Genomic DNA, 142,736 nt, shown 5'->3' on the forward strand with positions numbered 1-142,736 from the left:
AGGAGGAAGACCAAGGTGGGAGAAGTGGGCCCAGGCCCCATGCATCAGAATCCCTGGGTGAGCTGACCAAGTGGAGAAGCCATTCCTTGGGCCTTGGTTGACTGCCCCTTAATAAGGACAGTAAAACCCACCATTGTAATCCTCCCAGGGATTTGGGTGATAAGCGTAAGAGAGGTGAGAGCACTGTGAAGAAAATGTGAAAATCACAGTACTCAGCTTAACAGTATCAGCCCGAGTGCAGGCAGCCTCTGAATGAGAAGATGCTTTTGCTCCAGCCTGGGCAGAAGGCCTCCAGCCGGCCTTGCTAGCTGGTGTACATCCTATATTTCCATTTGAGCTCTGTTTGTTAGGATTTGGGGTTGGGGGGGTCCCCAAGCAAGTGGAAGAAGAGCATTCTGGGAAGAAGCATCTCAGGGGAGCCAGCCAGCCCTGGTTTCGGTGCTTTTGTCATCACATCACCCTCCGAGGCGTGCCCGGCACGTGGAGCTTCCTCTGTTCCTGGGTTGCTGAGCACGGTCCCTGGCCTTCCAGATACAGGTTGTTGAAAATATAGTCATGCCAGAGACCAAGCAGGGTTTCCTGTGAACCAGCCCACGTGTCCTGGGCCTGCTCTTTCTCAGCCCAAGGTAATTTTTCAATTAACTTGATTGGCTGGAAACCGGGGCGCCCTTGGAGTGTGGGAAAGAGTTCCAGGCCGGAAGGGCCCTCCCCTCTGCCCCCCGCTGGCTTGGGGCTTGACTTCCAGCGGGAGGATCCGATTTCACATCAGGACACCAAGACGTGATCCCAGTGCCCCTCTGAAAAATCCCAGATGGCGCCTTCTGGAAGCCCCTGTGGGCTCCGCGCTGGCGGCCGGCCTGTCCTCCTCCCCTGCCCCCGCCCAGGCTCCCTGACCCGGGCTCCAGGCAGTGAGAGCCTCGGGAGGTTTCATTACTGACTTTATTGCTAAACAATTTCAAAAGGCGGCCCTGCTAGTTTTCATAAGTGAAACATTTAAAGTATGCAAAGCATATTTTATTTCTTCCTGGAGCAGCTGCTCAGTTGGGCTGGAGAATAATCAGGAGCAAGTTACAGGGATCAGTGTACCACCCTGCAGCTCACAGGCTCCACGGCCTTGGGCACCTCCCACTGCGGGAGCCCAAGATGCCCTCTTCCTTCCTGCCCCCTCCGTGGGGTCAGGCATCCTCCTGATTGCATCAGAATTGGCTGCCAGCATTGGCTGAGGGTTCACTCCATGCCAGGCACATCTTGGAGCTTTTTATCTGTTGCCTATAGGCTGTCACTGCATCCCTGGGAGACAGATACCATTGTTACCTTCATTCCCCATATGAGGACACAGAGGTGACCTGCTGGGGTCCAAGAGCTAGTCAAGAACTAAGCCAGGATGTGATGCAGGTAGCCGGTTCCAGGACTGCAGCTCTGAACCATCGTTGTTGCAATTTTATAGGTGAAGAACTTGAAGGACGTAGAGGTCAAGTCATAGTGGGAGACGCCCGTTCTTAGTTCATCTTTTGAAGCAGCATTTGAGACAGTGGGCCTTCCAGGTTTGTCGTTTGTCTGGGCTGCAGCCTGGATCTGGTTTAAATTCTCCTAAAAGCCCAGATCTGGTTGAGATACGGATCTCGGGAATTTGAAGATTCAGGAATTTCAGACTTGGCCGCCCTCGTGTGCTGGCGTCGTTAGGAGAGCCCTGGCTGGGCCCTGGTCGCCCACTTCTCTGTAATTATTTACATCTGCGAGGGCCTGCGGCTTGCTGCACACGTATTTAACCCCTGAGTTGATTGATGCCTAAGAAACACTGAGCAGCGTGTTTCAGCCAAAGAGTGTTTCCAGTTTGCTTCCAGGTTGTAGTACCCAGTGGCCTAGCAGTCAAGGCAGTAGATTCCAGACACCGTCCTTTGGGCCTCAGTTTAAAGTAGAAAGTTTTAGTTGCTCAGTCATGTCCGACTTTTTGCAACCCCATGGACTGTAGCCCACCAGGCTCCTCTGTCCATGGGATTTCCCAAGCAACAGTACTGGAGTGGGTGGCCATTCCCACCTCCAGGGGATCAGGATCAAACCCAGCATCTCCTGCATTGCAGGCAGATTCTTTTCTGTCTGAACCACCAGAGACTCAGTTTGACTATTTATAAAATGGGGATATATGGGACTTCCTTGATGGTCCAGTGGTTAAGACTCTGTCCTTCCACTGCAGGGGACAAGGGTTTGATCCCCGGTTGGGGAACTAAGATCCTCCTTGCCAAACAGTATGGACAAAAAAAATTAAAAAATAAAATAAAATGGGGGTATAAATGTCTTCCTTCCCCTGGGCTTCTTAGGAAGGGAGCTCCCCTGCTGGGAACTAGGCCAGGAAGAACCCGCTCTCTGACCAGTCGGCCAGCAGCTTCAGTCTGCTGTGTGTATTCTGGTAACGGGTGGAGAAGGAAACAGATGCAGGTGTTTTGCTGCTGACTCAGACTCGGGTGGAAAAGAAGGCAAGGGCTGGGCTCTCCCTGCAGTGGCGAGGCCTCAGTCAAGTTGCTTCCTCCTGGTTGGCCATGAGCTTTGTGCTTGATACGTGGATGGGCCACATCATGAGTTGGTGGGTGTAACCAATGCAAGGACTTCTTTCTTTTTCCTCCTTGTGTTTTGGTAATTTTTTTCCCCTAAAGGGTGGATGCTGAAGCTGAAGCTCCACTGCTTTGGCCACCTGATGTGAAGAGCCCACTCACTGGAAAAAACCCTGAAGCTGGAAAAGATTGAGGGCAGGAGGAAAAGGGGGCAGCAGAGAATGAGATGGTTGGATGGCATCACTGACGCAATGAACATGAGTTTGAGCAAACTTAGGGAAATAGTTAGGGACAGGGAAGCCTGGCGTGCTGCAGTCCATGGGGTCACAGAGAGTCGGACGCAGCTTAGTAACCAGACAACAATGACAAGGGTGGAGAAGAGGGAGGCGGGATGGGAGGAGGGAGTCACATATGGGAGGGTGGAGAGGGAGATGGGCAGTGCCGCCTGGTGGCCTCTGCCCCTCTCCTGGATCCGTTCCTTTATGAGCCAAGCCTTGGGGAAGGGAGAAACTTGTGGTGAGAGCGAACGCTGGGGGACCCAGCTGATTTTGCCAAAGTTTGAAAAAACGCCCAGTTCCAGTTCTGTCCCACTCTTTGACCTGGCATTTATTAATAGTTTGAGAAATATGCACAGCATGGCATTTAGGACTGGGAGCCTAGTCTAGTTAAGAACATGAGCTTTGCAATCAAACAGACGTGGGATCTGAGTTGGGACCCATGCCACCTGGACCAGCCCTGTCACCTTAGACAAGGCTGTCTGCCTGCCCTGGTCTCCACCTCTCCATCTCCATTTGCATGTGTGCAAAAAGGAGAGGATGTAGCACTGTTCACTGAGAGAATTGGGTGGTCCGAGGCTTAGGGCCAGGCACATAGTCAGCACCTGAAGAGGACCTAGAGCCTCACACCAAGGAAGGCTGAGGGGTTAGTGCTCGCAGACCTCACCAGGTGGGAGAAGAGGAGAAAGGCTGATTTGGGCAGGAGAAGTCTGGAAATGACCTCAAGGCAGAACCTGAAAGTTTGTGCCTTCCAGGATTTCAACCCAGGGGGACTGGTCACTGCTGTCAAAGAAAAGCTAGAATTAAAGTACACGTGGGGGTAGGTTCTCACTGGTTTTGTGGAGGTGAATTCCATTGTCCGTTTTGCTCGTCTGGTTTCTGAAAGACAGTGATATAACTTCGTGTGCTTAGCACATAGAAGCTGGCCTTAGGTTTGTGGGTTTCTGGGCACCCAGAAAGTGGTTCCTGACAGAAGTAGTTTATCAGTAGTTTATCAGAGTTATCTTACAGTTGCAAGGGATAGAAAATGCAACTTAAACTGGCTTAAGAATGTATTGGCCCACATAACTGAAAAGTTCAGGAGTAGCTTCTGGCTTCAGGTGTGGTGTGATCCAGGACACAGATATTATCTGGCTCCAGTCTTTGTCTTGTTGGTGCTCCCTTCTTGGTGGCAGGATGGCCACCAGCACCTCCAGGCTCCATCCTCTCATCCATCATTACAAAGAGCATCTCCCGGCCCAGATTCCGACTGATTGGACTGACCGGTGTCATGTGCTTCCCCTTCTAAACCAATCACAGTGGCCAGGGCCACTCAGCTCTCTCATTGGTCAGCTTGGGTCTTATCTCCACCTTTGAACCACACTCCCATGACTCCTGCCCAGCAAGTGGATAGGAGTGGGCTCCTTAAGGGCCCCAAGGAGGCCTGGACACCTGGCTTTGGGACAAGGCAATCACTGCTGCTGCAGACCATCACGGACTCAGCATTTAGGTGTTAGGAGGGGGCTCGCCTTTCCACCCTCAGACAGATGCTGTATTTGGGCAATGTGTATTCATTCTGAAGCTAGAATCACCCGCTGAGTGGCTGTTGCAGACCCCTGAGGACTCTGGGGCTCCTGCTGGCTGTCAGTGCTTGGCAGCATCAAGCCACATGTCCAGAAAGTCTGCCAGAGACTGTTCTTTCTGGGCTTCAAGAGCAGTGGACACAGGAAGCAAAGATCAGGCCAGGCTGCCTGCAGGCCCATGTTCTGCAGCACAGATCCTTGGGTTTGGTTGTGCCTGAGAACAAGGAAGCTATGTTCTGGAGGTCTGTGATTCCTTCAGTTCCCCCAGGGCATCTCTGCTTTAGAACCTGTGACCGTCATCGTTCCAGGGCTAGTGCCTAGCACATGACTGGTGCTGAGTTGGTGCTTGGTGAGGGATGGTCGAAGGCTTCCCCGGTGGCTCAGCTGTATCTGCCTGCAATGCGGGCAGGTCTGAGTTTGATCCCTGGACTGGGAAGATCCCCTGGAGAAGGGCATGGCAACCCACCCCAGTATTCTTGCCTGGAAAACTCCAGGGACACAGGAGTCTGGCAGGCTACAGTTCATGGGGTCAAAGAGTCAGACAAACTGAGCAACTTAGCATGCACACACGCATGAGGTACGGTTGAAGGAAGCAAATCCCTTCCCTGGAGAGAATCAGATTCCTGGGGTGCGGAGCTGGATGGGCACAGCTCTTCATGAGAAACAGGGGCTTCCCCCTCTCAAGACTGTGGAAGAGGATTAGTTTGGCAGTCAGGAGCCCAGGATGGTGTGGCCGGAAGGTGTGTTTATGCACCAGCAGCTGCACTGGAACAGCTCTGCAGGAAAGACGGATTAAACAGTGCCTCAAAGAAAATACAGTTACTATGAAATCTGAGCAAAAGACAAAGGCTGCATCATCTGGTACCTGCCAGGCCCACCCCACCCACTTGTAGTAAAAATTACCAGGTGGTTCTCCCGGGCCCTGGCGCGGCCTTGAAATTAATACTGTTGAGAAGTGGCTGGGAGGTTTTTGAGAATCTCCTCTTGTTTGGTGAGGGCTGTATTGTGTCCCATCACCCCAAAAGCTTTAAGCCTCAGAATCATGTAACAGAGACAGAAAGAACACGGAAATCTCTAGCAAAGCATGGTTCCAGCTTTTGTCTGCCTGCCATTTGCCCTGTTCCTGGTTTCTTGGGTCTGTCTCATGTGCAGGGGGCAGGAGGGCAGGGACGGCAGAGTAGGCAAGATGAACAGAGGTGGTCCAAGAGGGCTGTTTTCAGCTCACTATACAAAAACCAGGCAGGAGGGGAGCCCAGGCTGGGTCTGTGAGGACCAATCAAGCAAAAGGAAGTGATTTCAAGTCTCTTCTTAGTCCTGGAGGCCCAGCCCTCAGGCTGCTCTTCCCAGATTTGTCTCTCCACAGACCATTACGTTCAAGTCCCACCTGACTCAATATCCCTATGGAATTCCAGTAATTTACAGAGCTTTGAGGAACCTTTGAGGCTGAGTCTAGAACCAAGGGCCACGTTGCTTCTTTTGCCCCTGCTGACCTGACCGAATCCAGGATTCCTGGCTCTGCTTGGCTGTAGGGTCAGCTTAGCCAAGAGGTTCTGTGACCTCAGGCCTTCCAGGCTTGGGGATGCAAACAGTGGTGTCTATCCAGGAGGGTTTGAGGGCTCCCTGTTAACCACAGCGGGCCCTGAGAGGGAACATAGGCTTTGCCGGCCTTGGGGAGAGCTTGCAGACTGGCACCTGGACCCAGAGGAGAAGGGGTAGAATATAGCTCAGGGGTGACTGGAAAAGGCTCTGCAGCCAGACTTTCTGAGTTCAACCACCTGTTTTCTCCCTGCCTTGGTTTCTTCTGTAAAATGGGAATATCCCCTTGGGATACTGTGAGGATCAAGAATTAATGGTGTGAGGATTTAGAGGTAGTTTTGGCATGCGTGGCATCTGGTCCCATCACTTCATGGGAAATAGATGGGGAAACAGTGTCAGACTTTATTTTGGGGGGCTCCAAAATCACAGCAGTTGGTGACTGCAGCCATGAAATTAAAAGAGGCTTACTCTTTGGAAGGAAAATTATGACCAACCTAGATAGCATATTCAGAAGCAGAGACATTACTTAGCCAACAAAGGTCCATCTAGTCAAGGCTATGGTTTTTCCAGTGGTCATGTATGGATGTGAGAGTTGGACTGTGAAGAAGCTGAGCGCCAAAGAATTGATGCTTTTGAACTGTGGTGTTGGAGAAGACTCTTGAGAGTCCCTTGGACTACAAGGAGATCCAACCAGTCCATTCTAAAGGAGATCAGTCCTGGGTGTTCATTGGAAGGACTCATACTAAAGCTGGAACTCCAGTACTTTGGCCACCTCATGCGAAGAGTTAACTCATTGGAAAAGACCCTGATGCTGGGAGGGATTGGGAGCAGGAGGAGAAGGGGACGACAGAGGATGAGATGGTTGGATGGCATCACCGACTCAATGGACATGAGTTTGAGTAAACTCCGGGAGTTGGTGATGGACAGGGAGGCCTGGCATGCTGTGATTCATGGGGTCGCAGAGTCGGCCACGACTGAGTGACTGAACTGAACTGGCATGCATGAGAGGAGAGGCTCACCGCGATGATGATGATGCTTGAATTCAAGAATAGAGAGATTGCATTGTAGGAATGCAGCTGACCTCTTTCTCGTCATGTGCTCCCCCCACTTAAAGGCAGAACAGAGGAAGTGCCCTTAGACCACCAGCAAAGACCCTTACCCCCTCTGCCTGGGCAGTGCGTTCTGCCAGCAAACCCCTCTCTGAATCTTTCTTTTCAAGATTCCCCTCTGCAATCAGGCCCTGGATTCTTGGGACCTGAATACATGTGATCCTGTTTAGTCTTGGGGCCTGGGAACCCGTCTCTCACGGGGATTTGATATGCATCATTGTGCCTCAGTCTTGACATTTTAACACTCCATGAACAACCTGATTCCTAATTTTTTTTTTTTTAATATTTATTTGTCTGTGCTAGGTCTTAGTTATGGCATGCAGGATCTTTTTAACTGTAGCATGCAGAATCTTCAGTTGCAGCACTCGAACCCTTAATTGCAGCTTGTGGGAGCTAGTTCCCTGACTAGGGATCACCTGGAGCCCCCCTGCATTGGGAGGTGCAGAGTCTTAGCCACTGGACTACCAGGGAAGTCCCTGATTCCTAATTTTTGGAACAAATATCATCCTAATGTTCTGAGATCACTTCCTGGACCAGATTTGGCAGTGATGAAAATAACGGCAGTCATGGCGGCAGTAGTGCCTTTGAATACTTACAGCCTGCCAGGCGCTGCTGGACCAACCCATTGGCGGGGGGCTCATGACCCCCAGGCTGACCTGGGCTCCATCCCACAGCCAGCAGTGTCTCTGAACTCGGGCGGGGTCACCACAGCCCTGCGTAGGTGCTATGAGGATCCAGTGAGATGAGGCCTGTAGTCCAGTGGGCGGCATCCTGCACAGTCAGGGTCTGAGAGCGTGGCCGTGCCATCAGCCCTTGTCTCTGCCAGAGAGGGTGTTTGGACTGGGAGAGAACCGTGGCATCGCTAAGCAGAGCATCGTGCCATCTGGAGTGACCTCCAGCCAGCCAGGGCCAACGGGGCATGGTTCTCAGGGCATCCAATTTCTCTCCCACAGAGCAGGTGTAGCTCAAGTGAATGGAGGTAGTCCACCGAGCCTGGGGCTGGATTCAAGTTCCCCTTCCGCTGAGCCCTGCTGGAGGTCAGGGGGCTGCTGGGCCCGGTACCTGGATTGGGGAGGAGGATCTATAAAAGTCAGTTAATGGAAAATCTGAACTATGTTACTGCCTCTCCTCCCGCCACCCCCCACCTTTTTTTGGCAGTATAATTCCCTACAGCAAAGTAAACAGGTCTTAAGGATACAGTTGGAGTTTGGTGAGTTTTGACAGATGTGTGTGTCTATGGTAGTTTTTCAGGGTGTCCATCTATGACGAGCAGCCAGGGACTGTCACTCCAGCCTAGGCTCCACTTGGAGCCCCTCCATGTTCTGGCTCCTGCCCTCCCCCTGCAGACCGGGTGACTCCACCTTCTCTGCCATTTAAGCCACCCCTCCCAGGCTGGGAGGCCCACAGGTCAGGGCTCTGAGGTCAGTGAGGCCAAGGCCTTTCCTCAGATCATTGGGGAGATTTGCCCTTTTCTATAATAATGGTCTTGATGAGTGACATGTGACCCCCATTTAGAACCTTCCGGAATGTTTCCACTTAGATGATTGCTTTAATGCTTACCACAGGCTTGGGAGACTGGTCTTGGCTCCATTTTCAGATAAACTCAGAGGTCACTTGTCCTAAGGTCAAATAGCCAGGAAGCTGGGGAACCAGGACTGGACCCCAGTGGCTGACCCAGACTTGCCTAGCCCATGTTCGCCTTGCACCATGCTCGGCGCAAGCCTGCCAGGAGCCCAGTGCTGGGCTGGAGCTGGGCGTTGCATGTCAGCAGGGCCCCTGCTGCCTCCGTGGCCACATCCTTAAGGAGCTACATGGGGACTGTGCCCCTGGGGAGGGTGGTGCATGGAGTGGTGGCTCTCTGTGACCCCCAGCTCCACGTAGGAAACAAGAATGAGCTTATACCTGCTGGTGGGGTGTTGTGGGGGCAACCCTGCCTCGCCTGCCATCTACCAGGGTGAGCACACAGCAGTGTTGGGTTCCCTCTGTGTTACCCACGGACTCTGTTGCCCTCTCCTCCTGCAAGACAGTATAGTGTGGGCAGGTGCTACAGCTAAACTGCTGGCTTCTACCCCTGACTCTGCCTTTTACTACGAATGACATTGGTCAAGTCACCTAAATCCTGTGCCTCAACTTCCACATCTGTTGAATGGGGTGATCCTACTTCATGAGGTTATTGTGAGAATTCACTAGTATCTGTTAGGTGTGTGACATACTTAAAACAGAGCCTGGAGCACATACCTTGTGCTCTAGAAATGTTAGTAAAGAAGTCATTGTCATTGACACACAGTAATTACAGTATTATTGCTGTTTGGACCTCTGGCTTGGAAAGGACAGACTCACAAACCTCTCAAATGGAGACAGCTCAGAGGACTCTTGGATGGTGCCCTACAGTCAAGGAAAATAAGCTTTTTTTCCTTTCTCTTGTTCCCAACTTGATGAGCTCACAAAAATTAAGCCAGGAAAGGACTTGGGGCTCTTCCCTGGGGCCAGGAGTGGTGGTTGGTTCCGGGAAACTGGTAGATCAGCAGGGAAATCAAAGGCTCTCCAGTGCCAGGTGGCCCTGCCCAGCTGGTGCTGCTGCAGGTCTCCACACAGGTGTAGGGCTGAGCTATGCTCACCAGGCCCCAGGTTCTCGTCTCTTAGCATCTTTTTTTTGCCCTCTGTGCATGTTACCTCCTTGTTACAACATGGCTGCTTCAGTTCTGACCACAAACCTACTTTCCAGGCAAGAAGGCAGGGAGGAGACAAAGCCTTTTTTTCTTTTATTAAAAACAAATTTTTTGGTCATATTGTTGCTTTGCAATGTTGTGTTTATACTGTACAGCAAAATGAATCAGTTATACATATACATATATTCCCTCTTTTTTGGATTTCCTTCCCATTTGTTGTTTAGTCACTAAGTCAAGTCTGGCTCTTGTGAGACCCCATGGACTGTAGACCACCAGGCTGCTTGGTCCTTGGGATTCTCCAGGCAAGAATACTGGAGTCTGTTGCCATTTCTTTCTCCAGGGGATCTTCCCAGCCCAGCATGGAAACTGTGCCTCCTGCATTGCAGGCAGATTCTTTACCATTGAGCAAAGTCCTTTTTTCTTAAAGGGCTGTCTCAGGGACTATCTCCTATATCTTATCAGCCAGGCTGAGTCACACAGACAATTCTAGCTGCAAGGGAGGCCAGGAAATGGCACTGTTTAAAATGCAGAACACCCACTGCACTCACAAAAGATGTCCTAGGGAGGCACAGGGTCTCCCCAGCTCCCTTTGCCACCTGATAGGTATGCCACACCCCCTTGCCCTTGAGAAGAAGGCCCTGGAGGCTTCCACTGTGTGGCCTGCCTGCTGGTAAGGCCACCCCTGAGGGCAGCACCATTGGTGACTGGCGGTTTCCCGGAGGAGGGCGGCAGGGGAAGAGCCATCTCCCAGGCAACAGTTGCTTCCGGCTTCCTTGGCCAAGAACATTGCTGTGTCTCTGGCTTCTTGGGCACCAGGCCCTTTCACCACCAGGCTTCCCTGGTAGCTTAGACAATAAAGAATATGCCTGCAATTCGTGCAGACCAAGGTTTGACCCCTGGATTGGGGAGATCCCCTGGAGGAGGGCATGGCAACCCACTCCAGTATTCTTGCCTGGAGAATCTCATGGACGGAGGAGTCTGGTGGACTACAGTCCATGGGGTCAAGAAGAGTTGGACACAACTGAGCTCCTAACACACACACACCTTTCACCACCATTCGCCCCCTGCCCTGCAGTCTGAGGGTGCGTGGTTGCCCAGTGACAGGCAGAAAGGAACACAGCCGGTCTTTGCTGTTTGTGTCCCTCCCCAGAGGCTAGAACAGTTTCTCCAGGAATGTGGCTCCTTCCCCAGCTTTCGGCACAAGGCTTCCTCCTGTCCGTGAGTCTGCAGCTGGATCTGCCCCAGATGCCTCACGAACCCCACTTCTTCTCTTCCCTGCTTCGTGACCCTGGATGAGTGCTGACCCCAGAGCTCTGTGAAGAGTGCATTCCTCCAAGGGCACTGATATTAGATGTCAGGCGAGTGTAATCTCCTCGGTTCTGTCTCGTCTCAATAAAAATTTGAAGCGACGGACATAAAGACCTCGGCACATCACAGCTCTTGGACAGACCGTGTTATAGCTCTCTGTTCTGAACAGACCGTGTTATAGCTCTTAGACAGATCAGTGTTACAGCTCCATGTTACAGCTCAGTTTTATTTAGAAAATAGCAGGAAAACACATCCTCGAGGCGTGAGGGCATGCCGACCCAAAGACGAAGAGGAGAGAGAGCTCCAGCCCTTTGGCTCCTCTTTTTATGTTTTATCCTCCTCCCTAGGCCTGCGCTATGTGAATTGGGCTAGCCAGGAGTGCTGTTTGTTCTACCTGAGGTCCTCACGCTGGTCCTCGGACCTTCCTTTGACCTTCCTTTGTTCTGTTTTCATGGGCTTTTCCCTTCCTTGTCTTTTAGCCACCACCATTTTGGACTCCAGTTTCCTATTCTAACTACCTAACATTATGAAGGCCCAGAGAAGGACAGTGACTTGCCCTAGGTCACACAGCAAGGTAGTTGTCCTTCTGAGGCAGAAACTCAAGTCTTCCAACTCTCACTTCTTCATTGCTCCTGGGGGATGAGTTCGCTCCCCTCTGCAGAGGGGAAGGGGAGTTGAGGGCACACACGGTCCTCATCATGCGCACATTTAAGTGTATCACACGTTCCTATCATTCCATTTCACGGGTGAGGCCACTGAGGCCCAGGGAGGGGTGTGCATGCCTGCTAAGTCCCTTCAGTTGTGTCTGACTCTTTGCTACCCCATGGACTGCAGTCCAGCAAGCTCCTCTGTCCATGGGATTCTCCAGGCAAGAATGCTGGAGTGGGTTGCCATGCTCTCCTCCAGGGGATCTTCCCAACCCAGGGGTCACACCTGAATCTCTTGCATCGGCAGTCAGGTTCTTTACCACTAGCACCCCCTGGGAAGCCCCCAGGGAGGGGAAGTGCCTGCAGATGATCCCAGAGCCAGTAAATGGGGTTCAGTCTTGTGAGGTTCTCTGTGATTGCAGTCCCAGAGCTGTCACCCCTCTTTAGCCCTGGAAGGGTCCAGGTGGTGCAAGATCTAGTCTAGTGGGGGAAGGGGCAGTTACTAAGCTTGGACAAGCCTCTCTCTTTCTGTGGAGTTGTTTTTCCAGCCGGGTCTCCTGAGACTTGGCTCCAGCAAGAGCCACACCTGGTTCCCGCCCTCCTGCTTGTTCAGAACCTGACTCAAGGGGCAGGGCCTAAGTGTCCGGTATACCTATTAGCAACCTGAGCACAGGGGGGAAAAGAAAAATCCGCCTTTGCCACTGTTAGCTCAGGAGAGGGACACACAGCCCCATCTTGCTCTCATCCAAGTAGTGGTGGTGAGAGAGCAGAGAAGGTTGTGCCAGGCTGCTCTGTGCCTTCACCTCCGTCCTCCTGGGACATCATCTAGCACAGCGCTTTCTCATGATGACCCCGTTTCATTGTGACGGAAGTGGGGTTGCTGGATAAAACACAGCACGCCCAGTTACATTTGAATTTCAGATAAACATCGAATCAATTTTCAGCATAAGTATGTCCTGTGTAATAGTTAGGACACACTTACATTAAAAATTATCATCTAAAATTCAAATTTAACTGTGCATCTGGGCTTTTTTGGTTCGTTTTGCTTCACTTTGTTTTGTTTTGCTCAATCGGGCAACCCTAGAGGGGTGACATGGTCCCCACACAGTGTACATGGCAACTGAGAGCCAGAGAAATCACAACAAGGGTCACAACAAAGGCCCTGGTCACAACAAGGCCCTGGTCAGGCCTGGATTTGAAGCCAGGTCTCTTGGAATCCTCTGCTGTCTGCATAGATAGCAAACAACCTCAGTGGCTTCCTCTGGGCAGTTTGAGAAAGCCCTAAAATAAAATAAAAAACAATTCTGGCTTCTACTTGCCTGGTAAGGTAAATATAAATGGGATACTTAGTAGTCACTCACACCCTACTGTGAAATAGACATTTGGTAACCGTTGAGTGGGAACAGTCCGTGGCAGCTGTGACTGGGGAGAGTTGATGAAGGAAAGTGTCTTGGCCTATTTGGGTTGCTATAACAAAAATACCGGATGGCTTATAAGCCACAGAAATGTCTGTCTCACCGTTCTGGAGGCTGGAAGTCCAAGACTAGGCACTGATAAATTCCATGTCTGGTAAGGACCCTCTTGGTGATTCATAGCTGTCTTTTTTGCTGCATCTTCACCTGGTAGACAGGTCACTAATCCCATTTGGTTCCATCCCATGATGGCTCTACCCTCGTGATCTGATCAGTTCTCTTCACATACTGTCATCACCTGGGGATTAGGTTTCACTTGTGATTTTTTTTTTTTTTTTTTTTTGGCTGCACTGAGTCTTCGAGGCAGCATGCAAGATCTTCAATTTTTATTTGCCTCCTGCAAACTCTTAGCAGTGGCATACGAACTCTTAGTTTCGGCATGTGAGATCTAGTTCCCCAACCAGGGATAGAACCTGGGCCACCTGCATTAGGAGCGTGGAGTCTTAGCCCCTGGACCACCAGGGAAGTCTCTCACCTACGAATTTTGAACACAAACATTCAGTCTATGGCAGAAAGCGAGAATGAAAGTTCTAGAGTCTTGAGTACAGCTGGAGATGGCAAGCCAGGGCTTGGGGCACAGAGTGTGGTTGGGGTTAACATCTTTTATAATCTGACCCTGGCCTACCTCTCCTTTCCTCCTGCTCTTCCTCACCTGTAACTGTTCACTGGTTACCCAGGGAACTCTGGCTTCCCAGAACTTCTCAGGCTGTTCCCTCTGCTCACTGCCCCCGTCCCCTCCCCAGTCTTCCAAGACCTATTTCAAATATTCTGTGCCCCAAGCAGGAACTGCCATGGCTTTGTGTTATAATTACTTGTGTTGCTGCTTCTACACGCAGCAGACTTTTTGAGGCTGTGGGTGTTCCCTTCTTTTTAGACATCAGGCAGTCCTGCAGTATAGACAGCTTGCAAATGTTTGCCTGGAATAAGGGCAGGGGAGGGACCCCCAATGCAAACTTCCTAGTTTGTAGGTTTTTCTAAGAGACTTGGACATTTCCCAGCCTGCACTTGGGTCTGTGCGTGTCAGAGTAATCAGGAACTCCTCCTCAGACAGCCTGCCTCCCCGGGATGCAGGTTTGGGTTCCTTTAGCCCATCTGGGGTCTGGGAGCACCAGCCTGAGGGTAGGACCTGTCTGTGACATTCACCCAGGGGTCCCCAGTGCCTGCAGAAGCAACTGGCTTGGAGTAGGTGCCTGTGAACTCTTGCTGGGTGGATGGATGGATGGAGGGGATTGTCTGATTGTTACGTCATCATACAGTGTTCAGGACACTTGAGACCCCTCAGTGAATGCAGGCCTCCCACATTAATGAGGGGTTTGGGGCATGTCATCCAAAGTGCTGTCAGAATTGGACCGTGGGTGGGGCTGTTTTAGGGCTGTTGATGTAACTGTGGGGCTGAGACTGCCCGACAGGGAGAAACCTGTGAAGAAGGAAGGAAACCCTTCTGGCAGCCCAGAGGCAGGACGAATCTAGCACCTTCAGAACTGAAAGTCCCCCAGGTGGCCTGAGGAAGGCCTCCGATGGGGTGACAAGGCGGCTGATAAGCAGCCAGGGAGGGAGGGTTTAGAGCTCAGAGTGAGGTGCTGTGCCCTGTGTTTCAGGCTGGAGATTGCTGGGGGCTGAGGAGGAGCTGGGTGGCGAAGGAGGCCTCTGCTCATGTGGGTGGCAGCTGGACCCAGGTGGCCTCAGAGGAGGTAGTTGAGGTGGACCAGGAACAGGGGCTGGAGTTGGTGCCACCTTTCCCCAGGCTTCTGGGGGCGGAGGGACCCCAAGTCCCTGAGGCTTCAGCTCTGCTCCCCCCCAGCCTGCCCCCACAGGCTTGACTCTGCCTTTGGGTCCAGGATCCCCGAGGAGTGCAGGTTGTGGGACCTTTGAGAACACCGCGCACCTAGGAGGACCCTGGTCCTCCTAGCATCAGGAGCCTGGGAAAACAGCCCCGCTTCACTGGCACTGAGCACTTGCTGTATACACGGAGTCCATCTCCTGGAACAGGCCCCATGAGAGGAGGGAGCCTCACCGCTAACCCCATGAGGGTTAGACCCATTTTACAGAAGGGGCATCTGAGGCTCAGAGGGGGAGGGACTTGCTTGTGACCACACTCGTGGTCAGTGAGGTAGCTAGACCAGAGACCCTGGGGCCTCAAGAGCTGTGCTGCAGCTATGCCCTCTTCTGACCCTCACAGGCAAGGACTGTGCCCGCCCCACTAGGATGGAAAGAGCTTGGCCTATGGCAGAGAGAGGTACCAACCTGCAGGATGGTGTGAGCGTAGTGATACTTCCAAGGCCAGCCGCTCTGGGCCTGCTTCCATGAGCTTCTCAAAACCTCCTTTAATCAGTCTCTAAGTGAGGTGAGCATCTTGCCTGGGTCTGCACTGTCCTGAGTTACTGTTGCGCCAACTGTGCCTGGAGTCAATCAGGTCTGGGTTCAGACCCCGCCTCCATTACCTACTCAGTTCATGAACTCACGGAGTTTCTTAGTCTCTCTGCACCTTGACTTCCTAACCTGTGAAATGGAGTGAGATCTCCTGCCTCCAAAGGTTTTGGTAAATGAGGTAAAGCATGTAAAGTGTAACTGGGTGTGACTGTAATGCTCCCGCCCTCTGCAGGGAGGGAGACCCCGGCCATTGGAGTGGATGCTCTAGTTGCAGCCACAGTGGAGCCCTAGACAGTGCGGAGGGATGCAGGGGTGGGGATCCCACTCAGCGTGCTCTGCAGACTGTGGGTGGGGCCCAGGCCTGGGGCAGAGGCTCTGTGCAAGAAGTTTGTTTTACGGTTTTCTTCCTGGAAAGGTGGAAAGGTGCTGAGCACAGAGAAAACAGGAAAAGCCAAGGCACCTTCAAACTGTCCCCAGAAAAGTGAGCGAGCACAGCCAGCGCCCCCTGTCCCTTGCTCTAACTACATGCCCTTCTCCCCTAGCGCTCCTGCGGGAGGAAGTGTCCCGGCTCCAGGAGGAAGTCCACCTTCTCCGGCAGATGAAGGAGATGTTGATGAAGGACCTGGAGGAGTCGCAGGGTGGCAAGTCCTCTGAGGTCCTCTCGGCCACCGAGCTCAGGGTCCAGCTGGCCCAGAAGGAGCAAGAGCTAGCCAGAGCCAAAGAAGCCTTGCAGGGTGAGTGACAAGTCGGGGACAGCTCCCTCCTCTCCCTCACCTGGGGCTCAGCCGGGGCCATGGGGGCACCGCGAGCCAGGCCCCTGCGTCTGCAGGGGGCGTGGCGTGGACCCGGGAGCCCCCCAGCACGGCTGCCCCTTCCTTCTTGGGTGGAATCCCGTGTCGTGCTGGGTCGGGTACAGGCGCCATCCCTCCTGCGCTGTGACCACCTCAGGTTCGCCATCACGGCAGGTCATGGGGCGCCTCCTTCCGAGGCGTGATTGGCAGGTAGTCAGTTATCTTTGCTGACCCAGGGTACTGCCCCAGCAGTTGGGTCTCCTCTTTCCCAGAGCTCTCCAGGTCCTGCGGTGCCTCCCCTGCAGGACAGGGTGGAGTTGCGGGGCTCTGTGCTGGAGGACACATCCACCCGCCACTTCACTCATGCTCACCATGGTGGGCGCCGCAGGGGAGGGCTTGGCCTCTTCTTGCTTTTACTTGGTCTGAAGGGGCTCCCCTCTAAGACATGCAGCACCCAGCCCTGGGTGGGGGTCGGGGAGGAGCTGGGAGAGAAACCATTTGAGGAGACAGGAGGTCAGTGGGCCCACGTGTCACCTGCTTTCCTTAGTGCTGGCCTGGGATACTGGCGGCTGACATACCCCTTTCTCCTGGGAGCCACCTGCCCACACTGTGTCTCAAGAGGTTATTTGAGAAAGATTGGAAGGCTTCTCCGAATAGTCCTGCAACAGAAAACACTCGGGGAGAAAATATTTGGGGAGGTCTACCTTGATCTCTTGAGCCTCTCTTAGTATCTTTGATTCTCCTGGGGTGGGAAGAGGCAATAAAGCTTGGCAAGCTCCTTCCCACTTCCCACTGGCTAGAACCACTAAATACTCTCTGAAGACTTTGTTTATGAAGCCAAAACAGGTTTATTCCTTACGTTGATTTCGGCCTGCTGTAGCAAAGACCCCAGACAGGGTGGCTTAAAGAATCTGTTTGTCCCTTTCTTCTGTAACTATCCCAAGGGTGTTTCAGGCTGGTGGCCATCTCTGCTCCCCTTGGCCTGTGATGGATCCAGGGAAAGAGCTGAAGTGCAAGGTCAGAGAGTGTCTTTGGCAGGAGTGTGATCATTTGGCTGCAGGGAGTGCTCGGGGTCTGTGTCCCAGCTACAAGGCTCCAGAGGGGTAGGAGTGGAGGGTGGAGAAGGCAAAGGGATTTTGCTAGATGGCTAGTTGACTCTATCCTCCTGGGTTTCCCTGAGCGGAGGTGTGAAGTGAGCAGCAGAACGCTGGTTAAGCCAACTGTCTGTCCAACACCCCACCACCCAGGAAGCTCAGGAAACCATTGAGCCCTCATCCAGGTGTTCCAGCCCCTTTCTGTATCCTTCTCAGCAGTACATGTTATTCTTCTGGTGGGCCCACTTGGACAGTGCTCAAGGTGGTCTGTTCAGGCCATGGCGGGCAGGTGGTCTGTGTCATGGGCCAGCTGACGCCGCATGATCAGAAGTCCCTGTGCCGGGCACACACACTTTCTCTACACAAGCCTCTTGCAGTCCAGGCAGATCTGTGTGAGCCTCCTCCACTCCCAGCTTCCCGGAGGCCCTGGAACATCCCTACCTTTCTCAGGAAGGAGAACCCAAGTCTCAGGAGTCTCTCATACGGGGCACATGTTCCTGGGCCTGGGACATATGAGCTGATGTCCTTTGGTCTCGCCAGGCTTTGCGATCCTGCAGAGTTTGGGAAAGCAGCCAGACACTGTCTCAGCCTCCTCAGCCGGTGTTCATTGCAGGACAGAGACACCTGCCTTCTGTGTCCTGGGCCAAGGAAAGAGCTCTCACCCTTATTCTGCCTTCTGGACCTGTGAGGAGGAAGAATCCCTCTGTCTGCTGTTCCAGGGCCCAGGGGAATGGGCATGCAGGCTCATTTACCCTCCACTCCCCAGCTCCTAGCACAGCTGGCCTACACTCTCCAGACCTCAGCTTTCTGATCTGAATGATGGGACAGTAACAGTGAGTTACATGCGGTCATGTCTGTGAAGGCTGTTACCATGATATGCATCCTTCTCTGTGTAGCCCACAGGACATAGAGCTTTGCAGGCATTTCTTCCCAACTCTGTGCTGTATGATTTCTTATCCATCCCCAAAGATCTTCAGGGCCTTGCTCAGGGACCCAGAGATCCCCTTGATGGGGCAGCTCCTTTGTAGGAACAATAATCTCATCAAGAAAGATTTGTCAGTATTCATTCAAAGAAAGCTTTATTGAACACCTACTATGTGTTCTAGTGGGCTTCCCTGGTGGCTCAGACAGTAAAGAGTCTGCCTGCAGTATAGGAGACCCAGGTTTGAACCCTGGGTCGGAAAGATGCCCTGGAGAAAGGAATGGCTACCCACTCCAATATTCTTGCCTTGGAAAATCCCATGGATGGAGTCTGGTAGGCTACAGTCCATAGGGTTGCAGAGTCAAACACGACTGAGTGACTTCACTTTCTTTTTTTCCTACCGTGTTCCAGCACTGTTCTACGCGTTTGGTCTGTGATTCACCCCAGTCCTGCTGGGAGCTATTAACCCCTTTCACAGATGGACACAGCTGAATGAGGTTCAGGGAGATTAAGTAACTTGGCCAAAAGTGACAAGCTAATTATCAGCAGAGTCCAAAACTTTATCCACTGTGCTAAACCCCTTTTCTTCCCTCTGGATGAGGTCACTAGGGATGAAGTCAGCCTGGACAGGAGAGACTGGAGGCTACCCTAGCTCAGTAATGGGGACAGCAGATTCTGTAGTCAGATCTGGGCTTGAATCCCAGCTCTGTTGCTTACTAGCTATGTGACCTAGGGCAGATTCCTTAACCTCTCTGAACCGTAATTCTCTTTCAGAAGGTAATAATACCTGTTTTTCTTATAATTGGGACCAGTTATAACTGGTAGCTACTTCACAGAATTCCCAGGAGGATTAGAGATATGAAGCACTTGGCCCAGTGCCAAGTACCATTAGTGCAAATATTTAGTGATGATCAGATGAGAGCGGGCTTGGCAGACCTCCTTGGATCTCTTTGGAGATACTGGTCATCTGATTCCCATTCAGGGTGGCCCAGACTCTAGACCCCCTGAGCCCATCTGCGTTCAAGGTAGCAAGTGTTCCTGAAAAACAGTGAGGTGAACACCTCCAGCGGCCTCAAGCATCCTGCCTGGTGTTCTACAAAGTCACAAAGATGCTTCCTCCCTGGCCACAGCACGTGGTGAGTAAATTGCAGACAGATGTAGGCAGAAGGAGACTGGGGCATGAAAAGGAATTTATATGCCCTTAATGAGAAAGATGAGAATAAATGCACCAGCCAAGAAAGCTGCAGATGTTGGACAACACTTGTTAACAACCAGTGTCCCTACGGTGGGAAAATGCAGAACCCCCAAAGACTTCCACTCTGGTGGTCCCCACCTGGCCACCCTCAATCTAGTAGCTTGGGTTGGTTGAAACTAGAATTTTTCTTTCTATATATTTCTGTATTTATTTGGTTGCACTGGGTCTTAGTTGCAGCACACAGGATCTTCAGTCTTCGTTGAGACATGCTGAATCTTTAGTTTCAAGATCAGGGATTGAACCCAGGCTTCTTGCTGCACTGGGAGCTCGGAATCTTCGCCACTGGACCACCAGGGAAGTCCCAAAACTGTCATTTTTCAGTATGTGAGAAAATTAGGAACCCAAGCAAACACCCGAGACATCAGGCCGCGATTCCAACATCAAAGAATCCAACAAAAAGAATCAAGTCTGGGAGAATTGGGGTTTAGAAGGTTCCTTTGTTTAGAAGGTTCTGCTGGGATGAGTCTGGGAATGTTTGGTTTAGGACTTTGGTCTCACCCTGAGTTCAAAGGCAGAATCTCTGAATGATTGTTTAATAAGGAATGGTGTCGTTGAGTTTATAAACTTACCCAGAGTCCCTGCATGACCCCAGCCCTATACGCGTGGTGAGCTTGTTGCCTGGGGGACTCCTTTAGGGTGTCTTGATTTTCCCCTCAGTTTCATTGATTTCATTCAAGATTCAAGGCATTACAGAAACAATGCTCATGAAAATTTTCTTCTTCCCTTTTTTAATCACTTAATGGCATGTCAAGTGTGTTGAGCATTTTCCCACAAGGATAAATACTCCTTGAAAACATAATTTTTAGTGACTCCATAATGTTCTGCCAAATGGAAGCCCTGTAATTTATTTAGCCACTTTTCTGTTATTGGATATTTAAGTTGTTTCCACTTTTTTTTTCTTTTCATTCTTGCTGTTATGTAGCACTGCACTATACAGATCTGTGTAAATCTGTTTTCTTAGGACAGCTTTTATCAAATCTTCTGGTCTCTGGACCACTTTACACGCATAAAATTGATGACATCAAAGAGATTTTGTTTATATGGTTTAGATCTATCAGTGTTTGCTATCTTAGAAATTAAAAGCCAAACATGTCTATATTATCAGTAACTTATTTTAAAATAACAATACTAAACCTATTACATGTTAACATAATTTTTAAGTGAAAAATGACTTTTTTCCTAAATAAAAAGACTTGAGGGTGAAGAGCAGCATTGTTTCACAATTTTCAAAAACTTTTTAATGTCTGACTTCATAGAAGACTGCTGAGTTTTCATAGTTACTCCTCAGTCAAGCTACTGTGATTTGTTGTTTTGATTGAAAATCTAGCATCACACAGATATGTATCTGGAAGAGGGAGGAGTAAATTAATTGTCTTATTAGATAACTGTGGATATTTCTCTTGATGCTATACTAGAACTCACCAAATGGTAGTTTCTTGGAGGCATGCTGAGTGTGGAATCTAAATCCATATCCAATGACGGTTTTGTTCTCTGGATGGACAAAACCATTGGTCAGATTGGCATTTTGAATGGAGATTGTGGCTCAGTGGTAAAGAATCTGCCTGCAAGGCAGGAGACCCGGGTTCAATCCCTGGGTCAGGAAGATCCCCTGGAGAAAGAAATGGCAACCACTCCAGTATTCTTGCCTGGAGAATTCCATGGCCAGAGGAGCCTAGTGGGCTACAGTCCACGGGGTCACAGAGTCAGACACGACTGAGCAACTAACACACACACATATGGAGATTGTACCCATACATGATTTTTTAGAATCTAACGTTGATCACTCAGAAAATGATGGTTCCCTGAGTGATGTGAATCCTCCAAAGGTTGATATATTTCATTGTCCAACATCAAAAAGTCACATCTGTTAACATCACCACCAGTCTCTTTAGAAAAGTCTTTAAGTCTTGAGGAGCTGGTAAAATCCTCATGGCAGATTAAGTTTGCCCAAATTCTGATTTTCACTCAAAATTTCAAGTTTTATCAGTGGCAACAAATACTATCATTTGTTTTCCTAGAAGTAATAGGCTTACTTGTTTGGTAACTTATTAGTTCAGTAGTTTGCCAGATACTATAGCGTGTGTTAGTCATTCTTTCCCCACTCCAGTACTCTTGGCTGGAAAATCCCATGGGTGGAGGAGCCTGGTGGGCTGCAGTCCATGGAGTCACTAAGAGTCAGACACAACTGAGTGACTTCACTTTCACTTTTCAGTTTCATGCATTGGAGAAGGAAATGGCAACCCACTCCAGTGTTCTTGCCTGGAGAATCCCAGGGACCAGGGAGCCTGGTGGGCTGCCGTCTATGGGGTCGCACAGAGTCGGACACGACTGAAGCGACTTAGCAGCAGCAGCAGCACTCATTCTTTCAATTACAAATGATGTCCTACAAAAAGTGGCTAGCTGGCAACTCACACAGTTTTGCAGATGCTTTTCCTTGAGACTGCCATTGTACTTTGATATGCAACAAAAGAGTTTTAAGTGTCCTTTCCATTTTATTTAAAAAATATGTACTTGGGGATCAAGTTTGAATAGAATTAATTATTTTTACCTTTTCCTCAAGGATATTCTTAAGTTAAACCGCCCCTCCCTTTTTTCCAACCCGGAGTGCATTGTGCAAGGAACGTAGTTCCTACTTAGCAGTTTGATATCACTGTCATGATTTCTGCAAGGATGTCAGCATTTTACCCAGCAGAGCTTGCCTTGCAGCCTCATCTCTCTCCTTCTGGCATGTGGACACACGTGTTACGTGTGTGTAGTTCCCCAACATGCCTGTGGATCCTCTCCCTTCTCTGGCTCTTTGCATTTGCCCTTTCTTCTCCCCCAGCCTCCTAAGGGTCATTCTTCCTCCAACTCCCGATTCAGGCTCTGCTTCCAGGAACCTTTCTGGACCATCTCCACTTGAGAGGTCCAGGGCCTGTGGTTGGTAGGATCATACCCCTTCACCCCCAAGATGTCTGTCTGCCTCCCAGTTTTCTAGAGCATATGGATATGGTGGTTTACATGGCAAATGAGAATTAAAGTTGTTAATCAGACATCCTTAAGATGGAGGGATGATCCTGTGGGCCCAGTGTAATCCCATGGGTCCTTCAAAGTGAAAGAGGAGGCAGAAGAGTCAGAGTCAGAGCAAGTCAGAGAACAGGTTGGAGATTTTACGTGAGGACTCAATCCATCAGTGCTGGCATTGAACATGGAGGCAGGGGCCACGAGCCAAGGAATGTGCATGCCCTCTCGAAGCTCGAAAAGACAGAAACAGATTCTTTCCTAGAGCCTCCAGAGGAAGGTTGCCCTGCCCACACCTTGATGTTAGCCTCCCAAGATCCAGTTCAGACTTCTGATGTCTAGAGCTATAAGATACTAAATCTGTAGTAATTTACTGCAACAGGAGGAAGAGGCTAGTAAGGGCCCCTCCTCCCTGTACTTCACAGCCCTAGACACTGACCTCCCTTGGGACTCAGCACACACTGCGGGGGTGTCTGTTTCCTGTTGGGTTTGCCACTTGCCAGGCTCCTACAGGCGCACCTCCCAGCACAGATGTAGCCTTATTTTCTGAACAAAGCCGATGATTAGTGAGCGCGGCAAAGGAGAAACGATGCCCAGGTCTCCTCTCTTCAGCGTGAGGAGTAATCCCTGGCAGGGCCTTGTCCCTGCCTCACAACGAGTCAGCTGTCCTACACTGAGCTCCTGGAAGGGACTGAGCCTTACTATTTAATCTGCTCGGTCAACAAATGTCTCCTGAAAGCTTCCCCACAACAGAACCTGTGGAGGCGGAACAGACACAGGCCCTGCCCAGAACCCAGTGACACGCTGGAAACCCACAACATACTCAATGCACATTCATTGAATAGTATATTTTCTAATGACCAGACAGGCAGGCAGATAAGAATCTGTGCCACAGATATTCTGCTTTGAGGAGTTCTGGGGTACAGAGAATGTCCTAGGCCTTGAGCAGCAGGGGACACCAGTATCCTTTTTTCCTAGCAGGTGTGGCCTTGTCTTGGCTGCCTTTGTGAGAATAACTAGGCCTGCAGACAGTGGGGCGGTAGGTGGCCTGAGTGGCTGATGAATAGAATAATGTGTCATCGCTCCTGGGATGGTTCTGCCCACCTGCTTTTTTACACACACATCCTTGTCTCCAACACTGTGTGGGTTTGAAAAGCAACTTAATGTTTCCTATTTCCCTTCCCACATCCACACTCCATTCTTTGTCTCATTCCTTGCATCAAAGGATTTGTTCATCTTCTGGGCAGTCTATTGCCCTGGGTTGAATTTATATGCTCCCCTTTGATAAGTAAGTCATACACAGAAGCTTCCACTGTTTTCTTGGGCCATCTAGCCTGATGCCCTGGCGGCTGTTGCAGCCCCCTGCCCACCCAAAGCCAGCCCCTCTGTCCCACAGCCCTGATGTCAAAGACACTTAGGTCATCAGTTCAGTTCAGTTCAGTTGCTCAGTCTTGTCCTACTCTTTGCGACCCCATGAACTGCAGCACGCCAGGCCTCCCTGTCCGTCACCAACTCCCAGAGTTCACTCAGACTCGCGTCCATCGAGTCCGTGATGCCATCCAGCCATCTCATCCTCTGTCGTCCCCTTCTTCTCCTGCCCCCAATCCCTCCCAGCATCAAAGTCTTTTCCAATGAGTCAACTCTTCGCATGGTGGCCAAAGTACTGGAGTTTCAGCTTTAGCATCATTCCTTCCAAAGAAATCCCGAAGCTGATCTCCTTCAGAATGGACTGGTTGGATCTCCTTGCAGTCCAAGGGATTCTCAAGAGTCTTCTTCAACACCACAGTTCAAAAGCATCAATTCTTCGGTGCTTAGCCTTCTTCACAGTCCAATTCTCACATCCATACATGACTACTGGAAAAACCATAGCCTTGACTAGATGGACCTTAGTCGGCAAAGTAATGTCTCTGCTTTTGAATATACTATCTAGGTTGCTCATAACTTTTCTTCCAAGGAGTAAGCGTCTTTTAATTTCATGGCTGCAATCACCATCTGCAGTGATTTTGGAGCCCCCAAAAATAAAGTCTGACACTGTTTCCACTGTTTCCCCATCTATTTCCCATGAAGTGATGGGACCAGATGCCATGATCTTCGTTTTCTGAATGTTGAGCTTTAAGCCAACTTTTTCACTCTCCTCTTTCACTTTCATCAAGAGGCTTTTTAGTTCCTCTTCACTTTCTGCCATAAGGGTGGTATCATCTGCATATCTGAGGTTATTGATATTTCTCCCGGCAATCTTGATTCCAGCTTGTGTTTCTTCTAGTCCAGCATTTCTCATGATGCACTCTGCATAGAAGTTAAATAAGCAGGGTGACAATATACAGCCTTGACATACTCCTTTTCCTGTTTGGAACCAGTCTGCTGTTCCATGTCCAGTTCTAACTGTTGCTTCCTGGCCTGCATACAGGTTTCTCAAGAGGCAGGTCAGGTGGTCTGGTATTGCCATCTCTTGATACATCTTAGAATTTGGTAGAAGCTTCCAGAGAGTTTTAACTCTACTGACAGAATATGTTTCAAATATGCTACTGACTGTTTTTAACAGTTAACAGATCCCCCTTGAAAGCATCTTAGACTCTAGATTTGATCCAGGTGAAAATAATCTGGGATCAGGTCAAAGAAGTGTCCAGAATCTTTGCGGTCTGTCACAGCTCTGGCTAGGCTATGTGTCTCTGGCAGGTTAGCTGCTTCACGTGGCAGCTAGAGTCCCAGAAAAGAGCACGTTCTGTGATGTACATGTTGTTTTTTTTTAATAAATGTTTCTTTGGAGTAGTTTGAGATTTCCAGAAAAGTTGCAGAGTCCCTGTATGACCAGCTCACCCATCATCAGCACCTTAGATGCTATAGCGCGTTGCAAGAGTGCTTTTCAAGCCTCCTCCTGCTGCTTGTTTGCTGAGATCTCATTGCCCAGAGCAAGTCACATGACCATGCCCCATGTGGGCGGAGGCTGTCGAAGCTCTGGTTCCCAGAAAGTGGAGTTTGTTGGTGGCCATGACTGTGGATCCACAACAGAGAGCATTTTTTATTTATTTTTAATTTAATTTTTATTTTATATTAAAGTTGATTTACAATGCTGTTAGTTTCAGGTGTACAAATAAGTGCTTTAGGTAAGCATATACATGTATCTGTTCTTTTCAGATTTGTTTCCCATTTAGGTAATCGTAGAATATTGAGGAGCATTCCCTATGCGATTCAGTAGATCCTTGCTGGTTATCTGTTTTATATATGAGTATATATACAGTAATGCCAGACTCCAGATTTATCCCTCCCTGCACCTTTCCCCTTTGGTAACTATAAGTTTGTTATTGATATCTGTGAGTCTGTTTCTATTTTGTAAATAAATTCATCTGTATCATTTTTTTAGATTCCACATATAAGTGATATCATGTGATAATTGTCTTTCACAGAGAACTTTTTAACTAGAACCATATCCAGAATTTGCTTAGAATCTGGGGTTCTGGTGACACATGGTATCAACCTTGTCCCTTTGGGCTTCTTTGCTTTTTATAGATTTTTGTATCTGAGTGTCCTCTCTCCTTGCCCTGTCTGGGGATTTCCCCCTGGGTCCTTGACTCTATGAATTGGAAAGGCAGCCAGTCCAGTCCCTCCCCCCACATACCCTTTATCACTGTTTCTGCATCCCTAGACCAGAGTCTATTCTTGTGGCCCCCCAAGCAGTTACTCTTTCTGGGGTCTCCTTCAGTGCTTTGAGTTGAATTCTCAGTAGATTACATTATATATTAATGTTCTGATTGTGGCAGTTATAAAATACATTGGCAGTTATAATATAAAATATATTTTATAATATAAAATAATATAAAATACACTCCATTTATCCTGAGAAAAGCAGCAAGACTGGTTAGTTTGAAAATACTCAGACACCCTCCAGGACTTAGCCTCCACGTATCTGTTTAGGAAGCAAGTAGCAGAGCCCAACCGCTGTTCCCTATTTAGGAAAAAATACTTCATACACCCATTTCGCAGTTGGGATGACTGAGGTGTGAACAGATAATAAATCCCTTTGGAGCAATAATCACCTCGGCTAGCTTCTTTATTATTATTTTTTTATTGGAGTACAGTTGCTTTACAATGTTGTGTTGGTTTCTACTGTGCAGCAAAATGAATCAGCTATATGTATACTTATATCCCCTCTTCTTTCAATTTCCTTCCCACTTAGGTCACTGCAGAGTGTCCAGTAGACTTCCCTGTGCTATACAGCAGATTCTCACTAGCTACCTGTTTATACACAGTATCATTAGTGTATATATGTCAGTCCCGACCTTCTAGTTCATCCCACCCACCTCTTCCCAGCTTGGTGTCCATACATTTGTGTCTCTATTTCTGTCTGTAAATAAGATCATCTATAACATTTCCCTGTTGGCTCAGAGAAAGAATCGGCCTGCAGTGTAGCAGCTACAGGACATGCAGGTTCGATCCCTGGGTCAGGAAGATCCTGACCTAGAGGAAGGCATTGCAACCCACTTCAGTATTCTTGCCTGGAGAATCCCATAGACAGAGGAACCTGGCAGGCTACAGTCCCTGAGGTCAAAAAGAGTTGGACATGCCTGAAGCAACTTAGCATGCACATACTATTTTTCTAGATTCCATATATATGTGTGAATATATGATTTTTTTTTCTTTCTGACTTCACTCTCTATCAGCTAGCATTTATTTAGCATTTGGACTTGGCTTTGCTGCATGAACCCATTGACCTCCCAACAACCCTTATTAGAAGATGAGTAGTGTTCATTAGCCTCAGTTTCCCCATCTACAAAATGGGGATGAGAGAGGCTCAGATTTTTCTAGTTTCCTGGCTGTTAGACTTGGTCCTCAGTGACCCTGGTTTCCAAATCTCTGTTCTTAGCAGATTCTCTTGATTCTGAGGTCTTAAGGGTGGTCAGAGTAGAAGAGAGGAAAGGAGTGAAATTGGGAAGAAAGACAAAGGGCCAGATCTGGATTTGGAAGCACAGTATCCTTGAGTGTCATTCCGGGGCCCTTTGAGGCACCAGAATTTGTGGATTCATTCCTAGTCTTTGCTCTGGAGGTTGTCCCGGGGGTGGAGGTATTAAGGCTGGTCTCTGGGACACACAAGCCAAAAGCTTCCCTTCCCGGCCTCCTCTCCCTGCGTAGCTCAGTGAACACACTTCAGCCCCGGGACATGCCAATGGCTTCAGCCATCATATTGAAGGTGTGAACATAGGCTACGGACCTTGAGCCACTGCTTTAGTTAATCCCCACTCCCCTCCCAGGAAGGTCAGAGACTGATCTGCTGAAAGGAGGAGAGCAGAGCTCAGTGTAAGAAAAGCCAGGCTCTCGAGCTGCCTCTCAGAAGACGTTGCCCGAGACCCTGTTCAATCCTGTTTAGAGCCATGACCTCCATCACTGTGTGAGCCCATCTTGCCGTGATGGACAGGACAGGGTCCTGAATCTGTGGCAGAGAGTGAGAGAGTGACACTGGCCTCTGTCCTGGGAAAAGAGCTTTGGCCTGAGCCAGGCCCGGAGGTTGGAGAAGAGTGTTCAGAGCTGGCCCTCCTTCTGGGGCGGCCGTGGTGGGCACCAACCCAAGGTGGCCATGGACAGGGGATCAAATTTGATGGGGGCCTTAGCTGTGATTCTCCTCAGTCCTGGTTGGGTCCCCTGGGAGACGCCCCTGACAATGGTCAGACAGGAAAGGAGGGAGCAGGGCCTCGGGGGCCTTCAGTGAAACGTGGGGCAAGGTGGGACAGAGGCGGCACAGGTCCGGTCAGACACAGCAGGCCTTCTCGGGGACCTCATGGGCTGGCCCTGTGCTGAGCCCTGCACACCCCACCTTCACTTGCTCCTCAGATCCAGCGCACAGTGTAGGTGGAGTTAGCCTGGCTTTACAGTTGGGTAAACTGAGATTCTGGAGGGGTTTACAGCATGCAGGTCTCAGTGTTTGAGCTTGAAGTCTCCTGCCTGACGCAGATCCTGTCCTGCTTTCAATTCTGATCAGTAGTAATCTCTCCAGTGTTGATAAAATCTAGAACCCCACTCATTTATTCATTCAGCAAACAGTGAGGTTCTGCTATTTGCCAGCCTTTGTTCTGGGCCTTTGGAGTATATCTGAGCAAAATAGAAGGTCCATTTTTTGAGGATCTGCTGTGTAACAAATAGCCCCCAAATCCTACTGGCACAGAACACCCCGCATTTTTCTTACATCCTATGATTTTATGTGTCAGGAACTTGGCAGCTGGGCCGTTCTTTGGCTGGGGGATTTTTCAGTTCCACATGGTGAATGGGGTTGGGTGGGTGGGGTCCTGCTGTGGTGGGCTTTTCCCCTGGAAAATCTAAGCCAGCTTCATTCACATGTCTGGGGCCTTGGTGAGACTGACAACCCAAACACCCATTTGTGGCCCCTCCTCAAGGTAGTCAAACCTCCTACACAGGCTCAGGGATCCCACAGAAAGGGTTCCGGGAAATCAAGGAGCAGGCTATAAGGCTTGTCGGCCTCAAGCATCACTTGGTGTCATTTCCGCCACATTCTGTTGATGACAGGCCAGCCACAAGGCCAGCCAGACTCCGCACTATAAAAAGCACGTATGGGAAGTATTATTGTGTCCATCTTTGCAAAAATACCATCTGCCACACAGGGGAAGGAGAAGGCCGACAGCAAACAAGGAACATAGAAAAACAAAATCAGAAGTGTTAGAGGCTTATCAGTACTTTGGGGGACGTGGGAAGTTTTTGCAATGGGATGAGATAGGAAACCTGGTCATTCCACTCCTAGATCTTTATTCACCTAGGAAATATATATCCACACAAAGACTTGTACACAAATGGTCCTAGCAGCTTTCTTTGTAATAGCCAAACGCTGGAAGCAGCCCAAAAGTCTATCAACAGAGGAAAGAATAAACAAACCAACATAACCTACGGTGGAATTCCACTCGGCAATAAAGCAACAAACTATTGAGATGTGCAGTCACGTGGTACATCTCAGGCTCATTATGCTGAGTGCCAGAGTCCAGAAGGAAAAAAAGTGTATCCTGTATGGTTCCATTCACATGAAACTCTAGAAAATGAAACCCAAGCTGCAGAGACAGAAAGATCAGCGGTTGCCTGGGAGATGGGAGGAGGGGCAGGAGTGCGGCTTTCAAGGGGGAAGAGCAAACAAACTTTGGGATGATGGATGTTTATGTATATCAGGTTATGTCAAATGGTCCATGTTACATATGTGCAGTTTATTATATGTTATTTATTATCTATAGAGGTGTTTTTAAAAAAGAGGGTCTGGTGGCTTAGGAATCCTGGATTAGGGGGCATTTTGCAGTGAAGGGCATTCATCGCCCTGCGGGCCCCACTCAGGCAGCCTACAGCTTAGCCTTCATGCTGGCCACAGAGGGGACTCAGCCCCAGGTGGGCAGAGCCCTGTCCTGTCAAGACCTCAGCACCTGAGGCTCTTGGGCTCCACGAACAGGCAGACATCAGTGAGGTCCAAGGCTGCATGTGTTCTGGCCTGGGCTCCCAGCCCGGCTCTTTAAATAGGTCCAACCACATGAGCTGGCCAGTGGCTGTGACAGAAGCTGCTAACAACCTAGCAAGCTTCATGCCCAGAGCCTGACGTGGGGGCACAGAAGGAGGAGAGGCATTTTGGGGAAACCCTAAACGAAACACTCAGCAATTTAGAAAGGAGTGTTCTGTTTCAGCTCGGGGAGCAGGTACCATGCTAGGGAAAAGATGGAGATTAAAATCCAATGGCTTCAGAGTATTTTAAAGATTAACACTTATGGTTAATGTGTAGGTAATGAATGCAGTTTTTTGGTGTATTTATTCAATAGTGCTCTGGGCCAGGATCGCGTAGGCTGTAAAACCCATGAATGATCTCAGAGAGGTCTCCCCATTTTTCAGATGAGAAGATGGAGAGCCAGAGAAGTAAGCTGCTGCAAAGTGGAACTTAAGGCAGGGAAGGTGTGCCTGACTCTAGGACCCCGGGGGTTTAGCCAGCACCCTACACAGCCCCATGGGGAGCCCACAGCTGCTTGTTTAAATGACTAACAGGGTTTTGTTTGTTTGTTCAGCCCTTTCTGCATGCTGACTCTTTATTCTTTTTTTTTTTTTTTTCGATTTTTAATTGGAGGATAATTGCTTTACAATGTTGTGTTAGTTCCCTCTGTACAACCGTGTGAATCAGCTGTGTGTAGACATACGTCCCCTCCCTCTGGAGCCTCCCTCCGGCCCCACCCCTCCAGGTCCTCACAGCATGGGGCTGAGCTCCCTGTGCTTTGGAGTGGCCTCCCACTTGCCGGCTCTTTCATGGTCCAATATAGAATATACATGCCAAGGCTGCTCTCTCAGTTCCTCCCACCCTCTTCTTCCCCCGCCGTGTCCGCACGTCCATTCTCTATGACGTGTCTTTATGATTTTTAATGATGAGTCATTTGTGATGTGCTTCTTGGTGACAGGCTGGGCCTGTGAATTAGAGGCAGTGGTGTTTGTTGGTGCTGGCAGTCCAGGGTCCAGGGCTCCCCAGCCTCTGTGGGCCTCATCTGGAAAGTGGGAGGGTTGGGCTAAGTGTTCTTACGAGTCCCTGTTGTAATGTACCTCGAGCAGCAGACTCAGAATGCAGGGGAAATATCTGTGTGTTGGGGAGATCGAGACAACCTCTGAGAAAGCCAGGACAGCAGCTTCACGCTGCCTGCAGAGTGGTGATAGAGGTGGTAACAGTATGGCGTGTTCCCGCGTCACACCAGCTGGGCCTCTGCCTGCCACCAGGCCTGCCACTCTCACCCCAGCCCAGGACCAAGACCTACACCCCAGGGCCAGCCAGCAGCCCTCACCCTCTGACCTTTGCAGCCCATTACCTCCAGAGGAACTTGCTCACCCAGGAGCTCTGGGCTGTGAAGATCTAAAAGCATCTTTCTGATTCAGGCCTTGCCAGAAGAGTGGTACCCAAGGAAAGAAAAGACTTCAGCAAGAACCCCTGGGCTGGCACTTACTGGACAGCCCAGTGGTTACGACTTCACCTTCCAGTGCAGGGGGTGGGGATTTGATCTCTGTTTGTGGAGCTAAGATCCCACGTGCCTCACAGCCAAAAAGAGCAAAACATAAAACAGAAGTAATGTAATAAATTCAATAAAGACTTAAAAAGAAATCTTTAAAAAAAAAAAAAAAAAAACCCTGGGCTCAGGCAGAAGGCAGGGGATGGAGCGAAGGAAGTGATTCTTCCCATCTGCAGTCACTTGAGAACAAGAAAGGGGCGCACCCTTGCTTGGTCTCCACTCACCATCACTCGGGCTGGGGAGGGAGCAGGGAACACGGTGCCCTCCATGGTCTTCCTGGCAGGAGATGAAGGTCGGAGCTCAGATGGTACCAACAGGTCATGTAACCAGAAAAACCAAGCTGAGGAATGCTGCCCATGACCAGTCAATGTTCCTAACAGCTGCCAAGCCCTCCAGGAATCGGCTGGAGCGAGCTTCTCCCAGTCTGTCTCGGCCCCCAGCTGCCTGGAGACAGGCCTGGGGAGATGCTCATCCTGCCACTGCTGTCTCCCACCCGGCGTTTAGCACTGGGTGCAGCATGTGGCCTGAGATGAAGGCAGAAGAGGAAAGCAACACGGAGCCCTCAGGACGGTCCCTTCCTCGGGGGGGGCAGCTATTGACTCAGCGCTTTAAGGCTGGGGGTGCCTTGAAGTCAGGGTCTGAAACGTGTTTGTGTCTCTGTGATTGTCCCACTCCTGCTGCCCGGGAGTGAGCAAGGCTGGGGAAGCAGGACAGCAGAGACGGGATGTGTGCTGAGCCCACGGGGCTGGCACCCAGTAGGTGCGCAGGAAATGGACCAAGAGCAGGGGGAGGGCTCACATCCCATGTGAACGTGCTCACGGGCTATCTCTGATCTGGAGGGCCTGGTCATGGGCGGTGTTCCTCAGCCTGACTTTTCTGGTTTCATGACCTGTTGGGACCATCCAAGCCCTGACCTTTGTCTTCTGCCAGGATGACAGGCAGTACGTTGTATTCCCTGCTTCCTCCCCAGTCTGGGCGATGGCCTAGGTAGGTAGGTGCACCCCTTTTTTGTTGTCAAGTGACTGCAGATTGGGGGAGAATCACTTCCTTCAAGGGTAGAACGGGCTGGGGTGGTACCCAAAGGGAGAGGGACTGGGTGCCTGGGCCAGTCCTGCCAAGGCAGGGCAGTTTCCTGGCTGGAGTTCCCAGAGAATTGTGACTCTGGAGAGCCTCCACAGAGGCAGTAGGCTCACATGCTTCCCAGGACCACTCGGGGGCCAGCTCAGCATCCCACCATCCTACAAAGTTCCCTGCTATTCTCCTTTTCTCCATGTGAGGAACATAAACTCCGAGGGGTCGCATGACATGCCCAGGGGCATGTGGGTAGTAGAATCAGGACCAGGCTTGTCCCCTCCCCTTGAACTTGGACAAGTTGCTCACGTCTCCTTCCCCATAGGTAGAATATCCGCATTGGTATCATAATAGCGTCTACTCAGTGGCTGTAGGGATTAAATGAGGTGATTCATAAAAAGAGGTTGGAACAGTAAATATTTAATAATTAAATATCTGCTATTCTTCCTTCATTATTTTTCTTTTACTGGGTTCAGAGTGACTGTATACTTTATTTTCCAAACAAGGAAAGTTTTATAAGAGAAAGAGGGTCTATTAAAAGTTGTCCTGATAGTAAGGGATAGATAGGGAATTTGGGGTGGACGTGTACACACTGTTATATGTATAATGAATAACCAACAAGGACCTACTATATATAGCACAGGGAACTCAGCTCAGTATTATGTAACAGCCTAAATGGGAAAATAAATTGATACATGTATATGTAGAATTTAATCACTTTGCTCTATACCTGAAACACACATATTGTTTATCAACTATACTCCAATATAAAATTAATAAAGTTGTCCTCCAACAGTCAAAACAAACTGGGACTGTCTCAGACAGATGGGATCTATAGCCCTTGACCACAGACAGGATGTGAGGAGGTGGACAGGTGTCAGATAGGTACTTCAGGTCAGAGGAAGGCATAAGCAAAGCTGTGTGTGGAGGATGTTTGTTGTATACACAGGTGACCAGGAGGTGGCTGAGGGGGCCCCCTGCCCCGCTGGACAGGAGGAACAACATCCCTCCACCTGTACCCTGACCCCATGGCCCAGAGAGCATCTTTCCCTCACCCCAGGTTCATCTACGTGCTCTGAAGCCACGTGCTCAGCCAACATCATGATTTACAAGGGCCCGATGGACCCTTCCATTCTTTATGGACCAGAAAAAGGCGTGATGTTTACCATGACAGAGTGGCATAGTATGACACCCGAGAAAGCATGCCGATACCCTGCTGAGCAGGAGGAAGCAGAGGTGGAGATGGATGCGATGAATTCACAGAGCGCGTCTCCAGTTGACACCAGAGGAACAAAGCTTTTGGGTGGCGGCTCCAGAAGAAAGGATGAGGGAGGTGGAGTGACGGGAGGAGACTCCTGTCTCCAGCCTGTGTGGCTTTCCTCGTAAACCTCAGCAGAAGCATGTGAGGCCTTGAGAAGGTGGGGTTTCCAGACAACCGTTGTTACCCACCCACACGGACCTGGTGTCTCTCAGTGGAGCAAAGTATTCCTGGGGTCTCAGGTTCCCAGAGGGATCGGAGCAGCCTCCCCCGTGGAGCAGGGGGTGAGGGGAAGTGACTGGAGCTGTCAGCCAGGCTCTGTGTGGGTAGAGGATGTCCGCAGCTAGGAGCTAGAAGCTGCGGCCTAGACCTGTATCTTAACTCCCAACCCTGAATGCTCACTGAGCTTCTTCACTTTTTACCGTCTCTGGTCCTAAAACAGATTTCTAAACTTTCTAATGGAATCTTGAACCCAGTAGAGCAGTTTGTACATAAAGACCTTACCTCTAGAAGGATAGGCCAGTCACCAGTCTGTGGATTGTAAATGAGTAGTTTTTAAGTTAATGTGACTTCTGCTAGCCTAATTTAATAGCCTCTGTGCAAATTAGAAAAAGGCATGTAGTGTATGGCCATACCACCCTGACACACCCGATCTCATCTGATATCGGGAGCTAAGCAAGGTCAGGCCCGATTAGTACTTGGATGGGAGAAAAAGGCATGTAGACAGATTAGGAAAAGGTGCGTCCCCATGCCCCACCTTGAGCACAGCCCTGCTGACCTGTCACCTGTCGCTGGCAGGCAGCACCCGTGTGTGGCCATATTCTTAAGGGGTTGCAGTCCTGTTGCAGGGTTTGGCAGGGCGGCAGAGAGGCGCCTCTGCTCCAGATAGCTGTGACCCTGCGCTAAACTGCACAATGTGACAAGCAGAACACCAGCTGGATTTTATCTCCCACTCAGCTTAGCTACCAGGCCCTTTGGGGCAGAGTACCAGCTGTGCAACTGTCTATGGTGGTCCTGGGTGGGAGTCACGGCCATCTTGGCTGGCTGTGTTTGGCATAAAGAGCAGTTTCATCTTGATTTCATCTTAAGAATTTTAGGATGGAAAGGTACAGCAATGCCTTTTTAACTGAGTTTTATACCACACCCCAAGCTTGCTCAAACCATGATGCCCCAGGTATGGTGACCCATCCAGGGTACCTTTCTCACTTGGAGGAAATGAGAAGTGAAGCACCTGTTAGAAGGGACTTATCCTGGGCAGCCAGCAGAAGTCCAGAAGGGGCTGTCCTCTGGAGGGAGTTAGCATTTATTGAATGCCTGCTGTATGCCAGGCTCTCTGATACATGTCCCATTTTATCCTCACAGCCAGCCCATGAGAAGGGGTTCTGTTATCACCCCAACTTCACAAAGGAGGTCACTGAGGTTCTAGGTGAAAAGAATTTGCATGGGACACTCAGATGGTTGGCGCAGCCAGAATCACCCCAGCCCATTCATTCTGTCTCTAGCTCCTACACTCCTCACCATTGTACCATCTGTCTGTTGACACCTGAAGTTTCTCTGAGCCCTTAAAAATGTGGGTTTGGATGGAGGCGGGCAGTCTTGGGCTTGGGAAGGATGAGGCCTCTCAGCTTGTCCCCTGCTGTTTTCAGCACCCTGAAACCTTGAAGGGGCACCTGGCCCAGGGCTGTCCAGAGATGGTCCCCATGTCCTTGCAGGGAGGCTGGAGGCACAGTGCTGCATCTTCCCACCACCTCAGTTCCTAAAGACGTCTTCCCCTGGCCCAGGAGCCTAGTGCAGGAAGCACAGATGCAGGCTCGGGAAGAAGTCCCAGCAAGTAATGACAGCCCGCAGGGCACCCTCTATCTGACAGCCTTGGCTCCTATCTGAGCTCTGTTGAGGGAGCACTGGCCCCCTGGCAGGAGTCTGGCAGGAGTCTTGCACCTTGCCCGTGACCATCAGAGCAGAAGGCCCGAATGTTCTTGGGGCCTGTTCAAGGCAGCAGGAGCCTTTTCTTTACTCCAGAAATGAGCAGGGCATGTTTCTGAGGTTTCTCTAGACACCCAGAGAACTCCTTCCCCCTCCCCAGGTGCCTGAGTTTTATCTGGGGCACCATCTGACTGCACTGTTCACACGGGGCTGGGTGGGCATGGTGAAACTCTGTACCCTCCACCCCCACCCCGACCTTTACCTTGCATGGGATGCCCAGCTTAGCACATTCCAGGTGGGCCCTGGGCTTGGTCCTAGGGCTGAAAGAGGATGCAGTTAGATTAAGAAAATGCAAATTACAGCAACCCAGAGATATCACTGCTCACCCCTCAGATGGGCAAAAATCCAAATATCACACAAGCATGCTCTTGGCGCACCTCACCCACGGCTGGTGGAAACGCTGGCTGGTGTGACCCCCCCATAGAAGGAAATTCAGGTACAACTCACAAAGTCTCATCTGCATTTACCTTCTGACTTAGCAGAGGGATTGACCCTAAGGATAAAACAACATGGATATGAAACAAGTTATTGTCCACACTGCAGAATACATTCAGAGGCTTCAAATAAGGGAAAAACAAGAAGCATATCTTGATGTTTACCTAGTGCTCTTGGTGTGATAATCCTTGAATTATTTTGTTGTTATGGAATAGAGCTAATGAGTAAATACATTCTGTCAGGTACAAGGTTCTATCTGTAGAAGAAGGGAATGTGGAAAAGAGGAATGTGTGGGATTGGATTTGGGACATCAATGTGCTTTTTTCTTCTCTGTTTGCGCTGGGTCTCTGTTGCTGCACGCGGGTTTTCTCTAGCTGCCATCACTGGGGGCTCCTTTCTAGTTGTGGTGTTAGGCTTCTCACTGCAGTGGCGTCTCCTGTTGCAACGCACGGGCACTGGGCACTTGGGCTCAGTAGTTGTCGCGCACGGGCTTAGTTGCTCCACGGCATGTGGGATCTTCCCAGACCAGGAGCTGAACCTGTGTCCCCTGCGTTGGCAGGCAGATTCTTAACCACTGGACCACGAGTGAAGTCCCTACTATGCATATTTGATGACGTATGTGTTTGTAATCATGGAAGGGACAAGGAAGCAGTGTGACCCCCAGTAGCAGGGAGTACGCCAAGTGCCTGCAGCTCTGTTTCTCAATGCTGTCCCCCATGAGGAGGAGCCAGGGCCCCTTGGACACATGGAGGATTCCAGGTGTGAGGCAGTGGAAAGTAACAGAGTGTGACTAGAATATCTTGCCTCTCTAAAAAGCAGGGATGCGTCCAAAGACAGATGGTCGGAAAGACCCAGGCACTGGCTTCAAGAAGCTCCTGCTGGCAAAGATGGAACAGTTTGAACATCCAAAAGAATGAGAGGAATAGATTAAGCAAAGCGGGGAATAGAGGGGAAAAGATGAACATGAGTTAATAAGTGTAGATTTAATTGAAAATCATCAGTTATGGACAAACTGCCTTTAGGGACCTCCTGATGGGGTATACTGTGAGCATACAGCATCATCTATGGATTAGCTGGGTTGGGAGCCAGGCAGCTTCCATGTTATGAAAGACCCACAGAAGGCAAAGGGCACCTCCCAGATTAAAGGAGAATCAGGAACCCCGGCAGGTCATTGCAGCGCTTGATCTCTGGGTCTTGAATAAGGACCGTGTATTTGGGGACGCTTGAGTATGGACCGTGTGTTGAGTATGGACCATGGATGGTATTATCACATCAGTGCAGAGTGAAGTGCAGCGGCGGCAGGCTGCTGGGAACTTGATGCTCTCAGGACGGTGTGGCCCCCACGGCCTGTCTTGGGGGCTCCGCCAGTTTGGCAGCCCTGATTATGTGTAATGCTCTTTCCTTGCCCTGCGCTGCGCTGCACTGGCCGAGCACCAGGAGCAAATGTGAATCTTCGTTTGCAGATAGGAAGCCCATGTACAGTGATATTACTTCTCTTTATGAATATTTTAATATTAAAGTGGCAAATCCCGGAAAGTGCTGACCTGAAGCTTTCCTTGCTTGGCACGTTCCAAGCGGTTCCACAGGCCCACTGGGTACCAGCCTGAGCGAGTGTCGCCAGAGGAGCAAGTAGCCTCTTTGCGTGACAGAGGGGGAGCTCCAGCCTGGTGCCCCCATCCCGCCCTGAGTGGGGCTCACAGGACCTCAAGGGGATAAATGTGGTCTTCTTATTGTGATGTTACTTCAGGAAAAGAACTAAACTCAGAATCTCAGTACAGAGAGGCTGCAGTGGGACGTCCTTGGTGGCCCAGTGCAGGGGGCCTGGGTTTGATCCCTGGGCAGGCAAGTTCCTCCTTGCTGCTGCTGTGTGCGGGCGGTGGGGGTGGGGGACTCTGCCCAGCCCTGGCTGGTCCCCCGTGCCCAGCCCACACTCACCAAGCTGAGTGGTTAGTAAGTCTTCCATAAGCAGTGGCTGCTGATCCTTTTTTCTTTTCAGTTGCATCAAACTCACACCAGCAGGCACTCTGCCAGCTATCAGAAACGCAGGTAGTCTTTCATTCCAGAAGTATCGATTGACCCCTGGCTGCATGCCAGGCCCAGGGCAAGGGGCTGAGGGTGTCATGGAGAGCAAACCCATTCTGCAGCCGCCTCCTCCCAGCCCAGCAGTTTAGAGAGGAATCAAGTCATAAATTAATGAGCAGGCAAGAAAAAAAGAGAGATAGTAGTATGTGCCATACAGCATAAAACGAGGTGTGGAGGTCGGCAGGGAGGGGAGGAGGGCGGGGGGACAGGGCTTTTCTGCAGGCAGTGGCCAGAGCCGGCCTCTCCGGAGTAGAGACCTGTAACCCAGAACAGAAGTTACCGAGACCACCTCTGTGTGGCTGGAGGGCACAGGGTATGGGGGATGCGGAGATGCGATGAAGGGTGGTTCATGTGGGGCTTTGCAATCCCGGTGACGAGTTTGGACTTTATTATGCACATGGCAGGATGCTCTGGTTTTAAGCAAGGAAGCAACTCAATCTGATTAGCCTTTGGAAGCAGCCCCCGTGGCTGCAGATCAAGAATAGTGGGCGAGGGTGTGGGAGGGGGGAGGTTGCAGAAGGCTGGGCCTCCGGTAGCACAGGGTGGCGAATACACACGACTTGCTGGCAGTTTAGATGCAGAGTGGTTTCCCCTCCAGCCTGAGGGCACTAGGGAGCCATTGCAGGCTCTAGGCAGGGAGTGATGGAGTCAGGTTGGGGTTTCCGAAGCCAGACTGGGGATGCAGAGTGAGGCAGGGAAGCCAGCTGTGAGTAGGAGGACCTGGACTTGGGAGCGGAGGGGAATGAGGGCAGGTGGTCCCCCCTTCAGAGGAGGCAGGAGCTGCAGGCTTGAATGGGGGTCTCAAAGCATCCCCTCCGTCTCCTCCTCTTCCTCCGCCTCCTGGCTTCCCCTGCACTCCTTGAAGAGTGGGGTTGGTTTCCTTCCCCACCCAGCTGGCTCTGCTTTCAGCCAGCCGAAGCAGAGCTGGGACTCACTTAAGGAAAGAGCTCTGCCCAGCATCTTGGCCCTGCCCAGTCCTGCTGGAGGGAATTGTAATTAAAAACGGGGTGGCTGCACTTAGAGTAATGACACGCTACACTCAGAATTGCTGTCCTCGGCTCTGGTTTTCCTGATGCGAGAAAATCCAATCACCCCGGGTTACGTTCAGCCCGGATGTGTGCTGATTGGATCCGTAAACTCCAGCCAGTGGATTATGTTGTGATCGCCACCTGCAGCTCCCACTTAGCCAGCGGACATGTGGGTCACAAGGGCCAGCCTGGACCTGGGTGGGGTCTGATGTTCAGCTCACACAAGAGGCTGCTGAACTGAGGGAAGGCTGGCTGCGGGCCTCCTGAACCTTGAGGCATTACTGCACTCAAGACTGCCTCCTCTCGCTTGGGCTCTTGGGGTCCCCGCATGTGACTGTCATCTGGAACAGCAAGCATCCACAAAGCCTTGTGCACCCTACCTTCCCATCCAGACTCGCAGGAGCACAGGTTAGCCTCTCCTGATGACTCAAGGTCGCCCCGGGAATGTCTGTGTTTGTCCCTGGACAATAAGGTGGTATAGTCTTTTTGGTTTTGCTCATTTCTCTTTCCCCTCCTCTCAGGCTGTGACTGTCACATGTCTCTTGTCACTGGGTCTTGTCTTGGCATTGATGGAGGCAGTACTATGTGGGGGTTGGGGTCAGGGCCCCTGGCTTCAAACTCTGGCTCTGTTGAGTAGTACCCGCGCCTTGGGCCAGTCCCTCAGCCCCTCCAAAACACAGTTTATTCATCTGCAAAGTGGGGACGATGATAGAACCTGCTAGACACAGGAGATGTGAAGATGGACTGTCGTTTCAGCCGACTGCCCTAGGCACGAGCAGCCCCCGTGACTGAAGTGACCCCCTCCCCTCATACTTTCTTGCCCACCCTCCCAAGCTTCGGACCCAGCATGGAGCAGACCAAGGGCCACCAAAGCCAGTGCTTCCCCAGCAGCGCTTAGCAGCACAGGGAGTTCTCCTTGGGCGGCAGGAGGATCGCGAATCGTCAGGGAAGGTGGGGGCTTGGGCTGCGGCACTTACCCACAGAAGGTGAAGGGCCCCTGTCTGGGCAGGAGAGATGGGTCATATATCTTGAAAGTGAGACCTGAGCCCCGTACAGTGCCTTCAGGAGCATTCCTGGGCTGAGGTCTGATCCTCCCAGGAGCCTTGGAGATGCCAGCACTAGGCTGGGCCAGTCTGTCCTGTTTGGCAGCAAGGAAAACTTGGCCCAGGAGCTCATGTTACTTTTCCACCAGGTTCCCCACGGAGCCTGGCTGGCATGCGCTACACCTAGTTCCCTTAGACCAGAGCCCAGGGGGCAACCTCCCTGAGCTGTGCCTCTGTTCCCAACCTTCGCTGTCAAAAGGAGGCTGGATCCAGCGTGCATACTCCCACCAGCTGCACAGAGAATAAAGCAGGGGCCCAGCAGAAGGGGCTGGCTGGAGGCTCTTCTCTCTCCACCAGTCTACTCCTGGCTCCTCTTCTCCTGCCTTCAGCACTGCGGGTCCCTCTTGCCAGAAGCCCTCTCCTGCCCAACCTGAGCCACTTCGGGCATCTCAGACACAGTCATGAGATGAAGTTATTTACCTTCATTTACTCCAGGCTGTGAAGTCAGTGACCTACAGCTATGTTCTTGAGCCTACATGCTACTCTTAAATTTTTTGAATGTGTTGCCACCATTTAAAAGTTGGAAAGTATCCAGTGTGGATTTCTACCTTCTCTTGGAAAATGAGCGTGTCTGGGCCCTGTGGCCAAGGGTCAGCTGGTCATGAGGGGCAGTTAGTCTACAGCCCTCCGCATCCCAGAGTCTTCAGCCAGCCTCCCTGGCTTGGTACCCCAAGCAGCAGCCCCAAGGATGCATGTCAGCTTGCGGTCTCTTGCAGACAGCAGAACTGGCCTAATGCGATGGGTCTTTGCTCTCCCGGCCTCCCCACCAGTGTCCAGCAGCCTTGGCATGTGGTCACTGGGCTGGCTTTCTTCTCTCTTTCCTTTGAAGCCAGGTCCTCTCTCTCTGCTCGCTGACCCTGTGCCCCTCCCTCCACCCAGACCAGCAAGTGCAGTGACTCACACTTCTCCCCACACCTCCCTGGGTCTTTCTCTGGTAGCTGTATTTTTACACCCTGGGTGTGTGGCTGAGTCATCGCCTTCTCGCCCGGATCCAGCTCAGGGGCTGGCCTATGGTGGGTGCTCCGGGAGCAGAGAATGCTTGAGTGAGATGTTGAGAAAGCTATGAGGTCCGCTCCCATCCTCCCCTCGGGGCTTCAGAGGGAGACAGAGCCGCCCCGACTCTGCTGCCTTTGGGTGGGGAGACGTCTTACGGTGACATGCGTGGTAGCCGGTGCCTTCCGAGGGGCGTGCAGATAATGCACGGAGATGCCAGACCAGGCGCTTCCTCCAAGTCAGCCTTCCCTCCCACCAGCCTCTCCCAGTCCCCGGAGAAAGAGCTGATTCCGAGGAGAAACCATCTTGGAAAGGTTGGGCCAGGGAAACCCTGTCTCCCAGCATCCCGGGGCCTTGTGTGTGAGGCACTGGGCGGTTGTTGTCCAGTCGCTAAGTCATGTCCTACTCTTTGCAACCTCATCAACTGTAGCCCACCAGGCCCCTCCTTCCTCCACTATCTCCAGGAGTCTGCTCAAATTCATGTCCATTGAGTCGGTGATGCTATCTGACCATCTCTTCCTCTGCCGCCCCCTTCTCCTTTTGCCTTTGATCTTTCCCAGCAACAGGGTCTTTTCCAGTGAGTCAGTTCTTCACATCAGCTGCTGGGAGGGAGGTGTGTTTGTTCCGTGTGGCCTCCCGGTCACTGCCCCAACTGTTCCTCACATGCCTTCAGGCCATTTGTTCCTCGGGGCCCTTTTCGCTTTGCTGCTCCCTCAGCCTGGAATGTTCTTTCTTGCCTCCTGTAGCGCCTGGCTCCTAGGCCTTCCTGCTGCCAGGTGAAACATGACCAGCTCAGAGAGATCCTCAGAGCTGCTTCTCCCAAGGCCGTCTGTCCTGTACTCCCCACCCCAGACCCCCAAACTCCAGTTATTCTCAGTGTCAGCCTCAAATGCTTTCCTTCCCATGGCATATTCCGTGGTTTCTGATGACTTTCTGTTTAGGGGCTTAGTTATTAGCTGGAGGGGGCAGAGAGGTGGTATCTAGCTGACTTCTGCTCTGTCCCCAGCAGCACACAATTAGAAGGTGGTGGGTTCTTGGTGAAGCTGGTGCTGGGAGAATGGATGCTTACTTGATCAGCCTGCTGAGGATGCGGGGCAAGGGCCTGAGGGTTAGCAGCAGAGACTGGAGCCTCAGGGGCTGACCAGACCCCCAGGCACCTGGGGTCCAGTGGGCCTCAGGGCAAAGGCGTCAGGCAGGCCTTATCAAATCCCAGCTCAGTTTCTTCATTTCTGCACAGCATTGGCCAGGTTACTTAACCTCTCTCAATTCCAGCTTCCTCATCTGTGAAGTGGGTGTACTTTCCAACTCACAGGCTGCAGTCATATAAGTAGTAAGCCTGAAGTATGTTTGTAAGTAAAGTATGTGGCCTGTCCAGACATAGCACCTGAATAGGCTAAGCACGTAGTAATTTGTTATCCAGTAGTGAGCCTGGAGACAGTGAAAGACAGGACAGACAGCCTGGCCTGCTGCGGGCCATGGGGTCTCGGAGAATCAGACACAACTTGGTGACTGAGCAACAACAAGTGAGCCTGATGTTTAGTTTGGAATGAGGCAGACAGGAAGTAGAAATGTGGCTCTGTGCTCAGGAACAAGATGGGCTTGGATCTTACCCCCCTCTTACCCCCACCCCCTACCCCCTTGCTCCCCCAAGGACCTGAAGTGCCCCAGAGGCTTCCCCAGCCAGTGGGGGTGGGGCAGAGCCAGAAGTGGGCACTCCTCAGCTGTTAGTTGACTGATTTGCTGATGGGTTGTATGGTTTCATGACTAAAAGGTGCTCTGAAGATTGGCTGGCGTGAGCTTGGGGATTATCTATGGAATGGGGGCCTGGGTCCTCTCTGCTCCATCTCTCGCCATGTATTAGCCCCAAGATAATAAGGATGTTGCTAACTTCTAATAGGAAAACAACCAGAGGATGGAGAGACTCTGGAGGGTTGGATTGGGTGAGAAACATTCTTGGGGAGTGTCACTGTCCCTGCCCAAACACCATACCTAATTTAATGCAGTAAAATGTCACAGCACACCATGAGGCAGGTGCTTTTACTGACTCCACTTTACAGATGAGGAAACTGAGGGCCAGGGAGGCCAAGATTCCCCAGGTTCAGAGAACCTGAATTCAGACCCACATCATTGGGCTCAAGGAACCTGCACTTTCAACCACCCTGAATCCTGCTTGGAGCAACTGTCAACATGTATTCATCAAGTTCGTGTGTTGAACCTGGCAGCAATTTGGGTGTTAAAGTAGAAAGGACATTGGTCCTAGAGTCAGATGGAGCTGTTTGGAATCCCATGTCTTACTGCTGTGTGACTTTAGGCAAGTCACTTCACCTCTCTGAGCTTTCATTTTATGGTAAGGACAATAGACATGAAAATCCCTTCTTTGCAGGGTTATTCAGAGGGTAGAACAGGGAGCAAAGGCCCCTCCCCCACAGCATCCCACAAGTGTGTGTTTACTCCCTTTCTCCAGGGTTTCCTCCCACCCCGTGCCTTCAGCTCCAGGCACTGGCCCCCATCCAGAGCCTGACCTTGGCCTTGAGATACAAGAGGGCTTCGGAAATGACTTTGGCTGCTCCAGCGGAGGGAGCTGCCCTGATCCGCTTGCAGATCAGGATCTCCGGGCCCCCTTGCCAGGGCTTTCATGTTGTTGCTTTATTTCACAAGAGCCCCGGTGTTTGTTTAGCAATGAAGTGGTATTTTTAGAACTTAAAAGTAATTCTGCTCTTCGAGGAATGAGCCTGTGGTTGTAGCCCCAACTGGAGCCAGGCCTGGACAGAAGGCTTGTGGGCACCCTGCCCTGGCTCACCCACCCCCACCCCCTGCTCCCCTTGGGCCTTTCCTTTGGATGCAGGACACCCTCAGTCTGCCCTGTCCAGCTTGACTCCTTCCTGCCTGCGGGTCTAGACCCTTGGGAGTACTGGCTAGGGTGCAATGATCCCCACGTGTGGTAGGCTGAGTAATGACGCCAGAGATGTCCACATTCTTATCTCTGGAACCTGTGACTATGTTTCCTTGTATGGCAGAAGGAACTTTACAGATGGGGAGAGCATCCTGGGTTATCCAGTGGTCTGGGATGTGAAATGCCGAGCTGGATGAAGCATAAGCTGGAATCAAGATAGCCGGGAGAAATATCAGTAACCTCAGATATGCAGATGATACCACCCTTCTGACAGAAAGCGAAGAGTAACTAAAGAGCATCTTGATGAAGGTGAAAGAAGAGAATGAAAAAGCTGACTTAAAGCTCAACATTAAAAAAACGAAGATCATGGCATTTGGTCCCATCACTTCATGGCAAATAGATGGGGAAACAATGAAAACAGTGAGAGACTTTATTTTCTTGGGCTTCAAAATCACTGCAGGTGGTGACTGTAGCCATGAAATTAAAAGACACTTGCTCCTTGGAAGAAAAGCTATGACCGTTCTAGATAGCATATTAAAAAGCAGAGATACTACTTTGCCAACAAAGGCCCATGTAGTTAAAGCTATGGTTTTTCCAGTAGTCATGTATAGATATGATAGTTGGACCATAAAGAAGGCTGAATGCTGAAGAATTGATGCTTTTGAACTGTGATGTTGGATAAGACTGTTGAGAGTCCCTTCGACTGCAAGGAGATCAAACCAGTCAATCCTAAAGGAAATCAACCCTGAATATTCATTGGAAGGACTGATGCTGAAGTGGAAGCTCCAATACTTTGGCCACCTGATGCGAAGAGCCAGCTCATTAGAAAAGAACCCGATACTGGGAAAGATTGAAGGCAGAGGAAAAGGGGACAACAGAGGATGAGATAGTTGGATGGCATCACTGACTCAACGGACATGAGTTTGAGCAAGTTCCAGGAGATAGTGAAGGACAGGGAAGCCTGGCGTGCGGCAGTCCATGGAATCGCAGAGTCGGACACAACTGAGCGACTGAACAACATCCAGGGTCCTTGTGAGAGAGAGGCAGGAGGGCCAGAGAGATGTGGGGCGATGCCCGAAACAGAAGTTCCGAATCAGAGGGAGACGTTTACGTATGCTCCACTGGTGGCCACGAGCGTGGAGGAAGGGGCCCGGGCCAGAGAATGCAGGAGGCTCTAGAAACTGGAAAAGGCGAGGAAGCGGATTCCCCCTGGAGCCTCGAGAGGGAGCACAGCCCTGCCAGCACCTTGATTCTGGTCCCGGAAACCTATTCCAGACGCTGACCTCCAGAACCGTAGGAGAATGGATTTGTGTTGGTTGAAGCCACTAAATGTGTGTTCGTTTGTTATAGCAGCAATGGGAACCTAATACACGGCCTGCTGTCCCCTCCCTCATTAGAGCACCTCACATCCAGCTGGGCCACAGGGGCACTGAGCCTCCAATGACACCTCTGAGAAACAGGATTCATTCTCCCCAGAATTGTTGCAAGGAGTTTTGTTTTGTTTTTGTTTGTTTTCACTGAAGGATAATTACTTTACAATGTTGTGTTGGTTTCTGCCATACAAAAAAGGTGAATCAGCTATAAGTCTACATATGTCCCTTCCCTCTTGAACCTCCCTCCCACCCCTGGCCCATCCCACCCCTGTAGGTTATCACAGAGCACAGGGTTGAGCTCATCAGGAGGAGTTTTTGAGGTTATAAGGACCTGACCCAGCCTCTGCTCTGTAGTAAACGTGAAAATATTTTAGCCGTGCCTATTGTTTGCTTCTCTGCAAAGAAGCCAGGTTGGAGGTGAGGCATGAACATCATTTTTTGTGCGTTTGGGTTGATGATACAGACTCTTGGATTCAAACTCCAGCTTCAGCCAACTCAGGGAAGTTTTTCAGTGATGTTTGGCAGAGTTGCTAGTGCCTCTGGGCCTCAGTTTCCTCATCTGTAGGAGGGGAGAATAGTGGTACATACACAGGCACAGACCACAGAGCGAGGAGCCTGGCCCACAGTGCAGCTGGATGAATGGAGCCTCCGCTCTGGTTTGGTCAGCTGCCCCGGGTTCTCTCCACCCGGAGCTCAGCCACGCGCCTCCTTCAGCAGCTGGAGGGCTCCCAGCCTCCCGGGTCGACCTCTGTTGGATGCAGCATTTTCTCATGATATTAGTCATCGTTTGAGAAGACCTTGAGAATCCGTCTTTCCCACCAGAGGTCAATTTAGGGTGGGAAGTGGTTTCTTCCTGCGGTTTCCCAATCGTCCAGCAAAGCTGAAATGTTAACCAACTGCCACGGTGGGGGCTGTTCCCCCTCTTGGCTAAGGACTCTGGAGGTGGAAGATGACACACCTGGGGCAGGAATCCTCTGCCAAGGTCGGGGAGGAGAAGGGCCCAGTGAAATGGGTCTCATGCCCACTGTCCCCGCCAAGATGCACCTGGCATGTGTGAGGACCCAGGACGTTGAAAGGCAGTCGGAAGAGATTCGGTTGAGTTTGCAGAGAAAGATCTGTGCACAGGACCTGCTGACACCACTGCCCAGCCAGTCGGTGCCGGAGCCAGCGACTGCAACCACAGAGGCCAGAGCACCTTCTCATGTCCTGGGGAGGACAGCACAGGGTCAGGAGCACCTGCATTAAAGCCCTTGGCCGGTAGCTGTCTGAATGACCTTGGGTGAGTCACTTGACTTCCTGGAACCTGTTTTCCCATTCAAAAACAATCACTCTCATCATCACCTTCTTCCTCTGACACGTGGAGCACTTACCATGCACCAAGCACTGTCCTCAGTTCTCTCGATGGGTGTTACTGCACAAAACCTGTGAGGTGACTGGTCTAGTTAGCTTCAAATACGGGGGTAGGGAAGATTGAAGGCAGGAGGAGAAGGGGACAACAGAGGATGAGATGGTTGCATGGCATCACTGACTTGATGGACATGAGTTTGAACCAGCTCTGGGAGTTGGTGATGGACAGGGAAGCCTGGCATGCTGCAGTCCATGGGGTTGCAAAGAGTCAGACACAACTGAGCGACTGAACTGAACTGAAGGGGATAGCAGGCACTGAGGAGTAAAGGAAGGTACTCAGAGTGTCAGGAAGGGGGCAGAGCCAGGATTTGGATCCCGGCCACCTGGCGCTTGTTACGCCTGCAGCCTCCTGCCTCGAGGATAATGGGGGTGGTGTGTGCAGCCTCCAGGCTTTTCTGCATGATGCATGTAGAATGGGAAGCAGCAGTACTGTGTGAAAGGAGCACACAGTACCTGTTTTTGGCTTTTGTTTCTATTATCCAGGTTACCAGAGATGCTTGGTTTCAGAGGCTAGGGCAATATCCATTCTAACTTTTGAGAGTCAAAAATGTATTTTGATCTAGTGCTGGTGGTGGTGGTGGTGTTCAGTCGCTAAGTTGTATCTGACTCTTTTGCAACCCCATGAACTGTAGCCTGCCAGGCTCTTCTGTCCATGGGATTTTCCAGGCAGGAATACTGGAGTGAGTTGCCATTTCCTTCTTCAGGAGATCTTCCTGACCCAGGGATCGAACCCACATCTCCTGCATTGCAGGTGAATTCTTTATTGCTGAGCCACCAGGGAAACCCTAGTCTATATATACATCGACTCATCTAATTTTGTGCTTTAAATAACATGTGGGTTGTTCACACTATGTCACTTATACTTCAATAGAGCTGTTTTTTGAAAATACAGTGGAAGTTCATCAACGAAACAGAAAATCCATTGTGTCCAGTGGGTTAGGCCAAGTGGGGACCGCCCAAAGGGTGGCCCAGTTTTTGGGGTGGTTTTCAGGCAGTGTCCTCTGCCCTCAATTTCTAGCATAAAGGGGGCTGTGGAAATGGGGGATGTCCTTTGTCTTGGGGGTTGCCTGAGTGTCACAGCGTTGGCCTCTCCTGGCCACTCAGCTCAGGATCAGCACACAAACACACACACACCCTCAGCAGTCAGATGACGTTCCTGCAGGTATGTTTTACATAAAACACACCCGCCTGCTGCATGGGCTCTGTTACATGGAAGCAGGTGTTCACCTCCTGCACCCAGATGTCACCCTTGGTGTCCCCTCACCTGGTTTGCTCCAGGGGCTGCCCCTTAATGTCCCTGGCTTACACTTTGGCTGGTGGCATCAGCTTAAGGACAGCAAGGTTAGGCCTCCAGCCCTGCTGGGGGAAGAGTGAAGGAAACCCACCTTCTCTCCTTTAAAGGACCTTTCCTCTGAGGCTCTTGTGTTCCAGGCACTGTGGGAGGTGCTGGAAAGACCTGGGTCAGAGACGCAGCTCAGTGAGTGGACAGGCCTGGGGCCTAGCTTCCCAGTCACTGGCTGCATGTCCAGATGTGGTCTCATATGATCTGTGCAATCCTCAGCAACCCTTTAGCCAAGTTAAGTCTCATTTCCTCATCTGTACAATCACGGTAATTTCACAAGGCTATTGTAAGGGTCATATGAGAGGGTCCCATATCTCATCGATTCTGACATGCACATTGTTTAAATTTTGCAGATCTGAAATCAGGGTTCATCCCCCCAGGTGATGTGTCAGAGTACAATTGGTCGATCCTTCCTTGATAGTCCCTCAAATATCAGTGCATCTTGTACCTGCTGTCGTCCTAGATCTGAGGACAGACTCAATGGAGAGGGCCTGGCAGTGTGCAGATATTAACATGTAATGGAAAGAACCTGAACTCCAGAGCCTGCATGTATGGTCTTCATCCTAGCTCTGCCCCTTTCTGGCTGTTTTGGTCTCAGATAAGTGACTTGATCTTTCACAACGTCAGTTTCCTCACTCCTAAAATGGGGACAATAAAGTTTAGCTCCGTTTGTTTTGAGAATTTGATAAACTAACATGCATGAATGCCCCTGACACAGGGGTGGGCATTTAGTAGGCATCTGGTAATTTTGTTCACCATCTTCAAGAAGATGAGACTGAGCCTCTTCAAAGTTGGTCTCTGGGGAAACTAATTGTGAGGTCAGAGATGCTTCGAGCATCACCCTGTTTGGCATCCAAGTCCCTTAGATCTTGTGCCTCCGTTTCTACATCTATGAAATGGATGTCATAATAGTACCTACCGGCCAAAGTAGCTGTGAGGATTAACTGAAACAACACAGGGTGCCTGGCACTTAAAACGCACTCATCAGGGACATTAACCAGGCATATGGATCCAGTTTTCATTATTGCTGTTATTAATGGTGATTATTCTTCTGAGCTGGGACAGTGCAGGTGGATACGTCAAGATCACTCCCTTGAGACCTTACATACGTTGAGGAGGAGAATGCGCAAGCCAGACCCAGCCTGGCAGATGCGAGGACCACAGCCAGCCCTCATCCCAGAGTGTGGGAGGTTTCAGCCACAAAGACACACTAAGAGTTTTACAGGTGCACTTTATTTAAAATGTCATTGGGGAAAAGGCATGTTTTGTTTTGTTTTTTGTTTTAAGATTTTTAAAATGTGAACCATTTAAAAAATCTTTATTGAATTTGTAACAATATTGCTTCTGTTTTAACTTTTTTTTTTTTTTGACCCGGAGACATGTGGGATCCTAGTTCCCTGACTAGGGATTGAGCCGTCCTCCTCCCACCCACCACTCCCACATTGGAAGGCGAAGTCTTAACCACTGGACTGCCAGGGAAGTCCCTGAAAAGACATGTTTTAAATCTGCCCTGCAGATTTTGCTTTTGCATGTTGCTGGGCATGGACCCAACCCCTAGGGGTCCAGTCAACCTGATTCTAAACAATAACCAGTGTTTGCAGTGCAGGAACAGTGGGCAGGCGCCATCTGTCCCCTCCTTCTGCCCTAACTCTGTCCCGCTTTCCTTGCACCCACCCCAGGTAGTCTGTCTGCCCACCCCTTCCCGTTTCCTTCTGAGTTTACACTTAACCTGAAAAGGATTGGTGTTTGCACCATGGCAGGCAGGCAGACAGCCAGTCTCCCACTATTTGGTCCCTTCTCTGGTGGACAGACGTCCCAGGGGACCCAGTGGCAATTGCATTTTTCATTTTCCCCACGATTTACCACATGGCTGGACTCTGGTGGATATCCAGGCAGGCAGATTTTGCGGTGGCTGGACGAACTGGGGGGGTCTGAACTTGGAGCCCTGGGCCGGTGAGCTGTGATCAGGGACAGATGGCACTGCTATGGCACTTGGGGTGCTGTGGGGTTCTGCCACCCTTACCTGCTAGCCAGCCGGGCGTCCTCTTCTTGGGTTAAAAAGCAATAGTCAAACACATTAGAGTTTACTAAACACTTTCATCCAGCATCTTGTTTCAATGAAAGAAGATTCCCAAATAGGACAGGAGGCTCAGGCTTCTGGGCTGTGGGAGGTTTGAGCTGGCTCTTTGTTGGGCTAAAGGGAAGGAAAGAGCCCTCGGTCCCCTGCTGAGGTTGGCAGGTGACCTAGCAGGTGCCTCTTGTGTAGAAGCTGCTTGCTCAGTGCTGACCAGATTAGACTGACTGTGGGCAAGAAAAATCTGGGCAAGGTGGGTCCTGACTGCCAGCATGTTCGGCTATGTGTGTGATTCCTTGCAGAAGGGTAGGGCCTTGCCCTTTCTTTTTTGCTGCCATATCTCCTTCAATCCCCTAGGTATCATTGTAGAGTAGAGTAGGTCTGCTAAAGAGGGAGGGCAATGATGACCATTCACTCATTCATTCCACAAATACTAATTGAGCACCTACTCTGTACCAGCCCTGTTCTAGGTGTTGAGGATACAGCAGTTAATAAAAGAGACAAAAATCCCTGCCCCTGCAGAGACAATATTCCAGTAAAGTACAAGGTGTAATGAGTAAAGTATATGGTATGGTAGTTAGCATTCAGTTCTAAGAAGGAAAGGTAGTGAAGAACGGTAGGAAGTAGCAGGGATTACAGTTCTAGAAACTTTCAGGGAAGTGATGATGACACTAATAAGAAAAACAATAGCTGTATTTGCTCAGTGCCTTCAAGAAGCCAAGCCCCTGCAAGGAACTCGCATGCATGTAGCCTTGATAGCAACCCTGAGAGTTACCTGGGAGGCTGAGCAGGTCATGGGTGTGGAGCCTGGGTGTCACAGTCCTGGAGTGAACCCAGGCATGCTACCCAGCATCACTCTGTGGGCAGCACCAGGGTCCCCCGATCGCGAAGGGGGAAGGGCAGTCACCCCTACCTCTAGGAATTGCTGTGAAGCTTAAATGAGTTAATATGTGCAAATGCTCACAACTCATAGTAAAAGACCATACATGGTAACTACTTCTAATTAGTATAATTATCCCTTTTTACTGTGGAGAAAATTCTCATAGGGAATGGTAGAGTTAGGACTTGAACCCAGAGCTGGCACTCCAAATCTAGTGGATTTTTTTTTTTTTTTTTTGCTGCACTGGGGTTTAGTTGCAGCCTGCAAACGCTTATAAATTGTTGTGGCATGTGGGATCTAGTTGTGCCTGTGTGTGCTCAGTCTTGTCCCACTGTTTCAACTCTGTGGACTGTAGCCCACCAGACTCCTCTGTCCATGAAATTTTTCAGGCAGGAATACTGGAGTGGGTAGCCATTTTCTACTCCAGGGATCAAACCCACGTCTCTTGCATCTCTTGCATTGACAGGTGGATTCTTTTCCACTGCACCCCCTGGATCAAACCCAGGCCCTCTGTATTGGGAGCTCAGAATCTTAGCAGCTGAACTACTAGGGAAGTTCCCAGTGGATCTCTTTCCTTTTTTTTTTTTTTGGCTGTGCCATGCAGCATGTGGGATCTTAGCTACCCAACCAGGAATCAAACCCATGCTTTCCCCATATTGGGAGTGCAGAATCTTAACCACCAGACCACCAGGAAAGTCCCCATGGATTTTTTTTGTTTTTAAGAGCTAGGAATTTACTGTTCCAGCAACACTATGAGGCCTAGACATTAGGGTCCCAATTTACAGATGAGAACATCAAGGCACAGAGCACTCTGCTGGGAAATAGGGAAGATATGGTTTTGAGCCTAGGGCTTTTTCTGGGACATGGCTGCTGTGCAGGCCACCCATCAGTGTCTGGACTGGAGGGAGAAGGAGGGAGGTCCTGGAAGAGTTGGGGGACCTCCTCCCTTCTCCTGTTCCCCTGGACTTCTGCTCTGACAGGCAGGTACCTAGCTTACCCGGCTGCCTTCATAGCAGATGTTTAAGCAGCCCGGAAAGTGGATAATTCCAAAGCAGAGGAGGTTGTTTGGGAACAGAGCTCGCTGGTTTCTTGCACGTTACAGCGTGCTAACAAATCTGATTGCTGCACCCGTTAAACGCCTCGGCTTCGATTTGCATAAGAAGTTTTTTCTCCCAATGGATTATCGGTTCATGGCATCACCGTGTGCAAAAGGTTTGGGTGCCCCTTGGTGGCACAGGATGGAACCAGTGCCCGGCCTTGGTGCAGGCCCTGTGAGCCAGCCGAGCCCCTCCTACCACAGTCTGGAGCAAAAGAATCGCCTCCTCTCTCTCTTTAATAAACTGTTTTGCCCATGAGGCATAATGAGGACCTGGAAGCTTTGTCTGTCTTCAGCTGAAGCTTGTAGAAGCAGAGGGCTGCTTTTCCTGGGGGCTCAGCCCGAAGCTCATTACGGTAGGCCGAGCACCCAGGCCCGAACTCACCCATCCAGGCTTCATCATCCAAGTCTGGGACCTGGGTTGTGATTCTAGACCCCTGGGCTGCCAACATCATGAAGGAGAGGGCTTTTCCAAGCTGATGCATGGTAGCCTGAGCTTCCAGGGTTATGTAGGTCCCTGGACAATGCAGGCCTCAGACAAGCCTAAGAGTAGGAGGCCTTGGCTCTCACTAACTGAGCAATCAAAGACAAGTCATTTAACCCCTCCTAGCTTTGGCCATAAAATGGGAGCACTGGTCCTCACTGTTATTCAATCACTAAGTCTTGTCCAACTATTTGCAACCCCATGGACTGCAGTACTCCAGGCTTCTCTGTCCATAACCAACTCCCGGAGCTTGTTCAAACTCATGTCTGTTGAGTCAGTGATGCCATTCAACCATCTCATCCTCTGTTGCCCTCTTCTCCTTCTGCCTTCAATCTTTCCCAGCATCAGGATCTTTTCCAGTGCTCTTTGCATCAGGTGGCCAACGTATTGGAACTTCAGCTTCAGCATCAGTCCTTCCAGTGAATATTCAAGACAGATTTCCTTTACGATTGACTGGTTTGATCTTCTTGCTGTCCAGGGGACTCTCAAGAGTCTTCTCCAGCCCCACAGTTCCTCACTGAGCTATGTGCAGATGAGTGAGATCTTGATGAGGAGTGATAATGCTCCATTGTGTTTGTAGAGCACCTTTCTGTTTGCAGAACACTTCACAGAGGTCAGTTCATGTGAGAAATCACCCCATGGAGAAGGTGTAATTAAAGATCAGAGGTGATGTGACCTGCCCATGGTGTCACAGGGCCTCTAGCTTTGGTATCCAGCTCTAAGTCTAAGGCTCTCTCTGCTTTGCCCCACCTGCCTTGCAAGTTCAAGGTCTATATATGGCACTACTGTTATCCTGAGAGTCAGCCCGGGTCCTCAGTGGTTCCTGTGGGTCCCCAGGAGCCCTGGGCAGGGACAGCAGAGTTGCAGTGGTGGCTGGGGACCCGGAGGGGTAGTGCCAAGGCCCCGCCCCCTCTGGGCCTCCTCATCACTTTGTGCCGTTTGTTGGGGCTGTTACTAGCTCACTTCCTGTTATTCCCCCCAGACAATCAGCCAGGAAATTCTTCGTTTATGTTTCCTTAAGAGGTCAAATGCTTTTCTCTGGGCAGAAATAAATAAATCCTGCTTGCTGAGTTGGCAGGTTTTCACAACAGCCTGCAGAAGACGCCCCGCATCAGCGCACAGCCCCTGCAGTGCAGCCCCAGGCAGCCCCACCTAGGGGCCCGAGGCGTCAAGGAAACCTGCAGCCCATCCTCTGACGGCACAGGTGGGATCCTGGGTACATTTGCAAAGTCAGGGATGATTTTACTTTTTTGTTTTGTTTGGTTTTTCTTGCCGCACAGCGCAGCATACAGGATCTTCCCCAAGCAGGACCAGGGATTGAACCCACGCGCCCTGCTGTGGGGGCGTGGAGTCCTAGCCACTGCCACCGATCCGAGGCAACGATTTAAACCAGGGCTGCAGCCCAGGCAGATGTGGGAAAGAGACCGTGGCTGCTGACAGGAGCAACAGTGGCTTTTCCCTCCCGTGGCCCGAATTCTGATGGAAATGGGCAAGGGTAGCATCGTGACGTCATGATCCCCAAGAAGCCATCTCGGCTCTGCAGAGCATATAGGAAGTTGAAGCCTGCCTGGGACCAGACAGAACCCAAGCCACAGCTCCTGGGCGCCTCTGAACAGACAGCAGCCCTTGCTCGGACTCGGGTGACGTGTGCTCTACGCACACTCAAGAGAGCCGAGGTCATGTTGAGCCCACAGCAGTTTAGAGGAGGTGTTGGGTGAGGCTTCTCGGAGCGCTCCTACAGGTGGGGCAGCTGTCAACCTCACACACAGCAGAGGAAAGCCTGCAGAGCCCAGCTTTTCTTTTTGGTCACGCCACACAGTATGCAGGATCTTAGTTCCCAGACCAGGGATCGAGGCCATGCCCCTGTGCTGGAAGCAGAGAGTCCTAACCATTGGACCGCCAGGGAAGTATCCCGGAGCCAGACTTTATGAAGCACCAAAGTCCGAGACACTCGACTGAGGCAAAAGCTGTCCTCTGTTAGCCTTGCTGGCATTTTTCTTTCTTACGGACAGCCTCAGTTATATACAGAAGTCAATAGAATGGTATAACAAATTCTGGGAACCGTGACCTGACCTCACACCCTTCACCCTGTGGTCAACTCCGTCCCATCCTTATCCACTCCCTCCTCCCTGAATTATTGTGAAGAAAATCCCAGCTACATGATGCCTTCTATAGATACTTCATTGGAAAAGTGAAGTGAAAGTGTTAGTTGCTCAGTCATGTCCTACTCTGTGACCCCATTGCACTCTAACCTGCCAGGCCCCTCTGTCCATGGGATTCTCCAGGCAAGAATACTGGAGTGGGATCCCTTCTCCGGGGGAATCTTCCCAACCCAGGGATCGAACCCATGGCTCAGACAATAAAGAAATACTTTAGTATATCACTATAAAAGAGGAGGAATCTTAAAAAAAAATAAAATAACCACTAAACTATTATCACACCTAAAATAATGAGGCCTCCAGTCATGATTCAGATTTCACAGTGGACTCATAGATTCGTGTTTTAAACCTTGTTTGTTGGAATGAGGATCCAAGTACAATGGTCACTGGGCAATTAGTTGGATTTCTTCTTTAACATTTATTTATCTGACTCTCTGGGTCTTAGTTGTGGCAGGCGTCCGGATTGCATGGGCCTCAGTAGTTGTGTCACCTGGGTTCTCTAATTGTGATGTGTGGGCTCAATAGCTCTGCAGCATGTGAGATTTTAGTTCACCAACCCAGGATCAAACCCACGGCTCCTGCATTGCAGGGCAGATTCTTAACCAGTGGACCACGAGGGAAGTCCCTAGTTGGAATGTTTTTTTCATCTAAATAGTCCTCTTGCTTTTTTTGTATTTTTGCCAGTTATCTGTTGAAGGGGCCGTGTTGTTTGTCTGGTAGGTCTCCTGCAGTGCTGGGTTCGCTAATTGCATCCCTGTGGTGTTGTCTGCCACATGCCCTTCTGTCCTTTGAAATTCCTGTAAATTGGTAGTTCATCTAGAGACTTGGAAGTTCCAATACTTTGGCCACCTGATGAGAAGAACTGACTCATTGGAAAAGAGCCTGACGTTGGGACAGATTGAAGGCAGGAGGAGAAGGGGACGACAGAGGATGAGATGGTTGGATGGCATCACCAACTCGATGGACATGAGTTTGAGCAAGCTCCGGGAGTTGGTGATGGACAGGGAAGCCTGGCGTGCTGCAGTCCATAGGGTCTCAAAGATTCAGACGTGACTGAACTGAACTGGAGACTTGATCATTTTCTTGACTCATATTTTGCAAGACTCCTTCAAAGAAGATTTTGGGTCCTTCCCATCAGGAGGCACGAGCTGTCTGATTGTCCCTGTTTCGTGATGTTGGCAACCCAGCATGAATCTAGACATTCAGCAGAAGGACGGTGTTCTTGTCTGTCACCCCATCTTCGTGTATTAGCTGGGATCCTTTATAAAGAGACTCCCCACCATTTATCATTTGGTTACCCACTGGCACAGTTGATATAGGAAATGCAGGATAAAAGCTTGACTGTTTTCCCATTATTTACCAGTTTTCAGAATAATGACTTAGCGCCTTGACTTTCATCACTGTGCTTTAAAAGCTTAGATCATCCGATAATGGTTCAAGCAATATATTTATTAAGAGTTCCATGGTTAGCGGGGCCAGTCAGGACCCAGCTGTTCAGAAAATTGTTTAAAAAATGGTATGTCCATCGAGGTAGCCAGGGGCATTGCACAAATGTAGTAGATGTTGGTGTCTTAGTAGACAGAGCATGCCTCCCGGCCCAGAGCCAGAGAGGAGGTTCATTCCCACTTTGCTGATGAGAGGACTGAGCCCTGGAGATTGGCCCCTGTCCTGGTGATGAGGCCAGTTACTGTCAGAGCCCAGGTGCTGTGCACAACACAAGACACAGAGGAAGCGGTTAGATGGTCACGTTGTCTCTAGAATCCAGGCCTCCAGATGAGGCTTGCATAAACTCTCCTCCCTTGTTACAAAATGCCCTGAGTTCTGGCAAGGGCCCAGCTCTATGGGCACTGATTGCCAGCCACTAAGCCATGCAGCCTCAGGAGGTGGTTGGTTGCATTTTTGCAGGACCATCTGATTTTTGGGGAGGTCCCAGAAGCCTTTCCAGAGATCATGATCTTTCTGATTTAGCCCTTCTTCTCCCTCATTCTCATATCCCCATCACCTTTATTGTCTCCTCCCTGCCTCAGGTTATTATCCAAGACTTTAGTATCTCTCTGTCTGTGCTAGTGTGGTGCCAGGGTTAAGGAAGGAAATAAGGATTTTCCAGAACAAGTGAATGAACAAGCAAAAGAAAAAAAAAAAATAGACACAACCTTCATCAGTTGTATTTAGACCTTTCATTCTGACTTTGCCATAAACCCTTCAAAGGCATGAATTCTTTTGTCTTCTGCCAGCCCAGCACTGGGCACACAGGGGCAAGGATATGAGAAAGGATCACTTGGCATCCTTAAACCCAGAAGGGGGAGGGGCAGCAGGAAGGTTCATGGTAGACACAGTCAGTCTAGTGCCTGTAGCTCCTCCCAGAAATCCCAGGGTGCCGGGAACTTTGCAAAGCCTTTCCATTCATCCCCTTGCCTCAGATCAGATCTGTTCTCAGCCACCACTAGTAACGATGGCAGCTAACACTCTGAGCACTGTTCTAGGTGTTTGCGTGTGTTAGATCTTTTGATTCTCTGAGTATCCTGTGAAGTAGGTATTTTCACCATCCCCATTTTACAGGTGAGCAAACAAGGACACAAAGAAACAATGAGACTCACCCAAAGTCACCCAGCTGGCCAAGTAGAGTGGCTGGGACTTGGATGTAGGTGGCCAGAGTCCTGCTCCTACCAACTACTGCAGCTGCTTACTGGTAGAGAAAGAGAATCCACAAGGATCCCTGCCTGCAGTGTTAGAAAATTTGTCCTAAATAGACCCAGTTATGCCCAAGTCTCTTCCATTGCAGTGATGAGAGATGGAGGGCTGTCAGCACCTGCCTCTGGGTTGATGGAACCTCTACATTCAGAGACAAAGGTCGTCACCTCTCCATCTTTTTCCCCAAAGCTAGCAAGTCACCAGCGCAGGGCACAGCACAGGGATCTGGACATAAGAAGGACCATACATGGGTGCAAACCCTCTTGAAAACCTCTGAGCTTCCCTGCAGAGGTCCCTTCTGTACCAGGAAAAAGAAAAAAAAAAAAAAAGATAGGGGGTGGAGACAGGCAAGGAGAAGGGGACGACAGAGGATGAGATGGTTGGATGGCATCACCAACTCAATGGACATGAGTTTGAACAAACTCCAGAAGGTGGTGAAGGACAGGGAAGCCTGGCGTGCTGCAGTCCATGGAGTTGCAAAGAATCAGACACAACTGAGCAACTGAACAACAGCAAGCCCAAGGCACCAGCGTCGTCTCTGAGCAAGCTATGGCTAGAGCATTCAGCCAGCTTCTCCCCTGGGGGCACCTCTTCCCAACTCCCAGTCTAGCAAAGCTCATGCAATGCTGAATTGAGCACAGTTCCCCAGACATACCAGGTCCCCACACACATCCAGGGATTTGCGAACACCACCCTCCCTCCTGTAGCTCTTTTGCCTTCCTGTCCCTCTACACCCTGTGCTAACCTCCACTATGGCCCCTTTTCAATGCTTCCACAAATACGAATTGTGTACCTTCTATGTCTCAGATCCTCATCTTAATGCTGTGGGCACAGCAGGGGGAAAAATAAGCAAAATCCCTGCCCATGCTAATTAGAGGGGGACCTACACAATAAACAGGTAAATGCAAAAGATTTATAATGTCAGAAGAGAAAAGAGCTTTAGGGGGAAAAGTGTGCAAGGAAAATTGTCAGTGCTAGGAGGCCTGGTAACGCTTCAGTTTTAGAAATGAGGTGACAGTAAAGGTCTCTCCAATACGGTGACAGTAACTCCAAACTTGAGGGAAGCAGGGAATGAAGCACCATGTGTTTGGGGTTGGGATAGGGTATTTTAGGCAGTGCAGGTGGTAAGTGCAAAGGCCCTGTGGTACATTAGAGAAACACTTATTTTTGTTGTTTAGAAATTTTTTTCTTGCCCTTTAGTCTATTTCCTCTGCTTCTGGGTCTCACACATACAACACAATAGATGTAAATCCTATCGTACATCTCAGGGAACACAGGAGGATGCTCAAGGGAGCCAATGGCTTAAGAGCCTCAGGAAACTGGAGTTCATTCCTGGGGAGCCTTCTGTACAGGTAAACCACCGGGCTGGACTCATATGCTGAGCAGGAACTAGGATCCACTCTTGAGTCCAAGAAAAGGGTTACAATTTCACCCTTGGTCCTTTTGTATATGTTCAGAATTCTTCAGACTACTTCTACCCTGATAGTCCCAGAGTCAACCACACCCAGGGGATTCTGCAGGGAGAGAATTTGCCTACAGGGTCAGAAGTCTGTGATTTGAATCCAGCCCAGTCTCTGATTTATAAGCAGATGACTCTAACCTTGCTCAGTTTCCCTATCTGTGAAATGGGACTGCAGTTCTCGCCCGCCCTCCCCACTGTGTTTGTCAGAAGCACTAGGGTAGTGTTTGTGAAGCACAGTGCCCCATAGTAGAGATTACGTAGGGATATTGCTGCTGCTATGGTTGTTGTTGTTTTTAATAATTCTATCGCCTGTCTCAATGCCAAACCATCTCCAGACCAAGTCTCCAGTCAACCAGTTGAATTCTGCTGGATTAAATTTTCATGGCAGGGCATCTCCAGCACCCAGGGGGAGAGCCCCAGAAATTCAGCTCTGTGCTTCTTGAGTGGAGGGCACCCGCTGGCTCACATGGAGCCCTGGGCATTTGTCACTGTCAGGAAGTCTATTTATTATTTTTGGCTGTGCTTGGTCTTTGTTGCTGTGCACAGGCTTTCTCTGTTATGGCGAGCAGAGGGGCTATTCTCTAGTTGCGGTGCACGGCTCCAGAGTGAGGTCTCGGTAACTGTGGCACACAGGCTTAATTGCTCCGTGGCATATGGAATCTTCCCAGACCAGGGATTGAACCCATGTCCCCTGCTTTGGCAGGCGAATTCTTAACCACTGAGCTACCAGGGAGGTCCGATTTATTATTTTAAAGCAGGTTTTGCAGATAAACTTAGCGTTCCAGGGGAGACCCCTGTGTCACCCTACTAAACCACTTGCCTATGCCTGCCTCTGGGATGCGGTTATTAGAGTTGAAACTGGATACTTCTAGGCGTAGTGACTTCTCCATCCAAGGAGGCATGCAGACTTTTACATATACTAACTGATCTGATCTCCATAGTTCACAAGGACCTTGGGGGTCTTTAGAGTCTTTCCCTTCTGACCCCCATGCCTTTCTCCCAACCTGCTAACTCCCTTTGTTACCCCACTCTTGTGGACAACTCTTTGAGCTTTTTTTTCAGTAAGACTAAGTCCCTCAGAGAAGTCTTAAGTGTATACACCTGCTCACACATATAATTTGACATACGAGAGTTTAGCAGTCCTGAATGTATATTTAGTGACAGGCTTGGCTAATATTTCATCTAATTACATTCATTAACATCGAAATGTATAATCATTAATATATCTGGCACAGTGATCTAAATATTTTATAGAGGTCTTAATTACAGTAGACTCGCAGTCTTGCCATAAAACTCATGCGCCCCACCAATTGAAGGGGTGGTGTCAGGTAGCTCGGGGGCCCTGGCGGGGGAAGCAGCAGGAACCTGCCTTTTAGCAGGGGTGGGGAGGGGGCAGCGGTGGCTGGGGTCTCCCTCTTCTGGCCGCACCCAGAAGCAAGGCAGACAGTTGGAGAAGACAAGGAAATCGGTTCCTGTGATTTTTCGCTGGCACATCTCTGTTAACTGAAGTCACCATCCTCCTAGAAAGGGAGAGGAAAATCAAAGATATGAGAACAAAATTAAAAATGATCATTATCGCTACTAAGACTTTAGGAGGTCGATAAAAATGTGCTTTTCTTCCTCTGCCAAGTTAAGGAGTATTTTCAGAGAGTATTTAAGAGTATTTTCTGACCTGATGAAGGTCAGAATGTGAGTTTTGTGGCCACAAAAGCTGAGCTCCAAATGGGGCTCAGGTCTGCAGTCATGGCTGCTGATCAACCCTTTATGTCAGGAGTAGACCGACGTGCCTACCCAGATGGCACAGCTGGACGCCAGTCCCCCATGATCACAGCCACCTTCACAGCTTTGAAACCCTCCATGGATTAAAAAACTCATCTTCAGGCACTGCTTGGACTGTGAGGTTGGCAGGTTTTATTGTGCCCATTGCACAAAGGAGAATGCCAAGTCTCTGAGACCCCTGGCTTCCCAAAGGCACATGGCCAGCAGGAGGCAGAGCATTGCCTGAATTTTCAATGTCCTGCTGGAACCCCCACCTGGACTGTGACCTGTGTTTCCCCAGCAGCTGTCCTGAGACTCTGAGGTGACACAGAAGGTTCCCTAGGAAGGCTTGGGGCCTGCAGGGTGTTGGGATCTCATGAGATGGGACCACCAAGCACCCCTCCTCCCCACGCCCACGGCCAGCATCAACCCCAGCCATGCTGCAGCTGCCACTGCCCATCTGGACAAAGTCAAGAGGAAGAGCTCAGACCCAGAGTCCCTGGGCTGGACCCTGTGTCCACCACTCGCCTATGTCTTTGCCTGTTTCCTTGCTTGTGCACTAGGGGTCATGAAAGTAACTACCTCACAGGATTGTTGCAAAAAAAAATTTAGTGAAAACTTACAAAGTGTTTTAACCCAACCCGGGTCCATATAGTCAAAGCTATGGTTTTTCCAGTAGTCATGGACGGATGTGAGAGCTGGACCATAAAGAAGGCTGAGCGCTGAAGAATTGATGCCCCTGCATTGTGTAGTGTTGGTTGGAGAAGACTCTTGAGAGTCCTGTGGGCGGCAAGGAGATCAAACCAGTCAATCCTAAAGGAAATCAGTCCTGAATATTCATTGGAACGACTGATGCTGAAGCCGAAGCTCCAATACTTTGGCCATCTGAGGCAAAGAGCTGACTCATTGGAAAAGACCCTGATGTTAGGAAAGACTGAAGGCAAAAGGAGAAGAGGGAGGCAGAGGGAGATGGTTGGATGGCATCACTGACTCAATGGACATGAATCTGAGCATGCTCTGGGAGATGGTGAAGGACAGGGAAACCTGGCGTGCTGCAGTTGATGGGGTCGCAGAGTCGGACGTGAGTGAGCAACACAGTCCTCCTCCTCCTCTTTATGACCATCACTGGGGCTGGGGAAGCCCACACAGGCCTTCATTCCTCAAGCTCTGTCTGTGCCTCTTTGTGGAAGCTTTGTCCTTTCACTGTCACCACAGTCACACCGGGAAGTTGTCATGGATTTTCCAGGCAAGAATACTGGAGTGGGTTGCCATTTCCTTCTCCGGGAGATCTTCCCAACCCAGGGATGAACCCAGGTCTCCCGCATCGTAGGCAGACGCTTTACCTTCTGAGCCACCGGGGAAGTCTCTCTTTTAAAAAAAAAAAAACCATTTATTTATTTGGCTGTGCCGGGTCTTAGTTGTGGCATGCAAGATCTTCCATCTTTGTTGCAGCATGTGGGATCTAGTTCCCTGACCAGGACTCAAACTTGGGCCCCCTGCATCACAACTGCAAAGTCTTAGCCATTGGACCACAAGGAAAGCCCCAGAAGGTGTTGTCTTTGCCTGTGCAGGAAGGACCGGGACTTCGAATCCAGGAGCAACCCCAAGTTCATGTTCCTTCTCCAGCCACAGAAGTCCTGCAGGATTGAGTAGGGCACACCTTACCCACACCTGGAACTGCCCTACTTCATTACCAACTCACAGGGTGCCCCTGATAGCATGAGGGCCGCCTCCCCACCGAATGATAAGAGCTGGTATTTACTCTCCCTGTGCTCAGCGACACTCTGAGTCCATTGCGTATACAAAACCAGTCCTATGAGTTGAGTTGGAGGCTGTTTCAAAGAATCCACCTGCCAATGCAGGAGACATAAGAGATGCGGGTTCAGTCCCTGGATCAAGAAGATCCCTTAGAGGAGGGAGTGGCGCCCTGCTCCAGTATTCTTGCCTGAAAAATTCCGCGGAGAGAGGAGCCTGGCAGGCTGCAGTCCATTGGGTTGCAAAGAATCGGACGTGACTGAGCATCTGAGCAAGCAAGCATTCAAGTATGACTTTCCTGCAGAACAGCGCAAGGCTTGGTTCACTGCTTGGTGCGTCGTCACAGACTGAACCCCCCTGTCTCACCAGCACCCGGATCTAGAACTAGAACATGATGAACTTCCTGAAAGCTCTCCTGGGTCCCCTTCCTGTCACTGTCCCCTCTATAGAGCGCTTCTTCCTGATTTCTCACCGTGTGGATTAATCCCACCCTTTTGAAGCGCCGTAAAGGGAGTGGTACAGAACAGTAAGTACATGCTTTTGTATCTGGCTTCACTGGCTTGGCGTTCTTCCGAGTGGTTCGTTCATATTATTCATTGTTTCCTTAGATGGAGTTGTCCGCTATGATGGGACCGTGATGGTCTGACCCTTCTGCTCAGGGTTGCCCGGGCAGTTTGCAGCCTAAAGCTTCTACAGTTGGTGTAACTTTTCCAGGCAGGTCCCTTGGTGAACATGGATGTGTGTTTATCGGGCAGGCATGGGCTGCGGTAGGAACTGTTTATTCCTCTTTTACAATGTGAAAACATGGGATCTGTGACTGCCTTCAGGTCACACCTCTCCTGAGGGGCCAAACTGGCTTTGAACCCAGACACTTTAGCTCCAGGATCTGCTTTCTGTGGCTGCTCTCCTTCTGCTGGGACTCTGCTGGAGAGAGGGTATGGCAAGACCAGTCCCCAAATCACTGGGTACCCAAGGAAAGAAACTTCCTGAAGATTCTAGAGGGCCTGATGGACCACCTTGAGAGTATGACACCAAAGCCCAGAGAGGGTGTGTGAGTTCCCAAGGCCACACAGCATACTGGCTTACACCCTCATGTCCTGCCTCCCTGACCTCTGGGCATTCCCTGCCTCCTCTCAGGGCCCAGCCAGCACCATGGTCTCATCTGAAATGACCTCACACACTAACATGAGCCTGAATAATAGTTTATACTGTGTGGACCATGGAGCCTGTGGGCCAATGCTGTGTTTCCAGAAATCTCCGCCCCCAGAGTCTAGGGAATGTCACAGTTCCGGGCTCATCCCCTGCCACTATTTTTAGTGGTGATCTGGAGGAAGGAGGACTTTCCTGGACTTGCCTTCAGAGTCTGGAAAACAAACACCACCCCCTCGCCACCCTCGCCCTCCCAGTTCCCCTGGCAGGAAGCGAGAGCCGAGATTCCCGGGCCTGCCACTCACCTTCCATGCTTCTGGATAAGCTCTGAGCTCTTCAGAGCTGAGGGACAGGCGGCAGCAACAGTGTGCCCCTGCCCTCAGGTAGGACCTCAAACAGCCTGAGACAGGTCCCCTCTGCCCCCCACAGTATCTCTTCTCATTACACTGTGTCTGCAGGTGTCTGATCCCCTCCTGAGGGTTGGCCTTGCCCTCCATCCCAAGTTTTTCCCAGGGCCCCAGGACTTCCGTGATGGTCCAGTGGTTAAGACTCCATTTTCTAACGCATGGGGTGAGGGTTCGATCTTTCATTAGGGAATTAAGGTCCCAAATGCTGTGGGTGCAAAAAAAAAATTTTTTTTTTAAGAATAAATTTTTTTCCCCAGGGGCACTTTCCTGGTCGTCCAGTGGTTAGGACTCCACACTGCCATTGCAGGAGGTGGGGGTTTGATCCCTGGTCGGAGAACTAAGCCACGTGGCAGAAAAAATTAAGTTTTTCCCGTTGGGAGCCCTGGGCATCTCTGCTTGAGACAGACACTTTCCAGGTAGCTCCTCCTCTCATCACCCCTCTGCCCAGGCTCCCAGACACCCTTCCACCTCGTGCACTTGTGTCCTCTGCTCAGACTTCCCCAAGAGGGCTCCCCTTCCCTCCCAAGACCGCCTGGTCCCCTTAGATGGTGATGACTGTTAGAATGGTATTAAAACACAAGCTAGCAAGCACTGTCAGCCATAGTTAGAGCTTTTACTTTGCTTTAATGCTCACCCCAGTAGAATGAGATAGAAGCTGTTATCCTTCTTTACACATGAGGAAAAGACGTAGATTGGCTAAGGAATTTACCAGAGTCGCACAGCTCATGAATGGGGAGCTGGGCTTAGGACCCAAGTCTCTGTCTGCAGAGCTTGGTTCCTCAGCCATACCTGGACCCACTCTCCTGTGTTACCTCTTCTCTCAGCACCTGCTCAGATGAGCAGTCCAGCCCCCATGCAAGGCTCACAGGCATGGTTGGGTAATACGATTAATTGCCAATATTGAAAATAAGATGATATTTAAAACAAAAACTGTGACAATCTAGAGTATGGAATTTTCTAGAAGAGTCAGCAGGTATGATAACCCTGGGCCCCATTCAGTCATGGAACAGCTGCCCTTCCTTTCTTACGATGATCCCTGGCAGGCCTTGTGGTTGTCGAATGTTCCAGCATGGGTGTGGTGTCCTGTCTTGAGCCCCTAAGCTGGAGAATCAGGGAAGGAAGAGGCACCTTGAGATAGCTGGCAATTGTGAGCACGCCCGCTTCCCCACTCTGTCAAGCCACCAAGTCATCTCTCCCCCTACTTTCTTAACCTGCATGGACCGTGCCTAGTGCCAGCTCCTGGAAATACTGTCAGATGAGGCTCACACCCTGCCTTCAAGCAGCTTCTAGGCTAGTCTGGGGGGCGGGAAGATCCTGAGCTGTCCCTCTGTCTCCAGGCTGCTGGTACACATCCCTGTGGGGAAGGCAGGACTCCCTTGCAGGGAGTAGAAGCTTGAGCTGTGGACTTTGGGAACCCAGAAAGAAACTACCCCAAATTCAAAGAAGGGAGAAAGGCAGACATTCCCTGGCAGAAAGGCAAGGATATGTTAATGTCACTTCCTCTCAACAAGCTCAGTCTGTGTCATATTAGATGGTGGCAAGTTCAGCACAGAAAAAACAGGGAACAGAGTGAGGAGAGTGTCCAGGGAAGGCTTTGCTGAGAAGTTGATATTTTAGTCAAGACTTGAAGAGTCAGGAAGGGGACCACGGCGGGGAACAGCCAGCCCAGACATGCCAAGGGAATAGGCACGAACCAGGAATAGTGAGGAGCAGTGGGGCAGGGATGGTTGGGGAGATCATGAGATGGGGGGTTGGGGGATGACAGGTCACATGGCCCTGATAGGTCATTCTAAGGACTGTGCTCGCCCTTGAGTGAGACGGGCTGTAGGGGAGGAGCAGAGAAGTGACGTGATCCGACTTGCATGTTAAGGGGATACTCCCTGCTGAGCTGACATAGACTTTAGGGCTGGGAGACCAGTTAGAGGCCACTGCACAATGCAGTCCCAGATGGTGGTGACACGGACCAGGGTGGGGAGCAAGGAGTGGCGAGAAGAGGCCAGATTCTGGTAACATGTTGCAGGCGGGGTTGACGTGGCTTGCTGATGAGTTGGGTGTGGGGCGTGAGAGAAATAGAATCAAGGAAGGGAGATTCTGGGACTTGGGGTCAGAGGAACTGGAAGGTTAAGGTTACTGTGAACTGAGTTTGGGGAGATGAAGAGGAGCAGGGTGTTGGGGGGCTGATCAGGGACTCAGGTCTCTGGCGTGTGATGTTGGATGGGATGGGGCGGCCCTTGGCTCTGAGTGTGGAATTCCAGGCAAGGTCCAGGCTGCGTGGTATCAACATATGGGTAGATTTAAAGCTGGGAGGCTGGACGAACCCAGTCAGGAAACCGTGGAACGGAAGGGCCAAGACCTCTGATGCCCAGAGGTCAGAGTGAGGGGAGATCAGCCAGAGAAAGGAGCCAGGAGGGCATGGAGCAACCTTCCCTGTGAAGTCAAAGTCAAGTGCGTTAGGCAAGGATGGTGGGGTTTGCGGCTCAAGGGTCATCGGTGACCTGGGGAAGAACACGTGCCACAGAGGATGGAAGAAAGGCAGTGGATGCGCCTCAGCCCTGGAGGGCAAGGGGAGACAGAATAAAGGCAAACAGAACCATGTCTGCCCCCAAGACCTTGGAGATACTGGATGCTACTCAGTGATAGCCGTGGGCCAGGTCCCCCTCCTCCCTAGGCTATCTGCTTCATTCAGTCATTCGTTTGAGAGTCAATCCACTGGTTTTTACTGAGCACTTACTATGTGCCAGACACTGTTCTAGATGCTGGGGATACAGTGATAAACAAGGCAGACCAGATCCCTGCCCTCAAGGAGCATAAATTGCTCATTGGGGGTGGACATAAAGTTATATAAGTAAACTCAGCAATCCTTCATTTATCATTGACTCAATTCAGGGAAACAGTCTGCTCTTGCACCCTTAAACACGCAGGTTGGAATCTGTTTGCCACCATCTCGTTGATGTGAATGAACTGCTTCTTTCCCTTTTGGTTAAACGGAGCTGAACTTGGTTCCATAGAGTACAGTGGTAATCAGCACAGTGCTGATCTGGCAGAGGCTCACCAAACCATTTTCAAACATGCCGACTCTGATCAGTTAGTGATGGTCTCTGCCTCCTCATCTGAGGCAGGGCTGGAAAATCTGCATTTACCCCGTGTAGTCCCAAGGCAGACATCACCAATCAACCCAGGTTCCAGTAGAGCCTGGTTGATTAGTCATGTTTACATGGACACAGGATTAGAAAATGAGAACCTATATTCCAGATATTTTCTTTCCCAACCCCAGGCAGGAGGCTGGAAAGGTCACACTGCCTAATTTTTTAGGCTGCACTTGGAGAGAGCAGCTGTGGAGATTAAGCAGAGATCATGGGCCTGGAAAAGACCCTGATGCTGGGGAAGATAAAAGGCAGGAGGAGAAGGGGACAACAGAGGATGAGATGGTTGGGTGGCATCACTAACTCAATGAACATGAGCTTGAGCAAGCTCCAGCAGATAGTGAAGGACAGGGACGCCTGGCGGGCTGTAGTCCAGGGGGTCACAAAGAGTCGGACACACCGAATAACGTGGGCCTGAACATCAGAGTACTGAGGTCAGGTGTCAGCTCTGCTACTCATTGGCCGTGTGAGTGGATCAACCCACCTCACCTGGCAGTGAGAAGAAAGGGGGGTGGTTTCCATTTGGGAGAAGCAGAGCTGCCAATGTATTTATCCGGAGACCTGGGCTGACCAGCTCTGTGATAGTGGATATTCTTTCCCTCTCTGGGCCCCCGTCTCCCCATCTGTAAAGGGAAGTTGAGCTGGAAGAGCATTTTGGTGAGTGTTTATTAAGAGTGGTTTGCCAAGCCCTTCTGGCTCCCACCTGCCCACCCCTGCTTTTTCAGAATCGGTAGATGCTGAAGAGTTTAACTGGTCAGGAATGTTGAATGGAAAAGAAAGGGAGCCCCCTGCTGGCGGCAGCTGGGATCATCATTGCAGACTCAGGTCTGCTGACCCTGCTGGCTACCCCATCTCTACCTCTGAGCCCATGTTTATCATCAGGCTAGAATTTTCACAAGGTCTCTTGTCCATGGATCATCCAAAACGAGGGCTGGAGTCTTCTGAGCTCAGACTAGTGAAAAATCTGACCCTGTGGAACGAGTCCATGCCTTGGGCTGGCTGAGGATCCTGCAAGTAGGAGGGATGGCTGGTAGAGGATTCCCTAGGAGCTGCTGACACAAACATGCACACAAGCGCACGTGCACACACACACACACACACACACACCCTCCTTCCAGCAGTCACGGAGCAGTCTTGGGGTGTAAGAATGTCACACCACCCTTAATGGAAACCTCAGAAAGCCCCCTTGGGGTTGTAAAACAGCTGCAGAAACAGTGTCTATAGCAGGAGTAACTGGTGTGAATTTTTGGATCATCGCCTGGTTTTATGGATCGATCCAGGTTCTGTGTTCACAATAATGCGCTTTCACAGTAGGGGTGATAGAGGAGCGTGAGTGGTTCAAGGTCAGATGCCAAGGATGCAGGGCCAGGGTCTGCATGGGTCCTGGTGAGTCAGTTAACCCTTTGAGCCTCAGTTCCCTCCTCCATAAGGTAGGCGCAGCCCCAACCCTGAGCCCAAAGTCCCGAGGAGCAGATGAGACCAAGTGGGCCATGCAGGTTTGTTGGGGGTTGGCGGTTTGGGAGCCAGCAAGGCCATGGGATAGGAGGGTGGGTGATTGTCAGGGCCAGGGGGCTGCCATTCACTGCCTGGCCTTGTTCTTTAGTCTCCCTGGGTGCCCACTTCCTCATCTACAACGCAGACTGACTTCATAAGGTGGTTGTGAGAATCAAGTGACAAAACCCATCAGGGGCTTAGGGCCGTGCCCGGCACATGGGAATTGTTCTGATATCTTGGAAACTGAGGCTCAGGGAGATTATATGACTTGCTTGAGGTCTCAGAGCCAGGGAATTTCCTCGTCCAGTGGTTAGGACTCCGAGCCAAGGCTAGAACCAAGATCCTCTGACCCCAGACCAGGGCCCATCCCGCCCGGCTGTGTGATGTTGGCCGAGGCCTTGGACTTGTCTGTGGGGGACAGCGATCAAAGTGAAGTCTCCTACAACCTCAGGAGCCGAAGGAAGCTCACAGAGTCGAGCATGCCCATGATGGTGGGGGAACTGGTGTTGGGCAAGGGAAAAGCTGAGAGGCTGGTCCCTGTCTGCCCAGTGGGGTTCTCACTGCAGCACTGCCCCTGTGGGTGAGGAGAGACCACCCCCCACCACCACCACCTCATGCTCAGAGTTAGTTAGTGTTAGTCACTCAGTCGTGTCTGGCTCTTTTCAACCCCATGGACTGTAGCCCGCCAGTCCATGGAATTCTCCAGGCAGGAATACTGGAGTGGGTTGCCATTCCCTTCTCCAGGGGATCTTCCAGACCCAAGGATTGAACTGGGGTCTCTAGCATTGTGGGCAGATTCTCTGCCATCTGAGCCTCCAGGGAAGGTATGTCTCACGCTCAGAAGGGCCCCGTAAAATCCCTCAGTCTCCAGGCCTACAGCCCCCGGAAGCTCAGAAGCCGACAGTTAACCTGTCCTGTTCTCTTTAAAAGACAGCTGTGGCCTCCCATTGCCAGGGCGCTGGAGGTGGGGGTCTGCTGTGCTGGGGTCAGGGGACATCTCTTCTCTCTCTGGTCTCCACCTCCTAAGAATCGTCTTTGCAGAAATTGAACTGGGGCTGACGCCACTCACCCTGCCCTGCGTCTGAGTTAGGTACTGTAGGGACCGAGCCAGGGAAGGAGGAAGGAATCTGCTGTGGAAAGGCAGAACTCAGGAGCTTGATAAAAGTGATGTCCCCAGAGAAGCACCATGGTCTTGGGCCGCGCCTGGGCCCCTGGTTCCACCCTCTAGCTCACTCTCTATACATCTGGCCTCAAGTTAGAAAAATCAGTCACACACCCTCCCTCCCACCCCCAGAGTCCCCACATTCCCAGGAGCCCGGCTGGTTTCCCGCAGGGTTTGCCGGGCATGACATCTTCATCACCACGGCAGTGGTTCCGGTGGCCCAGCTGCTGGCTCGGGACACGCCTGGGTGAAGCCGGATGGCGGAGAAGGAGAACAGAGCACTGGGGAACTTGGGGAGGAGGCAGGAGACTGGTCTCAGAGAGAGAGCTTGTCATTCATGCTCACGGAGCATCACCTGTCACCTCGTCTTGCGTTAGGAACGTTTGGAGAATGTCAGACAGAGTTTTGAAGGAGAAATAAAAGTATGCTTATGACAAAGGAAGGAAGGACACTTTCATTGTGTAATTTTCATAGCTGTGTGTCTGTAGTTTACATTATTTCTTGGGGAGTTTGTCAGGCTAACCTCCCTATTTCCCTAAACAGTTACAATTCTGATTCCCCCTTTGGGGAGCCCCCCATCTGTTGGGGTGACAGCACCTGGATGCACAGGCATGTTCAGGCTCAATGGAGAGACACACCCCCACTTCCCCACCTGAGGCCAGCACGGGCATCCCCAGGCGCCCCCAGGTCCTGCTCCTCTGTGTGAGTTCCCTAGAGTGGGTTGTTGATGTGCTTCTGAAAAGCTGGGCGGACGACACAGCAGCTTCTTGGTTCTCACCGTGGTTCCAGAGGCATTTTGTCTTCATTTGTAAGTGGTCTTCACTTGGCATTCATTCCAAGAGATTCAGCGTCCGTGTTTTCTCGATCCTCAGCCTGCCAGGGGTCCGACCCAGCGTCAGGCCCAGCAGGCCTGAAATTCCAGCCTCGCTGACCTAAGTTGCTGCTCTGGCAAGCTGGCCATGAAGGAGACAAGTCCAGCTGCAGGAGCCAGGAAACTCAAAGCTGTAATTTAAAGCCCCCCGCCCCATGGACCTCCCTGGTGGTCCAGTGGTGCAGAATCCACCTGCCAATGCAGGGGAAAACGGGTTCGATCACTGATCTGGGAAGATTCCACATGTCGCAGAGCAGCGAAGCCCATCCACCCAGCTAGTGAACCTGTGCTCTAGAGCCCGTGAGCCACAGCTGTGGAAGCCCCGCACCCTAGGGCCTGAGCTCCACAGTGGAGAAGCCACCCAATGTGTAGGCCCTGCTTGCCACAAGTAGACAAAGCCCACATGTAGCAAAGAAGACCCAGACGCTAATTAATTAATTTTTTTAATTAATAAAGCCACCCCCAAGACCCGGAGTCTGCACTGCAAGGTCTCTCTGTGGCTCCTTGCACGTGCCAACACTGCTCCAGCCGACCTGCCTCTGCCCTGTTCTGCAGGTGGTGCTGGGCTGGGGGAGGAGGGTGAAACTGCAGCTTACGTCAGGCTCTGAGCCACAGCGCAGGGTCCCCAGTCCTTATGCCATACTTTTTCATATCAGAAGCTAAGTTTGTAGGTTCAGCATCCAGGACGAGATGGGGGGCACCACCATTGCCTGCCCCATATCATTGCCCTCAGCTAGCCGTGGAGCCAGGACCCTCTAGGATTTGGGGGGCTTCCCAGTAGAGGCAGCATAAGGCCCGGTCAAGTGTTTGGGCCTTGGGGTCAGATGTGTCTGTGTGACTCCGAGCAAATGACTTAACCACTCTGCGCCATCACAGGCTGGAAGCTTCCAGAGCTGAGGAGTTGCTTTGCCCCCTTCCCACCACCTCCACAGTTCCTTCCTCAGTGTTCTCTCCACAGAGCGGGGAGGGGACAGAGTTCTGGGGACCCTGGAAAAGCAGGGGGTGCCACCCTGATGCTGGAGCCTGCCCTGCACAAGCCTGGGCGTGCCCGTCTTCACTTCCTTCACTGCAGAGCCAGTGCAGTGAGCAGAGTCTGGAGGGAGCACCTGTTGCCAGGAGGCTGCATGAAGTGCCCTGTGCTGTGTGTGTGTGTGTGTGTGTGTGTGTGTGTGTGTGTGTGTAGCGTCACTGGAATACAATTCACCCAGCATACAATCCATCCATTTACAGTCCATAATTCAGTTGTTTTTATTATATTTACATGTATTCAGCTATACATCAGTATTAGAGTATTTGCATCACTTTAAATGGGGGTGCATCACTTTGAATCCAGCCCTTTGGCTACACCCCCAAGTCTCCAGCCCCCATGCCTTCTACCACCCCAGCCCAAGATAATCACTAATCTTTCAATCTCCACAGATTTCCCTATTCTGGACAGTCCATATACATGGAATCCTACAGCATGTGGCCCTTTGTGATTGGCTCCTTTCACTTAGCATAATATTGTCAAGATTCATCATGTTGTAGCATGAATCATTGTTTCTTTTTATTGTCAAATAATATATGTTATATGGATGTGCTACATTGTTGAAAATTCATTCATCAATTAATGGCCATTTGGTCCTTTCCCCTTTGGCTATTATGATTAAAGATGCTGTGAACACATGTATACACGTTTCTGTGTGGACATATGTTTTCATTTCTCTTAGATATACTCCTAGGAGTAGAATTGCTGGATCATAGGGAAACTATGATTAATCACTTGAGGAACTCTCAGGCTGTCTTCCACAGAGCCTGTGCCATTTTCCGTTCCCACAGGCAGTGTAAGAGGGTTCTAGTTTCTCCATATCCTCGTCAACACTTGTTACTGTTTTCTTTTTATATCTTAGCCATGCTGGTGAGTATGAAATAGCATCTCACTATGGTTTTGATTTGCATTTCCCTGATGACTGATGATGTAGCCACCTTTTCAGGTGTTTGTTGGCCATTTCTTGGGGAAATATCTGTTCAGGTCTTTTGCCCGTTTGAGCTTGACGAGTGCTTTATATACTTTTACTTTATATAAGTCCCTTATCAGATATGACTTACAATTTGTTCTCCTGTTGCTTGCATTATCTATTTACTTTCTCCATGATGTCCTTTAAAGCACAAAGTTTTTAATTTTGATGAAGTCTCATCTCTCTGTTTTTGCTTCTGTTGCTCATACTTTTGGTCCCATAACTTGCTGAGTGTTTTTAATCAGACACTTTTCCCCATGAAGGGAATGGCACAGTGAACTGTTGGGCTGGGCTAAGTTCTGGTGGCTCATATTGGACTCTGAGAGGTCATTTCAGCAGGAAATAAAGGGTCCCATCAGCTTCCTGGGTGGTGGGAGTCACAACCTCACCAGGCCTCCAGCTCTTTCACTCGAGGATCTAGCCAGTTCAGGGAGGGAACAGACCTTCAATCAGGGACGGCCTCCCCCCCACCCCAGGTTGGGTCAGTAAAAGTAAGAAATGACAATTGGGACTCTAGAGATAGGAGGGCCTGAGTTTGAATCCAGGAAATGCCACTGAATGATGTGGGAGCCTGGGACAGAAACGTCCTCTTTCTGAATCCTGTTTCCTCCCCTGTTCATGAAGGGGTAGAGAAAAGGGTCCCTTCTCAGTGTTTGCATTCGGGCTGACAGGCAGCTAGGATCTCAGGAACTGACTCAGTCCTCTGTCCTCCAGCCATGAAAGCCGACCGGAAGCGCCTAAAGGGTGAGAAGACGGACCTGGTGAACCAGATGCAGCAGCTGTATGCCACGCTGGAGAGCCGCGAGGAGCAGCTACGCGACTTCATCCGCAACTACGAGCAGCACCGCAAGGTCGGCCACCCCACCCAGCCCCGATCCTCCAGACACCAGACCCTGGCTCCCTGCCCAGCACAGGGCCCGACCTCGAACCTCAGAACACAGGAGGACTGCTTGTGTCCCCTTACACTCACTGGGGGAAACCCCTGATGTGTCGGGCCCGGATCTGGGTGCTGAGATGAACATACTCAGCCCCTAATCATAGCTCTGTGTCTCATGGGCAAACCAGCCTGGACAGGAAGCCCAGTCTGTGACAGTGTAGGCTCCGGATTCCAGCTGGTCTGGGTTCAGATCCCGGCTCCCCGTGTGTATGCCCTTGGGCATCTCCTTAACCTCTCAGAGCCTCAGTTTCCTCATCTCCAAAATAGCGATCATGGTACAGACCTTGCAGAGCTATGATGAGGACCCTGTGAGATGATGGATATAGAGCATTAAACGTGATGCTCAGTCAATGTCAACTTTGCGTCTTACTAATACCGTAATAAGAGTGTAAAGAGAGAGTGGGGAGAACCATGAGATAGCAGGAAATTCTGCCTCCCAGGAGAGAGTCCTGGAAGGCTTCACAGAGGTGGTGACATTACAAGTCAGGCTCTGTGGGGTGAGTAGGAGTTTCTGGTCAGCTGACTGGGGAATCTGGTTCAGTCAATATCTGGTATATGTTCTGTGGTCATGCCATAGAGAGCTTCCCAGGAGGCACTAGTGGTAAAGAACCTGCCTGATAGTGCAGGAGATGTAAGAGACGTGGGTTTGATCTCTGGGTTGGAAGATCCTCTGGAGGAGGGCATGGCAACCCACACCAGCATTCTTGCCTGGAGAGTCCCATGGACAGAGAAGCCTGGTGGGCTACAGTCCATAGGGTCTCAAAGAGTCGGACATGACTTAGCACACGTACATGCCATACAGAGTACTGAAACCTAAAGGAAAGAGAGTCAGTCCCCAGAACCAAGCAGGCCTTGTGAGCCACTATGTTTGCAGGGGGAGAGTTGTAACCTCCTGGTGAGCAGGACAGAAAATCTATTGAAAACTGCCCTGTGCCTGATACCACATGACAGTGAGTGCAACCAAGGTTTGCTTGTACTCTGCAGAGAAAATGGAGGTGGGAGACTCTTAAGTTTCCTCAGGCATAGGAGTTTTGAGCAGTTCTTCCAACAGCTGGTGGGCTGGTTGGATGAGTACACTCACAGGTGTTGCCTCTGAGCCGGAGTCCGCAGGCAGAACTTCAGAGACAGGATCTGAATTTAAATGCTTCATCCCCACAGCCCTCTTTGGTCTGCAGCACTGACTCTTCCTCTCACTGCCCAAGTATACAGCTCCCTTCCTTTCCAGAATGAAAACAGCCCTGGGGGAGCTCCCTGGGTCAGGCATCCACAGCCTCTGAATGGTCCACAGTTTCCCAGCTGCCCTGGGTGTCAGCCCCAAGCAGCAGGGCCCCAGCTTCTCATGCTTGTCCTTCTACCGTGGGTGAGCTCAGTCCCTGGAAGTTGGCCTCCCGTGCCTGTCACTTGCAGACAGAGGGTGACACCAAGTCAACAACCTGTGGAAGCAGAGAGGATGAATGGGAACCACTGCTGCCTGCTTTCTTGGTCCTCTTCTCTGGGTCCCAGACTTCCTCTGTGTCCTCACTTGGCAGAAGGGTCAAGGGAGTTCCCCAGGGTCTCTTATAAGGGCACTAATCTCATTCATGAGGGCTCCACCCTCATGACCTAAGCACCTCCCAGAGGTCCCACCTCCTAAAATAATCACATTCTCTCTCTCTCTCTCTTTTAAGTATTTATTTATTTGGCTGTGCCAGGTCTTAGTTGTGGCATGCAGGATCTCTAGTTGTGGAATGTAGGATCTAGGCCTCTGACCAGGAATTGAACTCAGGCCCCCTGCATTGGGAGTGTGAAGTCTTAGCCAGTGGACCACTAGGGAAGGCCCTGGGATTTCAACATATGAATTTTGGTGGGACAAACATTCGGACTCTAGGACTACCGCCTCTCTCAGTCCACCGCTGTCCATTCTCCTTTCCTAGCTGAAGCACCTGTAGTAGGTCCCAAGAACCTGATCTTTCTCCAGCAGGTGAGACAGAGAGAACCTTTGCTCAAGTGGCCCCATGCCCATCCACAGGGAAATATGGTCACCCTTGTTTGAGGCCAGGTGACATGGGGCTTTGGCCAGAGAATCAGCCCACAGCGATACCTGCTTTCAGGGGTGTGCTGTCCCCAAGGGTGAGGGGCAGGCCCCAGGCTGTCCTTGTCCTTGACACCACTTGTCCTCAGGTCATCAGCTTCCTTGTGTGTTAGTCAGTGTTCTCCAGAGAAGTGATATATATATATATATAGAGAGAGAGAGAGAGAGCGCGATTTATTGGAAGGAATTGGCCCACACGATCATGGAGGCCGACAAGTCCCATGATCTGCCATCTACAAGCTGGAGATCCAAGAGAGCCAGTGCATCATCCAGTCAGAGTCCAAAGGCCTGAGGGCCGAGCTCTAAGTTCCGTCCTAGGTCAGGAGAAGACCTATCCCCAGTTCAGCTCTCAAGTAGGGAGGGCAGTTTCTTCCTTCCTCCACTTTCTACTCAAGCCTCAAAAGGATTGGATGATGCTCAACTCACGCTGGGGAGAGCCATCCACCGAGTCCACCAGTTTAGATGTTGATCTCATCTGAAACAGCATCACAGACACAGCCAGAAATAACGTTTAGCCGAAAATCTGAACGCCCCATGGACCAGTGAAGTTGACACATAAAATTAACCATCACACTTGGCCCTGAAGGCAGGTGACACAGAGGTTAAGACCAGATAAGGTTTAGAATCTCACCTCTGCCAGTCGCTAGCCGAGTGGCCTCATCCTTAAAACTGGGATAATGATAGCAAGTACTCAGAGCCCAGCCTTGTCGGCACTGAAGCTTCTGGTGCACAGAAAGCACGGGGCGGGGGGCGGGGTGGGGGGATGCTTACTATTATTGTTGTTGTTGTTATTATTATTATTACCACTATGACCTCTGAGGATTCAGAGTCAGGCATTTGATCATGGAAATTCCGCAGTGGGCTTCAGGGCCCTTCTATGGGCCCCTCATCCACCACAGCCTGGTGATGGACCCCAGGCAAACCCAGAGAAGCACATGGCCGCCCACTGTTACGAAGGCCCTGGCTGGGCAGGAGCAATGTAAGAAATACAAGACAAAGTGGTCTATTTTCAAGAATAGCTAGCTTTGAGTGACAGCTTGCTGATGTAATAGCCGATAGCTATAAGGCTTACAAAACCGGAAAGTCTGGGCCAAAAAAGGGAGGGCAGGATGCCTAGGATTTTCACATGGGTTCATTGTATTGGTGAATTTAAAACATAAGAACAGGAATAGGGTTTCACTGGGCTCATCCTATTGGTAAATTCAAAACATAAGAATGTAAATAGGTGTTCAGGAAAGGAGGAAACAAGATGTCAAGGAGGCTGTTCAGTCACTCAGTCGTGTCTGACTCTTTGCAACCCCATGGACTGCAGCACGCCAGGCTTTCCTGTCCTTCACCATCTCCTGGAGCTTGCTCAAACTCAGTCCATTGAGTCAGTGATGCCATCCAACCATCTCATCCTCTGTTTCCCCTTCTCCTCCTGCCTTCAACCTTTCCCAGCATCAGGGTCTTTTCTAATGAGTCAGCTGTTCGCATCAGGTGGCCAAAGAACTGGAGTTTCAGCTTCAGCATCAGTCCTTCCAGTGAATATTCAGGGTTGATTTCCTTTAGGAGTGACTGGTTAGATCTCTTTGCAGGGCTGTCAGGGAGGGGCCAGCCCATAAAGAGGGAGGGAACAAACTTAGGTGGTGTCCCAGCAGATTGTTCACCCCATGGTACTCAGCCAGTGGGGACCTGGGGGAGGGACTCGCATGCTATGGTAACTTGCTCTGTGTAACAACTCTGGGTGTTCCTGCCCACCGGACATTCCATCTTGCAAGACCGTCATTAAAGCCTGGCTTCCCCCTACACCTTGTGTCTCCAAGTCCATTCTTTTGAGTTTGGGCTAATGAGAGTGTTTCTCACAGTAGGTCCTAGCTGGCCTCACACAGACCCCAGTCATGGACCCTGCCTCCAGGAGAATGGGAGAGTCTCGGTAAAAAAGCAAGAACCACGCAGAAAAGTAACCCAGACAGGACCTTCTGGGAAGTTCCGAGGGTCCCAGAGGATCTAGGAATGGGGGTGGGGAAAGTATTCCCAGGGTACATGTACCTTGAAGGAGGATAGAGCCAGATCAGAAAAGCAAAGAGGGGGGAATTCCCTGGTGGTCCAGTGATTAGGTCTTGGCACTTTCACTGCTATAGTCTGGGTTTGATCCCTGGTCAGGGAACTAAAATCCTGCAAACTGTGTGGTGTAAATAAATAAAATTAAAAAGGCATGTGATGCTTATGATAAAAGGCTAAGAAGATCAAAAAGAAAAGGCCATTTCACACACTCTGACAGTGGCCATCTTCAGAAGCCACCCAGCACCCCCTGACACAGGATGACTTACTGTATGCAGGCATTATCGTAATCTCTTTACATCTGGTATTTTTCCAGCAACCCTATGCGGTATGATTGTCCCTGTTAGCCCCATTTTACAGAGGTGAAAGCTGAGACATAGGTCAAGTCGCTCATGCAGGGTCACACAGTTATGTAAAGAGGGGAAGCAGGATACAAACCCAGGCATTTAGGCTCTGGTGCTCATTTGCATAACACCTGGCCCATACTGGCCTCCCACACTGCTCTGTACCTGTATAGATGAACAAATGAGTTACTTTTGAGATTCACTGTTTACAGGGCAACCCAAGGCAAACCACAGAGAAGAGGTCGTGGCCACCCCCATCAGCTATGGGAGGTGTGCTGTGCCTGGCGGTGGCACTGTGACCGACCTGGGGTTTAATAACAAGCATTTCTTCTATTAATATCTTTCAACTGGGGCATCAAACTCATTTTTATAATTGTGCTGATACTTGGGAATAAAAATCCCCATGGGGAGCCACCTTCCTCCAGTGTGGTACCATTTTCTTAAGTCACAGATAACTGGGGGCATCTCTTAAGTCCAGCAAGAAGAGAGGTGTGGTGTGACGCTGAGGCCTTGTGGCTGCAGCAGCCCCAGGCAGGCATAGACGGTCACCACTGGGCATCAGTGTCACTCGCATGGAATAGCTTCATAAGATCCTACAGAGTCATTCAGAAAAACGGAATTTGGAAAACACTCAATTTTTTAAACTGCTATCTTATTTTATGGGGAGCTGTTGTTTAGTCCCTAAGTCATGTCTGACTCTTTTGTGACCCAGTGGAATGTAGCCCACCAGGCTCCTCTGTCCATGGGACTTCCCAGGCAAGAATACTGGAGTGGATTGCTGTTTCCTCCTCCAGGGCATCTTCCCAACCCAGGGATTGAATCCAGGTCTCCTTCATTGACAGAGTCTTTACCATCTGAGCTACCAGGGAAGCCCAGCAACACAGTGACGATATTTAATCATTGTTGAATCCAACCCCACTTTACAGATGGGAGGACTGAGGTGCCAAAGCATCCAGTAACTGACCCAGAGCTGTATACTGAGGGCTAGTTTGGAGATGCTAAAACCACAAATTCTGGTTTTATTCCACCTCATCCAAGATCTTGCAACTTTTTTTTTTAATGGCTTGCATTTTATGTGCAAGAAAAAATGTCCCAATGAACAGGATGAATGGAACCTCAGGTGCCCACCACTCTTGATGCCAGCCACTCAGCCTGCTGTGGCTCACCCAGCTCTCCCAGGGACCCCCCCTCCCCTGCAGGCCTCACCCAGAGCAGGTAATAGGAGCCCAGGTCTCTGAGCTGGGGGTTGGGGGTAGGAGGGGACGGGATGGGCAAGGAAGGTCAGCACAGGCACAGGCTGCTTAGAAATGAGCGATTTGGGGCCCAACCAGAACGTTCACAGAATTGCAGTATCCCAGGAAGCTATGCCAGAGGCATGTTCCCTGTCACAGGTCCATGGTTTGGAGTGGGACTGGGGGACTCTCCATAAACACAACTGAGGAAGGTCTCAGCAAGCTGGGCAATGGCTGGGCCCAGAGAGATCTTGGGTGGCGAAGTCAAAACAGACCACCTTGCCATTAACCCCCTGGCCAGGCCTGTCTCCCCCTGAAGCCCCCTCCTCATTATGCCCCTACTTCTGTCTGGTGAGCTCCGGTTGCCGGGGCTCAGCTCCCAGCTGCCCAAAGGGACCTCAGCTGCCAGCTTGACATCTGAGGCCCCACACAATCAGGCTAAGTCCTACCTTCATAAATTCTAGCCATCCTGACCCCCATCAGGTTCCAGCCCCTTGGGCAGGTCTCCTTCAGTTCCTTTCCTGCCTTTGTTGCTATCAAGGATTGAGAACCTCCACCACACTATTTGTGGGGCTGCAGAGGTTATTTTACCTCTATGGCCTCAGTTTACTCATCTGTAAAATGGGGATGATCACAGTCCCTGCCTACAGGTGGTTGTTTAAATATAATAATGCAGCTGAAACCCTCAGCACCATACTTGACATGTGTATGGAACATTCCATGACAGTTGTTACTGAGCCCTGTACTCCTGCCAGGGGTGTGGTCGTGGGTGTCAGAGTCTTTACTGAGGCAGAAAGCACCTACAACCTCTGCCACCCACTGACCTACCCCCCCAACTCCCCACAGCCTGAACCTCCAATCTGCTCACAACTAGTGGAGCTAGGGACAGCAAAGAGACACGGAGACAAAGCTGATCCTGAGGGTTCTAGTGGACCTTCTTTTTAATTTGGGGATATGTAGTAGGCAGTCTCTTGTACACCAACCAGTTCTCAGTGGTTCTGATCCACATACTTCATAGCATGGGACATTCCATGACTAGGCTTGCTGCTAGGTACTGAGGATGGATGCTGGGACATGGTCCCCAGCTTCTGGGGAAAGAGCTGGCTGGTCCATCATGTGACGCAGGGGGCCACACTTGTCAGCTGTTGCACTGACCCCACCTGAAGACAGCTTCAAAAAGGGAAGGAAAGGAGAAATAAGTAGTGGTGGAGCACCTCCCTGCATTGGAGAGCCTGCTTCCAGAACCTGACGGTACAGCTTGCCTGGGATTTTACAATAGTGCCGTCTGTTACTTTGCATCTTTTTAAAAAAACATATTTATTTGGCTACATTGGGTCTTAGTTGAGGCAGGCAGGTGTAGTTGCCCCGAGGCATGTGGGATCTTAGTTCTCCGACCAGGGATTGAACCCCTGCCCCCTGCATTACAAGATGGATTCTTAACCACTGGACCATCGGGGAAGTTCATGTTACTTTGCATCTCGCGTTACCAGCTTCTTCTGACCGCCACTCTGGAGATGTGATAGTGGCACTGCCTCACACAGGAGGTGGTTGAAGTGTGGGGAAGTTAACATCACTTGCTCAGTGTGTCACAGCTTGCCATGGACGGAGCGGAGACTCACACCTAGGCATCCTGCCCCCAGGAGACAGTCCTAGAAGAGATCGTCCCCCAACACACACCCCATGTGCTCTAGACTCCACTGAGAAGCCAGGGCCTGCTGACACAGACACTCGTGTCCTCCCCGCACCCAAGCTGGAGGAGCTGTCCTGTGCTGGCCTTCAGAGTCAGTCACAGCAACTGCCACGAATGCTTCCTTGTACTCAGCAGTGTTTCTTGGCTGCTGCTCTGGGACCCTGACGTCTGCTGATGAGCTAGAGCAGGCAGAAGGGCTTTCCAGTGTAAGCTCCATGGGCACAGAGACTTTCGTCTGATTTGTGCCTGCTGGTGGCATGAATGTTGGTTGGATGATGGTGTCAGGTACCAGGATAAGAAACAGGGTGGGAAGGGCTGGGGCCGCTCTCTTAGATGGATGGGCAGGAAAGGGCTCCTGAAGAAGACATGTGAGGAGCATCCCGAATGAATGAGTGAGCACCTGCTGTGTGCCCTGCTAAGTCGCTTCAGTCGTGTCCAACTCTTTGGGACCCCATGGACTGTAGCCTGCCAGGCTCCTCTGTCCATGAGATGCTCCAGTCAAGAATACTGGAGTGGGTGGCCATGCCCTCCTCCAGGGGATCTTCCTGACCGAGGGATCGAACCCACATCTCTTAAGTCTCCTGCATTGGCTGGCAGGTTCTTTACCACTAGCTGCCGCCTGGGAAGCCCTGCTATGTGCCCAGTGCCCTGCTAAACTCTGAACTTGGATTATCTCATCCGGTCCTCATGGTAATACCCTCAAGGATAGGTGCCATGATCCCATGTAATAGATGAGGAAACTGAGGCACAGTAGGCATTGCAACTCTTTCTTTCAGAGCCAGAATTCGACCCAGACTCTCTCTTTCCCTAGACCCTAAGCCACAGCTCCAGCTCTGTGACAGCCACAGAGGAAGGGCCAGATGTCTCCCTCAGCCTCTTGGTCTCTGACCATCTGGAAGTCAGGCCTTTGGCTACAGGGCTGTTAAACAAGGAAGGATGCTACTCGCAGCTCGGACCCAAGCTATACAGAGACCTTGAGTTTGGCTCCCAATTTAGTGGGTGAAAAGACTGTGGCTGCTTGGGTAGGCAGGGCCCCCTGCTGGGACCCTTTCTCTAGAGGGGAAAGATGCCCAGGATCATGAAATTTGGCTCTTGCTAACAGAGGTCAGGTTCTCTGATCCAGCCAGCTATTCCTTGTCTGCTGGATTTCTTGGACGAGCACAGCTGGAGCCCATGGCCCTCCCCTCAGCATCACAGAGAAAACAGCCCATGCAGATGGACCAGTGGGGAGCAGGGCCCAGGGTGAAGGGCAGAGGACTGCCCGCAGTCAGACACCACAGCTAGCTGAGGGTCCAACCTGTCCCGTCGTCAGCTATAACCTTGTAAGATGGTGACAGGGCCCCACGGCACCCAGGGTGGCCGGGCTGTAGATGCCTCTTCTGTCACTGTTTTCCTGTGACATACACATTCCCAAACCCACTGTTGACCCTTTTATCAGACTCCGTTTAATTATTTCCTTCACATGGAGTCATTTAATCTTTATAACAGTCCTTTGATAGGGTAGTGTTGATTCCTTGCCCCCATTTCAAATATGGAGTAACGAAGACTTAAGTTAAAAGAACTTATTCATGACATTCGTTTGCTCATTTATCCACTGAAAAAATAATGGCTGAGCATCTACTAATGGTTTGTTTCTATTCCAGTCTCCCAGCTAGTGTGTGGCAGAGACTGGCTTGAACCCAAGGCTTTCTTCCTCCAGGGCCCAAGCATGGGGGACCCCCACCCCCACCCCCGCACGTTCTGCTAGTCCAGGGGTCAAGGGCCTCTGGGCATCTCCTGGCCAAAGGTTGGCCCCACCCATGCCCCTGGTAATGCTGGCCTCTCCCCGCAGGAAAGCGAGGATGCCGTGAAAGCTCTGGCTAAGGAGAAGGACCTGCTGGAGCGCGAGAAGTGGGAGCTGCGGCGCCAAGCCAAGGAGGCCACGGACCACGCCACAGCACTGCGCTCCCAGCTGGACCTCAAGGACAACCGGATGAAGGAGCTGGAGGCGGAGCTGGCCATGGTGAGACCCCGCCCCTTCGCCCACACAGGCTGGGTGGGGCACCTGCCGGAAGTGATGTCACGTTCTGGGAGCAGGAGGTGCTGGGAGGCAAGGCTTGCTGGTGGGTTCACGTGGGAGCCTGGAGGGGCGGGACTAAGGCAGGGGGCGGGACCTGGGATGCGCTCTGCTTTTTTTCGAGTCAACCACACAGCATTCCGTCTGCCTGCCTGGGGCCAGATGTGGGAATGCTGGGAGACCATCCACTAACACTTGGGAGGAAAAACACCAAAAAATTAATAATGGTTATCTCTGGGTAGTAAGATCAGAAGTGGCTTCTATTTCCTTTTTTTTTCCTCCCTGTTTTTCCGCCCTATTGTCTTATTGCTTGGATCCTCAAGGGAAAAAAAATGTTATTTTTTTTCCTAACCTAAAGCAATCCTTCAGAATACTTCCAAACATTAAGTTTTCCTCGGAGATGTGCAGCCTGCCTGTGGAGATAAGAGTCTAGGTGGTGTTTTCAAGCCTGATCAGGCAATAGAACCAAGGTCCAGAGCCCTGGAGTTCTGTTTTACCTTCTCCTTTGTGACCTTGGGCTGCTCACTGAACTTCAGTGAGCTTCCGTGACCTTTACCTGGTCCTGGGGTAGGGATGAGGATCTTTATTCCACCCTGCCTTCCCACCAGGTGTTTGAGAAAGTCCTGGGAACTCGTGATTTAAAGCCCTTGAAACTACCATAGGCTTAATGCAATGGTGAGTGGGAGGAGAGTGTGGAGGGGAATTCCTGGGACAGGACCTGGGGAAGTCCCGCCTGGCTCTTAGCCAGAACTCTGTTCTGGAGAGCACTGATGCCAGCTAACAGTGGTTGCTGCCATGGGCTCTGGGTTCAAATACAGCCCCCATTGCTTTCTAGCGGTGTGACCTTGGGCAGAACCCTTCACCCATCTGGCTCTCAGCTCCCTCAGGTGTCAGTAGGGATACCTGCATATAGTCCATGGTTTTCCCAGTGGCTCAGATGGCAAAGAATCTGCCTGCAATCCAGGACCTGGGTTCAATCCCTGGGTCGGGAAGATTTCCCGGAGAAAGAAATGACAACCCACTCCAATGGTCTTGCCTGGAAAATTCCGTGGACAGAGAAGCCTGCATATACTCTATAGGGCTCTGGTGAGGGTTTCGATGAAATAATGCAAGAGAAGCACTTAGCCACTCCTGTACATGGTCAGTGATGATATGAAAACAGGAAGGATTTAAATAGTCACTTCTTTCAGGACCAGAGGTCACCCAGGGCAGGTCAGGATCCATGGGCCACTTCTTGGGACCAATCCCACCCTCTGCATCCTGAGTCTCCATGTCCAATGCTGACCCCTAGTGGTGAGAGCTGCCCAGGCTAGAAGAAGTTCCAGCTGCCGAGTCTCTGGGATCTTCCCACCAGTGGGGTCAGTGGTGCTGGCAGCCCTGCTGCCACATGCAGACCACACAAAAACCTTTCAAGTTGTAGATCTAGGAAGGGGGCTCAGCGTGAAACAAGACCACTATTCTGACAAGTCTTCCTGTTGTCCTCTGGATGAACAGATGGGTCCTCATCACCATGGACCACTAGCTGCAGGCATCCTGAGGAACTCTGGTGTCTTTCAGGATTAGGAGCCAGCTCACCTCTACTTCACTCTTACCATGCCCGGATGACTCAGCTTGCTTTGATTCTAAGAGCCTAAGGCCGGTGGCACTTAGGCTCTTGCCTCCTCCCTTTGGCCAGCATCACACCTCTCTGCTAGTGTGAACAGAGAGGTGAATATTTGCAGCTCAAGGTGGTGGGTTTGCTGTCACATCAACAGCCCGTGACAACCCCCGTGTTGTTGGTGTGTCCGCTTCCCTGGAGGTCCCCTCTATCGCAGAATTTCACAGCCTAGAGGCCTCCAAGACTGCTGACTCCGGTCAGTGTTGTCTGGCTTCCCTCACTGCACTGCTGGCCAGCCGAGAGCAGATGGAAGGCACTTTCCCTGAATGTGTGCCCCAAGTCCTTGCATTGTAAGCAACAGAAAGCAGCTCTGGCTAGTTCGAGCACACAGGGTGCACTGGAAGGAAGTCAAGAGCTCACAGGTTCAATGGGAAAGTGGAGGGTCAGCTTGGAAATGGGCCAGAGCCAAGGCAGCTACAGCCAGTGGGGAAACCAGGATTCCATCTGGAATGGTCCGCTCAGTGACCCCTGCCAGGAGTATGAACCTGAACCCTTTGTCCTCTGAATTTCACTTCAGTTTTTAAAAGTCTAATCCAGTACAGTATATCCAAATGGCCGATCTGGGGTCACCTGCTCTAGGAGTTCTGGCTATGGCACCAGTGATGGGTAATTTCATTAAGTGACCTGCCCACAACACTGAAGACCTGAGGCAGCTGCCAGGTGAGGGGGAAGCAGGCCCTGTCCCAAATCAGGCATCATCCCTCCCCTACCCAGCCTCCGCTGGGTTTCACCACATACCCTATGCAGCTGAAAAGGGCTGCTTCACTTGAGTAAGAAAGAGTCAGAGACACAGCTTCCCAAGAAATGAACACCTCTCTTGGTGTTTGGTGACGGCACCTGAGGCTCCCACCCTTGGGGAGGGGACATCTCCTGATAACAACTCCTGGCGGAACTCGACATTCCCACCCAAGGAGCAGTTTCGCCTCTGTAGACACACTGGCTCCACGGCACCACCCTGTGGTGATGGTTTTGTTCATTTAAAAACTGTTCAGCATGCTATTTTATTGCGATACTAGTCACATACCATAAAATTCATCCTTTTATGATGTACAATTTAGTGGTTTTTAGTATGTTCACAAAGTTGTACAACCATCACCACTGTCTAATTCGAGAACACTCAGTCACTCCAGTGAGCTGTATATTCTTACTGTGCCCATTTCACAGATGTGGAAACAGGTCTGGCATGCAGGAGGCTCACCCAGACCTGACCAGAGAATTGAGAGGCAGAGCTGGGAGTCCGGCAGTCCTCGCGCTCCGTGATGGGAGGCCTCTGAAAGGACGCCCAGGTGCTGGCCTGGAGGAGACACCCCGTCTTATCAGCGAGCAGGCCGGAGACAGGGCTGCCAGCCCAGCAGTGACAGGCTTCCCCCTCACCCATCCCAGGTGCAAGGCCGGTCCCCCGGAGCCTGGTTCCTGGTGGCCTAGACTTTTGTTGTTTTGTATCAACATTGCTTCTCCAAAACAGGAAACAATTCTTAAGTTTACTGTGTACACTGTAATCAAGGCTTCTTGCCCTCCACACTGTTGACATTTGGGGTCAGAGAAGTCTCTGGGTGTGCAACAATACCATCCCTGGCCTCCACCTACTAGACACAAGTAGCACCTCCCAACTACGGGAAAGTCTCCAGGCATTTCCCAGAGTTCCCTGGATGGGGAGAGGATTCACCCTGGTGAGAACCACTCCTCTGTAGAGCAGGATGTTTCTCAAGAATGGAGTGTGGGATTCCCTCATCTTGGCATCTGTTTGCACCCTGATTGTTCAGTTCTAACACTGCCCCAGTTTGGGTCCTGCATTTTATGGCTGTGTGACCTTTGACAAGCGACTTAACTTTCTGAGCCTCTGTCCATGTATATAAGACCTTCCTCCTAGGGTGATTGTGAGATGCAGTGATGAGGGATGAAGGTAGGCTCACCATCCACCAACAGTGGACGTTAGCTGTTCTTACTGATGCTGGAGACCATCCTGTCCTCAGGCCACCCCGAGATGAAGAGTTGTGGATTCTCGTGTCCTGTCTACTAGCAGGTCATAGTGTGACCTTGAATGGCCTGGGCCTTAGTTCCCTCACATGTGAAAAATGACAGCTGTCACATGCCCAGGCAAGTCTGACACACTGAGGACCAGTGAGAGGCAGGGTCGAGTGGCAGGGGGACAAGGGTGGTTTTGGTTCCTTTTTTAACAGCTGTGCTCTGGGTTGGCGCCACCCCTGCCCTCCCTCTAAGGAAATCAGCCTGGCCACACAGCACACCTCCCAGCCCTGGACCACTGCCATCCTGGCCCAGCAGACCAGCCCTTGCCCACAGCCAGCTCCAAGCACTGGGCCGGAGGTCAGACCCCCAACCACACGTGAGGGTCAGAGCCTGCCCCAGCCTGACGTTGTCCCCCATAGGGCCTCTCTCCACCCTGTGGGTTGGTTGGAGAAGATGTGCGCCCAGTATTGCCTTATCAGCTCTTTCTGGTGCCTCCACGCTGGACCCACTGCCACCACATCCTGGGATCTGGGACAGGGTCACAGTGGTTAAGCCCAGGAAGATGGTCGTCGAGTCCGCTTGTAGCCAACGTGATGACTCTTTAGTGCAAATGCAGCATTTGTGCAGCTGGAGTCCACCCGAGCATGACCTTCTCATGTTTGGTGGAAAGGTTCCTGCCCTGAAATCCTCTCAGGCTTTGGCGGGAGAGAGATCCCTCAGGAATCTTCCCCACCCAGGGATCAAATCCATGCCTCTTATGTCTCCTGAATTAGCAGGAGTTCTTTACCACAGTGCCACCTGGAAGTCACTTAAGTCGTGTCCGACTCTGTGCGACCCTCTGGACTGTGGCCTGCCAGGCCCCTCTGTCCGTGGGGTTCTCCAAGCAAGCATACTGGAGTAGGTTGGCATGTCCTCCTCCAGGGGATCTCCCTACCCAGGGATCAAGCCCTCGTCTCTTATGTCTCCTGCATTAGCAGGGGGGTTCTTTACCGCCAGTGCCACCTGGAAAGCCCCTCAACAAGCACAGATCCCTTGATAAGCCAGTGAGCCTCACTCGCAGCATCCCTCATAGGTCAGGCCACCTCTCTGACTGGAAACACAGCCTGGCCTTCAGGCAGTTAGGAACCTGGGGGGGAGGAGGGCAGGGCTCCATACTCCTCTTCCCTTCTACTTCCTGGATTATCCAATCTCACAGAGGCATAAATAATCCTAACAGCCTGCTACTGTTGGACAGCAAACCAGACAGTATCCTGGGCCTTCCTGTGAATTATTCCATGTCTGGCTCCTACTTGTGAAGTAAAAACTGTTTCATAATAACAATCACTGACATTTACTGAGCCTTTTTTTTTTTAAACCATAGGCTAAGTGCTCTCCATAGCAACCGTGTTTCCTCATCAGTCAGACAAGGGTGTGAAGGCACAGGCGAGGGGCCTCTCTCAGGATCCCCCAGCTAGGAAGTGGCAGAGCTGGGCTCAGATCCAGGCTGTTGGATCCCAGAGCCCAGGCTCCAAGGTGCTATACTAGGCTGCCTTGTCCCACAACTCCAGGGGGGCGCACTTACAGACAATGATCCCTCTCAGTTCCCCAACTTACTGTGAAGACCCTGAGGCTCAGAGTGGTGGAGTAACTTGCTCCAGATCACACAGCAAGTCAAATAGTCGAAATGGAGTTTGCACCATGTTCTGTCTGACTTTTGTCACATAAGGGTGTTTGAGCCAATTCACTAGTTCCCAGGAGCTCAAAACTGTGGGTTCAGGGTGTCCAGCAAGGCGTGTAGGCTCAGAGAGAAGAGCGAGCTCCTAGTGTTGAATTGCATTCAATGGAGAAGATTAGTAGAGAAATGTACAGATTGCCACCAAAAAGAAAAAAGAGAAAAAATGATCCAGGGCACCAACAAGAGAGAGAGTGTGTATGTGTGTGTACATGCAAATATTTTAAGTTAGACTTTATATGCCTCATCTGCAGTTCACATCTCTATTTTGCTCAGTCTTGGAGATTTAAACTCATGAGTGGACAGTTTGTCACAGGTTCCTGTGCTCAGAACTCACAGACACACCCGCCCTCTCCTGCAGGACTAAAGGTAGGCTCCTCCACATTGTCAGGCAGTAATAATGCCAAGCTGCCTGCTGAGTTATTCACAGAAGGTGCTGCTCTCAGGCCTAGACAGAGGTGAGGCTCTACCTGGGAGAAGGAAGCCAGGTAGGAACAGGAGAGTGGTCCTGCCCAGGCCTCTTTCTGCACTGCCTCAAGGGGCTGGTCATTTCAGGTGGTGACTTGGACTTCCCTGTGCTTTCCATGTGCGTGGCTGGGGGTGTTTGCAAGAGGGCAGAGCTGAGAGTTAGTTAGCACTGATGGCAGGCTGAACGGGTGCTCACTTCCCACCAGAGTCCACCTGTAGGGCAGCCAACTACACAGAGCAGAGCCAGGATGGAGGGCTGGGAGGCCAGGCACACAGACACCTGGAGAGGAGAGCAGATGTGGTCCCCAGTGAGGCACGCTGGTCCAGAAAACGAGTCCATGATGCTGGTGGGCCTGCTGCAGGCCTGTGGCAGCTCCAAGACACACCCAGCCTGGCTCCTTCCTTCAGTAAAAGGATTGCTCCATTGTTCCTGTAGTAAGTGAACAGCACAGATTCCCTGGGCTGTCTGTCTGGACGTGGCAGAGACCTGCTTCCACTCTCTCTGCAGTTTTCCTGAGTGCTGTACTCGTTATGCCCAGCCCCAAGCCAGGTGCTAGGGATCCCGAGGTGACCAGCCACACCCTCCTCTCTGCCTCATGGATTCAGAGTCTGCATCACTTGTGCTGGCTATTTCCTTGCCCCAGAGAAGGGTGGGCACCATAGACAACCATGGGGCTCCCAGGCTTGGGGCCCAACTTTGACATCGTGCCTGCTGTGCACTGTTGGAGAAGTTACTTAACCTCTCTGAGTTCTAATTTCTCCTCTGGCAAGCACAGCTAATCCTGCACTCCCTACTTGAGACTCAGGGCTGTTACACTTGAGCACACGACTGTTTTCTAAACCAGGTAGAGATTATTACCTGGCTGGTGGATGAGGAGCTGACTCCTTCAACTCAGCCTCTCTCTGCCAAGGGGGTTTATATTCCCTGGGGGCTGGCAGTGGAAGGGGAGTGATTTCATAGACTCCTGGGGTATCCAAGCTAGAGACAGCCCTAAAGATTGGTCCAAGCTTTTCATTACACAGATAGGGAAACTGAGGCTCAGAGAAGGCAATGCTTTATCTAAAATAACACAGCTGGTCAGTGTGATAAGGCTGTATCAGGCTTTAGGCTAAGGACTTCATTTCTCAGTGACTCTTTTTCTCTCCCTGGAGGAGCCCAGGGTCTTGGGGTATGGAAAGTTCTGGAGCTAGACAAAAGATGAGATGAAGTCTTTCCATTTCATCTGTGTTCATATTAAGGGTAAAGCCAGCACTCATGGTGGCTCTGCCATCTGTTCTGTTAGAGCCCATGGGCCCCTCCCCTGGCATGAGCCTGGGGAGTAAGTGGGGAAGCAGAAGTTGAATATGATGGAAAGTACACATTAATACATTCCTAATATGTACCCTTTTTCCCCCCTGAATAATTTGGAACAACTTCTAATAAGACCCCCTATACCCTGGTGGGGAGCTGACCCAAAGCTAACCCAAAGGTCTATAACTTCAGTCACGAGACAGAGAAAGGAAGAGCTGTCTGACTATTCGTCTGCCCAAACTCATCCCCACACCTGTGTCCCGGGTTTCCTTCTCATGTGTTCTCATGGAATCCTGGGAGCCAGGCTGAGGGTCTGCCCTGTTCCCAGCCTGTGTTGCATAGCACCTTGTGAAGGAGACATCACAGGCTGAATTTGAGAGGCGGTAAGGGGATAAAGGGTCAGGAAGAAGAAGGGCATGGTAACCCATTCAAGTATTCTTGCTTGGAGAATCCCATGGACAGAGGAGTCTGGTGGACTACAGTCCATGGGGTTGAAAGAGTTGGACATGACTGAAGCGACTTAGCACAAGGGAAAAAAGGCAAAACACCACTTTCTTACCATCTCATTCAAATCCCAACTGGTCCTCAGAAAAACCAAAAGAATGGGTGCTAAGTGTGTCCTCCATCCCCCTTTGTGGTCTGACTGTGTGTTGGGAGGAACTAAGGGATGACTAACACCAGAGCACACCCTAGGTGATGTGCTGATTGGCAGGTGGTGCAGAGCTGGACGTGCCCTGGTGTGTCAGATGCCTGGCTTTCTCAGGATGGTGGGTGATGGCCCAGCAGTAGGTGGAGAGGAGTCCTCTTGATCACACGGTCTTCCTCCTGTTCCCCGGCTCTCTCCCCAGGCCAAGCAGTCCTTAGCCACACTGACCAAGGACGTCCCCAAGCGGCATTCACTCGCCATGCCCGGCGAGACGGTGCTTAACGGCAACCAGGAGTGGGTGGTGCAGGCAGACCTCCCGCTGACCGCAGCCATCCGACAGAGCCAGCAGACTCTCTACCATTCACATCCCCCCCACCCTGCGGACCGGCAAGGTGAGTCCAGCCCAACCTGGCCCAGCCACGTCTGTGGAGACATCTCAGGAGGCGAGCATCTCTTTACACACTGTCGCTGCTTTGGGGGGGGGGGGGGTGGGGGGCAAAGGCCATGGCTCAGGGTAACTGGAAAATCAGTGATGGACCTCAAGTGCAGCTGGACACCAAGGTTCAGACAATATCTGGGCCTGACTCACGCCGTCTCTCAGCTCTGCCTGCCGACGTGTGGCCTCATCTTCAGATGACCTCTTGCTACAAAGCAGTAAACAGTCCCAGCAGATTCTGGCTTTTAGGGCCCCTGCAGCTCTAAACTCAAGAGGAATCTTTCTCTGTGTGCATAGTAAATCCCAAAGGACTCTGATTGGCCAGCCAGGGTCACGTGCCTATATACAAACCAATCACTGTGTCTAGGGAGTGGTTACACTGATTGGCCACCCCTGGACCAATGGCAGTGTTGGGCCGTGGATACCGTGATCCTCCCGTCTGGATCACATGGGCATCCTTTGGCGGAGGAGACATTGAGAGTTCCTTGACTGACAGCTCCAGGTAATCACTGGATGTGTGGGAAGGTCAGAAATAAATGTTAGGGGTGTTTGCCCCAGGCACTGGTGGGGAGAGGGGCTCAGCCTCTGGTCAACATCTAGACTCACTGGCTACAGTACAAACCCCAAACCCCTCTGCACATCTGCAGCACACTTGGCTCCATTTTTTTGTCCCTCCTTTGAGTGGCATTTATGTGACAGGTGCAGATTGGAGACAGGCAGCTGGCTTCTGGAGCCTGTGGTTCCTGCTGTCACCTAACTAGGAACCTAAGCTTCTGACTCCAAAGGCACCCACCCAACCCTACCCCACCCACTCCTCCATAGGGCCCCTGGCAGCAAGAATCGCCTCTCAGTAATGTAGCCCTCACTGCTGAGGTGCTGCCTGCACACCATAGGCCCTCAGTCTTGTCCAGCAGTAAGTGCTTCCTCCATCCAGGGCCAGCACCTACAGCCAGGAGAGTGATCTGCTGGAGGGACTCTGGTGGGCTTAAAGGCATTCAGCTGCTATTAACTGAGCACCTACTACATGCCAGGTACCATGAGTTCTGGGGTTGGACATGGATAAGAAACCCAGAATGCCCACCCTCATCAAGCTGGCATTGTAGGCGTGAAGACAGAAAACATATGTAACTAAATTGACAAAGTATGATTACAGATCTTAGTTCAGGGAGAGAAATCAACGGAAAGCAGGTGCTTTGATGGGAAAAAAAGAGTGGGGAGAGCTGATAATTGGGTGGGGAGAGGTTTCTCTCAGGTCAGGCTGAGACTTGAAGGATGAGAATGTGCCCTATGAGCAGCAGGACCAGGGAAGGCTGAGGCAGGAGGGAAAGAGTGCACGTCGGGCACCATCCGAAAGCTGGTGGGACATGAGCTGAGGCTGGGTGGAGGTGGGCAGGGCTGAATCCCTTTGCTTGCAGGAGGACCGCATTTCTACCCTCTGGTAAAGTGAGAGCGGTTGCCTGGCTCTCACTGCAGTGAGGAGTGGAGGCCATCTGGGAGACTGCCATGGTCTGCTAGGCAAGAGATAGTGGTGACCTGGGCTAGAGTAGTGGTGGTGGAGCTAGAGAGAAGTGGCCAGATTTAAAGCTGTGTTTGGAGGTGCTGCTGCTGATTGGCTGTGGAGTGAGGGAGTGAGAGAGAAAGAGGAGCCAGTGGTGGCTTCAAGGCTTCTTGCTTGGGAAGCTGGTATTAACCAGCTATTAGGATTGCACCAGGTCTAGGTAACATCCAGGCAGTGGGAGCATTGTGAAAAGCAATCACCAAGGTGCCTGAAAACTTTGCTCTTCTCTTCATCCTGGTTAGGAGAGGGCTTATTGGATCCAGGGACTGGAGATTCTTGCCAGCAGCAGCTCTCTGGTGATGCGTGGGACTGTGGAATAGAGGAGCAAAGAGCAGAGCAAGTCTCTTCTATATGTCTCAGTGCTCCCATCTGTATAATGGGTGGAACAACCTGCAAGGCAGTGAAGGCACGGATATCCTCTCCCTCCCCCACTGACCAACTGTCCCTGCTTTCCAGCGGTCAGGGTGAGCCCCTGCCACTCCCGGCAGCCCTCTGTCATCTCCGACGCATCTGCCGCCGAAGGCGACCGGTCGTCCACACCAAGCGACATCAACTCCCCCCGACACCGGACACACTCCCTCTGCAACGTAAGGCCAGCAGCCGCAGGGCCCAGGCCGTGGGCCCCCCCTTGAAACCTCAGGGGTGGGGGTGGAGGGGTGAAGACCTACCCACTGTTTCCTCTTGTCCACCCAGGGAGCATTCTGGCGGAGGCATTTCCTGTTCTGTTCTTTCCTTTTGCAAGAAGAGATGGATGTGGGGAGAGAAAGAAATGAGGCCTGTTGGCTCCTTGTGTCCGGGAGGGCGAGGAAAATCCAGAGGAAGGCGGGCCTGGGTCGGACACAGGGGCTGAGCAGCCTGGGCTTACCTGTGGTGGACTGTGTCTGGGACCATGGGCGTCTCCTCCCAGACTACCTTCCGAGCTCGGGATCTCACCACCACCACCACTCCCATTTCCCTGTAGAACCAGCTCTTGGTCCTTCATCCAGGAATCAGCCAGACTTTTTTCTTTTTAATTTCCAGGAGTTTTTGCATGTTTTGCTTCTGGAGAGGCATCCAGTGAATTTGTTCTAAGTTTGTTTACTTTGCTTATTTAATCACATGCTTTTTGATTATATACTGGGTCCCAGCTACCAAGAGGTGCAGGTCAGTAGCCATATAACTCTTGATGACTGGTGGGGAGACAGGCTTCCCAGGAATGGGGGTGGTGAACAAAGGCAGGTGGGTCAAGCATCTGAGGACAGGAAGCCTCCACATGAAGGCTCGAACATGAAACACTGGGGTCAGGGTATGGGGACCACTTTTCATGTTTGTTCCATCATGTGGTTGATAACCCATGGGGGCTCCCCTGCCATGTCCTAAAGACACAGCAGTCAGGTCTTCCAATGCATGGACAAGCTTTCTCAAAAACTGTTTATGTTGTTCTGTTAACCAGTGAGATGGATAATAAAAAAGAAATGAGGTGGCTATGGTGGGAGAGGAAGACAGAATAACTGTTACTTGCCAGTGGGGTGATTATCTACCTGGAAAACCTCAAGAGAATAACCTGAAGTCATTACACTGATAATGAGAAGTATATATCAGTGTTGGTACAATATCAATTGATAAAAATCAGTAACTTTTCTATATCAGTAATCATAATGGAAGCAATTTTTTTTTCCAAATCTACAGTAACAATGAAAAGCACTTAATAGCTAAGACTAAACTTGAAATGAGTTGCCTCAGCCTGGTGGTGTGGGGCCAGAGACTGCTGGCCAGGGCCTCTTGAAGCCACATGAGGATGGGAAGGGGGCCTGAATCCCACTCAGGACTGGGATTCTGTTTTCACTGGGGCTTGAAGGAAGCAATCTGTTCTTCTCTTGTTCCCAGGAGAGAATTCTGGTGATAAAGGCTGTCCTGACAGAGCCAAGGCAAGGAAGGTTTGGCTGGTAGAGGGGCCTCTGACATTATTGTCTTTCTGAGGAGTCACTGCTGAGTTATACCTACAGCCAGCACTGCTGTTCATTCTTAGTGTGGGCCAGATAGCCTGTAGTATCTGAGCACACCTCAAATAAGACCTTCCCAAGGGCCATTATTTTGTCTTCCCAATGGGGCTTTGACAGTCAAAATGCCACTGGGAAATCCACCCTGCAGAAAGTGTTCTTTAAAGGCCTCCTGAATTGCATTTGGCTCAGATCTAGCCTTTTGTGCAACTTGGCCTTGGCACATAACCTGCTGCTACAGAGAGCAGGTCTGGCATGTTTATTCCCAAGCTCACTTTACACAGGGCCCTGGGCAGTGGATGCTTTGATAAGCCAGTCTATATGTAGATATTTCAGTGGGCTCCAGCCTCATTCTCTCACCCATAAATTTGGCAAAGATGGCCCTATACAGAACCAACCTACCTTAGCTGCCTGGCAGATAGAGAGATTCTGTTTGCAAACCTTGAGATGGGACTAAAGACTAAACTACTGTTTGCTCCATCCCTGCCCTCCCTCAACCACCTTCATCCCCCATCTCAACAGATGTGCATACAGGTAAGCCAGGAAGAACCTGAAAATAGCTCCAGGTGTAGCTCTGTTCGCAGGCATCTGACCTGATACCTGCAAGAACAGCCTGGCCTGGAATAAGCAACCCCCATCCTTTCATGCTCTGGTCACTTATTTAGAGCAGAGGTGGGGACTCAGCATAGAGAGGCTGGAGAAGATGGATATTCACTCAGGTGACACATGGTTTGTTTCTTGCCTTTTACTAGCAATTCTGGAAATGAGCACTAGAAGTCACCCTAGTAATGACTTTTGTAATCCCAGTGATCTATGCCCCTACCCCAGGCAGGGCAGATTGATTCTGGGATATGGTGAGGCTTTTGCACACTCAGAGGAAGGAGCACTAGACCAAGAAAAAACAGATGGTCTTGAATTTGAGTTGTAGCTCTGGTTTTAATTAGCTTTATAATGTTGGACTGTCTGGAACCTCTCTGTTTATCTGTAAATCAGGCTAATGAGCCCTGTCCACCCCTCTACACAGTAAGACATTTATTGTGTTATTTGTGGGGGAAATATTAATAAGAGGCTGCATAGTGTCACAAGTATTCCTGTCCCCAAATTCTTTATTTTTGTGCTTTTCTGTAAAGTTATACTTCTTTATAAAAAGCACCAAGGGTAACCAACTTCCAGGTTTAACTCAGTGGGTCAATTAGGAGAGGAACTTAGAAGCCTTTGAGTGACAGGTTTGTTGGTCAGAGGGTAATAGGGGTCAAGAAGCCAGAACAGGCAGATCACCTCAGGGCCTCTGGCCAGGATCCAGGCAGCATCTCCATGAACCCGAGGTACCATGATTGAGCCATTGGGAAGTGTCTGCTTTAGGGGTGGAGGGTGGATTCCCCAGAGGCAGGGCAGTCCCTCAGGGATGACTTCCTTCCACGGAAAAGCCCACGCTCCACGGGCCACCTCTGTTCTCATATGTTGTGTGTCTCCGCTGTTTCATCTTCCTCCTCTTCTTTGGCTACAGGGCGACAGTCCCGGCCCAGTTCAGAAGAACCTGCACAACCCCATTGTACAGGTAGGTGTGCCTTCCCTGGCCACTCAGGCCCTCCTTGCACCCTTCCTTGACCGTGACTTCACTTGTTCCCCTGGGCCCTCAGCATTCCCACATCCATACTTGGGCACCCAGGGCAGACAGAAGTTAAGCCACAACTTCAGTCACACGTGGGTTGGTGTATGAGCTGGGCTCAGCACCTGGATTTGCCCTGTTATGTCCTCTTCCAGATCTGTGGACCTACTAAGAGCATCCCACATCCTCCATGCAGCCCTGTTGAGTGTCTTCTCCTGGCAGCCACAAGCTGGTGATGAGGGCCTTGGGCTCTTTGGACCTCTTGCTGCGGGAAACTTTTTAAAATTCATTTTTAACATTTCAGTACACTATCTTAAGAGCGAGGAAGGGGCTGTAGGGAGGAAAACATGGACATGAGGATCAGAGGGGTTCTCCGAGGTCAGCTCTCTAATCCTGGGGTTCCCACACGCTGGTCTTCTGGACTGCTTGTCTGCACCAGGGTCTGCCAGTGAAGATTTTCCTATTGTAGATTCCTAGGCCCTTCACCCTAGAGATTCTAATCTGCCAGGTTGGGGTGTAGGGAAGGTGGTTGGAATTAAGGTAATTCTGATGTGGTTCGAGGAACCATACTCTAACCTCCACCTTTTTGACCAATAACACCACCGTGCATCTTTGTATAAAATACTTGACAGTTTGCAAAGCTGCAAACCCATAGTTATCCTGAGAGAAAGATCTCCTCCTTCTCTTCATCATTGTTTTTGTCATTATTAATAATCCCTGCATCACAAGATGAGAAAACTGGGCTCAGAGAAGGTGGGGGCTCTCCAGGTTTCCTCGGGGAGTGACATAAGATCAGAACCCAACCCTGGCCTCCCAGCTCTACCGAGGCGAGTACTGCTTCTTGTCAGTACTATACTTGTCAGTACAAGTATAGTACTTAAGGTCCAGGGTCTTTGCTCTTGGCTGACATGAAGCTTAGGTTTTCTCCTCCCTGGTTGTCCATGTTCTCCTGACGCCCCCTTTTCCAGAGGGCTCATCTCATGGGCCCTGTGGCCAGCCGTGGCAGCATGCATGGATGCGCTTCTGCAAGCCCTCTACAAGCACAGGACGGCTGTGGACAGCACACTGAATTTAAATTACAGTACAAAGCCCAACAGCAGCTGTCATGAATGCTTATTATGTGCCAGGCGCTGTTCCAAGCGTTTTTTTATCTTCACTTTAGTGACATCCTCATGACAGTTCTGGGTGGGTCCTAGTGTTGTCCCCAAGAGGTTCTGTAACAGGCCCAAGTCCGCTCAGCGAGTGAGGGGCAGGCCCTAGCATCTTTAGCCACGGATGTCCCCCCACCCCCACCCCTCCCTGTCTTCCGCCCCAGCTCAGCTTTTCTTTGTTCTTCTCCCCGCCTCATCCATCATCTGGCCCGACTCCGCAGTCACTAGAGGATCTTGAAGACCAAAAACGGAAAAAGAAGAAAGAGAAGATGGGATTCGGCTCCATCTCGCGTGTCTTCGCCAGAGGGAAGCAGCGGAAGTCCCTCGACCCCGGCCTCTTTGATGGTACCGCCCCTGATTATTACATAGAGGAGGACGCGGACTGGTGATAACCGCCTCCCTTCGCCTGCTGCTCGGCGGGCGTGTCTGTGCGTGTGGACGAGCGTGCGAGCTGGGGGGTGGGGTGGGGGTGGGGTGTGCGGCTGGGCGTGCGTGGTGGTGCGTGTGTGCGCGATCTCTCGCACACGTGGGCGCGGGTGTGGCCGAGCCTGCTCGCGTGGGCCCCTCCCCTGCGTCGTCACCTCTGTAATTGATGTACATACTACAACCGTGTGTGAACATGTCAACTCTCTGTTGTCCTCGGAGCGATACAGTTGTGTTGTTAATCTGGGTTTTTTTTTTTTTTTCCCAATGTTTTTTTTTTTTTCCTTCTTTTTGTTCGGTTCGTTGGGGGATTTTTTTGGTCCCTTTCCCTCCCTGCCTTTTTATGAAACTTGAAAACTTGAAGGACTGCTGTGTATTTGTAAATAACAAAACTATTGTGCCCTCTGTGCTTGTAAATGTCCCTTGTCCAAACTGCTACTTCGGAGCCCGTCTCCCTGAGGATGTGGTCTGTTTTTGATGTTTACCCCCCTTCCCACCCCACTCTGCCCCCCCTCCCTCCAGTGTGAACGCGTGGGACCAGACCCTTTCTCGGGCACACCCAAGTCACTTTAACCCCAAAAGGCCATCGTCATCAGGGTAAGGTCCACTCTCCACAGAGACTTGCAAGCCTGGCCAAGGGGCCCTGCCCTGGCTCGGCTTGTCAGAGGCCAAACGGGCTCTTTTTAATGGCCTGCCAGTTTTTAAATTGCGTTGCCGTTTCTTTCTTTACGGGGAAAAGAAAATTGTTCCGTTTAATTTATTTGCACAAATGCAGAAGACTTATTCTAGCTAAATTATTACATAAATATTGGAATGTATATTTTTCCACGGGGGCGGGTGGGAGGCGGGTTCTCTGTTGATTTGTCTGTTCTATGATCATGCTGCTGCCAAACTGTGCAAGGTAGAGTTTAGGGTGGCCGGAACCCAGGGACCATTGGATTTCCAAGCTTGCTTTTTTCTGTTGTTCTTCTTCTCTCTCCCCCATTGTCCTGCCCCTGCATGGAAAGTGCGCTCCGCCTTTCTCACACCTTGAGCTCTCTCCAGGCCTTTCTATACATATTTATTTATCTGAAAGAGCACTGACCTCAGTGAGCAGAGCGCCTGATGTCGTGGTCACCTTCTCTTGGGTCTGTGTTTTGAGAGAGGCTGAATACAGGGCAAGACAGCCGACTGCATGACCACAGGGTAGGACCCCAGGGACACTCAGCCCAAGTGGGTTCCCCAAGGGTCATGGAGCAGCCCCCATTCCTCCCTGCAGCTGTGTCTCTCTCATCCTTGGTTGATTCTGCACATGGGCCAGGCAGGTGTCATGGGGGAGGCACCCGTCTCAAGGGGGAGGGCTGTTGGAGACACAGCATCCAGCACCTCTGCCCTCCCTATTCTGGTTGGTTCCTCCACCCACACCTCACGGAGTCTCTTGTGATTCCTCAGGCCCTGTCCGCCAGCTTGTCACAGCAGCTTGAGCCCACTCACCCCAGGAGAGAAGGGCTGGCAGAAACGCCTGCCTATTTGGGGAGCAGTGTTGGTCCCAGTGAGGCTTCACCAGCAAAGGAACTGTGAGCATTGTAACACCAGGTGATGGAGAACATGTGAGCTTCTAAGCCAGGGTCTCCCATGGCCTAAAACTAGCCTTTCCTTTTCTTCTGACCTGTGAATTCCCGCTCTGAACCACCTTAACTACTAACAGCTCAATTCACACACCCTCTAAACAACAGTAGTTGCGCTTTCTGCTAACTGTAACGTTTGCAACTCTTACCAAGAAACAAAGAGATTTTTAAATGCTGAAGCATCTCTTTATCAGAAGGGATAGGATATTTTTTCCAAAGTCTCTAAAACAGAAAAGCCCCAGTCGGCTGCTCCCTTTCCTTCTGACCTGATGGGGTTGGAAAAGGTATCTAAAGTAGGCAGGGTACCTACTAAGGATCTTTCTGGGCTCTGTTGGCTGAGCCATTTCACCGAGCCTGGCGGCAAGGGAGAGCAGCTAGAGTGAGAGAGATTTTAGGAAATGCTTTTCTCCCCCCATGAATTTTTTTTTCTCTTTTGGTTGATTTTTATTGTTTTGCCCTTTACTTACAAGAAAATATGGTTGCAACCCCTCCTGGTAATAATGATTTAGTAGTTCCTTTTCATTTCAGTTTTTGTAAATTAGGAGATAATTCTAAGAGTTACTAAGGATGATTTATTTAAGAGAACTACGTCAAATAGCGAATGAGTTATGGGTAACATTAGATGAAAATAACCTTTCCCGTGGGAAAGGTTTCTTGAAGGCATGGATGCAAATATAAAATATAAACAAAAAAAAATCTAAATAAAGCTTATTTTAAAATATGATCGAATTCTATGTTATTTGATTGCTTCTATCGTACTCCGGGTGGGAGGCAAAGCCCGGCATGACCTGCCCCTTGGAATTTCAGGGCTGGGTCCTGTGGGGGTGATGGGAGGGGCCGAGGAAAGCTGGCTGGATTCTGGGCCCATGGAGGGGCTGAGGCTGGGGTGGCCTCCCAGAAACATCTCATCTTTGCCACCCTGACTGTAATTTGGAGGAGCTATCAGCATCCAGGGCTGCCCGTGGTCCTAAAGCACCACCTCCAAGCCTGGCACCCTGACCCTGCATTCTCCAGCCCAGTGGCCCCAGTCAGCTTTCATCTGCTTCCTTCTCCCCCCAGCACTCCTTCAAAAGACCCAGAGCGGGGCCCTGTGAGTTTGGGGCACATAACTTCCTGCAGACCTCAGTGGGCCTCTGCATTTTCCTGACTTCCCGCCTTCCCTGGGAACTGAGAGGAGCTTGAGAGAGAAATTAAAGGAGCCACAGGGCTTCCCTAATGAAGCCAGAGTGGGCTGGGCTTTTCTGAGCCCCCATGAGACCAACCCCAGATGCAAAACCCAGTCCTCCCACAATGAAAACTCTGCAGTATAGCCTGAGAAGAGGCTACCTGGATACCCCAATCCACAATTGCAGCTATGCCTTCAGCCTCTGGCTCCCAACTTAAATCCTCTCCAGCAGTAAGACTGGAAGGCTAGCCTTTTAAAACCCCCTTGCGTTTCTACTAGAAGAAAGTTCAAAGTACCATAAATGTATAGACCATGCCGAGAAGTTACAGAGTGCAAGACTGCCAGGAACTGAGGCGCATGTGCCCCAGTAGCTGTCAACCCGGCCACACATTAGAATCACCTGCAGGGCTTTCAAAACAGAAAAATGGCCAATGCCAGGTGCTGTATTGCTGAATCAGTGTGGTAAAACCTCCTCTTATACAGCCAGGGCTGAGAACCACTGAGCTTATCTGAGGAGCGCGAACGGCCCGAACACAAACGTGCCACAGCTCCTCTCCCCCTGGTCTCAAAACAGACATCACTGAACAATTAAAGAGCCCTTCCCACCCAGCCCCAAATGACCTCTCATGTCCTCACTTTACAAAGCCTCCTACAGCCACTGCCAATCAATCAGCATTGGCATTCAAAGAGAAAACCAATTTGCCTCCTCAAAACTAACCCAACCCCCTACACTGAACAAATGAGGGAAAACGTGGCCCAGAAAGGAGCGATTTGGCTAAGATCCTTGCCGTCGGTGTTGCAATACCATGGCCTTCTCAAGGGCCCGGCCACACCTGATTCAAATCCACATAGCTCTACTCAAAAGCCACACTCCCCTCCTTTGTTAATCAGACCTTGCCCCAAAAGGTCCAACTTCAAGCATCACTATATTAGTCAGAAGTTGGAGTAGGGCTGTCCCATCTGCAGGACCCGTGGACAGCTGCACAGGTTGTGCACTGCATTACCACATGGATGGTATGCAGTATGCAGCCTGCATGGCTGTCCTCAGCGGCCCTGCTGCGTGCTCTCCCACCCATGCTGGCAGGCTCCAACAGGCGCAACCTAATAGTAGTGATAACAGTAATAACATCTAACATTTGTTGGGCACTTACCATGGGCCAAGCTCCATGCTCCCCGCTTGACACGTATTAACTCAGTTAACCCTCCAAAGGCTCCATTGGCAATGGGAAAACAGACAAAGTACATCATCTGGGATCAAGGAGCCAGGAAACAGAACTGGGCTTCCAACCTAGCAAGGCTGTAGTGCCCTGAACAACTCCTCCAAGTGGGCAGTGAGGGGCTGGGACCAAGCTCGGTGGGTGCCTCCAGTCCCTCTGCTGGGTCTGGTTTGAACTTGACTCCACCCCTACTTTCACCCACCAGTAGCCTCTGGCACAGCCTAGCACTTCCCTGGCTTTTGTGACGGAGTCTATTTCTGTTAGTCTTTTTCTGCCAGGCCCAGAAAATGCAATTGCAGAGAGGGACTGGAGGAGAGGGCAGGACAGATACGCACTGTGGTTCAGCACGAACTCTCCATCTCAGGCAGGGCATGGCCTCCATCTGCCCTGCTATGAAACCCCTCTCTGTACCAGAGCTGCCGCTTCCTGGTGGGGACGAGGCAGTGGGGTGGACAGAAGATCCCCTCTTGGCTACAGGAAGGCCCGGGGGTCCCAGGAGCCTCTCCCGACACCTGTGGGCAAGGTTATTGGGCAGCTGCTATGTGCATCACTCAACCTGGGCTCCTGGGGAATCCAGGTGTAGTGGGGCTGCAGGAGATGGCATCATCGGGCCTGTGACTGTATGAATTTAAAAGTATCAACGGGCCCTCTCACCAAAAACCTGCATTTCCTCCCAAACACCCTACCCCCTCGCTCATCTGCTCTGAACAAACAACTCAAGCTTTTTCAACTCAAACCCCATCAGGGGGCGCAGAACCTGTCATGCCCCCTGACTTCCCACCTGTGCCTAAGGAAAAAGAACCTGGTGCTAATGAAGAATCAAGTGGGAATATATATGATTAACTTTATAAGAGGATGCTGATGTGCTCAGTCGTGGCCGACTTTTTGCAACCCCATGAACTATAGCCCACCAGGCTCCTCTGTCCATGGAATTTTCCAGGCAAGAATACTGGAGTGGGTTTCCACTTCCTCTGTCCATGGAATTTTCCAGGCAAGAATACTGGAGTGGGTTTCCACTTCCTTCTCCTAAGAGAATAGGTTCATAATTTTATAATATAAAAGAATGCCCTATAAGCTTAAAAATAACTTAGGGGTTTGATCTTGACCCAATGTTAGAAGTTGTTGAAATATCGAAGTCATAGCACATCACCAGGGAAGTGTCACTGTATAGAGAGATTGAGGGGATATATCCTGATGCCAGCTGGTGTATGGAGAACCCATACCTGGGCCACAACTGTGTGGTGCCTTAAAGCCCAGTTACCAAAATACGCAGATATGAACCCCTGCACTCTACCTCCCCAACAAACTGAATCCACAAGAAAATTATCCCAAGAGGATTAATCTCTTAAGAAGCAAGAATAGCAGCAACTGAAAACCTTGACCTTTCCTTCTTGAAAATGGCAGGACTCCTAGTCCCTAGCATGTCCCAAGGGGGAGCCTTTGACATTGTCAGAGCATCAGCCATCCTTCTGAATCAGAGTCCCTGGAAAATGCTGGCTGACTGCTTGCTTGCATTTCTGAGTTTCAGGCTTTGGAAATCTTTGACTGTTTTCTTAATGGGTTATCAGGCACTAACAGTTAATTGCACCTAAATAAGAGAATCTAAGATTGCCTGTCTTGCTCCATCTGGAGGACCCTTGCAGGTCACCGGTGGGGCTGGGCCAGGCCAGGCCAGGCCTGGGTAATCAACTGCTCTAGCTCTGGACCAGCATCTGATTTCAAGCTAGTCGATTAACCTGTGAGCCTCAGTGTTCTCACCTGTGAAGTTTGTGTAACAACCCTTTCCTCCTTGTGGGCTCAGAAATGCCAGCTGATTATGTTCTGGAGCCTGGAAAGCACTGGCCTCATGGCCTGTGTTCCCCAGGATTTGAATAGATTTAAGTTCAACCAGAGATAGGAAGGGCTTCCCTGGTAGCTCAGATGGTAAAGAATATGCCTGCAATGCAGGAGACTTGGGTTCAATCCCTGGGTCAGGAAGATCCCCTGGAGAAGGAATGGCAACCTACTCCAGTATTCTTGCCTGGAGAATCCCATGGACAGAGGATCCTGGAGGGCTACAGTTCACTGGGTCACAAAGAGTCAGACATGAGTGAAGTGACTGAGCACGCACGCATGCAAGGGCACCCCGGACTTCCCTGCCTACCCTCCTCCTCATCGGAGAGGTATGGTACAGGTTGGTTCTGCTCAACCCTGGCAGAACTGGGAAGTGGGAGCCACTCTTGGGCCCCTCAACTTCTGAAAGCCTGCAAATTGAGGACTGGAGATCCTCCCAGAAGGCCAGGCACATTCCCCTGGATGAACCACAGTGAGACTGCATTGAACAATGCCACTCCCAGCTCACAGCGCTTTACAGTTTACAAAGCCCTCTCACAGGCAGGCTAGGATCAAGAATAAGATGTAGGGCAAACTCTCTGGGTGCAAACCTCAGTCCTGACATTTGCTACCTAGTAACCACAGGCAAGTTCCTTAACCAGGCTGTGCCTCAGTTTCTTCACCTGTACATAGGAACAGTAAGATATTGTCAGAGCGGCTGCAAATGAGTTACTATGTATGAAAGCTTAGCCCAGGTAGCAATAAATGTTAGCCATAGAGATGATGTTAACGGTGACAAGGATAACCTCATTCTGGCCTCTCACCAGCCCTGTGAGACAGGCAGAACAGGCCCCTCTGTACACAAGCCAAAGCTTGGCCCAGGTTAGTTCAGCAACTCACCCCACCCACTAGGGCCCGCCCAGGTAGAGGGCTCGAGGGAGCAGGAATCTGAGAGCAGAGAGGGCTCTTGATGGCCTCTCTCCTGCTCCCTTCACATCACAGCCAAGCACAGCATCAGTGGCTGAGCCAGTTCTGGAACCTGAGGCTGCTGACTCCCAGGCCAGGGCCCCGAGCTGGTGCAGACCACAAGATTCAGCTGGAGAAAAAAAATATCCCTGGGTCAATAAGTTTTAGAGACAATGAAATGGCAACCCACTCCAGTATTCTTGCCTGGAAAATTCCCTGAACAGAGGAGTCTAGAAGGCTATAGTCCACGGGGTCGCAAAGAGACACGACTGAGAGAAGAAGCACAAAGTATATTCAACATAAACACTAGCTTTTCAAAGCAAGTGAAGAAAAATAGTTCACTGCTTTCCACATCGTGTTTCCCAAACTTAACTGAGCACAGAACAACGTCTTTGAACCTGGTTCCGTGGAGCACTCTGTGGGGCTGTCGGGATGGGTGGCTCCACAGCCCCCTTTATCCTGTGCTTGGAGATACTGAGTCAGTGGTCCTTTGCATCTGCTAAGTCGCTCAGTCGTGTTTGTGACCCCATGGACTGTAGCCTACCAGGATCCTCCATCCCTGGGATTTTCCAGGCAAGAGTACTGGAGTGGGTTGCCATTTCCTTCTCCAGTGGTCTTTTGGTGACCTCTAAACAGGCTTCCCAGGTAGCACAGTGGTAAAGAATCTGCCTGCCAGTGCAGGAGACACAGGTTAGATCCCTGGGTCGGGAAGATCCCTTGGAGGAGGAAATGGCAACCCACTCCAGTATTCTTGCCTGGGAAATCCCAGGGACAGAGGAGCCTGGTGGGTGATGGTGAGGGGGTTGCAAAAGAGTTTGGACATGAGTTAGTGACTAAACAACAACAGGCAGACTTACTTCTGACGGTTTAGCCACGGAAGCCCCTGGGGCTCATGTGGGATCCCCATGAGCCTGAAGAAGTGAGGTGAGGGACCTCTCTGATGGTCTAGTAATTAAGACCTCGCAATTCCAATGCAGGAGGCGTAGGCTCAATCCCTGGTCGGGGACCTAAGATCCCATATGCCACATGGCACAGCCAAAAAAAAAAAAAAAAAGTGAGGGTGAGGTGAGGTGAGCTGGGCACAGGGCCAGGCAGAGTCAGAACCTTTCCTGAGCATCTCCTTTGCTCAGAAAGAAGCTGAGTCAGTGAGCAGCATCTGCAGAGGCAGAGAGGCCGCCAGAGTGACGGAGAAATTCCAGTCTCAGGTGTTCATTTTGCTGCTGTCCCAGGTGTAGACAGAGGAGCCAAGTCTAATGCCACAGGGCCCCGGAGCAGGGAGAGAAGTGCACACACCATCCTGACAGATATCTGGCCCACCTGCCCTGTCCCCGGCCAGCTCTGAACTGCCTAATTGCTTTCCCTGGGACAGGCCAGCGGGGCTGAAGTCACATCCAAACTGACCCCACACCTGCCCAGGAACACCAGCTTCCTTCCTTGTTAGGCGGCAGATGTTTCTGGGGGTGGCATGGAGCCCGTGATAAGGAGGACTAGGGCCAGGGAGGGGAGAAGGGCAACTCTGTCAGCTGTCACCACGGGGACCAGCACTCTGGTGACAGACGAGGAAGTTCTCTGCAAGGCAGGGCAATCTGAGGGCTGTCTGCAAACCGAGGGTCAGAGAGCACATCTCGGGACGGTGAATCATTCACAGGGCCCCTCCATCTCCTCACTCATGTTTAAGAAACACAAATTCACTTTAGTGACAGCCTGAACCAGCAGAATCGATCAAAACCAAGCCATGGGGGCGGCGGAGGCGGGGGGTGGTGGGGGTGGGCGGGTTACTTCCCTGGCGGCTCAGACAGTAAAGAAGGTGCCTGCGATGCGAGAGACCTGGGTTCAACCCCTGAGTTGGGAAGATACCCTGGAAGAGGGCATGGCCACCCACTGCAGTATACTTGCCTGGAGAATCCCCATGGACAGAGGAGACTGGCGGGCTACAGTCCACGGAGTCGCAAAGACCTGGACACGACTGAGCAACTAAGCACACACACAGACAAGCCATCAGGGAGAGGAGTCGAGGAAAGACCAGGTTTTGGAGCCAGATCTTTGGGTTTGAGTCCAGAGCCGGCACTCAGCTGTGTGACCTTAAGCCAGCCCCTCAGTCCCTCTGAACCTCAGTGTCTCCCTCTATAAAATGGAAATCAGACTGCCTACCTCACAGGGCTGTTGCAAAGATGGACTCAGAAGTGGGTAAAAGCATCTGGCATATGGCAGAGCTCGACTTTCCTCATCTGTAACATGGGCCTCTTGGAACCTGTGTCCACTTTCAGGTGAGGACACAGTCCATTCCCAGCCAGGTGTCACGAAGCACCAGGCAGCCAGTCCCGACGGGGAGGCGAGTGCAGTGACCGCTGCTGTCTGCTCTGAGCGTCTCCGCAGCAGTGTCTGAGTGACAATGATAAGGACCCACCTCTGTGAGCAGCCTCATGGCCAGCCCTGTGCTGGGCTCACACCTGCCCCCTCCCGTCGAGTCTAAAGGAAGCAGTCATGCCGGGCTCTAGTGCTTCCAAAGCGCCTGGTTTTCCATGAGAAGCCAAAAATGTCATATGATACACCCCAATTCTTTAATATCAGCATCTACTTTTCTTTTAAGTTCAGTGTCCTTGGTGTGTGCTCAACTGTGTCCAACTGTTTGCAACCCCATGAACTGCAGCCCGCCAGGCTCCTCTCTCCATGGGATTTCATAGGCGAGAATACTGGAGTGGGTTGCCATTTCCTGCTCCAGGGCATCTTTTCAACCCAGGGAGCAGACTGAGTCTCTCACACCTCCTGCATTCACAGACGAGTTCTTCACCACTAGCATCACCTGGGTATCCTTTGAAAGTGAAAAGTGAAAGTCGCTCAGTAGGGTCTGATTCTTTGTGACTCCATGGACTATACAGTCCATCGAATTCTCCAGGCCAGAATACTGGAGTGGGTAGCCTTTCCCTTCTCCAGGGGATCTTCACAAACCAGGGATCGAACCCAGGTCTCCCGCATTGCAGGCAGATTCTTTTACCAGCTGAGCCACAAGGGAAGCCCACGAATACTGGAGTGGGTAGCCTATCGCTTCTTCAGCAGATCTTCCCAACCCGGGAATCAAACCAGGGTCTCCTATTGAGCTATGAGGGTATCCTTTGGGGGGAAAAAATTCCACGACCTCAATATATCTCCAGACCACTGGCTCCACCACCTCTCATCTGGACTCTCCATGGACTGGCCCAGTGTTGACGTCCTCGTCTTTCCCCCTGGCCAGAGAGTTCCTGGGCCTGCCTGGTCATAGATCCCCATTTCATTGGCCCATATCCTCCTTCACCAGAGGGCCTTCCTGCCCATCTCTCCCTGAGCCACCAGACAGCAGGGGGACCAATCATTTCTGACCCCAAGAAGTGTCCCCAGGGATTGGGGTGTTTGGGGAGTAGCAGGGGAGCTACCCTCAGAAGCCTGGAATCAGCACAGGAATCCTGAGGCCCCGGAGGCCAAATATGGCTGGCAGGACTCAGAGTCAGACCACCTGCAGCCTGAGTGCCCAGCCAGACCACTAGACCATTTCTCACGGGTGTGGCCAGGCTCGTGGGACTCGGAGATGGAGAGGGTATGGGGGAGGGAGTGCTCCACCTTCAGGTGAAGGCACTTATGAGCCTCACAAAAGAGTCACTCCTTGCTCTCCCAGAAATCCTAGCAGGATGCACAGTCATCAAGGTGGACACAGCTATAATCCCGAGGCCCAGGGATATGAAGAGGGGTCCGGCTGAGGACTGAGGCCAAAGACTGGCTTCTGGGGATGGTGCGGGGGGGTGTATGGGCAGTGATGGAAGCTGGGAGAGGAAAGTACTATATGACTTGCTGACTTTCACTGAGGGCCTGCCATGGAGGCACTTCGCATACACTTACTATGTCATTCAACAAACACTGGGGGACCACTGTCTATGTGCCAGGCCTAGGGCTAAGGGCTGAGAATGCAGACGTAAACAATGAGATCATTCTAACATAGCCCTCACCAAAATCATATGAAGTGTGTGTTACTGTCTCAGCCTTAGAGCTGAGGAAACTGATGCCCCAAGGGGCAACATAAACAGCCCAAGGAGATGTAGTCAGCAATGGAACAAGGCTAAGAATTGGGGTCCAGCAGACTATTGCCCTACACCATTTTCCAAGCAGATATGAGTGAATCTGATAAAACCATAAGCCTTTAGAACAATTATAGTCCTAGAGGGAGGCAGAGAAGGGGTGTCACAATTAAAGGAGTTCATCTAAAAGCAGGGAGAGGCTCACTTCCCCAAATGGGTGGAAACTTCCTAGGATACTCTGCCTTGTGCCAAGGCTCTGGCTAAACATACTGATGAGCTTGAACGGGGTGTCCGTCCATAGTGAGCATGGTGGCCCGCAGCCCTGGATACAGATACCCCCAGGAATCGTGTTTCAGGATGCATGAGGAATGGCCTGACCAGCATCAGTTTTCTCCTTGACATTTCCTGTAGCATCTTAAGTTGCGAGAAGGCCCCCAAAATGAACCTTACCAAAGCACTCTTTATTTTGAAAGAAATTAAACAGATACTCGGAGAAGGCAATGGCACCCCACTCCAGTCCTCTTGCCTGGAAAATCCCGTGGACGGAGGAGCCTGGTAGGCTGCAGTCCATGGGGTTGCTAGGAGTCGGACACGACTGATTGACTTCACTTTCACTTTTCACTTTCATGCAGTGGAGAAGGAAATGGCAACCCACTCCAATGTTCTTGCCTGGAGAATCCCAGGGACCAGGGAGCCTGGTGGGCTGCTGTCTCTGGGGTCGCACAGAGTCGGACACGACTGAAGCGACGCAGCAGCAGCAGAAGCAGCAAACAGATACTACATAGCTCAGTTGGTAAAGAATCTACCTGCAGTGCAGGAGACCTGGGTTCGATTCCTAGGTTGACAGGATCCCCTAGGAAAGGAAATGGCAACCCACTCCAATATTCTTGTCTGGAAAATTCCATGGACAGAGGATTCTGGCAGGCTATAGTCCTCAGGATCACAAGAGTCGGACACAACTTAGCAACTAAACCACCACTCTTAAATGTCTTTCCTGTTCCTATTGGCCTTGGGGCAAGAAATACGGTTGTTCACCACTGGGGCAAGAAATTTCCAGGAGGCAATTGCAAGGCATTTTGAGGAGGTAGTGGGTTGGAAAGGTGCATTATTCAATGAGGATGATCCCAAAGGAGGCATCACCTCCAAATGCCACACCCAAGCTGGAGGTTCATGGATCTGACTCAGCGGTGGTCCCCCATCCCAGCAAGTGAATGGGTGGGCCAAAGCAATAATCACTATCCCTGGGGCTCATGGAAGCAGGCTGAGCAGAGAGGTCCTGAGGCCTGAAGGGGAGATGAGAGGGTCAGTGAAGGGAAGAGGCAGATCTACTAGGGGTCCTCAGACCCCACAGCTATCCATCACTCTCCAAGTATCCACTTCCCCCAGCTTTGCTTCCAAGAACTGCACAGATGCAAATGTGCACTGTCCCTACATGGACACATGGATAGGAACTCTCCTCCTGCCCATGGCCTCTGCTCAAAGAGCCCCTTCACTTTCCACAGAATTCACCTTTAAGGCCCACTCACCCATAGAGAAGTTGGCCAGGAAAGCAGGTTGGAAAAGAGGATTAACTGTGGGAATACACCTAGAGGCCAGCAGCCAGCTGGTGAAAGCAAAAAGAGGAGAGAAGCCCTCTTGTCTTCTGAGATGGCCCACATCCTATGGAGTATGCAGAATAAACCTGTTTTCACTCCACTTCGGCTTGCTAGCGAATTGTTTCCTGCAGGAAGCCAAGGACCCTCATGCATGGTGGCCCGTCCCAGGGACTCACCTGAGACCTGGGATATGACCATCCTCTCGCGTCCCCTTTTCCTGCAACAGTAGTATCCTGGTCATTTCCTGGAGCAGAACACAGAAGACATAGGTGTTTCAGGAAACTCGGAGTGGTCTGCCCTGTTGTAGTGATCAATTCTTTGAAGTTCTAGTAAGTCCAACTTCCGCTTTTAGGGTTTCAGGAAAAGGGCACTTCTGGTTCTCAGGGATGTCAAATCAGGAAGGTAGGAGGGAAAAAAAAAAAAAAAGGTGGGGTGGGAGACACCAGTTGCAGATTAGACTCTAAGAAGGACTTCTCTCCCAAATGTGAGCACTCTTCAGCATGACAACAGGCTAGCAAGGAAGAAAAAAGAACATTATGGTACTTGTTTTTTTAAAAGCATTACAGCAGTTATCATTGGATCATAGTACATTTGCCTTCCTCGGAGCTCTTCTGAGCACCTTCCTCCAAAGTAAAATTGGGAAATACTTGCCTAGCACATACCTGGGAAATGAGTGTAGAGCAGGGTGGAGCCTTGTCAACTCAACAGGTGCCCTGCTGTCTGGGAAAGTTCTTGGGGTGTGGGGAGTAGGGGCTGGCAGGAAGCGAGGCTGGAGGAGGATGTCCTCCAAGCTGGGACAGGGACTTGTAGGGCTATACTGTGAGCATAGCCTACACCCTTGCTGGGCAGCATCACAAATGAGGGGGAAGCGAAGTATCTGATTTTTTTAAGCAGAAAGTAGTTGTCATGGGTAAAAACAGAGCTCTGGGATTTCTCAGGGTGCCTCATGGGTTAATATATTTGAAGAGACACTTGGGGAGAAAGGGCTATCAGCTCTTAGCTCAGGGCCTCCAAAGGCCCATTTGGCTCTGGGGTCGGGGTGTTGGGGGCGGCCCACTTGGGGTCCTGCCATCATTCTAGCGGCTGCACAGTTAGTGACTTGATGCCACTTAGACCGCACTGTGTGGTCCTGGCAGCCCAGGCTCAGGAGGCCTGACCCTTGCACCTACTATTGCATAGGAGCTGTGACCGAGGGCTTGGGGAAAGCATCTCCATCCAATGCAGTGGCCATTATCAGGACATAACACGTCACTATTTCACATTATAATACAGTGTTTAAAAAATGAGAATTCAGCGTTTGGCTTGAAAAGTGCTGACAGGGGCTCCCCCATTACTGCCCAAGGGCAAGGAGTTTTAACTGGAGTCGGCTGTCTGAGCAGGGCTGGCCCAAGGATGGGAGGGGCCCAGGGTGGAAGGATGGGGGCGCTGGCAGCAGCCACGCCACATGCTCACTGGCCTCTGGTGGGTGGAGGCCAGGGATGGTGCTGAACACAGGACAGCCCCCATGACAAAGAATGGTCTAGTCTCAAATGTCATTCAATACTGCCAAGGTTATCTAGACAAACGGTGCTGATGAACATATTTGCAGGGCAGGAAAAAGAATCACGGATATAGAGAAAACAGACTTGTGGACACAGCAGGGTAAGGAGAGGCTGGGACAAATCAACAGAGTAGCATTGCCACAAATACACTGCAGCAGCTGCTACTGGTTAGTCGCTAAGTCGTGTCTGACTCTTTGTGACCCCATGCTCCTCTGTCCATGGGATTTCCCAGACAAGAATACTGGGTGTGGGGTGCCATTTCCTTCTCCAGGGGATCTTCCTGACTTAGAGATCATATCATCGTCTCCTGTGTGGCAGCGGGGTTTTTGTTTTGTTTTTACCACTGAGCCACCTGGGAATTTAAGCAGAAAGTAGGGACTTACAGGTGGGGCGGTCCTGTGTCCAGCACCATCCCTGGCCTCCACCCACCAGAGGCCAGTGAGCATATATACACTATCTTGTGTAAAATAGAAAGCTAGTGGGAAGCTGCTACAGGGATCTCAGCTTGGTGCTCTGTGATGACCTAGAGGGTGGGATCTCGGGGTGGGAGGGAAGCTCAAGAGAGAGGGAATATATGTATACTTATAGCTGATTCTTGTTGATATATGGCAGGAGCCAGTCCAACATTATAAAGTGATTATCCCTCAATTAAAAATAAAGAAAAAAAATGTTGTTAAAATACTGCCAAGGTTGAGAGTTCCTGAGACCATGTGTACGTTTAAAGAACTACAAGCATCTTAAGGTGGCCTCGACGGGGTGGGGCTGGCAGAAGGTCAGTCAGAGAGGGAGACCTGCTCCCTTCCTCACCTCCCTCTCCCTCCTCACCTCCCGCCCTTCCTGCCTTCTTTTAACCAAAGTGTACAGAGCTCCTTCCGTTTCAGGCAGCTGAGCTCACAAAGCTTCATAAACTGATTTCCAACCCATGTCCAGTGGCATCATGTGGGCAACTGAAATTGGCCACAGTGGGCATATTTACATCACAGACATGGGCAAACAAATGCTATAAACCAAAGTGCTTTTTAAAAATATGAGACTTGCTTGTTACACATCATTTACCAGCACAACACTAACTTGGGTCCTTACTAGGAATCAGGGATACCCAGGGAACAGACCGGGCTCAGCTCCTGTCCTTGTGGAGTTGATATCTAGTGGGAAGTCAGACATTCTTCAAACAATTCAGTTCAGTTCAGTTGCTCAGTCGTGTCCGACTCTGCAACCCCATGAATCGCTGCACACCAGGCCTCCCTGTCCATCACCAACTCCCGGAGTTTACCCAAACTCATGTCTATCGAGTCAGTGATGCCATCCAGCCATCTCATCCTCTGTCATCCCCTTCTTCTCCTGCTCCCAATCCCTCCTAGCATCAAGGTCTTTTCCAATGAGGTGGCCAAAGTATTGGAGTTTCAGCTTTAGCATCAGTCCTTCCAATGAACACCTAGGACTGATCTCCTTTAGGATGGACTGGTTGTATTTCCTTCAAACAATTACATAACTGTTAATGAACTTCAGCTCTGAGAAGTGTAGGCTCAGTGTCTGGGATAATGAGAGCTTGTGTGAGCACAAGTGTGGTCTGGGGGCCATGGAGGGGTTGTGTGTTTCAGGGGGTGACTGGCCTCGGCTAGGTGACCTGGAAGAGGTAACATTTAAATAGGGCCCTGACTGCTTTGTAGGCAGATAAGACAACAACAGATCACCTTTCGGGCAGAGAGGGCAGCAGGCACAGCCAATTAGGTATGAAGGCTAGGAGAGGCAGGAGGACTGAGGAAGTATTCCTAAGAAGCCCAGGGAGGGATGAGAGACCGAGAAGCTGATCAAGTTAGCAAGGGTGGGCCACACAGAGCGCTGTTATGTAAGGAACTTGGGTTTTATCCAGGCAGCTGGTGAAGGGTATTGAGCAGAAGAGATCCCTGGGTAGATTCAAATTAAAAACAAAACTATATTGTCCCTCCCTTTTCTATAGCTTTGGGGTTTACCTCCACTAATGGCATTAAGCATCACCATGAACCAGGCCTGGGTAATAAAGAGATGGATAGGTTTGCCCTCTGACTTAGGGATTTCCTTTGGGCAGGGCAGGTGAACAGACCCATGCACGTGGCGCCAGCAGAACAGGAAGAATTCTGGGTGGACAGTGCCCATCGCAAGAGGGATGTCCACTTGGGCAGTGAGGGGGAAAGCGGACTCTGAAGGATCTCCCTCTACAAAAACCACTAATCTGAAACAAAACATACTTTGTAACACATCACCGGCCTCATCAAAATTCCCAAGGCGCTTCCATCCAAAAACAAAAGGCCGTGATCTAATACCAGGACCAGAGCAGGGAGCAATAACCAAATGCAAAAACTGGGGCTTGTCCCAAGGACAGATGCTGACATCAGGACCAGTGACAGGGGAGTAAGCCTTGTCGTTGCTGTTCAGTCGCTAAGTCACGTCCAATGCTTTGTGACCCCATGGACTGCAGCACGCCAAACTCCTCTGTCCTCCACTAACTCCTGGAATTTGCTCAAATTTATGTCCATTGAGTCAGTGATGCTATCTAACCATCTCGTCCTCTGCGGCCCCCTTCTTCCTTGGGATGTGGCAAAGTGAAGCATCAGAACGTGTAACTCTTATCCTCCTAGGGCCTCTGACAGGGAGTGAAGCGGTCCCTGCTCCCAGGTGTCATCCCCACGCCCTATCTCATCCTCACCCCGGCAGAAGCAATGTCCATCCTCTCTGGAGGAAAACATTGCTATTTAGAAGCCAGAGATTCCCAAAAGATCAAGTATGAGTTCATGCATGAGAGTCAGCAGAAAGATTAATAAACAGCAATCTGGACTCTCCAAGCCCTTTCAGACACAGTAATTATCAACATCAAATACATGGTAATGTGCATGCAATATTTAAGATTAAATATTTAAGGAAACCTAAAAAATCATAGACCTGAACAAACAACATGAGACTATCTGGGAAGACCAGGCAAAGTTAAAGGAGAACCAAATAAAAATTTTAGAAATTAAAAAAATATATAGCTAGTAACATTTAAAAAAAAAAAGGATTTACTAAACAGCAGACTAAATAGCTGAAGAGAGACTATTAAAAATGGAAAATAAGTCTAAGGAAATTACCCAAATGCAATACAGAGAGAGAAGTTGATGAAACCCATAAAGGAGAAATCTGGTCTGTAGCAATAGCCACCAGTCACATACAGCCATGTAAACTTATATTTGAATCAATTACAATTAAATTTATAAGTCAGTTCCCCAGTTGCACTAGCCACATTTTAAGTGCTCATAGCCATATGTGGTTAACAGCTGTCATACTGGACAGTGTATATTGCCGGCAGACCTCAAAGATGTTATGGATTGGGTTCCAGACCACCACAGTAAAGTGAATACCACAATAAGGCAAGTCACATGAATTTTTTGGTTTTCCAGTGCATATAAAAGTTATGCTTACATTGTACTGTTTTCTATTAACTGTGCAATACCATTCTGTCTAAAAAAAAACAGTGTACATACCTTAATTTATAAATACTTTATTGCTAAAAAATGCTAACCATCATCTGAGCCTTCAGCAAATGGTAATCTTTTTGCAATAGTAACATCAAAGATCCCTGAGCACAGATCACCATAACAAATGTAATAATGAAAACGTTTGAAATATCAAGGGAATTGCCAAAATTTGACAAAGAGATATGAAGTGAGAAAATGTTGGGAAAATGGTGCCAATAGACTTGCTTGACACACGATTGCCACAATCCTTCAATTTGTAAAAAATGCAATATTTGTAAAGTGTAATAAAATAAAGTGTAATAAGGCAAGATATGCCTATATGCAACATTTCCATCATCAGAGAAAGTTCTGTTGGACAGACTAGGTTGTAAGATAGGGAAGAAAGTCCAATCCCAGAAGGAGATCAAACAGAATGGAGAAGAGAAAGAAGTAATGGTTGAGGGATTTCCTTAGAGGTCCAGTGGTTAAGACTTCACCTACCAATACTAATAGTGTAGGTTCAATCCCTTGTCTGGGAACTAAGATCCCATATGCCTTGCAGCCCAAAAAAAAAAAAAAAAAAAAAACCATAAAACAGAAGCAATATTATAACAAATTCAATAAAGACTTTTAAAATGGTCTTTAAAAAAAAAGAACTGTAATAGTCTGTAAAAAAGACTCTTAAAATGGTCTTTTTTACAATAAAAAAATCATAAAAAAAATAATGGTTGAGAATATTCAAAAACGAACCCACTGATGCAGGAAGCACAATTTATATAAATCAGGATGGATGAAAAGAAATCCACATCTAGCCATATCATAATGAAACTGAACAAAAAAGACAAAGAGACAATCTGAAGAGTAGCTAACAAAGATCAATCAAACTGGAGCCGACTTCTCTTTAGCAAAAAGGAGACAGATAGTCGAGTAATGTCTTCCAAGTGCAAAGGAAAAAACTGTCAACCTAAAACTGTGTACCCAGCAGAACTCTTTAGTAACAAGGGTGACATATAGACTTTTTTCATATAAACAAAAGTCGTAAGAGCTTACCAACAAAAAGCTTTTTATGGAGGAACTTTTCAAAACATATTCTTCATAAATATGAATATACCTCTTCCTAGAAGTGAGGTCTGAGACATAAGAAGGAATGATGAACAAAGAAACTGGTAAGCATGTAGGTTAATTATTTTAAGCAAGTATTACCGATACAAAGTAATCATGATGACAGCGTCTAAAGTGTGTGTGTGTGTGCTCAGTCATGTCCGATTCTTTGAGAGCCCATGGACTGTAGCCTGCCAGGCACCTTTGTCCATGGGATTTTCCAGGCAACAATTCTGGAGTAGGGTGCCACTCCCGTCTCCAGGGGATCTTCCTGACCCAGGGATTGAGCCCAAGCCTCTTGGTCTCCTGCACTGGCAGGCAGATTCTTTACCACTAGTGCCACCTAGGAAACCCATAATGTCTAAACTAGAGCTGTTGTTGTTGTTGTTGTTTTTTTAAGGATGGAATTAAAATATTGGGCATGGTAGTATAAGTCAGGAAGAATGATCAGAATTAATATATTTTTAATAACTCTTACTATTTAGGAGAGGGCATTAAGATATTGATCAATCCTAGGCTTTATTAAGTTTAATATACACAGTATTTTAGAAGGTTCTAGAACATCCATAGACATCAGAATCTCCTGGAGGCCTGTTAAAACATGGATCTCTGGCTCCCACCCTCAGAATTTCTGTTCCAGGAGATCTGGGGTGGGTTTCTAAAATTTTCATTTCTAACAAATTCCCAGGTGTTGCTGCCACTACTGGTCCAGGCATCACATTTCAAGAACTACTGAACCCAAAACAATAGTTTTGGAAATAGGGTGCTTAATTTCCAAACCAACAGAGGGGTGTAAAATGAAATCAGAAAACAAACAAAACTTTTCCATCCAGACCAGCTTTGCCCAGTAAAAATATAATGTTAACCACATTAACATTATGTGGTTTTAGATTTTTCTGGTTCAGTTCAGTTCAGTCACTCAGTCATGTCCGACTCTTTGCGATCCCATGAATCGTAGCACGCCAGGCCTCCCTGTCCATCACCACCCCCCGGAGTTCACTCAAACTCATGTCCATCGAGTTGGAGATGTCATCCAGCCATCTCATCCTCTGTCGTCCCATTCTCCTCCTGCCCCCAGTCCCTCCCAGCATCAGAGTCTTTTCCAATGAGTCAACTCTTCACATGAGGTGGCCAAAGTATTGGAGTTTCAGCTTTAGCATCAGTCCTTCCAAAGAACACCCAGGACTGATCTCCTTCAGAATGGACTGGTTGGATCTCCTTGCAGTCCAAGGGACTCTCAAGAGTCTTCTCCAACACCACAGTTCAAAAGCATCAATTCTTCAGCACTCAGCTTTCTTCACAGTCCAACTCTCACATCCATATATGACCACTAGGAAAACCATAGCCTTGACTAGATGGACCTTTGTTAGCAAAGTAATGTCTCTGCTTTTTAATATGCTATCTAGGTTGGTCATAACTTTCCTTCCAAGGAGTAAGGGTCTTTTAATTTCACGGCTGCAGTCACCACCTGCAGTGATTCTGGAGCCTCCAAAAAATAAAGTCTGACACTGTTTCCACTGTTTCCCCATCTGTTTCCCATGAAGTGATGGGACCAGATGCCATGATCTTAGTTTTCTGAATGTTGAGCTTTAAGCCAACTTTTTCACTCTCCTTTTTCACTTTCATCAAGAGGCTTTTTAGTTCCTCTTCACTTTCTGCCATAAGGTAGATACATTAAAAAAGTAAAAAGAAACTGGTGAAATGAGTCTTAGTAATGTATTTTATTTAACTCAATATACTCCCAATATTATCTTTGAATATGTGATCAATTTAAAAAAGTATTTATGAGGCACTTTATTTTACTTATTTTTTTTGGTACAAAGTCTTCAAAATTCAGGGTGTATTTTACACTATCAGAACTCCTCAATGTGGACTGACCACCCTGAGGGTACCCAATGGCCACACATGGTTTGTGGCTACAGCCCTGGACAGAGCGGGTCTAGACTGTAAGGGATGAGGGCCTGCAGAGGACAGAGGCCCCACACACTGAGTGCCCACGATACGCCAGACTCCAGGGTGAGCACTTGTCCACATCACACATTATCTCCTCTCGTCTCCAAATAGGCCTGTGAGATTAGCATTAGTATCACCCCAGATGGGGAATAGCAAGACTGAGAAAACTTAAAACATTTCCCTAGGATCATCTGGCTGGCAAGCGGCAGAGCTGGGCTTCAAAGCCAGGTCTCTCATAGTCCACTGCCAACGTCAGAACCTTAGGGTTTCTATAAAGGATTTTCTGTAACAGTTCAGTTCAGTTGCTCAGTTGTGTCGGACTCTTTGTGACCCCATGAACTGCAGCACGCCAGGCCTCCCTGTCCATCACCAACTCCTAGAGTCCACCCAAACTCATGTCCATCGAGTCTGTGATGCCATCCAACCATCTCATCCTCTGCCGTCCCCTTCTCCTCCTGCCCTCAATCTTTCCCAGCGTCAGGGTCTTTTCCAATGAGTCAGCTCTTCACATCAGGTGGCCAAAGTATTGGAGTTTCAGCCTCAACATCAGTCCTTCCAATGAACACCCAGGCCAGATAGTAAATATCTTAGCCTTTTGGTACCAATCTGTCACAACCATTCAGCTCTGCTCTTGTAACAAGACAGCATGCATGCGTGCTCAATCATGTCCAACTCTTTGCAACCCCATGGGCTGTAGCCCACCAGGCTCCTCTGTTCATGGGATTATCCAGGCAAGAATACAGGAATGGGTTGCCATTTCCTCCTCCAGGGGGATCTTGCCAACCCAGGGACTGAACCTGTGTCTTCTGCATCGGCAGGTGGATTCTTTACCACTGAGCCACCTGGGGAGCCCTGGTAGGACACCAGCCTTAGACGATGTGTGAACAAATGAGCGTGGCTCTGTCCCAGTGGCACTGCATGCTAGAGGGCAGGACCTGGCCCTTGGGCTGTAGTCTGCAATCCCTGTGCTAGGCTAACACAACTGGGCCTCTGGAGGCCCAGGTTCAGGGAGACCTCAATGACTAATTGCTGATGTTCTGTGGTATGTGCATGTGTCGGGAGTGTTTCGAAGGATGAGACCCTCTCTTTCCAGAACCACCATGGCCCTCCCAATGTTCAGAAGGATCCAGAATGGCTGTGTTTTGGTGGCACCTCCTCAGACTCTGCCAGGGGCTCGGTCAGACCCTCTAACTCTGTAGCCTCCACTGAGCTCCTGGCTATAAACATGAGTTATTCCCACTCTCAGGGCTGAGACAGAGGGGAAATAAAGGCCAGGATTGATGGAATCCCAGACATAAAATCTGGCACCATAATGCCTACATTTTGGAAATTGCCTTTAATTAATGGCTTATGGCTACAATGATTCCCTCCCCCCACCCGCCCTTCATCCTTCTGTTGCATCTTCTCCCTGGTGATCAGTCCTGGGGATGGGGACAGGGAAGGGGTGAAAGAGGAGGGCTAGTGAATAGCTGGTTTCTCAGAAACCAAAATGTGTGGTTTTGCTTATATGAACCCAGCTTGGCCTCTGGCATTCCTCGCGCCTGGACTCCATAAATAATGTGAATTGAAAAGCCAGCTCCCTGCACAGGCCTGAGGCCAGTTAGCTACAGAATCATCCACACACACTCACAAAAACACATCAAGTTCAGGAAAACACACACTCACAAGTGTGTACACACACATACACACACACCGGAAATTTGCTTATTTTTTTGGTCCACCTATCAGTCTCTCCTTCTTCCTGTTTATCTTGCTGTCTTTGTGTTCCGTGGCACTATTTCTTTTCCTGAAGTTCTGCTCTTTGAGTCTCTCTTCCGTTCTCTCTCCTGTCTTTCCCCTTCCCATGCTCTTTGATCTCCCCTACTTGGGGACACATAGCCAAGCTAATAAACACACCCCCAACTGCCCACCTTAGCAGAGAATCCACAAATCCTCCCCCCCCATCACGGACACCTCTGCCCCTCCCACCTGGACCAGGCTTGACTCTAACCAGGACAATGAACTTCTGCCCAGGTGCAAGAAATGCAATTAGGTTCCCTCCCTGAGCACCTGAGCTGAACTCAAACCACATTTCATCCCAGGAATACAAGGGGATGGAGGCAACTCTGCCAATTTCTAGGTGTAGCCAAAAAGATTGCCCAAGCCCCAGGGTAGAGGCCCTTTATTACCAATAATAGCTACCTTGACTGAGTGTCTACTATGGCTTCATATTCAGAATTTATAATAATCATGTTACCCTAAGAGGTAGATATTATTATTATTCCCATTTTATAGGTGGGAAAACTGAGGCTTCAAGAGGTAAAGGAATTTGCTTAAAACCAAAGTCTGTTCAACTCCAAAGCCTAGTCTCTTCCCATATGCTCAGTCACTTCAGTCTTGTCTGACTTATTGCGACCCTGTGGATTGTAGCCCTCCAGGCTCCTCAGTTCATGGGATTTCCCAGGCAAGAATACTGGAGTGGGTTGTCATGCCCTCCTCCAGGGGACCTTCTTACCCAGGGATCGAATCCATGTCTCCTGTGTCTCCTGCGTTGAAGGTGGATTCTTTACCCCTGAGCCACCGGGGAAGCCCCAGTCTCTTCCCACAGGGCTGGTCCAAATAGACAACATCGGTTGTGTCTTGGGATCTGGAATAACCAGACTCAGCCACATATGGTCTCTCATCTCCACAGAAACATGTAACAGAGACATGACTCCAATACAGGAATAAGGCAGAGGTTCTCAAGTCTAGCCAATAGGCGGACACACTGTTCGGATGCCAGTGGTCAGCAGCTGTACACCCAACCAGAAAGGCTTCCCTGCCAGTCAAGCCTGTCCTTGTGGGCCCAGCTCTAGCAGTGGAGGGAGGGGAACACCTAGGCTGAGGCCCCTAGCAAGGCAGGGACTTGGAGCCTCCCAGGCAGGGCTGCAGAGGCAGCTGCTGTTTCTGCATTCCCTGGCGCCATGGCAACAAGAGTGCTCAAATTTGTGACCCGCACAGAGTTTGTACCATCTGCTGTTTTCGGGGCTGGGGGTTGCAGGGTCACCTTCTGTCTGCCTGAGAAAGGAAATATAGCAATGTGGCAATGACCTCTCACCCTTGTCTATGCAGTGTAGAAAGGCCCCATCAGCCCCACTGTCACCGAGTCCGCAGAGCAGCCCAGGGGAGGAGGCAGGCAGCAGAGAGCAGCATCATGACAACATGCAGAGATGGACACAGGCACGAGGCACCATCTCTGCCCACCCTGCGTTAGGTCGTTCTGCCTGGCACCCTGCTGGACCAGCCTGGTATCTTCCAGGCCAGGTGGCTGTGGGCCCTGAAGGGCTCTTAGCTGGGCAGTTAGGTGTTGGGGAGAAAGGTTTCAGTGGAGCTGGGATGAGGGAGGTGGGTATGGTCACCAAGCTGCAGTTCCCCAAGAGTCATCCAAGGCGTTTCAATGGAGGGAAGCAAGTGACCGGGGGAAAGGGCGTTGTGACTTGAAGAAGTAAGGTCTTTAGTCCGTGGGTTTCTTTTTTTTTTTTTCAATTTCAAAAATAATATAGCCAATGCAGAAAACTTGGAAAACAGAAAAATATGCACACACATTCTGGCACACTCACAAGTTCATGACACACACACACACATGTTCACACACAAATCATCCCTTTCCAGAGATAAAGACTTTTAGCATTTAACCATCTAATACAATGTAATATATGTATATATTATATAGATACAATTATTAGGATTCCCTGGTGGTTCAGACGGTAAAGAATCTGCCTGCCATGCAGGAAACCTGGGTTCAATCCCTGTGTACAGAAGATCCCCTGGAGATGGGAATGGCAACCCAATCCAGTATTCTTGCCTGGAGAATTCCATGGACAGAGAAGCCTGATGGGCTATAATCCATGCAGCTGCAAAAAGTCAGACACGACTCAGCGACTAACACATGTATTCTATGCACATTATATATATTATCAGACATATTTTAGCATGGTTGGGATGTTGTACCTGCTATCTTGTACTGTGCTTCATTTTGCAATAGATTGTGCACATTTTCTCATATAAAATATATTCCCATGACAGGTTTTTCAATGAACTGCCTGTATGCCGACATACAAATGAAGTATCATTCATTCAGATTACTTTCACCCATAACCATTTATACTGCTTCCTAGTTTTTAAATGTTTCTATTTTTTTCATTATAAATTTATATATGTTTATTATGGAACTTTAATGATACTTAGAGGTACAGCAGGAGGGAAATAACCTCATACAAACTCAGTAACTATAACACTTTTGTGCTTTCCACACCGATTGTTTTACTATTTGTCTGATTTGTTGGCTATGTAATTTTTACCTTGTTATAATGGTGTATAATATACAATATAGGGTCCTTTCAAATCAGGCTTATTTTTTAATATTTGTCATTTCTCACAGTATTGAGTTTATCCATTTGGGTTTTCATTTAACCATGCTTTGGAAAGAGATTCTTTTCCCTTCTCTGTTGACTCTTCACCACCTGAACGTGGTATATTTATCAAGTGTTGATGCAGCTGACCGTGGATTGAGGAATAGGGCTGGAAAATGCTGGTAGAAAGACATTTTTTCCTGTGAGGGCCACTCCGGAAACACATTTCAGTGTGTACAGGAATAGAGCTGGTGCTCCATTTATCCTAAAAATATGAATCACCCAGTTGCCCAAAAATGACTGTCTCTGTGTTGTTTACAGTAGTGAAAAATGAGGGACAGCCAGGCCCACCGACAGGAGGCAGGTGAAATAGATTATGGAGCATTCATTCCACGAATCCTGTGTGGTCAAAAGATATTACAGATCACTGCTGAGAAGGAGGCATGTCCTCCATGGTGTAAATGAGAACAGCATATTACAAAACGGGATGGACCATGTAAATGCGGGCATTTTGTGTGTGTTTTTTTTCCAGTGGCTATAATGCTGTTTATTTTTTATGAGGATATGTAGTCAGATTAAGCACAGGTTAATAATACCAGTTTCTTCTTTTCAAAGCAAAGCAAAAGCCCCATAGACTTTTTATTTATTTACTTTTTAATTGGAGGAAGTGTCGGCACCTGTGTATCTCAAAGATATTTAACTAAATACCAGCATCTGCTGTCTCCGGGTCGCGTGGGTTTTGGGGTGATTCTGTTTTATTTTTATTCTTTTTTGGATTTTTAATTCTTTATATTCTTTTCCTTTTAGAGGGCATAGGTTACTACTGTACTGGGGGAGGGGCAGCACAACAAAACAAAAGCCTTTTTGATTCTGAAAAGAAGAACCGTATAGGGTGGGGAAGATATGGGGGGCGGTACTCAGAGGGGGCAGCCTGCCCTCTGCCCTGCCCCTCACCCCACTCCCCAGCACGGCCCTGTGTGCTTGTGTGTTGCAGACTCCGACAGCCAGTGCAGCCCCACGCGGCAGAGCCTCAGCCTGTCGGAGGGCGAGGAGCAAACGGACCGGCTGCAGCAGGTGGAGCTGGTCAGGACCACGCCCATGTCCCACTGGAAGGCGGGAACTGTCCAGGCCTGGCTGGAGGTAGTCATGGCCATGCCCATGTACGTCAAGGCCTGCGCGGAGAACGTCAAGAGTGGGAAGGTAGGACCCCCGTGGGGATTCTCCCCTCCCCCCTCCCCCGTCCCCCACCCCCTACCCCGCCACAAACACACCCCAGGGTTACAGGAGCTGGCTGAACCGGATTCATGCTCCAGTAAATCACTGTCTCTCCAACAAGGTTCATAGCTCTTCTGAGCCTCAGCTTCCTCATCTTTAAAATGGGACTAATTTTCCCTTACCTGGCTGGAGGGAGGCAGGGCTGGACTTGAGCACCTTTTCAGTCCGTTCGGGTATTCCACCGCCTCCCGTAGCAGCAGCCCTCTGGCGAGGCGCCTGCAGAGCTCTTCCCATTGCTCTGCCCGGAACGCCGGGAGGGATTCCTTGGGTCCCTGCTCCCATGCCTCCCTTCGGCGCTCAATGCCCATCCCCCGGGCGCAGGTGCTGCTGAGCCTGAGCGACGAAGACCTGGAGCTGGGCCTGGGTGTGTGTAGCTCGCTACACCGGCGCAAGCTGCGGCTGGCCATCGAGGACTACCGCGACGCCGAGGCGGGCAGGAGGTGAGCCGGCGCCCTGGCCCCGGGGAGTTGGGAGATGAGCCGCCAGAGACCTCGCCTCAGGCTCACACGGGTGAGGGGGGCGGGCGTGTGGGTGGGGCCGGGTGAGGAGTGCCAGGTCCTGGGACGCCACTGGGCGGCGCTCTGGGCGGGCCCTCCCTGTAGAGCCCCCCTGTAGAAAGATGGAGAACAAACTCAGTGCGGCTCCAAGAGCCCTAGGATCGTCCCAGTGCGGGAGTCGGGGGTCTTCAGGCGCAACCCAGAACTCCTCTAACTCCGAGGGTAGGCCAGTCCTGGTGAAATTTGGCCAAGATGTTTGTTCTGCCTACTCCCACCTCAAACCCCAGCTCTTACCATTCCAAGTAAGAGACAGCCTACAGGCTGGGAGGACGGAAAGAAATGGGCCTGATCTGGGGCCATGTGCGAGAGGGCGTTTGAGGGCCCGGAGGGAAGGGGCGTCTATCAGCAAGCACACCTGGGAAGGGCTGACCATCCGCCCATCAAGTGTGTCCCCAGCGAGGCTGCCCTCCCGCCCCCAGCTCCTGCCGGCCTCTCTCCTGACCTTTGTGAGCAGGACTTACTGGGGAGCCCCTCATTCACCAAGCAGCTCCAGGGAAAAGGAAAGGAGCCCCCTACCCAGTCTTCAGCGTGCAGAAGGGGAAGAAAACTAGCTGGTAAAGCTGACACTCTGTGTTGCATAATTATCTCCTTCACTGGTTTCCCCATCATTTTTGTGCAGTTAATTAATCAGACCTGGTGGTGTGTGCTATTATTTGCAGAAGCAGCTTTGTGGATTAAAAATAAGAAGGGGCTGGGGGTAGGAAGGCAGGCTGGTTTAGAAGCCGGAAAAGCAAATTGCTGGGTGTCCTGGGGAATGATTCTGAGGTGGCAGGGAAAAGAGATGACACGGGATCTGAAACTCAGGCAGTAATTCCCAGGAAAGCCAAGTAAGAAGGTCGTGGCCCTTATCAGAAGGTCTGGACCTTCCTAAACGACATGGTAGGGGAGGGGTGAAAGAGTGGGGAGATTGCGGGGCGGGAAGGAGGGAAGCGCAGGGCAGAGCTTGCGGTTCCGCTGAGCTTCCCCTCCTGAGTGTCCCACAAGCACCTCACACCCACCACAGACCCTTACCCAGTGTCTGCCCCCAGTCCCCAAAAGCTTACCACTCTGGGTCACCCAAGCTGGAAACCCCACCCCTCCCCCTCCCCCTTCCATTCCCAGTACAGTCACTGTTACTTGAGCAGGGTGGTGCTTCCTGCCTCACCTCTCAAAATTCAGGATCGCTGCCCACGTTCTCTCCAAATCCACCTGACCCCTGAGAACCTCCGAGAGCCAGAAAAGGGTTGGAGTCAACTCATCAGCCAGATGTGAATAGATTTTAAACATTTCTAAGAGCCCTAAGCGGAGAAGGCAATGGCAACCCACTCCAGTACTCTTGCCTGAAAAATCCCATGGACAGAGGAGCCTGGTAGGCTGCAGTCCACGGGGTCGCTAAGAGTCGGACATGACTGAGCGACTTCACTTTCACTTTTCACTTTCATGCATTGGAGAAGGAAATGGCAACCCACTCCAGTGTTCTTGCCTGGAGAATCCCAAGGACGGCAGAGCCTGGTGGGCTGCCATCTATGGGGTCACACAGAGTCAGACGCAACTGAAGCGACTTAGCAGCAGCAGCAGCAAGAGCCCTACGCAGGACTGTTTCCCAAAACCAGGGCTTAGGCACTGGACACCCAGAGCAGGGAGGAGCCTTCATTTAATGGCTCTGTTCTCTGCAGAATCCTGGCCTGTCTCTAACTTGCCCTGTAACATTGTGCTCTGTGGAACTTGGTTTCTCCACCTGTGAAGTGAAGGGGGTTAAATTAGGACAGTGGCTCTTTAACCTTGGGCAATCATGGCCTATTTGAGAATCTAATGAAAACTTCTGAAACTTGCCCCAGAAGAAATACAAAAACTTCACAACTTTGCATTCTGGGACTCTCTAACCCATCAATGGAACTTTGAGGTGTCTGTGGACTCTAGGGTAAGGACCCCAGTGAGGCCATCTTTGAGAACACATCCTGTGTGACTCTAGGCATGACATTACCCTCTCTGGGCCTGGTTCCCCTTATCTCTAAAATTTATTGTTGTTGTTTAGCTGCTAAGTTGTGACCGACTCTTTGCACCCGCGTGGACTGTAGCCTGCCAGGCTCCTCTGTCCATGAGATTTCCCTGGTAAGAATATTGGAATGGGTTGCCATTTCCTTCTCAAGGGGAATCTTCCAACCCAGGGATTGAACCTACGTCTCCTGCGTTGGCAGGCGGATTCTTTACCACTGAGCCACCAGGGAAGGTCCTAGCTCTAAAACACTAATGACAAAAATCCACCAACCCCTGTCAACCTATTACTCATCGCTTTATGGACATTATTTTATTTGACCACCATGACGTCAAGACATGATAGATATGCTTAGCCCCCTTTTAAAGATGGAGAAAATGAGGCCAGAGAAATAATGGGCACAAAGTCATACTACAGAAGATTCGACTTCAAAGTAAATTTCCTTTCCACTCTCCCAAGGCCCCTTTGTGTTAAAAACATCAGTGATGTATTAATAGCTCCTGCCACTGTTCTTTGGAGAAGGAAATGGCAACCCACTCCAGTATTCTTGCCTAGAGAATCTCATGGACACAGGAGCCTGGTGGGCTGCTGTCCATGGGGTCACATGAAGTCAGACACAACTGAGGCAACTTAGCATGCATGCATGCATTGGTGAAGGAAATGGCAACCCACTCCAGTATTCTTGCCCGGAGAATCCCAGGGACAGAGGAGCCTGGTGAGCCGCTGTCTGTGGGGTCGCACAGAGTAGGACACGATTGAAGTGACTTCGCAGCAGCAGCAGCCACTATTCTTTCTGGAACACTGAATTCATCCTAGACCCCGTGCTAAGGGCTTTACCCTCTCTTACCTCTTTTAGTCCGGGAGGCAAGCAGGAGTAGCCCCATTTTATAGAGGAGGAAATTGGGGTGCAATGTCTCAGATCTAAGGGTGATGGAGCCAAAAAGGCCTCATATTTTTTATGCTGAATAATGACTCAGATGACTTCGAAATTCTGGGCCCAAACTCACATTTCAATATCTGACCTGTTTCCTGTTTGGGGAGCATCAGTGTCAAATTTTATAAAATGTTTGAATTACTTTTAAAGTCATCCTGTTTTATTCACCTTCGGCACTTACAGTAGCTCACACCAACAGCTGGGCAAGTGTTGCCAAACTGAGGCCCCATGGGGACAACTTTAATGAAAAGAGAACTGTTTGGAAGGGCAGGCTTGCATTAATTATCAGCATGCAGCTGGATATTGCTGATTATAAATGGACCTCAAATAGGTTAAGCAAGGTCCCTCCTCCCATCCTGCACCCCACATCCCAATGCACCACTGATTTGCCAGGCAGACCTTTCCCTCCGAGGGAAAAGAATTCTTCTAGTTCCTATCAAAGCCCCAACAGCATATGATTCAGAGGCCAGGAACTTCAGCCCCTTCCCTGGGCAAGAAACCAACAATAGCTGGGCCTGGCAAGGGTCCCTTTAAAGGGATGAGGCTGCAGCGGGTCACTCAAGCACCTTCCTGTCTTCAAAGGGAGCTTGTTTTGGCCAGAAGATTCCAGCTTGGGAGCTAGGTTTCAGGGAGCCTCCTGGAAGACTGGAGCTGGTGCCCCCCCCCAACCTCGCCTGGCCTTGCTGTCTTCCTTGCGTGCATGCTTATGTGCGTGCTGCTGCTTCAGTCATATCTGACTCTGTGTGACCCTATGGACTCTAGCCCACCAGGCTCCTCTGTCCATGGGATTTTCCAGGCAAGAATACTGGAGTGGATTGCCATGCCCTCCTCCAGGGGATCTTCCTGACCCAGGGATCGAACCTGCATCTCTTATGTCTAACCTGTGTTGGCAGGTGGCTTCTTTATCACTAGTGTCACCTGGGAAGCCACTGGACTCTAAATCAGAAGCTCTGGGGCATTAGCCAGGTGGAGAGCCACATGCACCACCCCCAGTCCTGCCCTCCAGAAACTGATGGTCCAGTGGGCCGCTGGCCTGCTGAGCAGCAACTACCCAGCATGACAGTGCAAGGGCTCCACAGAGACTCTGGGCACCAGGAAGGGTCCTGACCTAGCACAGGGGTCCTGAGGCTTTAGGGAGAACCACATCTCAGCAGAGTCTCGCAGGAGTTAAGCAGGGGAAGAGGGTGGGATGAGAGGCCTGGAGGTGGGGAGGTCCTGGCTCTTTGGGGGCAGATTCAGAGGTTCTGGGAGGCTGAGGGGTAAGAGGAGGGGAGCAAAGCCAGGAGCCCACCTTCCTGCTCTCAGTCCGTCTTCCAATGAAGTGTCTGCTACTATGCTTGCAGCATCAGTCTGACTCAGCCTAGAGAACACAGTCCCTGTGCTCAGATAAGTCATTTGTAAAGTTCCATGTGTGATGGAACTCTGAAGGGAATTCTTAAAGAGGCAGAGCAAACAGGTCAGGGAGCAAGCTCAGACAGCACACAGCCAGCCTCTGCAACATGGGAGCTGATGCCTAGGAGGGGAGGAGAGAGCCCAGGCGGGGCTGGAAGAAAATGGGTGCCTGGGAGGCAGAGACCCCACCATCTGAGGACAAGCACAGTGCATCCCAGAAGTGCTCCCAGCTCCATCCCGGTGGGAGGGGGAGCCTGCATCCTGTGAGGTCACCCTGAGGACTTCTGATTTTATCTCTGCAAAGGGGTGCCATGGGAGAGTTTCTTTGTTTTATTTAAATCTATTGTTCTTTTTTCCTCTTTTATGGACTATTTTTTGACTACATGTGTGTGTGTTTGTGTATGTTTGTGTGTGTGTGTGTGTTAGTGTGATAGGGATCTTAGTTCACTGACCAGGGATTGAGCCTGTGCTGCGGTGGAAGCACGAAGTCCTCACCACTGGACCACCAGGGAATTCTGTAACTGACTTTTCATTAATTGAGTGTTGAACTATACTTCTTTTAATTATTGCTCTATAGTTTACAATGTACACACTTCACTTAACACTATCTTCAAATAATATTATCTAACTTTGTGTGTAGTATAACATGCTTTTTTCCTTCTGCCATCGTGCTATCATTCATACACACACGTATGTGCCATAATACATTGTTATTATTTTTTTGAACTGGCCATTATCTTTGAAGATTAGCAAATAAGGAAAATATTTACCAAGATAATTTACCATTTCCAATCTTCTTCTTCAAAAAAGTTTTATTGTGGTAAAATACCCATAAAATGTACCACCTTAATCTTTTTTTAGAGTACAGTTCAGCAGTGTTACTTTACTGGCTTCCCTGGTAGTTCAACTGGTAAAGAATCCACCTGCAATGCAGGAGACTCCGATTTGATTCCTGGGTCAGGAAGATCTGCGGGAGAAGGGATAGGCTACCCACTCCAGTATTCTTGGGCTTCCCTGTGGCTCAGCTGGTAAAGAATCCTCCTGCAATGCGGGAGGCCTGGGCTCAGTCCCTGGGTTGGGAAGATCCCCTGGAGAAGGGAAAGGCTACCCGCTCCAGTATTCTGGCCTGGAGAATTCCATGGACTGTATAGTCCATGGGGCCGCAGTCGGACACAACTGAGGGGCTTTCACTCACTCACTCAGCGGTGTTATGTACATTCACATTGTTGTGCAGCCATCACCACCATCCATTCCAATAAGTCTTTTCATCTGATAAAACTGAAACTCTTTCCCCATTAAACACTAACTCTCCATTCTCCTCTTCCCCAAGTAAGCCACCAACAACCATCACTCTACTTTTGAATCTGACTACTCTCAAGTTCCTCACATAAGTGGAGTCAAACAGTATTTGCCTTTTTGTGACTGGCTTGTTTCATTATCATAATGTGCTCAAGATTCATCTGTGTGTAGTGTCAGCCTTTTTAAGGTTGAATACTGCTCCACTGGGGCTGAATACAAGCCCATTTTGTTTATCTGTTCATCCATCTATGGATACTTGAGTTGCTTCTACCTTTTAGCTCTTGTAAATTGTGCTGCTATGAACACAGGGTGTGCTGATATATCTCTTCAAGGCCCAAATTTCAATACTTTTGGATATACACTCAAAAGTGGAATTGCCGAATCATATGGTAATGGCAACCCACTCCAGTGTTCTTGCCTGGAGAATGCCAGGGATGGGGGAGCCTGGTGGGCTGCCGTCTATGGGGTCGCACAGAGTCGGACACGACTGAAGCGACGCAGCAGCAGCAGCAGCAGCATGGTAATTCTATTTTTACTTTTCTGCAGAACTGTCATACTGTTTTCTGCAGTGACTGTACCATTATACGTCCTCACACACAGTGCACAAGGGTTCCAATTCCTCCACATCCTTGCCAACACTTGTTTTCTCTAATAGTGGCCATCCTAATGAGTATGAAGTGGTACTTTATCATAGTTTTGGTTTGCATTTCCCTAATGATTAGTGAAGGGCTTCCTAGGTGGCGTAGTGGTAAATAATACACCTGAGGTAACTTGGGTTCGGCCCCTGGGTCAGGATTATCCCCTGGAGTAGGAAATGACAACCCTCTCAAATATTCTTACCTGGAAAATTCCATGGACAGGGGAGCCTGGCAGGCTACAGTCCAAGGGGTCACAAAGAGTCAGACACAACTGAGCATGTAAGCACACACGCACAGACACACAATGATTAGTGATACGTAGCGTTTTTCCATGAGCCTGTTGGTCATCTTTATATCTTCTTTGCAGAAATGTCTCTTTGAGTCCTTTACCCATTTCTGAATCAGGTTGTTTGGTTTTTTGTTGAGTTCTATTGTTCAGTCACTCAGTCATGTCCAACTCTTTGCGAATCCATGGACTACAGCACTCCAGACTGCCCTGTCCTTCACCATCTCCCGGAGTTAGCCAAACTCATGTCCGGAGAAGGCAATAGCACCCCACTCCAGTACTCTTGCCTGGAAAACCCCATGGATGGAGGAGCCTGGTGGGCTGCAGTCCATGGGGTCACTAAGAGTCAGACACGACTGAGCGACTTCCCTTTCACTTTTCACTTTCATAATGGCAACCCACTCCAGTGTTCTAGCCTGAAGCACCCCAGGGATGGGGGAGCCTGGTGGGCTGCTGTCTGTAGGGTCACACAGAGTTGGACACAATTGACTCGACTTAGCAGCAGCAGCAGCATGTCCATTGAGTCAATGATGCCATCCCTTCTCATCCTCTGTCCTTCTCCTCCTGCTTTCAAGCTTTCCCAGCATCAGGGTCTTTTCCAGTGAATCAGCCCTTCACATCAGGTGGCCAAAGGATTGGAGTATTGTTGAGGTTTAGGATTCTCTTTATTCGTTTGTGTAGTCCAAATTTCCATGTGGTTATTATTAATATTTTCTTTCCTCCTGAAGAAATGCCTTTTACATTTCTTGTAGTTCATTCCTCTGATGATGAATTCTTTGAATTTCGCTTGCTTAAAAAAGTCTTTATTTCTTCCCTCATTTCTAAAGACTTTATTTTTTTAGAGCAGTTTTAGTTTCACAGCATAACGGAGGGAAAGTTAGAGATTTTGCGTAAACCTCTTGCCCTCACACATGCATGGCCTCCCCCGTTACCATCATCCCCCACCAGACGGAGCATCTGTTTCAGCGGAACCGACACTGACACACCATTGTTCCCCAAAGTCCGTAGTTTACATTGGGGTTCACTCTCGGTGCTGTGTATTCTGTGGATCTGGGCAAACATGTAGTAGAGTGCGTCCATCATTACCATACGACACTGAATAGTTTCACCTCCCTAAAAATCCTCTGTGCTCCATCATTCATCCCTCCCTCTCCCTCAAACCCTGGAAACCACTGATCTTCTTGCTGTCTCCATAGTTGTGCCTCTTCCAGAATGTCATACTGTTGGAATCATACAGTATGTAGCCTTTTCAGGCTGGCTTCTTTCACTTAGTAATATGCATTAAAGGTTCCTCTGAGAGAGGGTTTTAAGTAGAGGGGTGACATGATCTGATGGATATATTTAAAAGGCCATCTGGCACCCACAGGGGAAATGGATTAGAAGGAGCAAAGGGGTGGGGTGGGGGCAGTCAGGAGGCAGTTGCAGAAATCTGTGCCAGAGGTGGCCATGACTTGACCCCAGAAAAGGAGGGAAGGGGACAGACACGCTGACCAGAGTGGTTGATAGATGGACAGGGTGGGGGAGGGGAGAGGCAGGGCAAGTGAGAACCTGGAACTGGGAGACAGGACGGGCATTTCATCTGGAGCTTGTTAAGTTTGAGATGCCTGTGACAGCCAGGAGATGTCAAGAGGGCAGCCCATTAGGATCTCAGGCTCAGAAGAGGGAGGAGAGTTATGAATTGGGAGTGTCTGTTAACAGATGTGATCCGGAGCCCTAGAAATGGATGTCAGCCAGAGACTGGAGAGTGTAGGGGTGGAGAAAGGAAGGGGTGAGGAGGGAAGATGTGCCTATTATAAGGCAGCATCTACCCAGATACAGAGCTCAATACACATTCTTGGAAGGAAGGAAGTAAGGAGCCGTGGAGGACACCAGCAGGAGCAGCGGCATGATCCGCTAGCTCCACCCTGGGGAAGAGACTAGAGGGGCTCTAGAGGCATGGAGACCAGTGAGAGGGTGAAGTTCAGGGGAGAAATGATGGTGCCTAGAGCGAGCAGAGGAGAGGAGAAAGGAGGAAGCTGAGTCAGAGCGGGTGGAAAAGCCCACCCAGGTCTCCAGCTTGGCCAGTAGGGTGCTCTCCTCACAGTCTCCACTCCACCTCCCCATGGGGAGTGGGTTTGGGGTGCTCATTCTGCCAGCTGTGGGGGGCAGTGTCACTCTGTAGGCCCATCATTTCCATTTCACATCCAGATCCCTTCATGGTCCCCCAAGGCTCCCACTTAGGCAATGCAGTTCACTGCCTGGCATTCAGTTCAGTCCAGTCACTCAGTTGTGTCTGACTTTTTGCGACCCCATGGACTGCAGCATGCCAGGCTTCCCTGGCCATCCAGTTCCCAGAGCTTACTCAAATTCATGTCCATTGAGTCAGTGATGCCATCCAACCATCTCATCCTCTGTTGTCCCCTCCTCCTCCTGCCTTCAATCTTTCCCAGCATCAGGATCTTTTCCAGTGAGTCAGTTCTTCTAATCGGGTGGCCAAAGTATTGGAGTTTTCTCATCAGTCCTTCCAATGAATATTCAGAACTAATTTCCTTTAGGATTGACTGCTTGGATCTCCTTGCAGTCCAAGGGACGCTCAAGAGTTATCTCCAACACCATAGCTCAAAAGCATCAATTCTTTGGCGCTCAGCTTTCGTTATAGTCCAACTCTCACATCCATACATGACTACTGGAAAAACCATTGCTTTGACTAGATGGACCTTTGTTGGCAAAGCAATGTCTCTGCTTTTTAATATGCTGTCTAGGTTGGTCATAGCTTTTCTTCCAAGGAGCAAGTGTCACTTAATTTCATGGCTGCAGTCACCATCTGCAGTGATTTTGGAGCCCCCAAAAATAAAGTCTGTCACTGTTTCCATTGTTTCTCCATCTACTTGCCATGAAGTGATGGGACCAGATGCCATGATCTTATTTTTCTGAATGTTGAGCTTTAAGCCAACTTTTTCACTCTCCTCTTTTATTTTCATCAAGAGGCTCTTTAGTTCTTCACTTTCTGCCATAAGGGTAGTGTCATCTGCATATCTGAGGTTATTGATATTTTTCCTGGCAATCTTGATTCCAGCTTGTGCTTCTCCAGCCCGGCATTTCGCATGATGTACTCTGTGTAGAAGTTAAATAAGCAGGGTGACAATATACAGCCTTGACGTACTCCTTTTCCTATTTGGAACCAGTCTGTTGTTCCATGTCCAGGTCTAACCGTTGCTTCTTGACCTGCATACAGAGATTTCTCAGGAGGCAGGTCAGGTCGTCTGGTATTCCCGTCTCTTTAAGAATTTTCCACAGTTTTTGTGATCCACACAGTCAAAGGCTTTGACATGGTCAATAAAGCAGAAATAGATGTTTTTCTGGAACTCTCTTCTTTTTTTGATGATCCAACGATGTTGGCAATTTGATCTCTGGTTCCTCTGCCTTTTCTAAATCCAGCTTGAACATCTGGAAGCTCACAGTTCAGGCACTGTTGAAGCCTGGCATTACCTCAGTTCATTTTTTAAAGTCCTTCCGCAGGTGGGAGGCACTGTCCTCATTCCTTCTTCGAGGCTGCCACCCTGTGGTGAACAAGGGAATAACAGCTGAGGAGACCATCCTTTTGTCCCCTCGGGAAGTATTCCTTGCGCACCTACTACACACACATTCGGCCCTGGGCAAAGTTCAGTGTGGGATGCAGAAAATCTAAGATACGGTGGTGAGGAGAGGAGTTGGAATAAGCAAAACTTGGGGTTTAAATCTGATTCCAAGACGTGCCACTCTGTGACTCTGGGTGAAGTCCAAGGAGAGACTGGCCCCAGACAAGGTTCAATGGGCCTCCGGGACTCTGCAGTGGCCTCTGGGATGGGGGTGGGGCGGGGCAGGGGTTGGGAGGTACCCGGTCCCCAGAGGTGCTGCTTACTGCTGCGTTCATTCCTGCGGCTCTGTCACTGTTCCTTCCCATTCTCAGTGTGTCTGAATGTGGTCTTTCCTCTTCCTGCACCCTCTGTCTGTTGATTCTTTGTTATTCTCCAGGGCTCGCGCCCTGCGTCCTTCTCCCCCTCTGTCTCCGCCTCCCCTGTGTGTCTCTCCCCTCTGGGTCTCTCTCTCCTCTGTCTTGGCCCCTCTCTCCCCATGTCTCTCCCTGTCTCCTCCTCTCTCCCCTGCGTCTGCCTCTCCCCTTGCTGCCCTGTCTCTCTCTCTGTCTCTCCATCACTGTTCCTATCTATCTCTGTGACTTTCTTGGTCCCCCTCACCCCATTACTTTGCTTCTCTCTCTGGTCATCTCTGCCCCATTTCTCCCCGTCTCTCTGTTTCTGCCACCTTTCCCCACCCATCCCTCTCTCCGGCTGTGTCTCTCCTCACCAGCCTGTCCAAAGCCGCTGACCTGGACCATCACTGGGTGGCCAAGGCCTGGCTCAACGACATCGGCCTGTCCCAGTACTCCCAGGCCTTCCAAAACCACCTGGTTGATGGGCGGATGCTGAACTCCCTGATGAAGCGGGACCTGGAGAAGCACCTGAATGTGTCCAAGAAGTTCCACCAGGTCAGCATCCTGCTGGGGATCGAGCTGCTCTACCAAGTGAACTTCAGCAGGGAGGTGAGAACCAGGGGGCAGGGCACCTTCCACAGCCCTGCTTTCCCTTCTGGAATCTGCTGTCTGTCCATCCAACCATCTGCCCATCCATGCATCTCTGCATCCATCCACCCACCTGTCCATCATTCCATGCATCCACTCTCTGCCCATCCACGTATCTCTCCATCCATGCATCTCTCCATCCATCCATCCATCCATCCATCCACCTTTCCATCAATCCACGCATCCATCCCTTTCTTTCCCCCTCCCTCCTTTCAACAACTGCTTATTAGGGATGGACCAGACCCTGTGCTCAATTCAGGGGAAAAGGGAAACACTCATTCTCCAGGAACTCACTGCATATCAGGGGCAACCATGAAGAAGCTTGTGGCCACAACATCATGGAAGGTTGTCCCAATGAGGGAAGCCCAAGGTTTTATGAAAATCCAGAGGAAAAGCTTTTAGAGGGACAAGAGAAGCCTTTCCAGTGATAGTGACAGCTAAACTGAGACCTGAAGGGAGGAATTCCGGGTATCAGTCAATAGAAGGTACGAGGGGAAAAGCAATCTAGCAAGGGAATAGCATAGACTAAGACCAAGAAGATAGATCTATGGCAGCAGAACTGAGAGTCCTGTGTGTTTCTGTACTGCGTTTGAGGTGGAGGAGTGAATAGGGATGCTGACAGGTAACCAGGGGGCTGGGGGGCACATTGTAGAGTTTAGACTCTGAGTGCCCCTTGTTCTGATCGCTGCCAAGCAAGAGAGCACAGGGTGTCTGCTTCAGCTTCCCCCAAACCTAGTACATCTCCCCAGCTACTCCCCCTCGGGAGGGGCTTGGGCTGCCGGGGCTGAGTGCAAAGGGCTTACTCTTCTCAGAGCACTGTCAGAGCACAAATAGTTCAGGGTCAGGGGGAGAGGGACAGAAGAGGGAGCTTTTTGGCCTTCTCAAACACCCAAGCCAGAGCCCTGGGCACAGGAAGTGATGAGGACACAGGCCCTGGCCCCCTGTGAGCCCCAGTCGGGTACAGGAGGTGATGTGTGGGAAGAACGTGAGGGTGAAGTGTGGAAATAGGCAGCCTCATTTGGGGCATCCCTCAAGAGACATGCACTGAGGCCCTACTCAGGTCAGGTGAGCCGGGTGGGCTATACAAACTAGGCAGGTGGGAGCTGGGCTACACAAACTAGGCAGCTGCCCTGGGTCCCACCTGGCCCCACACTCTGCATGCAGGTGGCTCTGCCTCTAGGCTCCTCCATCCCTGGAAGCGGGCTTCTCCCCATTTCCCAGAAGGAGAGGACTGACATGGCTAGAGCAGCCGTGGGTGATCTGGCCAGGACCCCTCACATCAGCATGCCGAGGTCCCTGCCAGCACCACAGACCCTCGCTCCGTGTGTGATCTCGCTATGCCCCCTTGGACCCCCAGCTGACCCATTCTCCCTCCCCACAGGCTCTCCAGGAGCGCCGGGCCCGCTGCGAGACACAGAACATAGACCCCGTGGTCTGGACCAACCAGCGTGTGCTCAAATGGGTGCGAGACATTGACTTGAAGGTGAGGGGTGATGGCGGGCATGGGGCGTGGTGACTCTTGGGCATATGCAAATCCCATGCCAGTCTGTATGCAAATTCAGTATCCATCTTTGTGTGGGCTGGGCATCATTTCCCAGGCTGGCAAGAACAGTCTGCCTCCTGTCACTCAAGAGGCCAGAACTACTTCCCTGCCCACCCCTTCCCATCCCATAGTGAGGGTGCGGATGCTGAGCCATCCTTGCTCTCTGAAGTCAGTGGGGGGTTGAATCCACAGCCATCTTCTCCCTCAACAAGCATTTATGGGCCGCCTGCCTAGGTCTGGGGTCTATCAGTGACAAAATAGCCCAGTCGCTATTCTGAAGGCCCTAAAAAGAGTGACGCTGGGGTTCCCCTGAGGATTAAATACACTAGTCCCCAAGGGGCGGGGTCAAGCCCTTGCTCTTGAGGACATGTTCCCCCTGGGGTATCCCCGCCCTCAGGCCAGCGGGGCGGCCCCCCAGGCTCACCAGCCCCGTGCCTTGCCCTCAGGAGTACGCAGACAACCTGACCAACAGTGGCGTCCACGGCGCCGTGCTGGTGCTGGAGCCCACGTTCAACGCTGAGGCCATGGCCACCGCCCTGGGCATCCCCAGCGGGAAGCACATCCTCCGGAGACACCTGGCGGAGGAGATGAGTGCCATCTTCCACCCGGCCAAGTGAGTGTGGGCCGCCGGCAGCAGCTTCCGGCTTTGGAAGCAGACGGTCCTGACTTCCGGTTGGTCCCGGCCGCGCCCTTCCTGGGTTCCCCTTGTTCCTTTGCGACACAGCGTTCTTATTTTACGGATCCAGGCTCAGAAAAGTGAAGTGCTTTAGCCTCAATGTCGTAGACTAGAAAGAGGTAAAGGAGGAGTCAATCAGCTTTTGAATAAAGTGTGTGGTGGTTCCCAGGGCGCTCTTGGGGTGAAGAATCTGCCTGCCAGTGCAGGAGAGGCAAGGGACCCAGGGATGGATCCCTGGGTAGGAAATGGCAAGCCATTCCAGTGGAATATTCTTGCCTGGAGAATTTCATGGACAGAGAAACCTGGTGGGCTACAGTCCATGGGGTCGCAAAGAGTCAAACACAACTGATTGCTCACACGTACACACACCCGCACACAAACTGGGCGTTTAGAGAAGGGAGAAAGGTCGGCATGTATGAGGAAGGCCATGTGAGTGTGGGGTTTGAGCTGAGGAGGATTTGCACTGGCCTAAGAGGTTTACGTGGTCATTGCAGGTAGGACTGACATGGGGACAAAGGTTTGGAGACGGGTGGGCGTGTTAGTGGTGTTTACCATCCAGGTGAGCAGACCATGTCAGCCCTTCTACCCCAGTCTCTTCATCTGAAAAGCGATCAAGGAATAAACACCCGAGCAGATAAACTAGGCCCCTCTGCGTGGTCTCTCTCCTTATGATGATGAGCTTAGGGTGAGATGACTGTTTACTGAGCACATGCTATGTGCACAGTTCCAGCCTCATAACAATACTAAGCAGTCACACGGGCTCTCTTTTATAGATGGAGAGACTTGTCTAAAGGGCCCAAGGTACTTTCCTAAGGTCAAACAACTAGTAAGCGGCAGAGCCCAGATTTGTCCTTTATTCTCTTAATATGGTATATCATGTTGATTGATGTCCAGACGTTGAATCAACCTTGCATTCCAAGGATAAATCCCAATTGGTCGTGGTGGTCATGGTGTATAATCTTTTTATATGTTGCTGGATTAGGTTTGCTAGTATTTTGAGGAAGAATTTTGTATTCATATTTACAAGGGATATTGATCTGTAATTTCCTTGTGATATTTTTGTCCAGTTTTGATATCAGAGTAACACTGGCCTCATAGAATGAGTTGGAAAGCTTTCCCTCCTCCTCTGTGTTTTGGAAGAGTTTATAAAGTATTGGTGTTCATTGTTCTTTAAACATTTGGTAAAACTCATCAATAAAGCCATCTGATCCTAGGCTTTTCTTTGTGGTAAGTTTTTTTTTTTTTTTTTTTTAATTATTACTAATCCAATCTCTTTACTCATTGCAGATCTGTTTATATTTTCTGTTTCTTCTGGAGTCCGTTTTGGTAGTTTATATCTTTTTTTTAAGGATCTTAAATTTTTTTTAATTGAAATACCATTGATTTACAATATTGTATATCAGTTTCAGGTGTACACCACAGTGATTCATATATATATTCCTTTTTAGATCTTTTTCCTTATAGGTTACTACAAAATATTAAGTATAGTTCCCTGTGCTATAAAGTAGGTCCTTGTTAGTTATCTATTTGGTATGGTAGTGTGTATAGTTTGTATATTTCTGAATTTGTTTCATTTAGGTTAGCTAATTTGTTGGCATATACAGTTGATCATATGATCATTTTCTTGTAATCCCTCTTATTTACATAAAGTTATCCCCCTTTCAGGCTTCTCAGGTGGCACTAGTGGTAAAGAACCCATCTACCAGTGCAGGAGACGCAAGAGACATGGGTTCCATCCCTGGGTCGGGAAGATCCCAGTCGGGAAGATCCCTGGATGAAGTCATGGCAACCCACTCTAATATTCTTTCCTGGAGAATCCTATGGACAGAGGAGCTTGGCAGACTACAGTCCATAGGGTCGCACAGAGTCAAACATGACTGAAGCGACTTAGCATGCATGCATCCCCTCTCTCATTCCTAGTTCTAGTAATTTGAGTCATCACTCTTAACACTTGGTCAGTCTAGCTAAGGTTAGTTTGTTTTGTTAACAGATGCAAGATTTGAGGGCTTCCCAGGTGGTGCTAGTGGTAAAGAACCCACTTGCCAATGCAGGAGACACAGAGTCAATCCCTGGAGCAGGAAGATCCCCTGGAGAAGGAAATGGCAACCCATTTCAGCATTCTTACCTGAATCCCATGGACAGAGGAGCCTGGCAGACTACTGTCCATAGGGTCACAAAGTGTTGGACATGCCTGAAGCAACTTAGCACACCAGATTCAAACGGAGGCTCTACGCATCAGGCCTGAGTACTCAATCCCCAAACTACGTGGGGCCTCAGAGAGCAGCCAAGTCACAGCCCATGTTATGCAGGTAGAACAAGATTATGCAGCTTTCACAAGGCCCAGGTGCCCTGGGCCGCCCTCCGCCAACAGCAGGCGCATGCCCAAGCAGTTCTCATAGACCCTGCAAGCAGAATCATCAGTGCTCTTGTGAACTGCAGATTCCCGCATCCCTGCTCAGACCTGCAGGACTAGTATCTGCTGGCAGAGCCCAGGAATCTACATTTGCAGCATTTTCAGTATGCTTAGGTGGTTTTTATGACAAGCACCCTATCCTCAGCTGGTAAAGAATCCGCCTGCAATGCAGGAGACCTGGGTTCAATCCCTGTGGAAGACCCACTGGAGAAGGGAAAGGCTACCCACTCCAGGATTCTGGCCTGGAGAATTCCATGGACTGTATTGTCCATGGGGTTGCAAAGAGTTGGACACAACTGAGCGACTTTCACTTTCACCCTATTCCATGAGCCTTGAATCAGTAGGTCAGGAAAAAGGTTTTTCTCCTCAGAATTTTTCCACTTTCCTCTACCTTCCTTCTGGAGCCATGTAATCTGTAACAAGCTTAAGGTATTCTGAGCCCTGGAGGGGTAGGTCTAGCTAAACGTTAGCCATGTGCCTAATTCATTAGCATTCATGTGATACTTAAACCCTTGACCCCCCTCCTATGAGGTATCTAAGATTAGTGGATGAACACTAGTAGAGTTTCTGGGGGGGGCGCACAGATAGGGTGGGTTCTTACATTGTTGGGAGGTCAGAGACTCCTTCAAGAACTAGATGCAGGCAAGTATCAGGATGAAGAAGAGGGAAACTGACTCAGTTTAGGCTCCTCATTTTACCTCTAAAGAGTCTGAGGCTGCTCAGGCAGGGAACTAGGAGATCCAGACCTCAAGCTGGTCTCCCTGTTAGGACCTCTTTCCTTGATGCTGCTTCTCTCCGTGAGTCGACATCATGGCTGATGACTCAGAGTCTTCATGTGCGGTTTTGGAACCTCGCGGCCCTTTGCTGAGACCTTGCCGTGGGTCAGGGGAGCAGACTTGCAGTTGGCTGGGGGGAGACAAGCTCTGTGAATTTCTAAGGAATTTTAGAGCCGACTTCTGTTGGTACAAGAGTCCCCAGCTAAACCAAACACCAGGGAAATAGTGATCCCCAGGCAGGCGGTGAGACACTTGGGAAGGCCTCATGGGTTTATATTAACCAGGATCTATGGGCTTTGCCCAGGACATGTCTTTCATGGTCTCAGCATCTCATCCTCTCTTCTGCTTTCTTGCTCCTTTTCCTTCTCTGTTGCTGAGAGAAGGGCAGGGCAGCTTTCCAGAGAAAGGGCAGGGCAGGTGGTGCTGGTCTTTTGGGGTGAGTCCTCCCAGAATGATCAGGTTGGGTGGAAAGATTCCAGTTTGAGAAAACGTCCTGGACCATTGCAATAGGATTGCAGACCAACCCAGGACTCCATCCCAACTGAATGCCAGGCTGGGTGGACCAGGATGATGGTCATCACAACAACCCTTCACATTAATACCATATGTCATCTTCAACAAAGTGCTGTCACATCCCTTGTTTCACTCGCTCCTACTCCTCACAAAGGGAGCTGAGTGAGAAGGAATCATAACCTCTTTTTGATGAATAGGGAAACAGGCTTCAGAGAGGTGCTGTGACCTGCTCGTGACTAGTCAGGAGTCCGTGGCAATGCTGTTATCTATCAACCTCTGACCCTCCACCACACTAGGAAGCCTGGAGAGGGGCTAATGATTGCCTGATTCTGCTCCCCAGGAGATGTGACCCCTGATCACATCTGTGACCCCACATCACCCAGTCAATGTGTTGCCTGTAGTCACAGGAGGGTAGTTGGCTCAAAGCATCTAGGGAGATTATAGTCACCATGTGTTAATGTCCCATGACCAGGGAGACAGGAAATATTAGCACCCAATCCTCTTCCTAGAAAGGCACATTTACCTAGAGTTTATAGGTTCCCATATGACATCATCTTCTCCAGCCTCCTCTCATTGCTGTGACACCATATAACCAAAGGGATCAAGGCAGAGCAGTTTCTCACATC

The 142,736-nt window shown here is 50.3% G+C and overlaps 2 protein-coding genes across 2 annotated transcripts in view; both read left to right on the plus strand.

Moving 5' to 3' along the window:
• Positions 1-15,954: 15,954 nt before the first annotated feature.
• Positions 15,955-100,724, plus strand: KAZN (kazrin, periplakin interacting protein). Its single transcript, XM_040263981.1, has 7 exons — positions 15,955-16,231; positions 73,838-73,974; positions 83,272-83,442; positions 91,440-91,629; positions 93,688-93,818; positions 96,718-96,768; positions 98,192-100,724. The coding sequence occupies exons 1-7, from the start codon at positions 16,096-16,098 to the stop codon at positions 98,357-98,359; spliced, it is 984 nt and encodes a 327-aa protein (XP_040119915.1). The 5' UTR covers positions 15,955-16,095; the 3' UTR covers positions 98,360-100,724.
• Positions 100,725-135,701: 34,977 nt separating this feature from the next.
• LOC120880573 (kazrin-like) overlaps positions 135,702-142,736 on the plus strand; it is a 17,457-nt gene continuing 10,422 nt past the window's right edge. The window contains exons 1-3 of the mRNA XM_040263980.1: positions 135,702-136,150; positions 137,571-137,672; positions 138,179-138,345. Coding sequence (XP_040119914.1) covers positions 136,031-136,150; positions 137,571-137,672; positions 138,179-138,345 — 389 coding nt within the window. The 5' untranslated portion in view covers positions 135,702-136,030. The remainder of the gene's footprint in view (positions 136,151-137,570; positions 137,673-138,178; positions 138,346-142,736) is intronic.

The sequence above is a fragment of the Oryx dammah genome, unplaced genomic scaffold (genome assembly GCF_014754425.2).
Source record: "Oryx dammah isolate SB20612 unplaced genomic scaffold, SCBI_Odam_1.1 HiC_scaffold_21, whole genome shotgun sequence".
In the NCBI taxonomy this organism is placed as follows: Eukaryota; Metazoa; Chordata; class Mammalia; order Artiodactyla; family Bovidae; genus Oryx; species Oryx dammah.

Coding starts and splice junctions, on each gene's coding strand:
- KAZN (XM_040263981.1), top strand. CDS start 16,096: ATGAAGGAGATGTTGATGAAGGACCTGGAGGAGTCGCAGGGTGGCAAG. Junction 16,232..73,837: donor AGCCAAAGAAGCCTTGCAGG/GTGAGTGACAAG, acceptor TCTGTCCTCCAG/CCATGAAAGCCGACCGGAAG. Junction 83,443..91,439: donor TGGAGGCGGAGCTGGCCATG/GTGAGACCCCGC, acceptor CTCTCTCCCCAG/GCCAAGCAGTCCTTAGCCAC.